Source organism: Eretmochelys imbricata, chromosome 3 (genome assembly GCF_965152235.1).
Source record: "Eretmochelys imbricata isolate rEreImb1 chromosome 3, rEreImb1.hap1, whole genome shotgun sequence".
Lineage (NCBI taxonomy): Eukaryota > Metazoa > Chordata > Testudines > Cheloniidae > Eretmochelys > Eretmochelys imbricata.
The window spans coordinates 204,880,942-205,014,977 of NC_135574.1; the positions used below are offsets into that span (position 1 = coordinate 204,880,942).

Consider the following 134,036-nt stretch of genomic DNA (forward strand, 5'->3'; position numbering starts at 1 on the left):
AGGACAGGTGTGATGTGCTCACTGTAGTCCGAGTTGCTGAGGAGACGCAATAGTATCTGTACAAGCTAGAGTTTCCTGGGTGCTGAAGGCTTCATTCCCATGTATACTGCATTGCTGTAATCCAGCGGAGAGGTGATGAGGGCGTGAATAAGTGAGCTCAGGTCTTCATCCACCAGCGTTAGATGGAGTCTCCTAGCCAAGCAGAGATGGTAGAAAGGGCAACATGTGGATGCTGCTATGTGAAAGCTCAGAACCCAAGAGGACTCCTAGATTACAGACTGAACTGACCAAATTGTGGGTGTGCATCTTCAGTCCAAGAAGACTGTACCACAGCTGCAAACTCTTCAAGGTGCTTTCTCCTGACCACCAGCATCCCCTCTATGTTGGTCAGGTTCAAGTACAAACAGCTGTTCTTCATCCATGGGCTAATCTCACCCCAGCACTGGGCCATCTTGGTGGTAGCGCTGTGGCGGTATGTGGTACCGGATAGCTAGAGCGGTGTACCATCTGCTTAAAAGAATATAAAGTGCCCTAAAAGACCATGGAAACTCATCGTTTTAGGGCACAAATGGACAGAGACACATTTCACAAGTACCATTCTCTCCTGTGGCAACACTCTGCTCCCCAGAGGCACAATGTTCCCCCAGACCACCACTGATGCTTTGTCTCCCGTCACGCTCCTTTACCAATAAGAATCGGCGCTGGTTTGTGGGAGCTTTTTGTGGAGAGGAGAGCGGAGATGGAAGAGAGGCCGAGAATAATTACACACACACACACACACACACACACATTTGTTCTGTGTGTGGTTCAGGACAGGAGGGGGCTGTGAATGAAGCTGGGGGAAAGGAGGAGCGAGGAGTGCCGATGACAACGGTGCTGGAGATATTGAGCATAGTCCAAGCTTTGGGGATACTTTACGTCGGATGAGAAAAAGAGCTTGTGATGTTAGGCGATACACAAAGAGGTGGGGAAGAGATACAGGACCACACACACAGATGCCCCAACCAATAGATGGATGCTGCCCTGCATCTAGATGCCTTCCCTTGCTGCACCAAGACCCAGATATTCAGCTGAATGAGGATCAGACCTTATATTAGCCAAGTTCCCCAGTGGGCTAAGGATAGGCCTTCTTGAGAAACAAGGTTATAGGAATAGGTCTTAAACAAGTAATCTAGGGGCCTGATCTAAAGCCCATTGAAGTAAATGGAAAGACTCCCGTTGACTTGAACGGGTTTGGGCTCAGGCCCTTTCATATTCACCTGTGTGCTTCCTAAATAGCTGGGAGCCCCTATAAACCAGGCTGAGTGCCTGCAATCATTACCATGCATGTAAACCATGCCAAAAAGACAAACCGGTCTCTGGAGTTTAATAGCTGCAAAGACTTATGGGCTGACGGTATCTGGTTCTATCTCTAGCATGGCCTTGTCTTTCTCTCCTGCTAATGACACAGGTGTCTCCAGTTACTGAAATCACAGCTGGCTTTCCTACAGAAGGTGAATTCCTCTAAATGTCACATTTGATTTCTCATGAGCTGCCCTTTTAAAGCCGGGCTTTTAATTGAATTACTCCAGAGCATATGAGTAATGCCTCATATGTTATTGCAGGGGGCCTACTGTGTCCTTATTTGGACAGAAGAAAATAGCTGAGCACATTTTTCCTTCTTTAAATCACAAAAGGAATACCAGATCACGTTCCTTATAGCCAGATTCCTTACCCCTTTGAAGACCAAAACATCCTTGTCATTTTCTCCTTTGGGCTTCTCAGATCGCTGCATGCTGTGTGGTTTCATTCATTGCTTTCTACACATTGGAATGGAGCGAACAGGTATTTGGTGCCCATGAAAGGCAAGGCGATAGGCTTCCCCCACCCCATCTTTCTCTGTTCATAGAATATCAGGGTTGGAAGGGACCTCAGGAGGTCATCTAGTCCAAACCCTGCTCAAAGCAGGACCAATCCCCAACTAAATCATCCCAGCCAGGCCTTTGTCAAGCCTGACCTTAAAAATATCTAAGGAAGGAGATTCCACCACCTCCCTAGGTAACCCATTTCAGTGTTTCACCACCCTCCTAGTGAAAAACTTTTTCCTAATATCCAACCTAAACCTCCCCCACTGCAACTTGAGACCATTACTCCTTGTTCTGTCATCAGCTACCACTGAGAACAGTCTAGATCCATCCTCTCTGGAAACCCCTTTCAAGTAGTTGAAAGCAGCTATCAAATCCCCCCCTCATTCTTCTCTTCCGCAGACTAAACAATCCCAGTTCCCTCAGCCTCTCCTCATAAGTCATGTGTTCCAGCCCCCTAATCATTTTCTTCATTTCAAGGCTATAGTAAGGCAGCTTCTGATTCCCTGCTCCTGCAGTGAACAGGCAGATAGCTCTGTGCCCCCACGCAGAGCCCTGGTTTTCCCTGAGCTCACTACAGGCTCAGGGCCTTAAACAGAAAATAAAAGGACTATGTAAGTTTGGCAGACCACTAAAATACCCAACGATTCCTCTGCAATTCACAGCTTTGTGAGAGAAGAGGGATGACTTCAGGTTTCCAGCTATTTACATACCACCCCAGTAAGGAGACAGGTTTCAGAGTAGCAGCCGTGTTAGTCTGTATTCGCAAAAAGAAAAGGAGGACTTGTGGCACCTTAGAGACTAACCAATTTATTTGGGCATAAGCTTTCGTGAGCTACAGCTCACTTCATTAGATGCAGTAAGGAGACAGGTGACTCAGATCCCCGCCAGAGCCTGTCTCTCTCCCTGTGGAATGGGTACTGCTGGGCAACACTTTTTTGGGGGAGGGGGTCCAAAAATGGCTTTTTATAAATGAAAAATTTTCACAGAAAAGTTGACTTTTGCTAGATCGACCTCTCTTTTCTTTCATCAAAAAGGTGTAGTGCAATGGTTTTTCTTTTACTAAAAAAAAAAAATTTCAGTCAAAGAACCATTTCAGTTAAGCTTGCGGGGAGGGGGGGAAAGGGATGACAAAAAATTGAAAAATGAGTGTTTCAAAGCCTGCCAAACTGAAACAACTTCATGTTTTAATTTTTTTGCTCATTTAAAAGTTAGGGCTGGTGGAAAATATTCCACCGAAAATTGAGGTTTCGACAAAATGGGAATTTTCACGGAAAGTATCTGCTTTCCATGGGAAAAAAACCCAATAGTTTCCCTCCCCCTCCGCACCATTTTTGTTAAAATTTTGCACAGGAAACAAGCTCCTTCAGGATCCTTTGGAATTCCCAGCCTCAGGGCTGCAATGTCCTTTAATGGATATTAAGGGTGAGTGCTGAGGGGAGTAGGCCTTTACATGAGAAACTTTCCTTGCACGTTAGCCAACCCCACTTGCCCACCGGGAGCTCACTTTCAGGCCTGCGGAGTGTGACCTAATGCTCAGATCCCAGCATTTCTTCAGCAACAACCACGAGCATGTCTAAGCATTCAGCATCTGCCTCACTGCTCTAGTGGAGATGAATATAACAAGCTAAGAGTGAAGCTAAGCTAAGAGTGAAGACAGAGACAGAAAACCTATGGGGCCAGATCCTCATCTGATCTAAATCGAATTTACCCAACCTGAGGGTCTGGCCCAGATTGAAGGTTTCCCCGAGGTGTGTTGGAAGTCAGATAAGCAAGGCACAAGGGAGAGAAGACAAATAGGTGAAGCAGTATTGTACTAGAAGGAAAAAGGAAGATCGGGCAGCCACCATAAAAGAAAGCACTAGGGAAGTAAATTTATATCAGCCTGCCATAAACAAAAACAGCGATGTATTCTGGTGGGTCAGACGTAGCCCCATGTGTTAGGTGAAATGTATTTCCTGACCCGACAGAACCCCAGCTTCCTGATGGTGGTGGTAGAAGCTCTGGGGGGAAGAGTTTGCCCTCAGATCTCACATCCAGCTTTGGGGTTCAGCGTTCCTCAGCAAAAGATGGAGAGAATGGCACTGGGATTTGAGCCCTTTCACCTCTAGGATTGCAGGATGAATCCAGCCTGGGTCACAGCAACTGAAAGCCATGCCTAGGACTCCTGAGAGCCCCAGGTGAGCTTCATAGATGGTCACAAGAAGCCATCCTCAAAGCTGGTACCAGGGCCGATTGGAGTCATGGAAAGACTCCCATTAACTTCAGTGGGCTTTGGACCAGGACCTAACTAAGCACTTTGGGGGAAGTCACAGCGAGTGAGGAACGCACATGGAGACTCAGCCACCTTTTAATATCCAGGCCGCCCATCTTCCTCAGAACCCAGCATAGGATAGAAAAGCTTCTGTTGAGGCCAAGCTTGGTCTGTGGGTAAATCAGGAACTTCATCTGAAGTCCTGCCAAACTGGCATATTCCACACGCTCTGGGTTCGTGACTATAAAGTGCCCTAAAGAAAGAACAACGCTGCTCCGTTGAAGTGAGACAGGTCACGATATTATTGTTAGTACCATTCAAAATAATACCCAGCTCTTATCTAGCACTTTTCATCAGGAGAGCTCAAATCACTTTACCAAGGAGCTCAGTAACATTATCCCCATTGTACAGATGGGGAAACTGAGGCACAGGAGGGGAAGTGACTTCTCCAAGGACACCCAGCAGGTCAGGGACACAACTGGGGCTCTCTGGAGTCCCAGTAGAGCATGCTTTCCACTAGGCTGTCACTGCAATGCAATGGAGCTTGCAAAAATTATCACACTTGTCACCCAGGTCAGTAATGGCTCAAGGTAGCTACAGCACCTGACAGCTATTTGGGGACCTAAGTGAAGGGGATTGTTAGTCTCATGTAGGTGATAGCAAACAAGAGTCCGCATTGCAATCACTTGGCAGCCCTAATATAGCAGCAGGGAAAACAAAAGGATATAACGAGTGACTTACATCTTTAGCACAAGAGTCATTGTCCCAGGAAAGAGAAAGAAAACTTGCACTGCTATTACCCCGACTGTACCGATTCTGGAGCAAGATAGTGGACTCACTTCCAGGATTGTCAATCCATCCTCTTTTCAACAGCAGGAAAGTCATTTCTAAAAGTGTGATGGATGTTTGCAGAAAAATTACCTGGCTGTGTTTCGTAAGGAACCTAGAATATATGATATGCACATCATACGTTTCAGAGGACAGAGAGACACTTATCAATAAAAGTAACAGCTGCCTTCAGACACGTCAAAGGATACTGTTGATTTATGTATTTTCTTCCTTTGTTCCTGGCATGCCTTCAGTAAGGACTTTCACTTTGAATAGATCAAACAAAGAGTTCCCTCCCAGCATGGTATGAGCATTACGTGGCTTAAACCAAGGACAAACGTCTCTTCGGTAACACAGATGGAAAGTGTAACAACATCAGATAGCGTCTCCTCTCCTTTGAGGTCACTTTGGCCAGCCTGAACTATGCTTGTGATTTGGGTTTCTTCTTCATCAGAAACCCTTGAGTGGAAGAGGCCTGTTATTACAGTTGGGAGCTGGCAGACCCTTTGGAAAAGCAGTATATTTAGAAAACTCTTCTCTGATTTCTGCCCTACAATCCACACTTGTGCCTGAAAAATCAGCTGGGCTTCCCTGAAGGGCCAGCTTAACTCTTCGACAGCAGCTTTCAGATGGCATCCAAGGGCCAAACTCTGTGAAAGTATTCCCAAAAAACACCAGTAAAATTCCAATAAAAACACTAGTGTGTAGCCTAGTAGTTAGAGCACCAGGCTTGACCTCAGGAGACCAGGGCTCTAGTCCTACCTCTGCTGGTGGCCTTGAGCAAGTCACTGCCCCACTCTGTGCCTCAGTTTCCCCATCTGTAAAAGGAGGATAATTATCCTGCCCTCCTTTGAAAAGGGCTTTGAGATGTACTGGTTCAGAGTGCTAAGTAACGGTAGTATTGTGCATCAGAGCGAAATATTGGTGGAATATGAACAGTAGTAGAATATTAGCCCTGACCTTTTCCGTATTCCTTCATTGTCTTGGAACCAAAACCTGAGCTGCTGTAAATGGAACTCTGCCGGTTGGCATGACAGGGAAGGGCAAAGACATGCCTCCATCTACTTCCCACCCCCTGCCTCCTCCCTTTGGGCAATACATTTAAAACCAACTTGCGGAAATTGGTTTTTTTAAAAACCCAATGCACGTGCAGGCTGTGGAACTCATTGACATGTATGCGCAGCCAATGTATGCACAGCCAATAAAAATTGCTCTCCTCATCTCCTGAGCACAGTGACTCCTGAGCATTTATTACGCCTTACACATGAAGCAGAGGATGTTTTTTATGTAGTGGGTGCTAACCAATATATAAGCATTGTGCTCTATAAATCATCATCAGAATGGTGTTAGGAAGATGCCCTCCTGCAGCGCAATCCACAAGGCAGAAATGCCACAGTTGTTCACTCGGCTATCCCTTCCTGCGGCCCCATGGAGGCCAGTAAAGAGATTTGGAAACCTTGTGTACCCAGCAGACGTGAGTGGGCAGCTTGGAAAATTAATTGCTGTGACATCTGTTACCTTCCCTGTGTGTAAATAACAGCCTGCCAATAGCGTAGGGAGGATACAAATATTTACAGACAAGGCGAGGACCAGCCGCACTGCCAACACTGTCAGTCACAAGAATTCCCGCTGGCTGCACAAACAAACCCGCCCGCGCTGCCCATTACTTTACTTTCACCCGGCTCCCAACTATTCCTGCAGTGAAAGGCAAAGCCAGGTCAGAACGGCATGGTCATAAAACAGCTGGAGTCTTTTCACCATCCCTTTACCAGCGCAGCAGACCCACCACCCCAGGAGGTCACTGGAGCACACCAGACCTGCGGTAACATACCAGCTGTGTCATGGACTCAGAGGGAAGCGTTGGGGGACACTTCAGCTGCTTGGCCATTTCAGCTGCAGCACCAGGTAGCTCCCTCCTAACACCCACCCACGCCCCTAAGGGACAGGATTATTCACCAGAGCTGCCTGCAAGGAAAGGGGGCAAGTGTAAGCCATTGGGGAGCGTAGGCTATGGGCTCCTCCCTAGGCCAGTCTTCAGGGCAGAAGAGGCTGTTACAGGCTCTAGCTCCTGTCCATAGCTCTGGTAGTCCTCAATTCAATACCGGCGGGTTGGCCAAGAGGGCAGCCATCACACAAATCCACCAGGTCCAATGGGTTGAATGGAGCAGCTCGTAATGTGGCCTGGAGGGGGCAGCCTAATAGAGATGCATTGATAGCCTCATGGCCAGTAACTCAGGTGCCCTTTCTAGTCCATCCTTTTCCTGGAGAGCAACTAAGCCTGTAGGTGCCACTGGCCAGGGTTGATTTCGGCCTCTGGTGGTCTTGGTGGGCCCCACATGCTGGCTTGCCACCCCACCGTAAGGATTGCCTCACATCCCGTCTCTGCAGGCCGCTCCCTGTGAGGGTGACATGCGACAAGCCCCACTAAAGTCCCCCTTTGCACATGCCGTACTCTTTTACCAGCACGGCGACCTCTCCCCTTTGGGCCTAAACACACAGTCCAATCATTGCACTGACCTGCCTCCTTGGGGTGCTTTGCAACTGAATCCTCAGTGTTACTAGATGCCCAAATAGCCGTGGTGGCAAAAACGCCCACTTCTGTCTGTGATTGGCTATAAGATTGTACCCCAGCCTCTCAGACACAGACCTGACCGGAGGGATCCTTGCACTTGTGACCTCCAGGCTTCATTATTGCTCCTCACAATCTCTAGGAATTAAACCACCCGCCCTGAAAATGCTCCAGCTGGTACCAAGTGTGATAGCCATCAGCTGAGCAATGCAGGCTACCCTGAACACATTGCTCTGGTCTCCCCATTGGCTCCCCAGCAATACAGAGTGCAGCTCATAGCGTCTGCCCAGATTTTCAAACCCTCTCCAGCTTTGGGCCCAGCCCTTTAGAGATAGTTTCTCTGCCTGTGACCACAACAGCCACGTTCCCCTGGAATAATCATAGTGTCGACCAACGGGGGATGGTCAGGGGGTCAGAAGGCAGAACCTTCCCAGAGGCTGGATCCAGACTATAGAACAGCTGTAAGAGACATGCATGACCACGGACCTCACCCTGTTCAGCGCTTTCAGACGGGGCCTGGAATGGGTTACCTGGAGAGGCTGTCGAATCCCCATGAACGGAGGGACAAACTCCTGTCAGGGATGGTCTTAGTACAGTTGGTCCTGCCTTAGTGCAGGGGGATGGAGTAGCTGATCTCTTGAAGTTCCTGCCAGGCCTGCATTTCTGTGATTCTACGATTTACCCTACCTGAGGAGCTGGGCCTAACTTTCAAACCCATCAGACCACTTGTAAATCTCAGATCAGACCCTCCTGGCCCCAGGCTGCTCCCCACTAGCAACCACCTCTCTGCAGCATGGTGCTTTACTTTTCTTTAGTCTCTACCTCCCCCTTCCTCAGGCTTTATCGTATGCATTATGTAGCTCTTGTATTCGAATTAGAATACTGTAGGATAGTAAATATAAAACAGCGATTCTTGTTCTTGGATCGCATGCTACTCCTCGAGAAGGAAATCTGTTTGGGCCAAGAAACTCTGGACCAGCTGGTGTAAGCCATCACGGCTGCATTGAAGGCAATGGACCTATGTCAATTTGCACTAAGTGGAGTCTAGCCCTTGGTTTCTGCTCGCAAGATTTCTTCTCATAACTGCCTCTTCTGAAAGAAGGTTTGTCCCTGTACCCTTTCTGTGGGGGTGTGGATCCATGTCCCAAAACCACTCGTCCCAAGAGCCATGGAGATACCTGAAACGCTTCTGCCTTGCTTTTCAGAAGTGGTGGACTCTCGCAGCTCCAGGTGAGTTCAGCGAATGGAAGATGCTGTCTAGAGATAATTTTTTAAATTATATTTATCCTTTTAATTTGGTAGAGATGGATGGACTTGGGCATGGGCGGTCCTCCCATCAAGGAGGACAGCAGAAGGAGTGCCGCACAGATTAAAGACCAAGGAGAACACTGCCTTCTTCCTCACACGGAGCAATTGTGGGTGCAGGGAGCAGTAAACGAGCAGGAAAGGAACAGCTACTGTCACAGATGTATGGTATCAATATATGCCTCTTGCTAATATACTAATGCCCATATGGAGTTCCCTGCTGCAGATAATACTAACACAGCCCTTGCAGTGAGTTCCAGCCAGCTGTTTGATTTCCCTTGTCCCCTGCTCTTCAACATGCAATAACGGAATTCAGAGACAGAGCAAATATGTGCAAAAGTGGCAGGGGAAAAAAAATTAGACTTTAGGAAAACATGCCAGGCAAACGCCTTTTGGTTGTGATTTACAGTAGGATAGTTTCCAGTGTTTTCCCCACAGTGTAGACGAAGGATTTCCTGTCCTCCATAGCAACAATCTTGCATTTACTGAATAACCGGCCTGTGCCAATAATCCTTGCAGCAGTGTGAAAAGTTTTAAAGTGGCACCGCATTGTAGCTCACACGCTTTAGTCGCTTCTAGCTCTTTTACCCCAAATGTCCTTCCAGCTTTTAATACACGCCCCTTAGCGTGTGAAGGAAAACGGTCTGAGGGCTGGGGAACCAAGATCATCACTCAGTGTCCCTGCGGCGTTTCGCTCCTTGGTAGCGAGTGTGTCAGATGTATAGCAGCGGAGGATCTGGCCCTTTAAAAGTAGCCTGTCAACAAGAGGAGAGGCCTCGGTGGCAGTAGCATTTTCTTTGCTCACCATATTTTATTTTCAGTGAAAGCAGAAGCAAGTTTGGCTTTGAGTTTATGCAGATTTGGACCTTGATTGTTTTCCAGCCGACACAGCAAGTCAAGCACTTTCTATATTATTAAAATACAGCTCCCGGGGGGTACATCAACATAGTTCCACTACCGTCCATAGGGCTCCACTCATTTACACCAGTGAAAATCAGGCCCTACCTTGGGAATACATAAGACTGCAAGTAAAACTCAGATCACACCCCTTGGCCACAGCTAAGCAACCACCTGGTGCTTTACACTTAAAGGGTCTGCCTGCAATGTGTTCTCAGAGGGAGGAATCAAGCGTGCCCAGCAGAAGCGAAAAGGGTAGAAGTAACCAGCTCACAGAACGAGCTCCTCCAATATCTCCCAGAATTCAAACATGCATGGCTTTCCCTGAGCCCAGAATCTGGGCCCTGATTCAGAAAGATACTGAGGTATGTGCTTCAGCTCTGGTAAAGGACTTTCCTGAGCGGGGATGGATTAAACCATGTACCCAAGTGCTTTCCACAACCAGAACTGGATGGGTAGCAGCTTAGGAGAATATCTTTCAGCAGCTCCCTGGCATAAACCATGAGCCCTGAGTGTATACACAGAGTTTCCAGATTTGGGGGGGGGGGGGGGGTGGAAGAGGAGGTGGGAGGGCAGATGCGGTGAGAGTCTTGAGCCTGCTTTAAAACAGACATTCACAAATTCAAAGGAAAGCGGAGTTGTGTTAACCCTATAGCAGCAGGATCCCTGCAATAGGACAAACAATTCAGACCTACATGGCAGGTTAATTTTAAATGTGTGTGAAATGCTTTTCTGCCACTCCTTTCACACACACTGACCCCCACTCACAAAAGCATTCACTCAACAGAACGGGCTGGGAAGGTTGGCAAACAGCAGCGAGACAGACTTTACAGACTGTCTGAGGAAACAAAACCCAATGCTGAGACTATGTGACTTAAAGAGCCAAGCAAGAGCCCAGCTTCTGTACTGTGAAGAGTTAGCTGTTCCCCAGAGGAAGGGGGGCAAGGCCTCCATTTCAGTGGCTGAGCCAAGAAGAGATGAGGAGGCTGGTTAAAGCACTGCACTGGGACATAGAAGATCTGGGTTCCATTCTCAGCTCCACCACAGATGCCCTGTGGGACCTTGGACAAGTCACTTAATCTCTCTGTGCCTCAGCTCCCCATCTGTAAAGCTGTCGTAGATGGGACTGTCACTTAGGCCCAGATCCTCAAAGGAAGTTACATGCCTAACTCCCATTGGCTTCACCTTAATACCTCTGAGGATCTGGGTCTTACTGTGTATGCCCTAAACCCAGCACAATGGGCCCTGGATCTCATTGCGGGGTGCTTGGTGCCAATTTAATACAAATGATAATAAATACCAGAAACAAGTAAACGTCTTCATGGGAAGTAGCTAATTCAGGATCTCACAATGTGAGAGGGGTGTAGCCTATAGGATGGTTTACACTCAAGTTAGGATTAGGGCCTAAATCAATTTGAGTGTAGAGGATTATGGGGAATTCAATTTCCTAGCATGAGAAAGTTAGAGATAAGTTGGAGATACAGTGTTATGGGCAAGTAAGAGGTAGCAAGAACATAAGCCAGGCTTGGGTGACCTTTATGATTTGCTAAGAACTGGTTTGAGCAAGGTTTTTAATGAGTGTTTTGGAGAACAGTGAATGTCTTATTAAAATGTTATCTATATTTATCAAATAGGAAGGACATTGGGGCAACTAAATTGGTTAGTCTCTAAGGTGCCACAAGTACTCCTTTTCTTTTTGCGAATACAGACTAACACGGCTGTTACTCTGAAACCTGTCATTAGGGCAACTGTTCATTGAAATAATGTGTATTTTAAGTAGGCAATAAGGAGGTGGTAGAAATATAATTGTGATAAGGGTTAGTTTAGTGTTACAATGGATTATAAAAGGAGTAGCCTTGCTAAACTGGGGGAGAGTTCCACTTGATATCTAAAAGGTTACTGTTAGCTTCCAGGATTATAAAGCTGTCCTCCATTCTGTCAGTGGGCTGGTCCCCCACTGATACACTCCAGGATAGAATGGTGTAAGTATAATTAATTGTAGTCTTGTGTAAGTGGCATTTGCATGCCTGTTTGCTTAGCTGATCATTTTCCTTTTTTTAAAAGTTTAGTTTTAGCATTAAAGTGTCCCCTAGTGGTCCTCTACTAAGCAAATTTTCTGTAACTGACCTAGAGGCTCGAACCTGAAACCTAAGTTGGATTTTATGGCCCCCTTGTCTTGAACTCAATATTAATTGGGAATATTTCAACATAAAGGTTACAGTGGAGGATAGGATCGGGATGCAAACTAGCTCCCCCTTCAGGAAAGGCAGTGAACTGCATGAGATCTAAAGCGCTACACAAGTGATTACCTTCGAGATCCTGGCTGCAGTGCGGTCAGCTCTATTTTCTACCAGTTTCTTGGGGTCTGGGATCAGCGCTCCTCAGCCATGGTCACGTCTCAACCATTTCTTCAGAGAAGCACAAATTGAAAAAGGATTTTCTTCAGTAGCTCTATCCCACATGGAGCAGCTAGCCCCTCCGCTACAGCTGGCTGTCATCACAGAACATTGGGTCACGCCCTGATCCCTCTGACCACAAACGGGGGCTCGGCAGCGTTAATTGCTCATGTGATGTCTGCAGAAGCTGTTCCTCTTTCTCTTGTTATGATCGATTTCGCTAAGATGACTGCACATGCCAGATCCTCTATTAAAGCCCACCAGAATGTTCTTGGCCTGCTCCTGGTTCTTTCTGGGAAATTCTAGTTTGCCGTTATTGGAAAATTTATATTACAGTAAGATTCCCTGACTGAGAGCAGTGCCCCATTGTTCCAGGGAGAGACTGTCCCAGCCCCAAAGTGTTTACAGTTGACAATTACATTTATGGGTGGGAGAAAAATATAGTTACCCACATTTTACAGATGGGGACCTCAGGCACAGAGAGACTAATGAAACCAATGGGAGTTAGGCATCTAAATACCTTGGAGGATCTGGGCCTAAGTGCAGGGGTGCTGAGACCCATTGAATCAAGCTGTAAACCCTGTACATGATGGAAACCACTTCAAACTAGGAAGTACGGCAGCACCCGTAGTTCCAGCACCTCTGCTGAACTGACCTTCTCAAGGCCACGCAGTCTGGGACAGAACCTGGACACACTGTTGCCTGGAGTCGAGCACCCACAGGCACAGCACCCAAAGAACCACCAAAGGTTGAACCTAGAGCTCTTCAAGTCCTAGCCCCGTGTCTAACCACAAGACTATCCTTCCTCCCACCAGTGGAGAGCGCACCCAACACTTCACTGAAGTTCTATAGTGGCTTTTCCCACTAACATCCCCAGCTTCTGTGAACCAGCCCCACCTGCCCTTTGTATTTCCTGTTCTCCTCGCCCCTGGGATTTGGGGAGGGAGAGAGAGAGAGGCACGCCCATGGTCTCCCCTCCCACCCCATGGCCGTACAGTGAATTACCAGCATTGACACACTGCAGGGCTCACACCCAGATGGAAGGTGAGAAACAATGTTTCTTAAAATTAAACTCAGGTCTTGTCTTCACTACAGAGCTTTGCCAGTAACACGTGCCTTGTGTCAGCACAGCTTCTCATGTGTCCATGCTCCACTTTGAGTCCCACTGACAAACTCCTATAATAGAGCTGCAACCCACCAGTCAGTAACCCCTCATCAGACTCAGAAGAGTTCATACAAGTTCATAAGCTGGCCATGGACTGTGTAGCCACAAAATACAAAGCAGCACACTCTAGGCACAGCATGCTTCAGGCCTCCTCCTGTATCTGCACAGCGCCCAGTGGGCTCTGGTAAATACTCTTGTGCCAGGCTGATTGCAAGCGCCGACAGAATGTCCACTTCCTCCCTCCACCGTGCTGGTTACATTTCCCCCTTGGCATCACAAATATTCTGTAAAACACAACATGTAGCAACGGCTGGCTCTCTCAGATCCAGCCTGGCCATAAGCCATCTCCATTGCCCCTTTAATCAGCCCAAGGCACGCTCCATGGTCAGCCAGCATCTGCTCAGCCAATAGCAAAACCTTCCCTTGCTGCTGTTGTCCATGTGCCCTGCGTTTGGCGTCTGGAGCCAGAGAACCAAAGGGCAGGCTGGGTCCCAGAGATTCACAATTGGTATTGCAACCTCTCTTGTGTGAACGTGGCAGCCCAGAAAAAATCTCCCTGCTGGCTGCTTTTGGAAGAGTCCAGTATTCCTAAAGAGGCAAGCACTATACACCCTCCCTGACCAGCCAACACTAAAAATCAGTGAAACACTCCAGGTGCTCCACCAGCACCTGTGTAACTATGGAGAAGTCCCCCATTTCTGTTTCTGTATTCAGAGGTAAGGCACAGGATGCGATGCTCCCATCCATCTATTATTTCCTGCATATTGCCCAGAGTCCCAGCCCTGCACAGCAGAACCCACTGAATGGCCCTGGAGCACAAGTCATCCCACCAGAGATTTCCCAGCTCCAAACTGGCTCTCTACGGCATGATGGCCACCCATTTCTTCACTGCCAAAGCAGCTCTCATTCTCTAGCATCTTTGGGCTGAGGAGCTGGGGCAAGCTCGACCCACAGATCCAGGAACGTGGCCTTACATATCAAAAAGTTGTACAGCTGATCCTTCCACAATCTGACCCCCCCCCTTCTCCCCCACACCCTGATGCTCATTTCACAGGCCCAAAACTGCCACGTTGGGGCATGCAGCTGATGAGTGAATGCCTACATTATCCCCTCCTTAGTGGGATCATTTTCACTGCTGCACACGCATCAGCCCTAGTGACAGGTGTAGTTCCCCAAACACAAAAGAACCATCCACCTCGTCTCAAAAACCAGACCAGAGAGCTCGGCTGATCTGGTCAGCGTCTCTGCCAGCAAGATAGTGGAGAGGTTGAAAGCCAGCGCGAGGAAGAGTGAGTTACAGGGCAGCACTGTTTGAATTTTTTAAAAGGATGCAAAAAAACAACAATTCTGGGCTGGAACAGAGGGAATTATGGGAACTTGACCCCCAAACTCCCACAATTTCCTGAGGAGCACTGGCTCCCGCCCCCCAGTGCACTGCAAAAACAATTCGCAGGAGGCAGCGCACTAGACAGTGTCATGGGAGAAACTGGGACATTTCCCCACAGTGCCAGACATCTTTTGCCAATTCAACCAGTCACTGAGGCTGTGCAGCACCGGCAAAGGCAGCCAAATACGGATGTGCTCTAGTGACACAGCAGGGTGAGCAGCTGTAGGCCAGCAGAAATTAAACCAGTGCAACTTCCTGGCATAGATGTGGCATTAGATTCTGCAGATAAGCCCCACTGAACAGCGTAGAACTGGATGAGTCAGGATAGCAAACACGCCCCTAAGTTAGTTTTCCTCCTCCAGGAGGACTGCCCATATTCCTACACCGAGCTCAAAAGGAGGAGAGAGAAGTGACTGGAGCTACAAGCCACGCACCGCAGCAAAAGTCTCTCTACTGCATGTGATCTCAGGCCCCGATCTGCTAACACCAATGCAAAGGCTCAGCTCTATGCACATGTGTAAAGGCAAGCTAGTGGATAAGCACAACCAGAACAGAAACTCCTGAGCAGGATCATACCTAAAAGCTGGTTCTGCTGTTGCTTCTCCGTCTGACCCCCATGAGTCATGGAGGTGCTTTTTAAAACCCTCTTTATTTTAACATACATCACCTCCTCCTGTCCTACCTTATCACCTCTATTTTGGTCCATTTGTTCTGCCAAAGGCTTAGGCAAGGTCCAGCTCCAAGGAAAATCAAATCAAAGCAAACATTAGCCAATTAGAAAACATTGCCTCACTGTCTTTTGTGTCATCTTATCATGACTGCTCACAAGATTTATGGATGGCTGGGTTGTGTGGGCAGCAGCTTGTTGTTTGGTGCCAACACATTTCTCTAACCTACTGCATGAATGCAGAAATGGCAGCCTAACAGATGTGCCATTTAAACAGCTGGATTGTACAGCAACTCAGTGATACCTATAGTCATGCTGTAAATCCATGCCACATATTGTTAGTTACCAGCTGTAGAAGGCTGTCCAAGCCTGCCACCCACAGGATTGAAAGGAGGCCGGAGGGGGAGAGAACTAGGATGACCAGATTGCAAATATAAAAACTGGGACAGGAGGTGGGGGCGGGGGGGCCTACAAAAGTAAAAGCCCCAAAATCAGGACTGTCCCTATAAAAGCAGGACATCTGGTCACCCTAGGGGGAACCCACAACCAGTTGTATTCCCACAGCCCATCAGGAAATCCATTATACCTAGGGCCCTTTCAGAGGTCAAGGCCTGATTGTGATCAAGTTAAAGCAGGACCACCTCCCCAGTGACATTGATGTGCGTTTTATACGGATGTAGCTATTACTGTGCAGGCAGGGGAGTAACTATACCAGCATAATGTACCTTTTATACGGCTAGAACCACACCCACCAGAGGGTTACCACCAGTATTATTTCCATTAAACACCCCCACCACACACACACCTAACTCTTTAACTGAAACAGCTACATCAGCACAATGTAAGTGCAGATCAGCCATTTAAATTACAGCATCGCAATGACTGATCAATGACGTTTTAAGTGGGAATCTGTCATTAAAGTCGCATGCGTAAGCTGGGTTTGAAGCATGTGTAACCTTTCCAATGCTAGCTTTAGAGAGAAAATTCAAACCCCAGGAAATGCAGAGTTATGGTCACATTTCTCACACAAGGCACTTACACGCTGTTAACTTTAACACTGCCCCAGTTTGGCACAATGCAGCATTCCCTGAAAAAAGATCAAGCAAATACACCAGAGAGGATGTCCCTCAGGGTGCTTCCAAAAGAAAACTCACAAAGTTGTGTTATGCTGTATTGCCAACCGCCAGCGTTCAAAAGTGACAAGACTGGCTTAAAACCTCCCCAAGAGATTTAAAAAAAAAAAAAAAGTGTATATTTTAGGTTTTGGTTTAATTCGCTTTCTGTATTTTTAGCCTTTTCAATGCACTTGGACAAAAGTTTGAACATGTGACCCAACCAGGAGAGAGCTAGAAACTTCCATTAAAAAAAAAAAATGGGGTGGGGGGGGAGAGGAAGAAGAGGGGAAGGATAAGATTTTTCTACCCCACTCACCTGGTTCCAGAAGCTGGGGCTTTACGAAACACCAAATATTATAAGAGACAACAACGCTGCTTAGGCACGGTGCTTTCCCAAAATGTTAAGACACTAGATCTCCGCTAGGGGAATCAATTGTATGTTGGAAAGTGACAAGGAAAAGAACAGAATTAAGGAACTGCATTCACCCACCATATATTTCAAGTGGCCCAGATAATAAAGCCTTAACGTGAATCACAGTAGTTGTCAGGGTGACAGTCTCCCAGGGTTACAGAACCAACCCACTAAAATTCATGGTAATATGATTATTTTAACTTTAGGAGTAGACAGAAGTCAGGTTTATAGTGCACACTCAGTTACAATCTTAACTATGGTGGAGCAGCTGCCCCTCCGTAGCGTCACTATGGCCATCAGGTCAGTAGCCACCAGGCTCAGCCAGGAGCATCCAATGGGTATTTGCTGGAGAACTAGTGTCCTTCACTGGCTTGAAAGCCGGTCAGCTCCCTCCCTATAGGTACATACAGTATATGGAGTGAGGTTTGGGAGCACAGAGCATCTGCGAGCTACCGCACACGCACCTCTCAAGATGCGGCTGCTCTCAGAAAAAAAAAAAAAAAGAAAAAAAATACAATAGCATCCTCTGCTGGCTGCTATTACTCTCTGCAGAGTCACTGAATATACTGTACTCACTTCTTCCAGCCAAACTGCTGGCCACCAGACCGCTGAAGGTGGACAGAGGCAGCTCAGGGTAGACCCACAGCCTGATCTGCAATGGACCACTTCCCTTGAGGACTATGGGGCAGTAGGCAAGTCATCTGGCAGCCCAGCACCCATTCAGACCAGGAAGGGCCCCACTCAAGTCCAGGAACTATTGCTTGCAGGTTTTGAGAAGGGAGGGATATTATTTCAGAAAATAAGGTGGTTACAGAAAGACAACATGGCCAGCCAATAGCTACTTTTCCTGCTAATTCTGTTTTTCCACTGGCCCCACAATTCAGCTGGTGACAGACGTGTTTCAAGGTACCTTTGTCAGGCTCGTATTTCACTGGCTCTAGGCTGTCAGCTGGTGGGACACATGGGTTTTCAAACAGATCACTGATCACCACGAGCACAAGGGAGAAAGCAGTACAGACTGCTACAAATTCTGCCACCCAAAGCCCCGTTGTCAGTTCTGACAGTCATGCCCCCCTGTTGCAAGAGGTGGCCCAGATGAACTACCTGTGGGCTGGGAGCTTGGAAAGCTGTTGCAAACCATATAAATCTTCAAAGCAAGGGGTCCCTGCTTTAGACGATGTGCGGCCAAGACAGGCCATGACCTTTAGGCTTTGTCTAAGGCCATGTGTACACTTACAAGCTGCATCACTGTAAGATTGCTCATATAGCTTCATTATGCTGACGGAAGAGCTCTCCCGGACAATAAAACCAGCTCAACGAACAGCAGTCATGTCAGTGGGAGTCTCTCCTGCCAACGTAGCACTGTGCACAGGAGCACTTATGCTGGCAAAATTTATTTTGCCCTGGGGGGGGGGTTCTTTCACACCCCTGAGCGACAAGAGTTTTGCCTACGTAAATGCTACTGTAGACATAGGCCTAAGTCACAATGGAGCATGAAATATACCCAAACTTGAGACAGGAAACCCCATCCCAAATCTAACTGATGGGAAAGAGCATTGGACAGCTGTAGCTTTTACCATAGGAAGAAGCTGAGGACAGAGACCCTATATGGTTTAGGCTGATCAGTGATCTGGGCAGAAGAAACAGACAGGATCCTGTAACCAAATTGTACTCACGCCAGAGCCTGAGAGAAATGCTCATCACCATGGTGATGAGCAATGCTACTGCAACGGTGTTTACTATTTTGACATGAACCAACTGGATAAAACCCACCAGATCTAGACAATTACTGACACCACTGATTCACTTAGACCTACAGTTTTAAGTATTAGTTCTTGCTAAAGATTATCCCACCTCTTTCCTGGGTAAGCAAAGAGGCCAGTGTAGTGTTTTCTTAAATCCACAGCAGGAACCCACGCAGGAGAGGACTGGAGAAAGGTTTAGACCAAACCACTACTGAAAAGCAGAGATACACTGGGGGTAGTGCTATTGGCCCTCTTCCCAGGAAACCTCTTGGACAAGGTCAGAAGCAAGCAACTTCAGCTCTTACCAGAGCCAGACACTAGCCAATTAAACAGGTGGCAAAACATCTGCAGCTAGATGAACTGTGGCTACAGGAGGTGTAGTGGATACGCCTTAGTGTTTTACTGATGACAGGTGTGTAATGAAACCCTGAGTTTATAAGAAGTGTAAAGCAGGCTTTGAGAGACTACTCAGCCTCTACATTCATAAGCCAGCACCAACCAGGCAAGTCTATTTTCCTTCTTTAAAAAGAAGGTGTACACAGATGTATACTTTGCCCATTTTAGGACTTGGCTTATCCTTTCCTATACCCCCCTCCCAGCAGTGCTACACCTACTTAACCCATCCTGTCAGGCTGCAAACTCTTCAGGGCAAAACCCTGTCTTAAGGCAGCACCTGGAACAAGGCCGCAGTCCTGCTATAGGACAAGCAACAGAGCAGATCCACTGGACTGCCTGTTGGGTTAGATTCCACCCATCTTGGAAAGGTGAAAGGACTAATGCTGGACGGAGGCAGGGACACAAGAACAGGATGTAGCAACTGAGCAGGGGGAGGAGGAGTGTGGCTAGTTATATGGTTACCAAACTGCTTTTTAGACAGGGCCACACTTTTACTGCCCAGCTAAAATGATCCTGCTTAGGTCATGTGGTGACTGATTAATTTAAAGCTACTGGATTGGAACTCTTGAGACCTGGGTTCCTCTTCCCATCTCTGCCACTTGCCTGTTGGAGGACAGTGGGCAAGGCGTATCATAGCTCCATGCCTTAGTTTCCCCATCTGTAAAATGGGGACAGTGATATTGCTCTTTTGTAAAGAGCACTTGGAGCACTCTGATGAAAAGCACTACACAAGCACAAAGAATACGGTGAAATAATGAAATTCAGCTGTTTACAGAAGGCTGTCCCATGAGAGATCAGTTTGCCTATGCTTGCATTAACAATACCCAGTCCACCTGCCATCCTGAGCATACCAAGATGTTAAGGAATACTTGTGGCACCTTAGAGGCTAACAAATTTGAGCATAAGCGTAGCTCACAAAAGCTTATGCTCAAATAAATTTGTTAGTCTCTACAGTGCCACAAGTACTCCTTTTCTTTTTGCGGATACAGACTAACATGGCTGCTACTCTGAAACCTACCAAGATGTTGTATTTCTTTATGACAGCCAACCTGAGCTCAGCTACCTGTTAGAGGAAAGGAAAGTGCCAGGATGCAAAGTACAGCAAGAAAGCAGATCTTCAAGGCAGGAGGTCAAGTCTACCAGCCATTTTAGTTCAAGAGTCTCAAAAAAACCCTTCAGGTTTCCTATTGGATTGCATTGTGCAACATTTTGTAAAAATCTTAGTTTGTAAAAAGGTAATCAGACCATAAGCAGCTGTACCAATTTCAGTCTTGTTGTTGCCTTCTAATTGCAACAATCTCAGGTTAGAATGATATTCAGTGTATAACAGCTTTTCATGATATGAAAACAATTTTCCCCTAAACTACTTGGGGGGTTTAAATCCCATATACAAATGGTCTATTATACAAGGCCATTTAGTTTATAGAAACACACTTCACAGTATTAGACATCTTTATTTTTGCTGAGTGTACAAATACTGAATGTAGTTATAGAAATCCAAAATACACTGTAGTAGAAATCTATGAAGTGGAATGTATTTTACCTTATAAAATTGCTTAAGAATGTACATAAGACCCTCCCAAATATGAACTTCTTTGACATGGTTTAGGCTAGAGACAGATTGCAATACCACCTTGATTTCATTCACGTGTCACTCTTGGAAAGAATTGCCCCTTTTTATCATTAGAAAACTGGTCAACATTCTGGAATCTAGTACTTGTACTTTTTTGCTTACCTTGAGATATTAACTCTCAACAAGAAATTAGCTACATCCAAGTAATTCATATGCAATTCAGATTTCATTTCTACCCTGGAAGCCAATACATTGGCATCAACATGATTAAGTATTAGTCAAACAAAATGTTTGAAACAGTGTATTTATATATTTTAACCTAATGAAGTCAAGCTAAATATAAATTTTCCCATGGTTGTTGAGTGCAACTGATGCTGTTTTCACATTAAGGCGCTTTAGTTGTTCTTGAACAAGTCAATGCAGCTTTGCAGGAGAGAGACACTGTTCTGGAAGGGAAGACAGTTAATTCTGAGTGAGAAGCATGGGATCAAAAACAGGCACCAAATCAATTCTCACTCCAGAAACAAGTGAACTTAGCAGTTTTGATGTTCTCAGAAATGGAAAAGCTGAATTTTCTGTACTTTGTCTGAAAGCTACATTTAGTATCATCACTACAAAGACCACTAGAAGGATGCTAAAGTTGCACAGACAAGCAATCAAGTTAGGAAGTACCAAAAGTAAGGTTGCTTGTGCAATGTTAATTCTGCCCCTTGAAGTGTGCATATATAGTCCTTAATTATGAGACCACATACTATCCTCCTCCACCCACAGGGCCCATCTCATTCAGTGCTCACTATAAAACAAGTATTTCCAAGATCTTCTGTGCAACTTGTGAGAGGAGGTACCATCCCCATTTTACAGCTGGGGAATGGAGGGGCAGGGAGATTCAAGGCCAGGATTTGCAAGTGTCCACTAACTGTGGGTGCCTGAATGATTAATGCCCTACATGAGATACCCGCAGTCTGATTATTCAGAGGTACTGAGCATTTGCAGCTCCCATGGACTATTTGGAGGTCTGAGTGCTGAGGTGTCTCAAGTTGGGCTCTCAGAAGACGAGGAACACAGTGGCCACCTCTGAATTTAAGTGATTGGGCAGCAGCACAGAGTCTGTGGAAGAGACCCAGGAGAACTGGGTCCTATCTTCTTCCTGTAGCATTCTCTACACCTTTCAATTACTCCAGCAAATGAGGCAGGGGTCCTTCAAGCAGCCTCATTATCCGCACTGGGTATTCAATACCTGAGCATCCTCCATCCTGCACACAGAATAAGGCAGAGGCCTGTTGCATACTAACTTTTTCAATCATGTAATTAAAGACTATCATACACACAGGGGCCAAACCAATCTGGCTTTTCCTAGTTTTAGGACTTGACTCAAACTGAATTTTTCAAAAGGTTTAAAAATGTAATTTCTTAGCTTTTCAAAGGAAAGAACAATCCTCTAATGTGCAACCAGAGTAAAAAGAAATTTCATCAGGGAAAAGGTTTGTCAGTTTACGTGGTCCCAGACGTGGCATTGCAGCCATGCACTTTCTACATTAGGGAAAGAGCGCGCTTACCTTTGCATGCTTGATTTCCAGCTCAGCCATTTCAATTAGATTTTTACGAAAGGCTGCTATTCTCTTCCGCTTGAAGCTGATCAGTTCTACAAACACAGGAGGGTGGGAATATATGAACATTAAATTCTGGAGAAGCAGGGAACATAAGGACCTGCCCTGTACTCCCCACCCTCACTGCACACGGTATCAGTCTGCCAAACTCAGGGTTTTTATTGGCCAAGTTTACTTTCTTATGGTTGCAAGTCAAGCCATCCTAGTGTGATTCAGACTACAAGCAGCATTCAGCACTCAGAACAAGTTTGATACCCCTGCCTAGCTCCTCCTCTGAAGGATAGTGTGCCCAGGGAATTGAAGTTCTGGAGAGTAGACCCAAGGAATAGCCCTACAGCCTCGTTTCCTCCTAGAAGGAGAGTATAAAAGCAATAGAGTGGCACCTGTACAACAGCCCAAGGAGACTGACTCTAGGATTGTACCACAGGAAAAAGGGAACTGCCCCCATTTAAACCCTGCTTAACGTGGGGCTGACTCCACATGTAAGGAATCAGCAGAGGGAAAGTGTCGCTTACCTGATCTAGGAAGGTACTTGGAATGGCTGGCAGACAATGGGTCACACCTCTCTGCATGGAGGTAGGTCAGGCAAGAGGGACTACCCATTGCTGGACTGCCAGACATTCTAAAAGCACAAGAGAACCCACCACGAAGCATGGAGCCCCCCCCAAACACAGCACCCACTAGACAGCGCTTCGTTCACCTCATCTGCTTACGTATTTGCATCCCTTCCCTCATCCCTTGCGTGCTTAGCCCTAGATTAAGCTGTCTGGAGTAGGAACCTAACATCTTTGCAGAATCCCTAGCATACACAAAAGATTGGGGAAATAAATGAAAGGATTAAGTTAGAGAGACATTGACTAGATACTCTAGATAGTCCAGCAGAAAGGGGAGTCAACTGGTTTCTGCTTTAAGAAAAGCACACTACTCTAGACTTATGTACATACTCCTAAATAGCAGTGGTTGAATGCAATGTGCAGTAGGTTATTAGAGTAGCCAGAGTTTTAGTCATTCATGCTGCAGTACTACAGGAACTTTTATGCAAAGTTAGTACTTTGCAACGTGCTTAGAGATCCTTAACTGATTTTTATGAAAGTCAAGGCTTTTTTCTGTCAGACTCTTCAGAAGAGTTACTCCAGATGTGACATTTCAGTCCTGTACTCCTGACGTGGCATGTGCAGTTCTCTGACTGTATTATTTGGCCACAAGAGAAGCTGCAGTCATGTACATTTACATTCTGGCCAACAGCATGTGCGTTCCCAGATCACTCCTGCCCTTGTGCAAAAGGTATACAGATGGTCCCGTGAGGGGATAGCTGACCTGTAAGCTCTGCCCTAGAATGCCCCTCCTAGCCAGAAGAACAGCCTTGGGAGCAGGGATTGTTGGGACCAAGACCACTTTCCTCTTGCATGTTTTACTAGCGTGCTTGGACTCTGATCAGAAAAGTTTCACCTTGTTTTCCATTAGATACCTCTCACACCAGACGGCTATGACTCAAATAATGCTCTAAATGGACCACTGATCTACACCCATTCGGGCATCTTGACTTCGCATAGCTGAAGGGATTTAGTTCCAAAGTTACCCTTGGGGGAGGGAGATAGCAAGAACAAAAAGCTTCAACCCAAAAGAAAAACAGGACCATAAAAGCAGCATAAGAACAGGCCCGTTCCTTCTTCAGTATTACAATGATCTGCTGAGTTTGAAGAACACCAGATGACTGAACATTTAATTGAGGTCACCAATTATTAAAAAGGAATATTTTGGGATGCTGAGACTTGTCCATGTGATGTAAAACTAGTTCACTTCACTATCTTACTCAGAAAGCCTGCTAGTCTAGAGAGAAGAGTTAGGAGAAATGGGACTTCTGAGTGAGCTGTGGACCACAGTGCTCTGTGGAGTTACTATGGAGAAATTCCCTCTAAGAGGCCTTGGAAGGATGCAGAGGATCAATGGAATTTAGTGCGTGGTAATGATGTTTGCACCTTCCTTTGCAGACTCTGAAAGCTTCTCAAACTTCTGACAGCAGTCTTGCTGATGTGCTTCTGCCAGTCTGACATCTTTACTTTTCAATCTAGCTTTGTCCAGGGCTTTGTTTGAATTTTCATAGTCTGCAAGACTCCGGGTACGTCTGTATAGGAGATCCTTTAAAAAAATAAATAAAAAAAGAGTAGTCAGATGTTACTCTTATTTATATCAACAGCATCTAGAGAAATTGGTTCTGGATTCTGTGCTTTGGTTACAGAGCAAGGCAAGCAATAAGCCTCACACAAACTGTACTTATAAGCCAGCAGAGCACTTATCCTACCTCTTTTTCTTCAAAGCACATAAAAGACTGAAAGTAGCTTTGCAGTTCAAGAGCAGATATTTATGGACGCCTACAGTAGATGCTCCAGGAGAGTCACTTTACACTTATTTTAAAATGTTAAGCTACTGTCCCTCTCTCCTTCATCCTAACCAATTTTATCCACATCTTAAGAACCTTGGGGTTGCCTTTCCTTCCTTACAAGCATCCATATCTTGGATAGAATTCTGCTCAAGGAGGATTAGGCAGGACTTTCTGAAGCCATTAATGTCACTCCTTAAGCACCTAGAGATACACTAGCACTGTATTTAAACTAATCTAGAAATACTTTACAGAACACTATTTTGTACAACAGAATTGTTATAAGGCAACAACAATGCCCTGTAAAACTACAAAGGATACTGAGGCCAGAGTGGCTAGAGTGTTTGAATTGCACTTCTCTGAATGAGCCAATGGAGTAACATTCATTATACTCCACACACACCATGGTACAAGCCTGACGCAAACCACCAGCTATACTAGGGTTTCTATCTTCTCCAGCCCAGTGTGGCACCCTCTTTCATAAAATCACCTGTATGATCAGAATGGAACACTGACCAGCAATAAAGTTTGCTCTCAAAGGTACATGGAAGGTCCCACCATAAACCTGATCTAATGGAATCTGAACTCTACACCAAATCCATGACAAAGCAATGAGAAGTGGTAGGAGGCAGGTGCCATTTTTAATCTTAAACATGAAGGGTGTGGTTTTTGAAAGAACTCAGTGCTGAGTTAGTCTCTCCCGAGGGCAGATTGGAAGAGGCCCTGGAGGTTTTTCGCCTTCCTCTGTAGCATGGGACACGGGTCACTTGCTGGAGGATTCTCTACTCCTTGAAGTCTTTAAACCACGATTTGAGGACTTCAGTAGCACAGACATAGGTGAGAGGTTTATTGCAGTAGTGGGTGGGTGAAATTCTGTGGCCTGCGTTGTGCAGGAGGTCAGACTAGATGATCATAATGGTCCCTTCTGACCTAAATATCTATGAATCTATGAACTCTGTGGGTTTACCATTACTTGAATGGGAGCAGGATTAGGACTACACTTAAGCACTTCTGAAAGTCCCACCCTAGAGCTTTATGGAAGTGGTGACAGCTCATGGTAGGTCTACACAGCAAAGAAACCCATGGCTGGCACAGGCCAGCCAATTCAGGCTCACAGGGCTCTTCTATTGCTGTGTAGGTTTCCAGCCCAAGTCTAGAAGTCAAGTTCTAGGACCCTCCCATCACAAAGGGTCCTAAAGCTTGGGCTCCAGCCCAAGCCTGGAAATCTACACAGCAATGAAAGAGCCCTGCAGCTTGAGCCCTGCATGCCTGAGTCAGCTAGCACAGGCCAGACAGAGGTTTTTTTTCTTTGCTGTGTAGACATACCCTCAGGGGACTTAGAGCATAAAAACAGTCATGCTGAGTCAGACTAATGATCCGTCGAGCCCAGTATCCTGTCTTCTGACAGTGGCCAATGCCAAATGCTTCCAAGGGAATGGATGGCAATCGAATGATCCATCCTGTCATCCAGTCCCACCATGTGTCAGTCAAAAGCTTAGGGGAAGATTGTAACAGCCTTTTGTCATGAAAGCACACTGAATATCCAACCTGAGATTGTTGCAATTAAAGGCAAAAAACAAGACTCAAGTTGGTACAGCTGCTTATGGTCTGATCATCTTACAAACTAAGATTTAAAAAAAAATGTTGCAAAACACAATCCAAAAGGAAACCTGAAGGATTTTTTTTTTTGGAGACAAACTAAAATGGCTGGTAGACTTGACCTCCTACCTTGAAGATCTGTTCTCTTACATTAAGTGGTTAAAAAAAAAGGGAGAGAGTTTTGACTTCTTGAGAGTCTCCCCATCTGACTGCAATTGCTAAACTATGTAAGCTGTCAGCTAGCAGCCCCTTGGTTTTGGAGGGAGGAGTGGCAGCTTGTCAAGGGTCCCCTCACTTTGCTCTGAACTTCCCTACTCGATTCCTCTGGATTAAAGCCCAGAAAACATGCACAGCATGTCTATTTTTCCAGGCACAAGGGTGGGGACATGGAGAGACACTCAGGCTGTATTCCTTGTTGTGGGGTTTTTTTGGAAAAATGTATGCACAAGCTCATGTCCTAAATAGCAAGTTAATAATTAAGTTACTAAGCTCAGTGAATAATACAGGACGAGCTTTAGTAGAAGTGGCTCACCTTTGCTGCTTCTATGTTGAGCATGTAGTATCTTAACAGTTCAGACAGCTTTAAGTCTTCGTCTGACGACACACGACTCTCTACCTTCTACAGAAGAAAGGAGTAGATAGGAATGATGTAACAAGAGACAACAAAACCTAGATTTACAGCTCTTCAAAGAAGCTCTTACCCTCAGTTTTTCAAAGAGCTCAGCAACTTTCAACAAGTACCTAAACAGAAAAGAAAAAAGCACAAAGGACAAAATCATTTTATTTATACTTCATGGAAATCTGTAATGTAGCACTTAACACCAGATTAGTTACCATTAGAGCAGAAACCTACACAAGTTTGTATACTGGTATGGTGCAGGTTTAGACAAGTCCTTATTTGAATGAGGAAATTCAAGTACAGGTAAGAAAATGCATCAGGACTGAAAATGAAGACATTGTGATAATATGGCAAGGAGCTTTTAGCTTTAACCTACTTATGAGAATCTACCCAACTTGTAAGCTTTGTTCCAATGGGCTTGTCTTTATGCTCTAGAGCCACAAAGAAGAGTTTAACAATGCTTACAGGACACCACTTTGACGTGGATATTTTGCATTGCGCCACACTTACTTATGCAAGTCCTTCAGGCCTCGTAAACATAACTAACTGTTCTCTCCCAGAGAAAGCTGGCCTGATAAATTAACAAATCGCTGACTTGCATTGAGAAAAGAGCCTCGGTATAGACATAATTATAAGTCAGTCAGTGTTTGTCCAAACCCACAAACGCCCAATGAATGGTATCGGTGTATTCTGGGAAGATACCGATAGCTATCCCAGGCACCTTAACAGCATATAGGAAGTCTCACATTGTGGCTGCTCCTCTAGATGTCTTAAGGGCCATGTACTCTAGTGCGATGTACTCAGGAGCTAGGAAGAAGGAAGACTGGCCAACCTGTTTACATGTAGTCAGGGTCCCTTCTACACTAAAAATTCTGACATCACCAGAAGACAGTCATGTGTCAGACTACAGGCTCCAGGCAAAGGACATACATAGTGAGTTGCCACCATGAGTATTGGCCATGTGTGGACACATGCCACATTTACAGGCAAGCTTGTCATGCACAGGGTACAAACTTAGTTATGTTAGACAGGGCTTCTATAACATTTTGTATAATGCATACAAAAGGGGAAATGACTGCGTAGGAAGGAGTACTGCAGAAAGGGATCTGGGGGTCATAGTGGATCACAAGGTATGAGTCAACACTGTTGAAAAGAAAAAACCCACCACACACAAACATCATTCTGGCATGTATTAGCAGGAGTACTGTAAGCAAGACACAAGTAATTCTTCCGCTCTACTCTGCTGATTAGGCTGCAACTGGAGTATTGTGTCCAGTTCTGGGCACTGCATTTCAGGAAAGATGTAGACAAATTGGAGAAAGTCCAGGAAAGAGCAACAAAAACGATTAAAGGTCTAGAAAACATGACCGATGAGGGAAGACTGAAAAAACTGGATTTGTTTAATCTGGAGAAGAGAAGACAGGGGACAGTTTTCGAGTACATAAAAAGTTGTTACAAGGAGGAGGGAGAAAAATTGTTCTTAACATCCAAGGATAGGACAAGAAGCAATGGGCTTAAATTGCAGCAAGGGTGGTGTAGGTTGGACATTAGGAAAAAAAAACCTTCTTGTCAGAGTAGTTAAGCACTGGAATAGATTGCCTAGGGAGGTGGTAGAATCGCCATCATTGGGGATTTTTAAGAGCAGGTTGGACAAACACCTATCGGGGATGGTCTAGATAATACTTAGTCCTGCCTTGAGTGCAGGGGACTGGCCTAGATGACCTCTCGAAGTCCCTTCCAGTTCTATGATTCTAGAAGACTAAAACTTGGTAAGACATCCTATGCACCAAGAGTCCAAATCTGCTGGATTCAACTAGGATTCTATTTAAAAACATTAAGTGGAACTGGATATGCAGCTAAAAAAAAAGTTAAGTGTGCCATATTGATAGCACCATTAAAAAAACAGAAATAAAAACACTAGAGATATTAATTACCAAGGAGGGGACCTCAGACAAAGCCAGGGTTCAGTTTATTGTGTAACAATTACAATTAGAGTGCTGCACACAGAAGTCCAAGATCAGGTATTCACGGAATTAGCGGGTTTGCTTACTTTTTAGTGACTGTGGGCTCTTCTAAAGCCAGGCTGTTCAAGCAAGCTGAAGTGTGGATATAGTCATCTGCAACATCTGCAGGAACAAGGACAAGGCTTTCAGTTTTGTCTCTAGTGACATACACGGAGATTACCTAGAAAAGGTTTGTATAAATAAAGTTCACTTTTATGGGATCTTGTCATCTTATCTGCTTTTGTGCATGCATCCTTGATTCTGTTGTAGTAGTTTACAAGAAAAATCTTCTCTTGCTCAAAGAAGTCATCCACCTCCTGAAAAGAGAATATGATCTGTTAGACCAATGGCACGGCTAGAGCAGGAGCATCTCCTTCATTTACCAATGAGTTCGGTAAGAGACTTTAAACCTTAGCCCCTATGTAGTGAATCTTGTCATTAAGTGTGGCTACACATTTCTAGCCTCCCCTTCATAGTATACACAATGAAACAGCCAAAGCTGCTTAAAAAAGAAGTTTCCTTTTTATGCAGAAGTGATGAGGGACCCCCCTCTCCATTGTTTGCTCTCCCCCACCCTCACTCACTGGGCTGGGGTTCATGAGGGGGTGCAGGCTCTGGGCTGGGGGGTTTGCAGTGTGGGAGGGGGCTCTGGGCTGAGCGTGTTGGTGCAGGAGGGGGTGCAGGCTCTGGGAGGGGGCACAGGGCTGGGGTGCTACTCCCCCTGGGTGGCACTTTGGGTCGCTCCCTGCCTACCCCACGCTGCTCCTGGAAGGGGCTAAAGGGCCCCTGGCCCTGCCACTTTCTGCAGACACCTCTCCCAGAGCTCCCATTGGCTGGGAATGGGAAACTGTAGCCAATGGGAGCTGCAGGAGCGGCACTTGCAGGCAGGAGCAGCATGTGGAGACCCCTGCTTCCCTACCTCACCCACCAGGGCCTGTGCTGGCTGCTTCCAGGAGAAGCATGGGGCCACGGCAGGCAGGGAGTCTGCCTTAGCAGCAGCCCCACTGCACTGCCATGGCCAGAGCTCATGATCAACTGGGAGAGTCCCCAGGATTGACCAGTTGATTGCAATCAATGGATTGGTGACCACTGTTCTAATGGAATGCAGCTATCATGAGAGGTTGTGTTGTGGCTTGGCAGGGCAAGGCTGTCCTTCAGGTACCAGCCATCATCCCCATGTAGAGTTTTGCAAACGAAGATTGGAAACTAATTTACCCATGGAAGACCAGGTCAACTTTGTTTAGTCAGAAGCAGTGAGTCCAGGAGAACAGATTTCAGACCATCTTAATCAGAAAGAGCAGAGCAGATCCCTTCAGTGGAGCTTATTACAGTGAGCAAGAAGGGAGCACTTCCAAAGAACTTGCTAAACAGCACCACGGTGTCCTTCCCAGGACACATCTTCAGCTGGCAGTTCTTTATGCTGGTTCAAATCTCAGCCAAATCCCTGGATAGCTGGGAGGTGCTACGTGCTTGTGATATAAAGAGGATCCAACTGGTGCCCTCCATCTTGCTGCCATTGTAGGCCACTATTTAGTGTGTGTGTGTGTGTGTGTGTGTGTGTGTGTGTGTGTGTGTGTGATGCAACTGCTCAGAGTCAGCACTTGGAGAGGAGCAGGTGACCACCACAAGTCTGGCTGTACACACAGGAGAATCAGTGAAGCTATCCCAATCATCCCACTAACCCTTGCTGTGTTTGAGGTGGGACATTACGATTCCATGGCAGTCTATATTTAATGTTGTGGAGAAGTCCAGCAATTTGAGTGCTGCTGAATGGCCTTTGGACAAGGCCAAAAGGAGGAGGAAAATCAGTGCCACCAACATCATTTGTTCCTGGTCTGAGACCAGACTGGTGATGAGATTATCTGGCATACTGGTAGTAGTTATGGCAAATTGAAGGCAGCCCTTGGAAATTCTTTACTAGCTTTCTCTGGAGTTTAGATACTGGGCTGTAACTAGAGATTGAGTTGAGTTACAGTGTAATACTTGCTGGTGTTCCTAAATCTGGGGAAAGAGGAGATTACCCTTCTCAAAGTACTAGCACTTCCTACAGCATGAATGGGTTGAATCAGAGAGGAAAGGAGTTCATACCAGTGCACAGTCCCTGGTACCACAACAGGCTGTCTTGTATGTTTTGCTGAAACGATTCCCAACAGCCCTTCAGTGGGGTGTACTGGTTTCTGGAGCTGATTGGAGGTATTCCAGTACTATTAGATATGCAGAAGTTTCAGCAGACCACCACCACATTTCTGCCCAAGAGTTAACTACTCAGAGCAGTTTCTTTAGCAGGGTATTACTAGGTGACTCTTCACTGTGTACTGAAACTTTAGATATTTTGAGGGGGAAAAAAACAAAAACAAAAACCCTGACTCCTTAGATGCCCAGTTGCAGTATTTATATCCTTGGAGCCCAGGGATTTGTTGCTTTCATCCCCACCTTGCCAGTCACGTACTTCCTCTATGCAGGCAGGTTTTACCTATTCAGACACAATCAAGGGCTCTCAACTCTGCAATGGATTGGCTTAACTGATCCTTCAGACTGGATAGCAAATACGAGGTAGGTAAGTTATTGAGTATACTCTTGACAAAGTAGGTTTCTCCTAGCACCAGGAATAAAGCAATCCTACATAGTAGAAAGCAAGAGTGAAAAGGTATCAGATGGTTGTTGGAAGGGGAGCAAATCTTACCTTCACACCAGAGAAGAGGACTTCATCAGCACTCTTCACCATACTTTTTAAAAAGCCACCAAACATTTCTTTTGTATTTTTTCTCCGAACGCTTAGCTAAAACACAACACGATAAGAGATTGTTTTAGGGGAGTAATAAGTAGTTCATTGACAAGCTTCAAGTTCAATATTGTATTGCTGTGGTCACTGCACCATACAAAGTGATGTTTGTACTGCACTAAGTTCTAAGTATATTTTAAAGTGATTGAATTTCAAGTTTCTTCTAGAATTTCTGTTTTCAAGTTGTAGCACCAGAGAGGTCTTCTTGTAATGGAGACTATTGCTGGAAACATGGGAGTTAAATTGGTCTTTGTGCTGAATTTGTTTATGAACAAGGTATTATAAACAGTCTTTTCCATAGCTGCAGGTACATTCAAAATGCACCTTACTTCAATAGCTTGTATTTATATCCCTCCAAATAAAGAGGGAATATACAAAGCAGAGATGCTGTGTAATGGGCATGTTACACAGGAGCCCCTACAGCTGGAGAAAGACATACGGTTTGAGGTGCACAGGCTTTTCTGAAGCTGAATTTTATCAGGGTAGATAAAAATATTTTTTTAAATTTAAAGTACATTTTTCTTTAAAAATAATCCTATTTAAAATTAGTTCTGAATTATGATAACCTATGTTAAGACCTGTAATTACTGTAATGCTTAAAACCAAGAATATTTGAGAAGTATGTTTGCTGCTGAAGTCTCAAAGGAAGTCACTGGCTAAGCACCTGGAATCAAAGTTTGTTAAAGGGCTAAACCAGCTTAACAGTAGCTTCTCCTACAGGTGCAAGAGATTATTTTCTTCATTTTTGTGTATTCAACCAGTTTGATTCAATTACTAGTTTATTCAAAGTGTAGAATACAAGTGGGGGTTGAAAGCTTGTTCCCCCACCTCCCAGTCTATTAAAAAACCACACTTGAGCATGGGAACAAGATCTACAAGTTCTAAAATCTTTAAGGACATGACAACCAGAAAGTCAAGTCAATTCCCTAACTACAGGGAATGCTTGCTTGAATAAGTTTATCAAAATGTTCTTAAATTTAAGACTTGCTTACTTCTTACATATTCAGAACATTTAAGGCTTTTATTTAAAGCTTTTTTAAATGCTGTTTATGCATTTTAAATCAAATTCCAAATTTCCATCTAAATGTAGTTTGACACAAATCATGATCTAGTGCATCCTCCCAGCTAGCAAAAAGTAGTACCAAATTATACCACCCATAAGAATCAGCCTCTTTTGGAAGATAACTGAAAGATACACATGCAAAACAAGATTTAAATCAATGTTTCCCATTTGCTGATTTCAGGCCTGATTTAAAGTCAGTGTTTAAGTCAATCAAGCCTGGTTTGTATGTCACAGCTTATATTTTGAGGCAATGAGATTTCTGTAACGAATACTGACAAAAAAAGCTTTGAGTGAAATGGATTTTGGCCCTATGCTATTCTTGAGAAGTTGGTTGAGCAATCCTACATGGATAACAGTATAAACACTATGTAGGATTGTGTGTTTAAATGATCACTTGTGTTACAACTACAGCAAATTCTAAATGAGTTCATAGGAACTGACTGCATTCTTAACATCCTGTCCCAGAAGTGCAGAGGAAATGGAGGAAGATTCCTTACATCCTGGTCATACTCTAGGAAAACTTGGAAGTTGCGATCTTTGTTGAGCACAGGATGAGAAGAAAGTCGCTGAAGGAAAACTTCATGTGATGACACGGTCTTCTTAAAGACAGCAAGGTATTCACTGGAAGACCAAGGAGGGGAATCAAATCTCAAAGTTAAGCACCGAAGACAACATGTAGTCTTTACTGTCTACTTCACTGCATAAAGTGTTGCTCTGACAAAAATAATTTTATTTAATGCTTCATGTTTTGGCCTAGTGCTTCTGAACAAGCATTCCTATCTCCACCTGGCCGTTTCCAGTATATTTTAGAGTTCACACAGTGATGGCCAAAAGATGTTTTATGAAGGTTAGACACACAAGCTGGGTGGTATAATCTTTTTATTGGACCATTTTCTGTTGGTGAGAGACAAGCTTTCGAGCTACACAGAGCTCTTCTTCAGGGCTGGGAAAGGTACTAAGGTTGTTATGCATTTATATGGTTTATCTAACCAAGTCCAAGACTTTCTAGAAACACAGAGACATGGATTAAAGGCGTTACGGTGAAATTGCACCAACCCTGTTTAAAATAAGGTTCTGGCTTGAGGTGTTACTATGAAAGTAGATCCTCCATCAAGATGCAGAACTGACTTTGGTTTATATACACAACTACACATACTTACGCTTCTAGTTCTTGCTTCATTTTTGCAAATTCCTCTTTTGTCATAGAGACTTCTCCTTCCCCAAGTTTCTGCATCTTCTCTCTGGGACCATCAAAGTCAGGCTTGGAAGGTGCTGGAGGTATCTAGTCAATATAAAATAGACTGTATTAGTTGCAAGTGCCTATCACTCTTGAGTGAAAGTTCCTGGAGTTTCCATAGCTACCTTGTAAACTAATGTACTGCTGCTCTTTTTACCCAGGTTGTGTGTAGTGCAGTTTGTGGATGCAATGGGGCTCATCCAGAGTGCTCACAAATCCTGTGTCACAGGATGGGGAGACATGGGCCTGTATTTCTGTATTGCCTCTTGGCCCGTTTACCCCATCATCTGCAGGACTCCTGGAGAAGCTGTACTAATGGAGGTTCTCCACCAGCTGCTACCCTCGGACTCTACACTGCGGTGTCATGTTCTCAAAAGTCCTTGAAGCAGGGCAACCAATGGCTCTCTAGAAGGGTTTCTACAGGGTAAGGAATGATACCAACATGGGACAAATACATTCTGCAGTACCTGCAGGATTCCCATACTGTGAGCTTACAAGAGTGGAGGGCAGGGTATGGCTCAGACAGTTCAGGGAAGATAAAAGCAAAGCTATGTTACAACCACATTGAATCTGCATAGTTAAGATCCAAGACAGAAAATGCTAGCGGTATTTACTTTAGCAGGGTTAGCAGCCTTACTAATTTCCTTTTAGGTGCACCACATTAGGATTTTCCCATTATAAAATTCAATCCTAAACAAAAACCACTTACAATAAATCCTGCATACTCTTCAGTTTCAGCAAGTGTATCATGTAGCCACACAAAGTCTTCATGCTGCCTCGTAACTGAAAACTCTGGGCTTTGAAAAGTTGGCAGTGTAGTCTGGAAGACAAGAGATTCAGAAGTCCTACTGTTTCAAAAGCTAGTGCTTTTAGAAGCAGTTTTGTTCATTAGTTTCCATAGCAAGCCCTTTTGACTAGTAAATGCCACACCTAATTGCCTTTTCTAGTGTTGGCTAGTGCTCAGTTAAGGTGAGCCTTCTTTGTATCTCCCCCTTAGCAGTGACAGGAACATTGTAGGAACAGGATATTCGAGCGTCCCATACCACTTTAGAGGACCAGAATTAATGATACCTAGTTCTTACATAGTACTTTCAGCAGAGATTGAAAACTTTACAAAAATGAGGCAGCTATTATCTCCATTTTACAGATAAAAAACAGAGGCATGGGGAGGTTAATTTCCATCCACTACTGCTTAGCAAAGCTAAGAGTGGCAGTATTGATCTGTCTGAAGACACAAGACCACAACAACCACCACCCTGCATCAGTTACTTCGTTTCCATTTCGACAGTTCTCTTCCCCTTCCTAAAGTATAAATAGGCAGGACAAAAGAATTTGAAGAGCAATTAGCAAAAGAGGCACATTAAAAAAACCCAGCAAAAAAATTTAAGTACATCAGAAGCAGGAAGCCTGCCAAACAATCAGTGGGCCCACTGGACAATCGAGGTGCTAAAGGAAAGTAAGGCCATTGTAGAGAAGTTAAGTGAATTTTGACTCACTTGTCTCTGCAGAGGATGTGAGGGAGATTCCCACACCTGAGCCATTCTTTTTACATGACAAATGTGAGGAACCATCTAAGATTGAGGTGTCACTAGAGATGGTTTTGGATAAATTAAACAGTAATAAGTCACCAGGACCAGATGGGATTCACCCAAAAGTTCTGAAGAAACTCAAATATGAAATTATAGAACTAACAACTGTGGTATATAACCTATTGATTAAATAAGCTTCTGTAACAGATGACTGGAGGATAGTCACACTTTTTTTTTTTTTAAATATAAAGGCTCCAGAGGCGATCCTGGCAGTTACAGCCAGTAAGCATAAATTTCAGTACCAGGCAAACTGGTTGAATAGTAAAGAAGAATCAGACACACATGAACACAACTTGAGAGAGTCAACATGGCTTTTGTAAAGGGAAATGCCCCACCAATCTACTAGAATTCCGGGGGGGGGGAGAAGAAGAGGAGAGGAAGGAGGGAGAGAGTAACCAAACATGTGGACAAGGGGGATCCAGTAGATGCAATGTACTTGGACTTTCAGAAAGCCTTTGACAAGGTTCCAAACCAAAGACTCTTAAGCAAAGTAAGCAGTTATGGAATAAGAGGGGAAGGTCTTCTCATGGATCAGTAACAGGCTGAAAGATAGGAAACAATGGGTAGGAATAAATGGTCGGATTTCAGTACAGAGACGGGTAAATAGCTGGATCCCCATGGATCTGTACTGGGACCAATGTTATTTACAGTATTCATAAATGATCTGAAAACAGTAGGAAACAATGCGATGGCAAAAATTTACAGATGACAACTACTCAAGATAGTTAAGTCCACAGCAGACTGCAAAGAGTTAAAGGAATCTCAAACCTGTAACTAGGCAACAAAATTGAAGAAATTCAATGTTAATAAATGCAAAGTAATGCACATTGGAGAACATAATCCCAACTATACATACACAATGATGGGGTCTAAATTATCTGTTTCCACTCAGAAAAGGACCTTGGAGTCATTGTAGATAGTTCTCTACAAACATCTGCTCAGCGTGCGGCAGCAGTCAAAAGAACTAACAGAATGATAGGAACCATAAGGAAAGGGACAGATAATGATCAGAAAAATTATAATGCCACTGTATAAACCCATGGCATGCCCAAATACTGCATGCAGTTCTGGTTGCACGATTTCCAAAGAGATGTATTAGAATTGGAAGAGGTACAGAGAAGGGCAACAAAAATGATTAAGGATATAGAAAAGCCTCCATACAAGGAAAGAGTAATAAAACTGGGACTTTTCAGTTCGGAAAAGAGAAGACTAAGGGGAGACAGGATAGAGGTCTACAAAATCATGACTGGTGTGGAGAAAGTGTTATTTACCCCTTCACGTAAGAGGTCACCTAATGAAATTAATAGGCAGCACATTTAAAAAAACAAACAAAAGGAAGTGCTCCTTCACATAATGCACAGTCAACCTGGAGAACGAGTTTCCAGGGGATGTTGTGAAGGCCAAAAGTATAACCAGGTCCAAAAAAGACTTAGATAAGTTCATAGAGGATAGGTCCATCAATGGCTATTCACCAAGATGGTCAGGGATCCAGCCCCATGCTCTGACTGCCCCTAAGTCTCTGACTGCCAGAAGCTGGGAGTGGACAACAGGGCATGGATCACGCAATTGCCTTGTTCTGTTTGTTCACTCTGAAGCACCTGGCACTGGCCACCACTGAAAGATAGTCCATCCAGCACAGTATCCTATTTGGTCTGATCCAGTATGGCTGTTATGTTTAAGCCCTGCAGTTTTGTTTTGTTTTGTTTTTTTTTTACAATGAAAGCCTAAGATCTAGGAGTTAATGGTGTAGACCCATTTGACAACAGTATAAGGGTCCTACTTGCCTCATTCAAGTGGATTTTAAGACTGCATGTGTGTACATTAACCACTTTCCCCTTTCACCATGAACTTACCTTAGTATGTACAGTGAACTTTACTTTGTCTTTTTCACTCAGGGCATCTGGGATGTCAATTTGGAGGGAAGGATCAATATTTAGATCCACAGACACAGCCCTCACCTGAAACACAAGTTAAAGTCAGAAGTCAAGATTAATCTTGTCTTGCCAGTAATCTAAAATTGATAAAGACAGTGCACAACCAGAAATTCTTAATACCTTGAAAGTGTCTCAAGATTTGAATCTGATGTGTCATGGTCATATTTAACTGTATGCTTTAGCTGAAGGGATGCAAAAGAACCACAAGTCTTCCCCCACTCTAAACAAATAGGAAGAAGCTTTTGAACTTGGAGTTAAGTTTAAACAGACATAATCAGTAGCCTTTTGAAGAGTCCTTTAAGGTACCTGTAAAGGGTTTTCAGAAGCCTGGTTTCTGCCTTGTATCTATAAAATAAAAAGCTGTTTTCAAGTTTTCCCGGCTTGTTTATCAGGAACAAAGTCTGTTCTTCCTAGATTTTGTTGGGAGTCTTGGGGCAGGGACAGAGGCACACACCAGCACCACAGATGTTTGTTAAGGTCTTGCACTTTTAAAGTCAGGGGAGTTGAAGCTTAGAGACATTGTTTCTTTCAATATTCAACCACCAGTAAGTTTTTGTAACTACATCTTTAAAAGATCAAGTAATTAGAAGCACCTTCCACCATTGCTCGGTTTCTAGTCTTAGGATGTCAATTTACTAGTTTTCTGGTCACTGTAGAGTCTGCAAACACAGCCAAGACTTTAAATCAAAAACAAGCTGAAAAAACTGAACATCAAGGGTCTTTGCAAGTTATCAGCATGTAAATTAAGGCACAACCCCAGTTGTACTTTTAGAGCTCACTTTTTAAAAAAATGGGGTAGTTTAATTATTAAATTGGACTTTGGAAGACTGGGAGATCCAAAGTTAAGGTTCTATTTAAAATGCAGATGTTTGGGGGTATAGAAGTCAGATAACTAACTCTGCCCCATACTAGGACACTTCCCCATCTTTCCAACCTGCAGTCCTTTTGGTCACGACTTTTCCTTGAAATTTCAGTTTAGAGTCTTCAGCTCATTTGTGAGCATCCTTCATTTGGATAACACACACTACTTGTACCATTTACCATAAGGTACAATAAGTATAGAGTACAGAAGTCAGTTTCTTCTTCCTGCCATCCTTCTCATACCACAAAAGCACCCCCTTCAGCTGCTCAGCCTCACACTTCCCATCCATTGAGCCATTTCCCCCACTGCTTACTCAAACAAGTCCTTCTCCAACCCCAGCTCCAAATAAATTTTTTTTTAAGAGATTTAAGTCTGGTAACTAACCCGATATGTGCTTCCCACCATTCTGCTTGTATCTTTTCGCCTGCCCTTTTCAGAGGTTTTTTTTGCCTTTCTGAGGCTATGTCTACACTGGCAATTGAACGACAAGCTTGTCTCTCAGATGTACCCCCCCGGGAAAAACAAAAGTTTTGCCACAACAAGCACCAGTGTGAACAGTGTGTTGTCAGCAGGAGCACTCTCCTGCCAACAACGCAAATGCCGCTCGCTGTGGGGCAGTGGAAGTTTGTCAGCACAAGAGTCAAACAAACAGCCGCTATGCAGCATGACTTCATGGCACAGCTGTAGCAACACAGCCATCTTACTAAAAGGCTATGTCTACACGACACAGCTAAATTGTAAAGCAGGGAATACACCTGCAGTGTGGTCACAGCATTGAGCACACTGCCCATCCCACCATTCAAATCCTAATTAGCACTTAACTGCACCACTGCAAAATATGGTTCCAATCTCTACATGAAAAGTAGAGTTCATATGTAATTCTACAGCCATCACCTTTCAAGTCAGAGGCAGTGGGCTCTGCTCTAGGATGAGACTGAAGTTTATAGGCCAAGCTGTATGGAAATATGGAGAGCCAATTATACAAGTCTTTCCAAAAAAAGACTTTGACCCCCCACTTCCATAAATATTGTACATGAGGACTGGGATGCAACTGATTTCAGGTAGTTTTGTTTTGGCAACAACTTCCCTTAGTTCTGCAGAGATTAGTGTCTCCATGAAGATGAGAGTTTGAAGTCTTATAACAAGATTCATACACAAATTTAAAGGTGCATCAATTTGATCATTAGAGCCAGGAACAGGTGGCCAGCCAAGAGATGCAGGAAGTATTATAGCACCTCAATTTAAGCTTGCTTTCAGAACACCCTGCACAGAGCTCCCAGATTCGGCTAGTTCCATCATGTTTTAGATAGCAGGCTGATGAAATGTGCTTTGGGTGCTAAAGGTAACAGAGAGGAACGGGCTGTTTGGGCCCCTCTGCTTCTTCACAACTTAAGAAAACCTTCATATTATTTGAATTGCCCTCCCCCTCACTGTTACAAATTCAGACCTTGCTGTCTACCCTGGAAGACAATTGCTAACTGGAAGTCTGGCAGGTTTCTATCACTGCAAGTACCATTGGAGTGGAAGCAAGGGGTGAGGATGTGATTTTATAGTCCTAGAACTGGTTACATCTATTTAACTGACCATTTGGAGGAATGATCTATTAGATTCAACCACCCCCAAATCCTTTAATTAAGGGCTAAGAGTGCTCCAAGAATATTTTGAGTCAGAGCATCAACAGAACAGGAGAGGACAAACTTCACCCTCCAGATGTTTTACAATTTGTGGCTTTTTTGTAGTTAAGTCAAGACTCAGGCCTGTACCATACACCCTGCAGCAGCAAAGGAAGAAGTAAAGCTAGTTTTTCCTCCTCCTTTCCAGGACACTTTCCCATTTCCACGTAACGTTTCAGCACCAAGCACCATTTTAATTGTAGCATGTGCCAATTTGCTAAGCTGCTGAATCGCCAACTCAGCTGGTAAAGCAGTGGGCTGTACATGCTGGATTCCTATGGTCCTAATCTCAGACATTCTTTGAAAGGACAAAGCCCAAGCTTTCCCACTCAAAAAACAGATTAATCTTCAGAACTTCTCCCCACACTGCACACCAAGAAGCAACAGAAAGAGGCCAGATTAGTTTGCAGAGACTGGAACAATTCAGTATTCTTCCCTCCCTGTCCAGAGAGCTCCCCCTCCCCCACACACACTTTAAGGCTTCCTCAGGCGTGAGGTTCTGTGTTTCTATTTTTTTAAAGAGACGCATACAAAAGCAAGTTTCCTTCTGCTTAGCCTAGGTTGTTGGTTTTTTTTTTTTGGTCAACTTAGGCTCAGCAAGCAGATCATGGAAATACTCTATGCCAGGACAAACAGGAATAGCACATTCCTGCAGTAGCTTTTTGCTGGGATCAGAGGTTACAGATGCCTATACATTGAGGCAAAAGTTCCTGCAGGCAAGTCAGACAAATGTTATTAGCCAGCTATAGTAATCATTTGTAGTTCACTAACATCTCAGGGCCTCAGCCTAACCAAGTTTGGGCCCCTGCTGTGGTACAGACTATCACCGAGAGTCCCTGGCCTCAGAGTTTACAATCTAATTAGATATAACAGAAGTATTCCCACTTGTAGACCTTGGAAAACTGTGCCAGAGAGGTTAAGTGACTTACCCAAGGTCACACCACAGGAAGTTTGTGGCAGAGCTGGAACTTTAACCCAGCTACTTAGCCACAAGATTATCCTTTAAAAAGTAGGATTCTGAATAGATCATCCCCAGGAAAGAACGCAACACTCAAACACTGTAGCAGTTTTGTAGCAGATGCTCTTCCAGATGTTCTTGACTTTTACCCACAATGCACTAGAGTTGAAGAGGGGACTTGACAGTGTCCTGTCAGATCTACTGACCGAACACCCAAAATCCAGATGCTGTGAGCAGGGGAGATCACAGGTCATCACTTACTCCAGCCCCTACTCAGCCAGAGTCTCCTCCTACCTTCATTGGGCAGCTCCAGCTCCCAGCCCCATCTCTGTAGGGAAGTCCCTCCTGACCTGTGTGAGGAGGAGGGGAGAGAAAGCAGCAAACCACAGTGGGGAGGGGTGTAAGAGGAGTGGATGGGGGTGGGGCCTCAGGGAGAGAAGCAGGGCAGGGCAGGTTCCAGCACTCCTGCTGGAACATCTGGGTTTTTAAATATTACCAAATTGGTAAACCCTAGCACTTTCCCTGCCTCTCATTTTGTAGAATAGCAAGGAAGGAGTATTAGTCACCTTGCCTTACCATGTCCTTTTAGAAATGGAAGGATAAAAAGGTTATCAGCCATTATGCAGCAAAACACCCAAGGGCTCAGTGCCCCATAAAGCCAACCCATATGGAAGTCGGACCATTTCACTTCTGCAATAGGTCAGAAGACAGTTTATTTTAAAGCCAGACAAATAAATTTGTTTTTCCCTGAACGCATTTGCTGCCTGCAGGACACGAATGAGTTGTAGGAGATATGTTTTAAGGTCCCCATTCTTATTTTTTCAGGCTAATCTGTTGAGTGCCTGGCTCCAAGCCATTTATAGGTACAGTCTACATAAGATGTAGTACTCTAAGAATGGTTTGGTTCCCCCTAGTAGCACCCTGCTACTGTCAAGTGCTCCAACACATGATCTATATCAGTGGTTCTCAAACTTTTGTACTGGTGACCCTTTTCACATAGCACGCCTCCGGATGCAACCCCCCACCCTTATAAATTAAAAACACTTTATATATTTAACACCACTATAAATGCTGGAGGCAAAGTGGAGTTTGGGGTGGAGGCTGACAGCTTGTGGCCCCCCCATGTAATAACCTCGTGACCCCCTGAGGGGTCCCGACCCCCAGTTTGAGAACCCCAGTCTAGATACTGTTTGGCTTAAATTTGCCTTCGCCAACTGAGTACCAGGAGTCTGAACTGTTGTATTGTCAACATAGGATGACTACTTGCCCTAATGTCCCAGAGTGCACTAGTGGTCTTTTCAAATCTTCCAAAATTGACAGTTTCTAAGAGCTGCTTTGAACCAGAGGAAACTGCAACTGAAATAGTTTGAGAGCACCACTGTTGACATAGGGGTAAGTCGATGGTTCAGAACACAAATCTGCATAGCAAGTGTGGACACAAAAAACTGTTCTGGTTCAAACTGGAGCAGCTGAAGCCTCTAACAATGAGAGGTTTTGACAAAGATCTGCTTAAGTAGTTCCTGTCAGGCATGGTCAGTTTAACTAAGTCAGACCACAGCACAGCTGTCAATCTTGTTAACTGAACCAGGGCTCAGTGCAGTTCTTCTGCATACGGAGAGAAGGACAAGCTGTTCCACATTAGCTAAACAATGGGAGTTAAACAGGATTAACAGTTTCATTTCAGGTTTCAGAGTAACAGCTGTGTTAGTCTGTATTCACAAAAAGAAAAGGAGTACTTGTGCACCTTAAATGCTTAAACCAGAACATTAAATGCTCAAATAAATTGGTTAGTCTCTAAGGTGCCACAAGTACTCCTTTTCTAGTTTCATTTCAGTTACTAGCAAGGTATTTTAGGAGCGGATTTCATGGTGCATACTGCGATTTTTAAGAGCTTACTCTTTTTGACATTCCTTATCTCCGCTGTCCAAACAGGATTGCCAGGCAAAACAATACAAACTGCTGAGTCTGTGAAGAGTGCGATAAGCCAAAGGAAGCAACTTCCTTTCAGCTAGTTTTCAAGGAAAGTGTTGCACAACCTAGCCAGTCCTACAGTTGTGAGCTGTCATTTTAGATTTTGTAGGGAAAAAAGTTGCAGTGCCAAGAGGAGGTCACAAATAGCCTTTGCATTAGTTGGTGACTAGAGAACATTTGCAACATATGACTCACTGTTGCACTTCTCTTCTTGGTTGCTGTAGTGCAGGGGTCCAAAAGAGGCTGTGGAAAAAGGGTAATGAATCCAAGTGATCGGTCACTTTAGCATCTTGACTAAAGCCTATGTTTCAAACTTTTGCTGATGGTTCATTCCAAATAAAAAGCTAGTTTAGTGTCACTAGGATAAGTGATTTTAACTTAACAAGTTTCTCTATAGTATAGAGACTGAAGTAAGCTTTACAGAAAGAAAAGTTTAGCAGATGTTATCTACAGCTGGCTCATTCCACGGGGCAGGGACACATTCCAGGTGCATGCAATCCTGTGCTAATGAGCCACATGCAGTGATGAGCTGCCAAAATCTTAACCAGTTCCCTCCTCACCCCACAAGGGAGTCATTGCCCACCCCGGGCCCCTGGGACTCCTGCCCCATCCAACCCCCCCGTGTTTCTTGACACACACCCCCAGGACCCCTGCCCCATTCCCCCACCTCCCCTCTCCCCAGAACCGGGCAGGAGGGTCTCATGGGCCACTGTAGTGGATACCCACCCACCCCTAAGAGCCAGAGGGACCTGCCGGGGGGGTGAGGTGGGGAGTCCTGGCAGTGCTTACCTGGGGCAGCTCCCAAGAAGCACCCATCAGGTCCCTCTGGCTCCTAGGGGCGGGGGAAGCATAGCTGCAGTGGGGGGAGCGGCCGCTCCCCCCACTGATCACATCAAAAGTGGCGCCTTAGGCGCAGACTCTGTGGGTGCTCAGGGGCTGGTGCACCCATGGGGAAAATTTGGTGGGTGCACAGCACCCACAGGCAGCTCCCCGCCCGGCCCCAGCTCACCTCCACTCCAGCCTCCGCCCCTGAATGCGCTGCCCTGCTCTGCTTCTCCACACCCCCACCCTGGCTTCCCGCGATTCAGCCGTTTGGTGAGAAGCCTGGGAGGGCTAAGAAGCAGGCAGCGGCTTCCACCCTTGGCCTGAGCTGGTGGAGGTGAGCTGGGGTGGGGAGTGGTTCCCCTGTGTGCCCCCCATCCCGAGTTACCTGCTGCAGCATGGGCAGCCCTCCTTCCCCCGGCCCCCCAAGCTCACCTCCACGTGCCTGAGTTTGAAGCCACTGCCTGCTTCTCAGCCCACCCCGGCTTCCCATGCAAACAGCTGATTTGCGGGGGGGGGGGGGGGGCGCGCAGAGAAGCAGAGCGGGGCAGTGCGTTTGGGGAGGGGCTGGAGGCAGAGCAGAAGTGAGCTGGGGCCAGGCATGGGGCGGGGAGCTGCCAATGGGTGCTCTGCACCCACCAGATTTTCCCCTTGGATGCTCCAGGGCCAGAGCACCCACGGAGTCGGCGCCTAAGGCACCACTTTTGGCCGGTTAAATTTAGAAGCCTTTTAGAACCAGTTGTCCCTTGTGGAACAACCGGTTCTAAAAGGGCTTCTAAATTTAACAACTGGTTCTAGCGAACCGGTGTGAACCAGCTCTGGCTCACCACTGGCCACATGCCTTGATCTCTGAACCAGATATGCTCACAGTGCTACTGGCAACTTAAAAAGAGTCTGCACTAGACTTTTGTAGGTTCCCCTCCCACCCCTGCGTTGGTGCAGTTAGTTGCAGCAGCACTAATGCAGACTGGAGCTTACTAGGATGTCTGAAATACAGTTGCTACTGCTGGTCACACCCTTGTAGAGCCTGGGCACAGAAAGGCTTACATGCATTTTCCTAGCATAGACAGGGCTATGGAGGGGAGGTGACTGGACAAGGATCTGCATGTGAAAATACAGGCAGACCTACATTTTTCAGTACTCCACTTTATTTCAGCGAGCAACAGGAGGCTGAGATTCAGCCTGGGGGCAGGGAATAGTATGAAGGTTGTTTTACTCTGGGGTTCTAGAGACAGCTTGTTATTTTCTCCTTCAAAAAAAAGGGATGTGAAGACACCCATGCACGTTTTGAAGTCAGCCTGGGGTTGCACGCTCGACCTCTGTACCGTAATCAAATCCCACGGCGTTCCTTCCTGTAGTTCTGCAACTGGCTGCTCCTAGCCTGTCATAGCCCTTTACGTAGCTTATGTCTGAAGAAAAGCTACCACCCCACCCAGGTTGGTGGAACAGATTTTTCCTTCCGAAGTAAAAAGAATTCAAATACATGTGATTTGAGCTGGAGTCTAATTAAGCTGGCCCTCTTTGCCCTTAAAGCCCCAGCTAACAATGCAGAATGGGGAGACTTTAACTTTATTAGTCTTAACGGAGGAGGAAGTTGCTATTCAATTGCTGAGACCAAGTCTGAACTTCCATTCAAAGCCTTCTTCTCTTCCTTCCTGCCCCAACTTGTGACTGGAGTAATCAATGCATTTGTAAAAATGGGTATTGTGATCCCCCCATAAATCTGATCAAACTTTTGGGTTTGTTTGGGTTTTTTTTTGGTTAAAAAGCAACTAGTATCTTCCCCACCGCCACAAAAGCGGACCTCTCAAGCAGCCAAGGCCCACATGTGGATCATGATGTGTGAAACACTCATAATAGGGACAAAAATAAATACAGCAAATTTTAAATCTTGTGTTTGTTCAGGCCTAGTACAGCTGGGCCTTGGTCTATCACTGGGTGCTCTTCCTGGCCTCTACTGCAATACTAATAAAATGCTGTGGGATTCCTTCCTTTAGTACAATGGCTCTTAGAAATAACCTCAATTCCATAATTCTATGGAAGTCAGCTTAAGAGTAGGAGATAGCACATGTATGTAGGTAACTTTGGAACTAAACTGAGGGACACTCATCTTGGACATCCCACTGTCTTTCAGCCCACAACCTCCCAGCTGTGGGAGGCTTTGTGGACACTCAATGTCGGTCAGCACAGCCAACTTCCTAGAAACCAGAAACTTCATCCTTATGGACTGGAGCACAGAGAAGAGGAAGGGATCACACTAGATCAGTGGCTCTCAACCTTTCCAAACTACTGTACCCCTTTCAGGAGTCTCATTTGTCTTGTTTACCCCCAAATTTCACCTCACTTAACTACTTGTTTACAAAATCAGACATAAAAATACAAGTGTCAGCCACTATTACTGAAATATTGCTTTCTCTCATTTATACCATATTATAAAATAAATCAACTGGGATACAAATATTGTACTTACATTTCAGGATTTAGTACACAGAGCAGTATAAACAAGTCAGTGTGTGAAATTTTAGTTTGTACGGACTTTGCCAGTGCTGTTTCTATAGCCTCTTGTAAAACTGGGCAAATATCTAGAGAAGTTGATGTACCCCCTCAAAAAACCCTGCATATCCTCAGGGGTACGGTGGAGAACCACTGGATAAACCAGTTTCATTATCCTGGGAAGGGTCCACTGGAAATCAGAGAAGGGGGGAGCAAGGGTTGAGACTATGCAGTCTGTTTTATATGCCTCCCCCCCATTACTACAGTATCTGAGCACATCACAATCTTTAAAGCATTGCTCCTCACAACACCGCTGAGTTAAGAAGCGCTATTATCCCCATTTCACATGCGAGGAACTGAGGCACAGGCACATGAAGGGCTAGATTGACAAAGAAATGGAGGCTTGGTGATGCTCAGCATCACCACACTTCACTTTTAGATGCTTAGAAAAATCATTGAGACTCACAAAGCCTGAGTTTGGCACCTAGGATCCCTTCACAAGGGATGGGGAGAGACAGGCACTTCAGAATGGGGTTCACAAAAGCCAGCATGCTAGGTGACTTGCTGCCTAAACTAGCCAATAGGACTCACCCCTTTCCCTGGGATATCCAAAGCCCCCCAGCCATCCTCCCCCTCACAGCGTTCAGCACCTAAATCCAGGCTGCAGAGAGAGACACCTCCCACTGCTTGGACTTCTCAGCTGCCAATCCTCTCCTTGTGTTAAATAGCTATACCATTTTTGCGAGAAGTTTTCTTTTTGTTTGGGGGGGTGGAGGGAGAAGGAAGAGCAAGGAAGACCTCCCTCATCAACTTCTAGCCCAGTGATTGGGGTACTCAGCTGGAGCAGAGACACCACCAGTTCTGGTCTCCCCCTCTTGTGGGGGGAGACAGGATTTTAAAAAGGACTTTGCCACCTCTCAGGTGAGTGCTCTAAGCAGTAGGCTAGGAGATATTCTGATGTGGGGATCCCTCAGTCTCTCCTGTTGAAGCTATTCTTGTGGATAAATAATGAATCATTGGGCCAGAGAGAAAGAGACACCCAAGCAGGAGAATAACTCTGTACCTAGTGGTTAGAGCCCATTCCTGAAAGGTGGGAGCCCTAGGATCCAGTCCCTCTGCTCCATTGGCTACTTTTAATCACTTTCTCCGCTTGAAGCTGTTCTACTGAAGAGCTTCCCGAGTCACCCACAGCCAAACATCCCAAACCAAGTGACTCAGGCACTCATCTGAGTAGTGGCAGACCCCTGTTCAAATTTCTTCTTGCCCTCAGGTGGGTGACTTGAATCAGTGGTCTCCACATACCAGGTAAAGACCCTGACCACTGGGCTAAAAGTTATCAGGCCCTAATCCTCCTCCTGCACCTGCTTTGTGTAAGCTCACCTATAGTGGCCCAATTCAGTAAGCCACCTCTAAGCCAATGGCCCAGATCAGGCCCTGCAGGCAAGTTAAGTGGAGAACACCTAGGTTTCCCCAGTTTGTGCATTACGGTGGGGCGTAGGCATCAGCGTGCACCCAGAGACAGAAACAGGCAGACTGGGAACCTTTATGCAAAAATTTAAGCACAGAAGGAGTTCAGGCACCTACATGGCTCAGCGACAGCTCAGTGCGAGTTTTGTGAATCCCAGTGGGGCTGGATTCTAGGATTTAGATGCCTGAAGTGGCAGCTTGGTGCTTAAGTCCTTTTGTGAATCTAGCCCTAAGTGAGTTGCTAACAGTCAAAAAAGTCTGTGGCAAAGCAAGGAAATGAACCCAGGCCTCCTGTGGCCCAGACTAGCACCCTAACCACTGGGCCATGCTCTTAGATGAGAGGCATTCAAGGGGAACAGTCTCTCTTGCCTTCCTAAAGCATCTAGACCCACATGATTAGAGAATCTGTTGTGTTTGGGACTGTTCCATGTGTGAGGCCTCTCACAGGTGGAACCTCATCATTTCTGCCCTCCAGCAATGAACCATGGGAGCAGGGGTGGAGAAGAGAAAGGAACCTCTTCTGTACCCACTACCCAGAAACAGATGGTGGGAGGGCCTCCTCCACCCAGTGACCCCCTCTCTAGGGAGGGTGGTCGAGAGAGCTGGGAGATATTACTTCTTCACCCATGCAGTGGCACTTTAGGCAGCTGAGTGCGTGGTGGAAGGTGCTGGGGACAGCTCAGCAGGAAAAGTTGCCCAAGGTAGCTGACTAGTTGCAGGGGAAGCATCTTTGCGTGGCCCTGCGTGGGAAATGCCAAAGGCAACAGGCTGGGAGGATGGAAGGGATTAGTGCTAGTGGGGGCCCATGCTCACCTCCCCTTGCTACTGGTGCTCTTGTTTCCTCCTCATCTTCAGCATGCTGCAATCTAGTAGAGGGAACGGCAGGTGGGGAGGCAGACGCCACCTGTCACCCTGCAGAGTGCCCTCTAGCAAGAGGGGCAGAGTTAAGGTTGCTTAGATGCCTTGATTATGAATTTCTACGCTTTCAAATGTTTGGATATTTTGAACAACTGAATTTCTTTGATTTAATTATTGTTTTGATACAGAGTGTTCGTAAATTTACCTAGAAGTAGTGATATGTTCCCTCAGCTCTGACTCCAGCTTATGCTCATTTGTCTGGAAATGAAGTTAAAAAAAAAAAAAGACAACTGGTACCATCTAGAGCAAGTGAGACTCCCAAAGTCAAATGCATTTGCCTACCATAGCTGCAAATTCAGTCTTTAAGCACCACATGACAAAGTCAAGTGCTTTCAGCAATCCACGTCTTATAGCTATTGTGCAAGTCCCTGAATTATGTTACTGATTTTATATAGTACTACTTATTTGTAACATTTTCCTAATATTAAGGATGCCAAACAATTAGATGTTATCATTTAAGTTACTGCAACAGATGATCCCATTGTTTAAATAATGGCTTGATAAGCCAAAGTTTCAAATAACCACATCAATAAACTTGCTTTGCAGAGCTTAGATACAGCATGTGGACACTAGCAGTAAGAATATACTGCAAATACTTGTCTCATCAATTTTAAGCATGTGCAAGAGCTCCTGATTAGGAAATTTAGTTATTAGCTAGGACACTGGAACAAGAGGCAATCACTACTAAAAGTGTAAACAAGGGGTGTCATTTTATGAAGTGACTTTGCTTTTAACCAGTTATCTTTAAAGCCACCCTTCTTTTCACGCAAAGCAAAATCACCTAATTTCAACAAAATATATGTTAGCAGCTAGATTTTAGAGATTGTAGCCAAGAAACAAATATGGAAGTGTTATGAGCAACCTTCCACAGCTGTATTTCTATTGGACACACTACAGCGCTATGTTCTAGAGTTCTTAAAATATCGAGAAAAAATCTCAGTTCCATTTAATGTCTTTAGATGGAGGTTTTCCTGAATCTAGTCAGGAAAACTTACTTTGAAATATTCTAGAAGGACATCACTAGCAGTAATCTTAAACATTAAGTGACCTGCAGATACTATTATAAATAATTAAAAAGCAGGGCAATGCTGCATGCTTCAAACATCATGCACCTAGTTTGATTTCCTTTTTGTTTCAGTAAAACATGTACTCAAGCCTTCATTTACTAGAATATATACAGTACAAAGAAATAGGTTATGCAATATTGTAAATAGTTGTGCAACCGGAATAAAATCAAGACACGCAAAAGTTAGTTCCAAAAGCAGCAGTTGCTTAGCCACATCAGTCCTGAAATTTTAATATGTTTTATAAGCAGTCTATTAAGCGAGGCATTTAACCAGAAAAACAGGACCATGCACCCCACATGTGCAATGCATATTAGTGCAGATATTAAGGTATTAATAGCAACATTTCCCCCATCATGGATTTTAGCTGGGGAAGCTTAGAGTTGAAATTACATTAAATTTGTACTTTAAGCAAAGAAACTGAGGGCATGGCTACACAGGGATAAAAGACCCACAGCACAGCCATGGCTGGCCCACATCAACTGACTCTGGGTCGTGGGGCCAAAAATTGCTGTGTAGACAGTCGGGCTTGGTCTGGGAACCCAAAGCTCTGGGATCTTCCATCCTCACAGGGTCCCAAAGCTTAGGCTCCAGCCTGAGCCCAATGTCCACACAGCAATTTTTCAGCCCTGGAGCTGGAGCCCTGTGAGCCTGAGTCAGCTGACCTGGGCCAGCCATGGGTTTTTTATCCCTGTGCAGACATACCCAGAGAGCAAGATGACATTGCCCCCTGTTTAGTGTTACTATTTTAGCCTTATTTGTTAAGCACCTGAGTGAGGTGGCTGGACTGAAGGGCAAACTACTGATCCAGATTGTTCTCCAAGAGAAGTCAGGAGGGCTGTGCCCACATAGTTCTGAAGATATCCCACAATTGTAATTCCACTGATGCTGGCACTAGTGGAAGTAGCGTTACTGATGGGCTTCCAGTGTTTCAGGTTGAACATGACGACAGAACATGATGGCAGCATGCTGGCAGCCAATCTATACTAGTGCTCCCAGCCAGTGAGATTAAGCTGGGTGGATAAAAAGCAATTTTTAAAAAAAAGGGGGTGGGGGGCCTATTTAAATTGGGTTTTTTGATAACATGCTTTGAGGGAAAAACTTATCTAAAGATAGTTTTAATTAAGATACATTATAGCTCAAAGTTATCCCATCATGGAATAGGGATTATAAATTCTATAGTATGAAAATATATTAGTGTAATTTTTAAGAAAAGTTTTGTAAATGAGTTCCAATAGTTCATGGATTAGGGACCCAATTTTATGGGGTTCCACAGGCTTCTGTATAGATTTAGGTTAATCTTTCTATCTACCTAGTGCTCAGTCTAAAAGAAGCCACCAGAGATGCACCAGTTTTGCAGTTCTCAAACTGTGGATGTGTGTCTCCAGAGGTAACATGCTTGTTAACAGCAAAAATGTTTTAAAATAAATATGTAAAGGTGAGAAACAGACCTCAAATCTATTGTTCCTCTGCAAATTTGTGTACACAGTCAATCCCTTACCTCTCTCTAAAAGTGCAGAGTTTCAAAAAGTCCAATGAATAGAAGATTGTTGGGGGCAGAATAGTTCTGGACAAGGAGAAGGAGTCTGGAGATAAATATGAAGCGAGGGACATATGCCTGTTTTCTTACAATGTTTGCTATTGAAGAAAAAAATCCAGAATACTTGATGTTGTTTTAGTTAAATAAAATAATTTAAATGTCTCATGATGTTCTCCTAATACAGCATGGCAAGAAAATCCTCCAAATATTAATGATTAACCTATCAAATTGGAGATAGTTCACCTTCCCAATGACTTCATAAATATCTGCTTCAATTACCTTGGTAAATGAAATAACTAAACAATCATTCATTTTCTGATATAGCGGTAAAACTAATCTGAAAAGTTCTCAAAATAAATCATTGTTTAAAAATGTATAGTGTGCACCTTCTAAAAATGAAACCTACATCTGAGTTGTGAAGAATATGTATTAAGGTTATAACAACAAGAATGCACTTTTCTATAGAAAACCCATGATTAAACTGAGTCTTCCTGACTAGTTATTTAAATCAAACCCACCCCGAGATGAAGTAAAACTCACAGCCCTTCCATGTACAGAACTGATTTAACAGCAACAGAACAGGACCCAGTCTCATTTCACAGCAGCTCAGGAGGAGGTTTGAGACTCTCCATCCTGTCGTCAGCACCGAGATTTGAGGGTATAGCAGCACTGAATCCCTGGCTTACAGCACATGGGCAGATCTGCATGCAGGACAGAACCATTAAGCAGTAAGGGTATTCACTACAGTAAATGTCCAACCAGACATGCCATAGAGGTTATGGATCTGCTCCAGCTATGCTAGGAGTTGTGCAATAGATGCAACAATCCCTAAACCCTGCTGATGTTTGCGGAGATGCTGTGTGGATGGTGCACCGTCATCATTTGGACCCATTTGTGTTTCAGTGGTGCAGTTCTCCAACTCAGAGAATGGGTCGGAAACTGCCCCCAATCCGCGATGACAGCCAGCCTCTGACTGTAGTAGTGCTTGAATTGATTCTGTCTAAACTCAGGTCCTAGGGTTTGGGCCTTATAACAACTGTTCCATACAATGAAGCTCCCTTCCACTGCACATGAAAATGTGATGCAGCTAGCATCAAGCAGAGAGAAAGCTGCGAGTATGGCTTACCTGTCCTCCCCTTCCTCTCAGCAACATAGGTCCCAGTAGCCTCATCTACCAGCAGTGCTCTCTACAGGTGGAGCAGAATTTAAGAAAACTCATTTCCCCCAGAAGAGTCCTAGCAGCAGCAACCAGGAGAAGGAAGCAACTCTTTAGTCTCCAGGAGCAGCACTGTTAGTACGATGATGGCTCCTGCTAGGAGAACTATCTGAGCACCAAGTCACTTTCCCTCTGACACTTGCCACTCACATCCTCCACCAGTATCAACCCAGGGCATCAGGGGACTGGAATCAATCCACTTGTCCTAGAAAGATTAACTTCTTCACCTACGGGCACCTAGGGCATTAAAGTGAACCCAAAAGGACAAAGCCTGCTAATACCTTTGATCATCACACTTACACCACCACACTACTGTTCAAGTACTATCCCCATAATTTAAGCCAGCAGTTGTCAACCAGAGGTCTGGGACTCCCTGCGGGGCTGCAAGCAGGTTTCAGGGGGTTTGCCAAGCAGGGCTGACAGACTCACTAAGGCCCAGAGCAGAAAGCTGAAGCCCCAGGCCCTGAGCCCCATCAGATGTGATGGAAGCTAAAGCCTGAGCAGCTTAGCTTTGCTAAGCCACCTGTGGCATGGGGCCCCAGGCAATTGCTACCTTCCAACACCAGCCCTGGCTTTTATATGCAGAAAAACAGGTGTGTCACAGGTGGTGCATGGAGTTTTTATAGCATGTTGGGGGGAACCTCAAAAAAATGGTTGAGAACCCCTTATCTAAACAATACAGTAACTGGTTGGGTAGCATGCTTTGCCTTCTGTTTAGGGCTTATTTTGAAGTGCAATGTACTAGTAGGACTGATTGAACACCAGAATATAGTCAGTTTCACTGGCACTTGCTAAATATATTCATGTTCCAATATTTGACCAGCTATAGAGCTGTTTGAGTTCTGTAGGACAGTATTTATCTGTAAGTACTGGTGAAGTTTGTCAAGTAAGTGACTTGACTGAATAGTTACTTTTAAAGTATTGTATCCATTCCTTTCCTGGCTTCACACTACTTTTCCTTCCTCTAACAGATCATGCTGTTCTTTGCATTCCATTTCCTGTTCTCTTGATTCTACTCCTCCCCACCCCACACATAGCCCTCCTCCTTTCCGTGTGTTCCGTTTTCTACTTTTGCTGCTCCTTTCCTCTGCTTTGAAAAGTGTGCTGTGAGAGTGGGCAAATGTATGCCTATCCCACACAGACCCATCCTCACATGGGTCTTGGAAATTGTTAGCCACTTGATACTGCAGGGACTAGCCACTGGACCAATGCAAAGTTGGGCAGAAGCAGGCACTGTCTGGAAAAAGCCAGCTTTCTCTCAGCTACTGAAAAAAGTAGATAGTTAGAATTCCTACCAGTGTGTTGCACCTGGACCCTGCCTAGGGACTGGTATATCAGCCTCTTGCCACTAGGTGTGGCATGTTTGAAGCCAACCCAACTCCTGGGGAAAGGAACGCACTTTTCTCCCATTCCCCAATCACCAACCCCTTCCAGATCTTCCTGACTGCTATGAAGGTTGGTAGTGCTGTCCACTACTCTACCACTCCCTCAGCTTTCTAGCTTTTGCAGGGGGAGTATCTCCAGTACCTTATCCCTCACCCACATCTGTTTTGGGATCTTCTTCCCCAGTAAATAATTCCACTACCTGCCGAGACTGTTTAGGTTAGCTTAACTATGTCACCCAGGGGTGTGGATTTTTCACACCCGTTAGCAACTTAACTGAGTCAACTTAAATTTTAGTTTAGGCCTGGCCTTAAGTCACTCTGGGGAAATTACTCCATCCTCAGCCTCCTTGAAACCAGAAGTCTAAAGAAAGAGGCAGGTTTGATTTCCCTGCTGGATGACAGACTTGTAAGTTGCCAGGGAGGGCACCTGCTCCAACTCTGTACCATTTTGCTATCTCTAGACACCTTCTAGATTTTTAATAACTTTAAGCAGCTTGCCACTTAAGTTTGTTTTAAATCAGTTAAGTAAACTCCTAATGGTCATCTCTACCCTTTCCCTTTACTTTCCCCAAGCTAGACCAGCACACCACTCCTCCCAGTCCTTTCCCACCTCCAACCTATCCTACTCACACCCTGACCACCTTCCATCACAGTGTAAAAGCACATGGTCTCAGCTCCCGACAAGAAGCTTAGCTTATGAAGCAGAGGTCAGACACCCATCCTGCTTGATAGTTAGGGCCCAAAGACATTAAACAAAAGCTTAGATTCTTCTGCTTGTTCTTGAAAGTACTTACCTAATCCTTGAGCCACAATTGGAAGGTTACAAAAGCATAATCAGCACAGTTGCCTCCCTGACCCTGTAAACAGCTTGAAACAGTGATTGAAATGCTGCTTCCCACTAAGTGCACTGGGATGTTAATGCCACTTTAATGTCAGCATAACCATTCAATTACAGGTTTCAACAGAGTTGGGGAAGAGACCAGAAGTGAAATCCACAAAGAAAGAAACAGAGGGAAGACAGAGGGAGTAGGAACATCTGTGGTCCTAAAAGGGAGCCAATTTTCTGACTACATGATGCTACTTCTAGATGAAATATTGATATAATAAGCAGTGAAAAGTTTAGTTACTACACTGAGACCATGCTCTGTCTAACCTTGATGTTCATGCAAGTCTCTCAAAGACCCCAGGGGAAACTTCATCACAGATTGAAGGCTGGGCAGTATTGTAATTTTAAGTTTATTCCTGGCCCAGAGCCCATAAGAACTCTGTCCTCCCCACAACCCAGTTGAAAGGGGCTTTGTCTACACTGATTCAGAGAAGGCCTTCTGGTCATTACGACAATTCCATTGAGCTAATAGCTGAAGAAAACACGGTTTTTGTCCATGCCAATAATCTCAGTGTACTGCAAGAGAGCTTCTGAGAAGTTAAATAACTTCTGCTTTCCTCCACATGTTCTAAACAGAAGGTGTCATTTTAGAACAGAAGTACACAAGGGAAGCCAAGTGAGACTTCATGGTTGCTGTGACGTGTATTACAAAAATACGTGCAGGTTCTAGTTTTCCTCATTTTTACTGGAGAATTTAAATTTAAGGTGCCCCTTAAAAGCCACTCTCTTCTAGAGGAAAGTTTCCAAGACTCCAACAGGAGAGACTGCCTCAGACATTTATAACTCTCCCCCCTCATCTTTCCCCTGCCAAACTAGTGATGGTGGTCTGATCTAAGGGCAAGACCACTACAGTGTGCAGGAGAAGTATAGCAAGCATGGCAATTTTAAAAGGCAATGCTCCTATTAAAAGCCATCACAGACACAAAAGTTTACGTTTTGTAACGCCAGCCAAGGGGCTTAATCAATGCTAGGGCCGTTTACTGCTATAAATGGATATTCACACAGCTTGGCTAATATCTTGGAAAAATGGCTAACACTAACTAGTGCTAGCTAAAGAAAGTGTAAAGTGGGCTCTGAGTCATGGTGGGGTGTGCCAGATGAGTATAACTCAATAGGTTTCTGTTTTAAATTAATTTGAATTGGCACAACACTGTTAGAAGTCTGCATGTCGCAGCAGATACCACACTAAGCTAGTGTCAGTCATTTCTATGATGATGGTGAGCATTCTGTTCTCCCACAAGAGCGCTAACATGCCAAGTCCCTTAGGGCTCACTGCTCCAAGATGCAAGGTACAACCATTAAAAGAAAACTATCAACATGGACTGTGATTAAGGACATGCAGCCTGTGTTTCATCTAGAAATCATGGCTGTCTAACAGGTAATAGCATGACTCTGGGAGACTGGATCATGAAAGATCAGCTGTCTGAAACTGACTCCAGAAAAGACTGAAGCAATGCTAACTGGAAGAGGTAATCTTGTTTGAGCACCAGCAGTTGATATGCATTACCTGAACTTTCATTTGTTCAGTACTTCCATGAAATATTCAATATAGTTTATTTTGACATTTTGTTCCATTTTAAGGCTACTGCTATTTCTACCTTTTGTTTCTCTTCCTTCCCCATCCTCCTTTTTGTTTCACCACCCTTTTTCCTAAGTTTGTGCATCACCTCCTTCCTCCCCTCTATTTTATTCCCTGCAACTCACATTTTCCCCAACCCTCTTGCAAGCTTCACTAAGACTCCATCCCTCAATCAGTCTGTTAAAATGATCAGCAGTTAAGCAGTGCTGATATAAGCTTTAGAGTTCAAATTCAAAGAGTTTACCCCCCTCCATCATTACTTTAGCTGCCTGCAGACTCAGGAAGACAACAGCACATCATGACAGGTTTCAGAGTAGCAACTGTGTCAGTCTGTATTCGCAAAAAGAAAAGGAGTACTTGTGGCACCTTAGAGACTAACCAATTTATTTGAGCATAAGCTTTTGTGAGCTACAGCTCACTTCATTGGATGCATTCAGTGGAAAATACAGTGGGGAGATTTATATACATAGAACATGAAACAATGGGTGTTACCATACACACTGTAAAGAGAAAAAAGAAAAGGAGTACTTGTGGCACCCTAGAGACCAACAAATCCACTCGAGCATAAGCTTTCGTGAGCTACAGCTGCATCCGATGAAGTGAGCTGTAGCTCACGAAAGCCCACACTCAAACAAACTTGCTACTCTCTCAGGTGCCACAAGTACTCCTTTTCTCTTTGCGAATACAGACCAACACGGCTGCTACTCTGAAAACTGTAAAGACAGTGATCACTGAAGGTGAGCTATTACCAGCAGGAGAGTGGGGGGGGGGGGAGCTTTTTATAGTGATAATCAAGGTGGGCCATTTCCAGCAGTTGACAATAACGTCTGAGGAACGGGGGGGGGTGTCACATCTGGAAAGTTCTCTTTGCAACCATGGAGGCTAGACAGACCAAGTCAGCCATATAAGTAGACAGAGACCAGATCCTGCCCACAGGTCAGGTATTTGGCTTAAGGCATACTGTTTTCGTGCCCTTACACACTCCCTTAGTACTTCACTGGAGCTGTGGGTATTAAGCTGATGTTGCCTTTTCCTCCCTACTGTATCAACACACAATCCTAGAGTACAGGGAGCATTTTGTTTTAGGCATTTGGGGTGTCAGCTTTCAAAGACACTGAAGTCACTCAGGAGGAGAGCTATTTTGCGTTGCCTCCACAGGTCTCACGTGGCTAGGGTCAGTAGTCACGGTGCCCTGGGGAGGGGCCACGGTGTGTTAGTTACAGCACCAGCCCTGCCCCCGTGGTACGGGCACAGTCAAGACACACACACACACAGGGGAATTTAAAGCAGGGGGCAGGCAGCAGAGCAGGGAGCGAAGACGGGGACAGGGCAAAGAGCGCAGCACAAGGGGGAGGCAAGTTACAGACCTACCCCCGGGCAGAGCCCAGCCAGGGGCTCCAGGAGGGGCAGCCAGCCCCACCGGTGGGGGGGGGGTCATCCGCCCCCCAGCAGGGGTGGCTCAGCCAGCAGCCCCTTGGCAAGGAATAGGGATGTTGGGGGTCACAGCCCCACTGGGAGGAGGATCCAGCCCGGGGAAGGGGCGAAGCGGCCCCAAGGGAGAGGGAGCCGGGGGGGGTCTCAGTCCCCGGTAGGGAAGCAGCCCCCAGAGGGGGGGGGCCTGAGCCACCAGGGCGCCCCATAGCGAGCCGAGCCGAGCCGAGCCCCGCCCCATACCTTCCTCTTCTCCTCCACCTCCTCAGGCAGCGCAGCCATAACGCCCGCCGCTGCTCACCCACAGCCGCCCCCTTCCCTCAGGGCCCGCGGCGGCTCATATAGGCTCAGGCCACCTGACCCACGCGAGCGGGGCCGGGCGCCGCCTCCACAGCACCTCCCCCACCTTCCCAGCAGCACGCGCGCGGCCCACCATAGAGACCTAAACGTGTTTCCCAGAAGGGGGAGCACGCGCCCGGCTTGGGGAGGCCATTTTGGCTCCGGGCGGGAAAGCCCAGCTAGGCATGTACGCTCGGCGACCCTGCCCTTAGTTGGGAAGTGAGCGTCACCCGTCTCCGTCACGTGTTCACACCCCCCTTTCCTATCACAACTGTAATCTTCCGCTGACGTTAATCTCAACCGCCGAGCTCCGCGCCGAGGAGGGAGGCGAAATGCATTGTGGGTGTTGTAGTTCTTCGAATCAAAGCTCTGTACAGCCGATAGCCTGAGGGAAGGAGGGAGAGAACAACAAATCCCGAGAGGCGGCGCACTGTTCTGGCGGGAAGGTAGCGGCAGGCCGGGCGCTGAGTGAGCGGAGGTAATGGTGTTAACGGTTGGAGGGAGAGCGTTCGGCTGGGGAGCGGGGCAAGGGCCTCGAGTCCGGCGAGAGAGAGGGGTTCGGCTGGGCTGAGCCGTGTCCCCCTCTGGCCGGGCCCCCGGTGGGGCAACAGCCTCCCGCTGCCGCCGGCTGGGGGAGCTGCCCCGAGCCGCGTGGAGACAGAGTTCTCCTCAGGGAAGGAGGCACTGTACTAACAGCATCCAGCCCTCTTCACCCCGGACCTCCCAGCGCTTGGCAAAGGAGGACAGCGCCGTCATCCCACGCTTTATAGATGGGGAAACTGAGGCACGGAGCCAGGAAAGTGACTTGGCCATGGCCACCCCGCAGCCCAGTGACTGGGCTGGGAACAGAACCGAGATCTCCCGCCTCCCAGTTTGCCGTTGTAGTCACCAGGCTAGGCTGCCTCACTGCAACACACACCCCCAGAGAGACCTTTTAACTTTCTCTGTTAAAGTCAACATCCAGGAAAGGGGGACTCTCACCTCAATGCAGTGAAAACTGGCAACACGTGTTGCCTAGTGGTTAGAGCACTCGACTGCTCAGGGATCTTGGGCAAATAATTTTGCCTTTTGTGCCTCAGTTTCCCCATTTGTGAAACGGGGGTAATGTTACTGACATTCTTTATAAAGGGCTTTGAGCGCTATGGATGAAAAGTACAATATCAGAACTAGATACTATTGTTATAAATAAGTTAAGTAATGCTCATTGCAGTTACCACTGAGGTGGCATTAGTGGCTTGTATTTGCCACCCAGTAGGCAGCAGTCTTCTTGGCATACGTGCAACTCTAAGGCACGTGACCAGGATTTATCACTGAATTTGAAGGAGTAGGACTAGATTTTTTTTTTTTTAATTGTCTCTCTGTACAGCGAGTGTAGGCAGAGTTTAATTTTCCTTTGTAAGTGATCATGGGTTCTTTACATACAAACATCATGTGATTCAGGGCATAGAGCTTAGTATTCTCCTTCATAAAAACTCAAAAATGTCCTTTAGTTTGTATTCGTCATAAGACTTTCTTCTGTATGTCGGCATGAGAGGTCAATGGGCACGTGCATGCTAGCAGGTAGGTTATAAATTTCCCCCAATCCCTAAAATTGGTAGTGTGAGCAAAGGAGAATGGATTATCACCCTACCCAGATTTTTGTAATGAAACAATGCTTCCCTGAAATAACTTGCTTCTGGTAACAACGGCTGACCTTTAGATATCAATTTGCTATGCTCACCACTTCACATCATTTCATACACAAGATAGTATATTTTGACAGTCTTTAGAATTTATATCTCTTTCATAATTTACAAACATCACTCCTTATTCTTTGTCTAGCAAGTAGCAAATTATGACCGGTAACTGACCTAAATCAGAGACTGGAAATAATTCTATTAAAAATGAAGAGTGGTCACAGGATTAAAGAATAGTACCTACTGGCAAGAACAGATTGTTTTAATTAATTCTCTATTCAGTTAAGCTTCTGTTCAGTGATAGCAAACATGAAATATAAGGCTCACAAGAAGCCCAAGGTGGACTGATTTTATAATTGTGACTGAGAAGAACTGAAACAGATGTGTATTTAATGCAAACTACAGTACTTCTTTACACTACCAGAAAGAATAAATGTATTACTAAAAAGAAGGGATCCAGCCCCTACTGTAGGAAGAGCAAAACTGGAGAAAAACATCCTGCCACCAAATAAAAATAAGAAGTAATACAAAAATTGATATTGTTCAGGTTTTACTCAAAGCTTGTGCAATTAATTTCAATGAGATTGAACTGGGCAGAATTTAGCCCATTACATAAAATCAATCTACATGGTTACTACTCATGATCTAATTTTGGCAATAGTTGCACACCTTGTCTTAGTAAGAAAATGATTGGAATGGATTGGATTGCCCTTCCCTACTACACCTGACTGCTCTATTCTTGTGTGCAGGCAGGAAACTAAACTTGACAAGAGTCTGAATGTCAGGATGCTCAGAGCAAGATTCATGTCAATTTCCCATTGTTGCACACTGGAAAAGAGCTAACAGATATAAGAGGACATGGCAAACATAACAGGACACAACACAATCCTAATTTTTTTTTTAAGTAGATCAAGATTTTGACTTATCCCTTTAAGCTTGGATACTGTCATCTCTGCTATACAAATGTAATAAATCGGGAAATTGTATACTTTGGTATTCAAAATGTCTTAGTAGGAAAGGTTTCCTTTTTAAAAGTACTTTGTTTTTATTCTAAACCAGAAAAAATGATAATAGCTATATTGACCAGGAAGTTATAGTTTATTTTTCATTTCCACTACATTCCTTATGGTTAACTTATATTATACAAACCAGTCCAAACAATTCTGGGATGGAACAGCTTGTATTGTGATTTTTTTTGTTTTTTTTTTTTTTTCCTCTCTTTCTCTTTTATAGTCCACGACATAATCCTAAAATTACTAGCAATTCCCTTGATGAATTGCTAGTAAGGGAAGCACCTTAACTGGGACTGCATAAAGTCCTTTGTCACTAGGATTGCTCCATCTACTAAGCTGTAAGCGCTTTTGGGCACAGATCTTGCAAGTTGTTCTGTGAGCCCCATTGACTTCATCGGGACTCCGTATGAGCACAGGGATGTCCCTGTCTAGAATAATTTATAAGATCAAGACCTTTGTATTTTTTTTCCTAGTACTCCTACTGTTTGAACAGCATGTGGAGTGTTTGCGAAATACAGTGAATGAAATGAAAAATACTGAAGTGTTTCAAGAACAAAGCAGTCGTGTTAGCTTGTAATACATATTGCCTGCATGTTTTATTTGCAAAACATGGAATGAAGTAACTTTGATTGCTAAGTGGATAGCTCTCAGTAGAGGAAACTTAAGCCCTAATAGTGCAAAGACTTGTGCCTATGTTTAATTTTAAGCATACTAGGAAACAGTTATTTCAGTGCAACTACTCAGGGTCAGAACCAAAAATTGCAACTACAACATACTTTTCAGAGCCAGGCTATAAACTAGACTATCTTGGTCTGCAGCTTCTATTAAAGAAATATCCTAAAATGTCTTAGCTTAAAAATAGGACTTGTTTTATTCTCAGTTAGAAAAAAGATCTAAATTTTTAATTTAAAATATATATTTTCCAAAACAGCTTAAACTGGTATTTGAAGATTGCGATTATTTTTTATTTCCCTTCTCTCAGGCTTCTCCAAGTCTCAGCTCTCCAGATTCTAGGCTGTACATAAAACTGCTGGCTGCTTTCTCACACGTACCGAGAACAAACAGATCCCCACCATTCCCAAAGAGCTCATCTTCCCTCTCTAGTCAGTTAATTCTGCTCCAGGACTTGCTTCTGTCTAGCCCATGTAGCTTGTCTCTTTCTCCCTGCATGTAGTACCATCTTCTCTGTACCCTCCTACAGTTTTGCTACTGTAAGAGGCAGAGCCTTCTGCACTGCAGCTTCTCCCACTTGCAACAGCCTTCTCTCCACCTCATTTCAAATCAGAAAATAATTTTTCCTCTTGTCTATACCTCTTATTTTATCTTTCCATTTGCTATTATTTCTCACTATTACTGTATTGTTTAACTCAAAGTGGTTGAAGTTCAGTTGATATGAAAAGCACTAATGAATACTGTGCAGCTTTAATTTGTAAAGGGAGATGATAGCTTGATGATACTAAAGAGTTGCAGTAACTCTTCAAATCATGGAAATTCTTTTTCTACAGTGGGAAATTATGGAAGGTTATGAATACTCCTAACGGAAGAAAGAAAACTCTGTTTAACCATCTATAAATGCTGCTTCAGGGAATGAAATCCCTCAAGCTATTAACCAGAAAATCTGGGAGACTAAAAATGCTGTTCACAGAACATTTTTGCAAAAATCAAGTCCCATGTGTGTGCCTGTGTATCTCCTCCTACCTTTGTAGCAAGAAGAAAAAAGAGAATGGTTATGAACAAGTTGACCAAGAAAGATACATGAACTTGGTCCGTTCTGTCACATCTTCCAAAGCCAGCCCTCAGACACCGGAAACATTGTTTGAAGAAGATAATCTGATATATGGACCAGTGAGTAAATTTAAGCCTCCAGTTAAGGATGTTGAAGCAAAAATTCCAAAAAACTGGGTCCCTCTGATAAACTCCAATAAGAGAGCTTTGCCTTCAAACAGTGACGGAAAGCACCTGCTGAAAATCAGTTTACAAAGGCACAAGGTGCCCAGTGTGACGAGTGTTCTTCAGCAAACCATGCCTTTGGACCAGGCATTCTACCTGAAGAGGTGGAAGCAGCGGATGATTCTGGAACTTGGAAAAGATGGTTTTGCAGAATATACTAAAAGTAAGTCTAACCAAAGTGCTTCTGAAAATAATGGGCCGTGCTCAATAACATAGCTGCCGGATCTGGCCCTAGAAGACACACACTTTGCATATCCATATAGCAGCGTCCATTTCAGAATCCCAAAGCACTTCACAAGAATGCCTGGTATTAATGGACCACGTTTTGAGGCCTTCCCTGATTGCTTATTCAGGGACACTCCCATTGACTACAAGAACCACAGGGGTTGGACCAATAACCTAATAGTACTTAGTGGTAAAATGGGATTCGAATTTAGGAGTTCCTTGCTCCAACCCCCATTATTTTGGTAGTACTTGCTAGAATCTGCAGCAGGTTGATACTTCCCACCTGATTTATGGAGTTTGACTAGCACTTCTACAGATAGAATGATATTTTTTTTTTTTTATGTTTGGGAATAAAGTGGCTCACTGCACTATATAACTGATTGTCTGAGGATCATGGGACACCCAGAATTTTTGAATAACTGGACATGACAGTTCTGGAGACTTTGATATTTGCATTCAGGGACCCAGACATGAAGTGCAAACTTCAAAGCCTGCTGGCCAGTTATCTGATTTTAGACCACTGTCTGTCTCAACAGGTCTGAGGCTCTAAGAGTCTTTGGTCCTGCTGTGTGCTCCAAACCAACCAGCATTTGGGCAGCCACACGGCTTGCTTGATATACTGAAGGTCCTTAACTTTATATGTGAATTCCAAGTTTTTCTGTGAAGTCCTAGTGCATATCAGGTCTTTTATTCATAAAGACTGTTAACTGACTTTCCCCATGGTCAGTGGGGCTAAGGCACCCTAGTCCTGCTGAAATGCCCAATCTTGGGGGTGCTGGCTAGCTCTTGTTATACCTAGAGCTTGGTTAATACTTTGAAACGTCTTACATAAATTTTTGCTCAACTGAAAAGCTGAATTTGCTGTATTCACACTGCGTCTGTGTTCTTGAATATTTTCATGAACAAACATATTAGCAAGAATGTTCTACAGAAACAGCACATTTTAAGCAGCTATCATTCCTAACTCAAACCTTATCCTAAGAGTTATGTTCCGTCAGGTAGCAGATGCATCCAGTTACAACTAACCATCACAGCTTTGATATCAAATATGATGAACTGCTCAAAAGCATTCTACAGGCCAACACTGATTCATAGAAATTGTATGGCAAATATGTTTGACTAAAGAATAAATCTGACTACATCGTCAATTGCTCCAGGACAATTCATGAATACAGGCTAATTTAGATTAATACCTTAAATAATTCCATTATTTGTTCCCTTCCTATACCCTTGAAGCTGTTTCAGCACCAAAATGGGGCTGATTTTAGAGTCTCAACTATATAGTAGTTTTAAAAATACATATTTATCCCATATATGAGCATTGCTTATTAAGAAAGGAGTTTTAAAGGTCTTTTTTCTGTCATCTTTCATAGACATCTTCTTTCAAGGAAAACTATTCCATGCAGCTTTGGAATCTGTCTTTTTATCTGAAGAGGTCCCGTTGAAGGAGCAGGAAAAAGATACCATGGTCTCTGGCTACTTAGCCAGTGTGCAGCATGTCCTGAGAGACATCAGTGGAGTAAAAGCTCTTGAAAGTGCAGTTCATCATGAGACTCTTCACTATTCAGGGCTTGTAGATTGTGTGGCTGAGTATCGGTGAGATGCTGGTTCTCCTGTTATATCGCACTGTGTTTTATATGACTTTGGTGACCAAACAGCTGGCTTGTGGGCCAGATCTGACCTATTTGATGTTATGTGGCTAAGATGGTAGGACACGTCGCATAGCAGCTGGGAGGTTGAGTGGTCTGGGGGAGGAAGCCAGAGAGACTGCAAAGCTGAAGAAGCATCAAAGCAGCAGCACCAGGGATGGAACAAGGGAGGTCAGGCAGGTTCAGGATGAGAAATAGGGATTGGAGGAGAGGAACAGGGGAGATCACACAGATTGCCCTGCTAACAGCAGTGCTGCTATTCTTTTAGCAAGCCATCTCTGCACAGCAATGGAGTGGCACGTTAGCACGAAAGGGCTAAGTGAACCAAAGTGGTGTCATTTAGAACTGCCATTGGTATTTGTACTTATTAGTCCCTGGATCTAATCCAGCCTGTGCAGAAGGAGTTCATAACTCAGGCTGGCACCAGCAACATGATAATAACAAATGACACCTCATCAGCAGGAAACAGGAGAAATAGAGTAAAGTGTTTGACTTACGAGTCTGACATCACGTTTTTTTCATTAGCACGTAGTTTAACTAAAATACTCCTCTTTTGCTTGGTTTTACAGAGGCCAGTTATGTGTGATTGACTGGAAGACTTCAGAGAAATCAAAGCCGTATCTCCGGAACACATTTGACAACCCACTACAGGTTGCAGCATATACCGGAGCCATAAACCATGATGCTAATTATGACTTCCAGGTCAGTAGGCCTACTACCTGCTGAGACAAGCAGCAGCGCTCACATCAACTTCATTTTCCCCACTCACGTCCTCTAGTCACCCCCATCCAATATAGAACTGCAGCTAGCATTTACACACTTGCACCTGTCCCAGCCTAAGTTAATTCCATCATCATTGCTGCTCCTGCTGCCTCCCTTGGTCAGCAGTATGTTGTCAGTGTACTCAAAGAACTTTCCACTCATCAGGCCCTTAGCAAATGGCACAACTATTGAGAAGTGCTGAGCTCCCAAATCTCCAACTGAACTCAGTGGGAACTACAGGTGCACAGCCCTACGGAAAGTCAAACCCTAATGCAGCAAGCCAGTTTACAGTGAGAACATAGCACGTGGCAACACACAGTGGGGGAGAAGAACCATCCAGCTCCATGCTGCTTTGCGTGAGCATGGCACGTGAAAGGGGAGGAGAGGAATCAAACTTGAGAGCAGGCAGACAAGGAAATGAGCTAGCAACAAGCACCCGTCATTGCCTCCTAGAAGAGTGCCTTACTCCACTGGCAATTGAATGGATGTGGTTAAATGCCCTCCTTAAACCATCTGGGAACATTACTCCATTCCTTGGCGGTGAAGGGAAGTGGTGCCCATTACTCAACAGCTGAGGAAGGGACGTGTGTTTATAGACTCCAAAGAGGGTCAGCTTGGCCTGAAGGATGGCAGTTCCTGATTTGGAGAGGGAAGATTAAAGCAGGAGAAAATGACAGGATACCCAAGGCCCTGTCAAGGACTTTTTAGGAAAGGAAAGAAACAGATCAGTTAAGCTGAGGACTTGTATAATGCTATGGCAGGATCATTTCTCTGAGAAATATAGGAAGTAGCTACATGGTTCTGTTCCCTCTTTTTTTTTTTTTTTTTTTTTTAATGGCTCTGTTAGGCCAATTATATCACTTTATTCTTCACTGTTAACTTTTTATGTTGTTTTATTTGACAAATCTGATAGTTAGTGGAACATGCAGAAGGAACCATTTCCTTACAGCCTGATTTGCTGAATGGCATGGGCCTGAATCTGTACTGGCACAAGCAAAAATCTACTCAAAGTCCATGGGAATTTTGTCAGTGTCCAGAACACAGGATTAGACCCTGAAAGCCTGATATGTAGGATTGCTGAGCACATACAACTCCAAGTCATTGGGCACTTCCATACCTTGGAAAACTGGGCTCCTAGTGCTTTATTGTGAATAACATTGCTTATTAAAGTTAGTGGTTTTTATTTTAGCTTTACATTGATCTACGTGGTGAAAATGCAGTTTAATCTTGGGAATAGTCTACTGAACCTGCCTGTTGATATTGAACAACTGATGTTATGCTTTTCATTGCAGGTTAATTGTGGACTTATTGTGGTCTCTTATAAAGATGGTTCCCCTGCACATCCACATTTCATGGACTCAGATCTGTGCTCTCAGTATTGGAACAAATGGCTCCTGCGCCTTGAAGAATACACAGAGAAGGAAAAAAAACAATAATTCAATTGGGACAAGTTAGAGGGGTATGATCTGAGCACAGAAGTGAAGCAGGAAGTCCTGAGTTTTAATATAGTCTCCAATACTGACCCTCTTTGACCTTGGGCAAATCACTTAATATCTCTGCCTCAGTGTCCATTTGAAAATTGGGTCTAATACTTGCCTACTTCACAGGGGTACAAAGAGGATTTAATGGGACAACTTAAATTGGGCTGATATTTACATTTTGCAGCAAGCTTTTATAAAACCTGAAATCAATAGAAATGTTCTGACAATTAAAGAAAAAAATCCAGTTAAAAGTTTATGTAAGCAAACTATCACACTCTTGCAGTGTTTGAAACCTAACCCTTGCTGAACTGAGAACATGAAAGTGAAATTGACTCTGAACCAAAGCAAAACTTGCATTGTCAGAGCTGAGTAAAATGCAAACAATAAAAGCATAGGTAGTGACAAGTAGACTTAATTTTAAACATTTCAGCTCTTGTTAATCTCTCATCTGTTTACAACGTATGATTTTTATGTTGACAGTGTCCCTTTGAAGGCAGAAAAACTACAAGTGCTAAGAATTCTAATTAAACCTTCATTAAGCAATCACTCAGGATGTTAAGACAAGTTGGTTGCTTTAGCAGACATGCTCCACAAAAGAGGAGCAGAAATATAATTTGCATAGCTGAAGACTAGCCCTAAGAACCATATAAAACAAGAGGTTGCTCTAACAAGAGGGAGCTCTCCTACAGACTTCTCTGCCTTCGTACAAAGCTGCGTCTCTCACATAGAGCAAAGTGAGAATGAAACTGAGGCTTTGTATCTTAGCCCCCAATTGAGCAATGAGTCCCAAGCAAAAACTCTTGTGCCAACACTGCCCCACTGATTTCACTGGGGTGTTGCATAGACGAAGGGGGCTCACCCATGCAGAGCTAATTGCAGGATCAGAACCTGGGGCGGGGGGGAGAGATGTATAGTGATGCCTGAATATTTTTCAGAAACCTTAGTCTGTGGTTTTGAAATTTAAGAACTGACGATTTAAGAACTGAAAGCTGATGCTAGTTCTAAAATAAATAAGTAAAAACGGCAACCATATCCCTCACAGACTAGAAAGGTATCTTGCTTTCTGTTAATACGTTAAGTCGACTAAATAAGTTTATTGATTAATAATTAGTCCTAAAATACAGGAGTCACTTTTGAGACTCATTTCGTAAAAACGAGTTTGTAAGAAGGGAGAGTAACAAGATAGTGTTGTAAATGTTGAATAAATACTATGGGGTAGTTCTTAGATGGTGTTGCTTTGTGTATGTGTCAACTTTTCTCATTTGTTTCATTCCTTTGAATCATACACTTGAGCTTTTCTTGTCATCACTCAGAATTACGTATTTAAGTACAGCTAATCCATAATTTTAAAGACTACCAACTGGACAGTACCCAAAAAGGACTGAACAGGTTTGCTTTTGAACAGAAAAAGGGCTATGCTGGGTCAGACTCATAGTCCATGTAGCCCAACAGTTCTCAAACAGTGGGTTGGGACCCCAAAATGGGTCACGACCCTTTTTTAATGGGGTTGCCAGGGCTGGCATTCGCCTTGCTGGGGCTTGGCGCTGAAGCTGAAACCCGGCACCCAGGGCCAAAGCCCAAGGTCTTCAGGTTATAGGCTCCCTGCCTGAGACTGAAGCCCTTGGGATCTGGATTTGGCCCCCCCACCCAGGGTGGTGGGGCTTGGGTGAGCCTAGGCTTCTGTCTCCCCTCTGGGGTTGTGTAGTAAATTTTGTTGTCAGAAGGGGGTCACGGTACAATGAAGTTTGAGAACCCCTGAGGTAGTCCAATATCCTGTCTTCCAGCACTGACCAATGCCAGACACTTCAGAGCAAATTAACAGGACAATTATCAAGTGATCCATCCCCTTATTTTATAACGCGTTACTGATCCATGAGAGGACCTTCCTTCTTATCCTATGACTGCTTACTTTGCTTAAGAGATTTTGGTGTGGGATCTTGTCAAAGGTGTTCTGAAAGTCCTAGTACCCAATGTCAACCAGATCACTCTTGTTGACACCCTTAAAGAATTCTAATAGATTGGTGAGGCATGATTTCCCTTACAAAAGCCATGTTCATCTAGCTGTCTGATAATTCTGTTCTTCACTATAGCTTCAACCACTGTGCCTAATACAGGCTGTTAAGACTAACTTCAGTAAGTGCCAAGATCACATCCAGAGCCTTTTTTTAAAATCAGTGTTACATTACCTGTCCTCCAGGCATCTGGTATAGAGACTGATTTAAACAAGAGGTTTCATACCATAGCTGGTTGTTTTTCAGTTTCATATTTGAGTTCCTTCAGAACTTTTGGGTGAATCCCATCTGGTCCTGGTGACTTACTACTGCTTAATTTATCCATTTGTTCCAAAACCACCTTTAATGATACCTCAATCTGGGACAGTTGATAGGAGCTGGAATTACGGGTGCTACCGCACCCCCTCACTTGAAGTGGTTTCCATCATATACAGGGTTTACAGTTTGATTCAACAGCTCTCGGCACCCCCACTATGAAAACTGTTCCAGCACCCCTGGGATCCTTCCTCAGATTTGTCACCTAAAAAGAATGGCTCAAGTGTGGGAATCTCCCTCGCACCCTCTGCGGTGAAGACCGATCCAAAGAATTCATTTAGTTGGTGTTCAACAGCATTGTCTCCTTTGAGTGCTCCTTTAGCACTTTGATTGTCCAGTAGCTCCCCTGACTGTTTGGCAGTCTTCCTGCTTCTGATGTACTTTCATAAATGTTTTGCTGTTTTTAGGTCTTGCTCGTTGCTCTTCAAATTCTTTTTTGTCCTGACTTTTATACTTGACTTGCCAGAGTTTGTTTCTTTCTAGTTTCCTCAATAGGACTTCACTTCCAGTTTGTAAAGGATGCCTTTTTGCCTCTAACCACCTCTTTTACTCTGCTGTATAGCCATTCTGGCATATTTTTGGACCTCTTACTGTTCGTTTTTTTTAGGGGGGGGAGGGAGGATATATTTAATTTGGGCCTCTATTATGGTGTGTCCATGCAGGCGTTTCACACTTGGCACTGTTCCTTTTAATTTATGCTTAATTAGCTTCCTCGTTTTTGTGTAATTCTCCTTTTTAAAGTTAAATGCTACTGTGGTTGGTTTCTTTGGTATTCCCTCCCCCCCTTACAAGGATGTTAAATTGAATTGCATTATGGGCACGATCAGCAAGTGGTTCAGCTATATTCACATCTTGGCCCAAATCCTTAGAGCCCTGTGCGGATACAAAATTTCTGTCTACATGTGATCCGTAAACATGGTCCATGGGTATAAATCAGATAGCTGCAGATTTGCAGGGCTCTAATCTAAAATTTGGATCCGCATCCATCCGCAATCTGCCAACATGGTCTACAGCTATCCGCATCCACAGCTATAAAGCAGATATCTACATATTTGCGGGGCGCTACAGATCCTGTGCTCCACAAAATCAGGAATTGCCTCTCCCCTAGTGGGTTCCATAACTAGCTGCTCCAAGAAGCAGTCATTTAAATGCTGCACAGAAATTTTCTCTCTGCTTCCTCTCCTGCGGTGACATGTAACAGTCAATAAGGGGATAGTTGAAATCCCTCTTTATCACTGGGTTTTCTGTTTGTGTAGCTTCTCTAATCGCCTTGAGCATTTAACTGTCACCATCCTGCTGAAATGGGTCAGTAGTATATTCATAGTGCTGTATTCTATTATTGAAGCGTGGACTTTCTATCCACAGAGATTGTTTATTCAAGCAAGTTGGATAAGCTTCTAGCTGTAAATAGAAAGCTAGACTTGAATTTGCAGCTCGTGCAGAGCACACAGCAGTGTGGAAAACAATACAGTGAAACTCCATATCCGTTATTATGGCACTTCCTTGTTCACATCTTGCCTGTGAATTGTTTGTTTACATAAGAGCTAATTAGATTCATAACTAAAAGGACGACTGTGACACAGATGCGCATTTGTGGTTCACTACTTTGTGTCAGCAGCTCTTCTCAGGCCTGACATACTCACTGCACCTAACACTTGTCATGAGCTATATCTAAATGAAAAAAGAAAAGGAGTACTTTTGTCACCTTAGTCTCTAAGGTGCCACAAGTATTTCTTTTCCTTTTGTGGATACAGACTAACATGGCTGCTACTCTGAAATATATTTAAATGGTATCTCATAAGATATTAGTAAACTAATAACTCACTGATAGTTAACGTTCTTGCATGATACGTGTACGGGGTGTGTACAAAGAATTATGAATATGTGCTAGAATTATTTCTTAAAATGTGTTTGGCAAACAGTACATAAACCCAATCTGTCCTAGACAAAGGAATGTGTATTTGCTTGTCAGGCAGAGACAACAAAGATCTAATTACATAAAAGGTAACAAAGCTGTCAAGCAGGGGCAAAGATAGCTTGACATCTGCATCCCAGCAAGAAAGAGAAACCTTATCTGGACTATAAAGACAGGGGATCTAAACCTCAAATGAGAAGTAATTCAAACAACTGATTGTATACATTACTGTATTATAAAAGTGTATCCACTCAGCACGATGTGACCACAAACAATAGAGGCCCTTTTTACATACAGATCAGCAGGGGGACGGGAAGTCCACAGAAAGGGAAGAACTCCATGAGGTCAGCCTGAGACGGGGGACAAAACAATAAGTTTGGGAAGATGTATGGAGAAGCCATCTTGGCACCTATCACTGGACAGACACAAGGGAACAGAGCTCTGGCAAGTGAAGAAAGGAGTTCCTTCGACCAAGGGGCTCAAAGTCTCTGGGACTGGAAGATGGGGAAGAACCTTGAACAAAAACTGTAGCTTGTTAAGTTAGGTCTTAGCCATTAGAATGTGTATTTTTACATTTGTTTGCAACCCTTTCTAACTTTCTTGCTTCTACTTGGTGTCACAACCTATGTCGTGTTATTTTGTTTTATTTTCACAACACACCAACTCTGAGCTGTGCTTGAAGGGAAGGGAGCATTTGCCCCAGCCCCAATAAGCTGTAATGTGCTTTTGTCTCTTTAAAAGAGACAACAAATGTTATTGGCACTCTGCATGTTCTACGGAAGGGCTGCGACTCTTCAGGGCTGACAACACGGGAAATTCAGGACTGGCAGCGTGTTGGGATCATCTTGCCAGGCGTAACCAGAGTGGGGCCAGGGGTAACAAGCAGGCTGCTGGAATCAGAAATGCTGAATTAGAGCTAACCCACAGACACTCAGACCAGGCTTGTATGCTGCCTGGGAGCATCTAGACAAGAGCAGAGCCTTTTGAGGGTTACAGGACAGGCAATGATACGACCCCTCTGGACTGCACTCAGAATGTGACCTTAACATTCCGGCCAGGCCTAAAAGCTATATTTAGATAGCTGAGCCGATGACTAGTCAGGGCTGCCACAGTTATGCTACCTGTTATGCAGGGATGTCCCACAAGTCAGAATTGCAGTGTTTAGGTGGGTGGTTTCAAGTGCATTACTTGATGGGCAATATTTTGTGGAAGGGTGAACCTGTATATAGCAAAGGGATGGCAACAACCGAAGAACATCTAAACTACGAAATGAGAGGAAAGCCCCAGGCGTAAAGCTGCAGTCAGGTTGGATCATCTATGTTGCAGATGCCTCAAAAGTCAGGAGAATGGCTACTAGGAAAGAGAGTGCCGAGCGTTCTAACGACAGCTGCACAAGGTTAGAATGCTGAAATTGTTTAATATAGGATATGACACAGCCGCTAGATGTCTGCGTGCAGTATGGAGTTCCACTCTGGAGGTGGCCCAGAGGACACAAAGCTGGAACAAGGGCTGTGGGAACCCTGTTTGCATCTGGCTACAGTTGATTTCTTTTATTTACTAAAACACCTTCTGTTTAAAGAGGAGAGGCGGAATCACCTCTCAACTGATAAACTAAACCGTAATAAGTCAACAGGACTGGATGGTATTCACCCAAGAGTTCTGAAGGAACTCAAATATGAAATTGCAGGACTACTAACTGTAGTCTGTAACCTATCATTTAAATGAGCTTCTGTACCAAATGACTGGAGGATTTTTGTGGGGCCAATTTTTAAAAAGGGCTCCAGAGATTGATTCTGGCAATTACAGGCTGGTAAACCTGACTTCCGTACCGGGCAAATTGGATGAACAGGAACTGTTTGCCAGAAGCTGGGAATGGGCGACGGGATGGATCACTTGATGATTACCTGTTCTGTTCATTCCCTCTGGGACCCCTGGCATTGGCCACTGCTGGAAAACAGGATACTGGGATAGCTGAACCTTTTGTCTGACCCAGTATGGCCGTTCTTAAGACAGTTTCTAACGCCATATTTAGCGTCTGATGCTGCACCACTGAAGTCAAAAGACGCATGAAGAGCACTACACCACAGTGGTCAGTAGGGTGGCAGGAAAGGTTATTCAGGACTTTTCCAGGTCTAGTCACTTAGGCCTGGTCTACTCAGGCTTTTTTTATTTTATTCTGTAAACACCACAACTATACTAGTCACTTTTTTTCATTAGTAAAATGCTTATACCAAAACAACCCTAGCATGGATGTGGTTATACTAGTTGTGACAAAGTTCCTGTTCTACCTTGGTGGGTCTTGCACTTATTGGCGGATTTGCTCACCTTGGAGCTTCATGGCAGCCCTCAGCTTGGCCGTTTTTCTGAACCTACAGTCCAGGTCGACTCCTCCTGTGTCTGACCAGGAGTTGGGAGGATTTGGGGGGAACCTGGGCCCGCCCTCTACTCCAGGTTCCAGCCCAGGGCCCTGTGGAATGCAGCTGTCTAGAGTGCCTCCTGGAACAGCTGTGCAATAGCTACAACTCCCTGGGCTACTTCCCCATGGCCTCCTCTCAACACCTTCTTTATCCTCACCGCAGGACCTTCCTCCTAGTGTCTGATAATGCTTGTACACCTCAGTCCTCCAACAGTCCACGTTCTCGCTCCTCACACGCACACCACAAACTGAAGTGAGCTCCTTTTTAAAACCCAGGTGCCCTGATTAGCCGGCCTTAATTGATTCTAGCAGCTTCTTGATTGGCTGCAGGTGTTCTAATCAGCCTGTCTTAATTGTCTCCAGAAGGTTCCTGATTGTTCTGGAACATTCCCTGTTACCTTACCCAGGGAAAAGGGACCTACTTAGCCTGCTCTTCTGCTGCTGTCCTCTGGCCTGGGCTTTCCTTGCTTTTTGCCCCTGCTTTCGGCTTCCCCCCAGACCGGGCCAGATGCTTTCCCCCTTTCTTTTCTTGTTGTTGTTTTTTTTTTTCTTTCTCTGCTGTTGCTAGAGTACTGGCCGGCTGCCGTCCGGCTGTTAGCACCCCACCTGCCCGCCCTCGGACGCTGCTGCCGCTCCAGCTGAAACTCCCCACCCCGACCGAGAGAGGGGGGGCCTGCAGGCCCGCTTCCCCAGAGAGGGGGAGTGGAAGGACCCAGCCCCCGGACCCAGCCCCCGGACCCAGCCGCTTGCTGTTTGTCTGCGGACCCAGCCCCCAGACCCAGCCCCTTGCTGTTTGTCTGCGGACCCAGCCCCCAGACCCAGCCCCTTGCTGTTTGTCTGCGGACCCATCTCCGGTCAAGAGGACTCTTATCACTTGCTCTGGCATTTCTGAAATGCAAAAAAGAAAGCCCGAAACAGACAGAAAAACAGCCGTCCACCGGAGGAACACCGCCCGGGGAATCTACAAATCGCCGTGGAGGGGGCCTAAGACTGAGTAACTTTCGAACTGTGTTCTCGTGTGAGGGGAGGCCTTGACTGTGTCTTAACTCTATTTGTAGGGACACGGGGTGTAGCACGGAGCTGCCCCCCGATCCATCTGTGTGCTCCCAACCCCCACACTATGATCTTTACCCCCCCACTCCACCATCTTTGCTGGCTGTCCAACATCTGCCTCTGGACCCAGCTGCTCGCCCTGACTCCACCGCATGGGCCAGAAGCACCAGCCAACCAAACAGGACTCTCTGGACAAGCGTATGGTGGTTAATGTGCCCCCACCCCGAATTGTCCACCCCACAGCTTGTCCCTTTCTACCTGACCCAACTTCTGTTAATCACCTGCCACCGCCCCCGCTGGGGCATCGGCAATGGAGGGCACTGAGGTGACCTCCGCTGCTGCCATGCCCATTGCCTCCCCAGACTCTAGGGAAGTCCCCCCAGCCGGCGGGAAAGGCCAGGGCAAGAAGAAGGGGATGGGCCCCGCTAAAACCACCGGGCCCTCCATGGCAGGGGCCACCCCCACTGCTGCGGCCCCACCACCGACCACGGCGTCCTCCCCCGCTGCCCCCTCACCAGCTCTGCGGATGTCCCTCCCTCAGACCCCAGGATGTATGCCCGGGAGGCAGCAGCCCCCCGCCTGCCGCCTCGTCATCTCTCCTGCCCACCACCTCCGCCATCATCAATAGCAGCCAGAGCCCCTTTCCCACCATGACAAAGAAGCACGGTGTCTGATGCCTCCTGGTGCCCGCCTTGCCCACGTGGAGACCTACGTGCGGGCGTTGGCGAGGGTGTGGGGCCCTCGGCCATTGTGGCGGCCTCCAAAATGTACGGGAAGGTCGTTTTCTTCTTAGCATCGGAGGCTGCCGCCCAGGAAGCGGTGGAGAGGGGCCTGGCAGTGCGGGGGGGATGTTTGTCCCCCTAGAGCCGCTGGAGAACCTGGGCGTCCGCCTGGTCCTGACCTCTGTCCCTCCTTTTCTCCCCAATGCTGCCCTGCTACCCGCCCTTTCCACCCTGGGGAAACCTGTTTCTGTTATCAGCCCTCTCCCATGGGGCTGCAAGGACCCCACCCTCCGTCACATTTTTTCCTTCCGCCGCCAAGTGCAACTTTTACTGCTGTCAGCGGCGCGTGACGGAGTGGCACTCGAAGGATCCTTCCTAGTCCCCCACCAGGGGGCCTGTTACCGGGTGTACTTTTCCACGGGGGAGGCCCGGTGCTACCTCTGCTGGGCGTCGGGGCATGTCCGGAGGGACCGCCCCTTAGCCCGGCAAAGAGGGGCACCTGGGATCCCCGAGACCCGGCAGGACATCGGCCCCGTCATTGCCGACACCCCTGGCCACCCGGTACCCGAACCTGCCCCCTCTCCTCTTCGGACCACCGCTATTCCCGCTCAGGCCCAAGGGGCACCTCCCCTACAATGCCCAGACAAGCGAGAGAGCCCCGCCCTCGCTGCTGACAATCTAGCGGAGCCTATGGAGGAGGGTGTGGCAGAGATACCAGCAGGCATGGGAGAGAGCCTGCCCCAGGGAGAATCCTCCCTCCCTATGCTGCCCCACTGTTCCCCCCTCAAGTCCCTGAGCCATCGCCTTTACCCCCTGACACGACCCCTGCTACCCAGCCCCCAGATGATGCCATGGACGGCTGGGCCCTAGTCCAGGGGAAGCGAGGCAAGCGGAAGGCTCGAGCTCCGCCTCATCCACCCGAGGCGGAGGTCCCCCAGAAGACCAGGAAGGGGGGCACCAATGCCGAACCTTCCGTTTTGCCCACGAGTGCGTCCCATCCACCTGTGTCAGCCGGGAAAGACGTGGCAGCACCGGAGGGTAGTGTCTCCCCTCCACGGGAGACCCTCCGCTCCGAGACCCTTGAGGAAGCCCCTTCTGTCCTGATGCTACCCGAAGCCCCCGTGAACCCCGAGGCAACCGTCGTGGTGGGTGCCAGCGGGGAGAACCCTGGAGCGGTGGAAAGTGTCCTCTCCTCCATGTTCGAGGAGATCAAGGCTTTAGATCTGACCCCGGTCGCCCAGGAGGAGGATGACCTTTTGCCAGCAAATCTCGATCTCCACCCCTCTTTTCCCCATGCTCCCTCCCCCAACTGCTGTTTCTGCTCCCACCTCCGAGGAGCCCCTGGACTTCTCCATCGACCCGGCCACTGATGGCACCCTGCTGACGACCACCGAGCCTGCTCAGGTGACAGCCAGCGCCATGCGGCCAGGGCATGAGTCGCCAGGGGCACCCCCTATTGGTGCAGAGCAATCGACTTCCTTCCCGGGCAGGGGCCCTACAGAAGATAATCCACCTCCTGATCCTGTGGCCGCTAAATCCACCACAGAGCGCGCGCCCAGTGTCACTGAGACCTCTCTCCCCACCCCCTTAACCCTTGAGACTGATTGGGAGGCGCCACCATCCAGCTGCTTGCCTCCCAAAACCCAGAACCTCGCCTCTGCCCCTGCCCCTATCCCTATCCAATTTACCTCCTGCAATATCATTGCTGACCCCGGGGCTGTCTCCTTCCCTTTCCCAACTGATGACCCCCAGGGAGCGGCCTTTATGTTTTCCTGCCCCGACCCATTAGGAGCTGCTATTTTCCCTCCACTGCCCCCTATCGCCCCAGAGCTTGAGGCGGGCCTAGAAGCTCCAGCCCATCAGGCATCCCGTCTGGGGTCTGCACCCTGCTTATCCGTTTTAGTGGACCACAGGGCTGCACCAAGGGCTCCGCCGGGGAACAACGGGAAACCGTAACCCCACCCCCCCATGAGCTGCAAGGAGAGCTGCGGAAGTTTTTAGAGGATGTCCGTGGCTCCCGCAACAAGGTACAACTTGCTCTCCAGCAATGGGGGGACTTTTCTCAAATCTTCCGGGCCACAAGGGCACTCATGGGGGAAGGTAAAAGGACGGGGAAGCAGGATGCCGCAGCCTACTGGCGGGTCTGCGTCCTCCGTGAACAATTACTCACCTACGGGATGGGTCACGGACTGCTGCGTGGCCCGCTGGGAGATGCGAGCATCCCTGCCAGTGAGGACCCCCCCGACCCTCCCCATGACACCTCTCACCATCACAACGTTGAACACCCAGGGTTGTAGGTTCGCTCTCCTCAGGTCCCAGGTGCTCCCCTTCCTTCAGGAGGGAGGGTACTCTGTGGTTTTCCTGCAGGAGACCCATACGGACCCGACTGCCGAAGACAGTTGACGGCTGGAGTGGGGGGACAGGGTCTACTTTAGCCATGCCATGGTTTGACAGGCTGGAGTGGCGACCCTGTTCTCCCCTGACCTATGGCCTGAGGTGCTAGGGTCGCTGAGGCCGGGCCGGGTCGCCTGCCGCCTCTCCAGGCCTGTATGGAGGGGCTCGTGGTTAACCTCATTAACGTCTATGCCCCGACATCGGGCCCGGAGCGGCTGCAATTCTACCAGCAGGCGTCCGCCTTCCTCGGCATCTTAGATTCTCACGAGTGCCTGGTCCTGGGAGGGGACTTTAATACCACCCTCGAGGAACAGGACCGCTCGGGGACCGAGCAGAGCCCGGCCACCATGGACACCCTCCAGGAGATAGTCGAACATCACTCCCTAGTGGACATCTGGCGCGACCACCACCCGGATGACACTTCCACGTTCACCTTTGTCCAGTGGAAGCCCATCGGTCGAGCCACTCCTGGTTGGACCGCATTTATTTATCACGCTTCCATCTCTCACGAGCCCACTCCTCCAGCATTCGGCTAGCCCCATTTTCTGACTATCATCTAGCCACCGTGACAGCCTCCCTCTGTGCGGAGAGGCCAGGGCCGGCCTACTGGCATTTTAACAACAGCCTGTTGGAGGATGATGCTTCATGACATCCTTCCGGGAATTCTGGCTGGCCTGGCGAGGGCAGCGGCGTGCCTTTCCCTTGGCGCCACAATGGTGAGACCTGGGGAAGGTGCGCGCCAGGCTTTTCTGCTGCGACTACACCCGGGGCACCAGCCGATGGAGAAATGCGGCGATAGAGCAGTTGGAACGGGAGGTCTTAGAGCTGGAGAGGCGTCTGGCCGCCAGCCCCAAGGACCCGCTCCTCTGTGGAGCGTGCTGGGAGAAGCGGGAGAAGCTCCGGGCCCTCGAGGACCATTGGGCCTGGGGAGCCTTTGTTCGATCCCGCATCCGCCTCCTTTGGGAGATGGATCGCGGCTCCCGCTTCTTCTATGCCCTGGAGAAAACGAGGGGGGCCAAGAAACACGTCACCTGCCTCCTGGCAGAAGATGGCACCCCCCTCACGGAACCGGTGGAGATGTGCAGGAGGGCCCGAGCCTTCTACGCAAGTCTTTTCTCCCCGGATCCGACCGACCCTGGTGCTCGCAGAGTGCTCTGGGAGGAGCTCCCTACAGTCAGCGCGAGCGACCAAGACTGGCTAGAGTTGCCTCTCACTCTGGCCGAGTTCTCGGAAGCCCTCCATCGTATGCCCACTAATAAGTCTCCAGGCATGGACGGGCTGACCGTGGAGTTCTACCGCGTGTTTTGGGACGTCCTTGGCCCAGACCTAGTCACCGTCTGGGCCCAGTCTTTGCAGAGCGGGGTCCTCTCTCTTTCGTGCAGGCGAGCTGTGCTCGCCTTACTGCCAAAGAAGGAGGACCTCTGCAATTTACGAAATTGGCGTCCCGTCTCGCTCCTCAGCACGGACTACAAAATCGTAGCAAAAGCAATCTCGCTGCAGCTAGGGTCTGTGCTGGCAGACGTGATCCACCGAGACCAGACCTACACCATCCCGGACCGCAGTATCTTTGATAACCTATTTCTAGTTCTGTTTCCTAGTTCGGGACCTTTTGGAACTCAGGCTAAAAGACGGTCTGTTGTTCGCTCTCCTGTACCTAGATCAGGAGAAGGCGTTCGATAGTACCTCCTGAACACTCTGCGAGCATTTGGCTTTGGACCCCAGTTTGTGGGTTTTCTCCGGGTGCTGTATGCCTCTGCAGAGTGTCTGGTTAAGCTCAACTGGACCCTGACCGAACCGGTCAGCTTCAGGCGAGGAGTACAGCAGGGGTGCCCCCTCTCGGGCCAGCTGTACGCTCTGGCGATCGAGCCCTTCCTCTGCTTCCTCCGCAGGAGGTTGACAGGGTTGGTGCTGCGGGAGCCGGAGCTGCGGCTGGTCCTGTCGGCGTATGCTGATGACGTGCTCCTCATGGTCCAAGACTCAGGCGACTTGGCGCGGGTGGAGGCTTGCCAGGCCATCTATTCGGCAGCCTCCTCTGCCAGGGTCAACTGGGTCAAGAGCTCTGGCTTGGCGGTAGGAGACTGGCGGCAGGCGAGCTCCCTCCCACCCGCGCTTCAGACCATCCAGTGGAGCACGGGTCTGCTGGTCTACCTCGGTGTTTACCTTTCTGCCACACATCCCTCTCCGCCGGAGAACTGGGAAAATTTAGAGGGCGGGGTGATAGAGCAGCTCCGGAAATGGACAGGACTACTCCAATGTCTCTCCCTTCGTGGGAGAGCGCTGGTGCCTAATCAACTAGTCCTGTCCAAGCTCTGGTACCAGCTCAACACCCTGGTCCCAGCCCCTGGTTTCCTGACCAACCTGCGGACATCGATTCTGGAGTTCTTTTGGTCAGGAATGCACTGTGCCCCTCTAGGGATTCTTCATCTACCCCTGAAGGAAGGAGGACAGGGCCGGAAGTGTCTGCACACTCAGGTCTGCGTCTTCCGCCTCCAGGCCCTACAGAGGCTCCTTTATAGTGCAGGCAGTTCGGCGTGGAGCATACTGGCGCATGCCATCCTGCGCCGCATCCGAGGGCTCCGATACGACTGGCAGCTCTTTTATCTCTGTCCGGGAGGTCTTCCGGGAGACCTCTCCAGGCTGCCGGTCTTCTACCAGGACCTCCTCCGGACTTGGAAACGGTTTTTAACAACCAGATCCATGGCAGCCACCGAGGGGGCAGATCTCCTCGCGGAGCCCCTGCTACACAACCCCCAGCTCCGTATGCAGGTGGCAGAGTCCTGCTCAGTGTGCCAGAGCTTAATCCTGGCAGAAGTCACGAGAGTCGGAGACCTCCTGGACTACGACCGGGGAGACTGGCTGGATCCCCTGACGCTCGCTCGGCGCACGGGGCTCTCCAGACCTCGTACCCCCCCGGCGCATACTTCAGGAGGTGAAGGCCGCTTTGCCACCTGCTGCTAGAGTTTACCTCGATCGGGTCCTGCTCAAGGGCACGCCCCGCCCACCCTCTACCCCAGGCCCACCGGACCTTTTAATTGGACCCCTGCCCCGTAGACCCAATCGACCCCCTTACCCCTTTACGGCGAGCCGGCTGCATGAATTGCAGCCGGTACGCTTCCAAACCACGCCAAGGAAACATCTATACACGTTTGTGCTCCACACCCTTCACGCCCTCACCCTAGTGTCCCGCCCCGACACAAAGTGGCGAGACCTTCTGCCACCTTTGGAGGGTGAGCAGCCCCGGTGGGCCAGCCTGTATTCCACCTTGGTTCCGAGGCCCGTCGGGGACATCAGTTGGCAGCTCCTTCACGGAGCTGTGAGCAGGGGCACGTACTTGGCGCGGTTCAACCCCATCCCAGATACTTGTCCCTTTTGCGGTGTGTGGGAAACCCTGGCGCACGTATATTTGGAGTGCGCCAGGCTACAGCCCCTGTTCCGGCTCCTCTCAAATCTTTTATTACGTTTTTGGTTGCATTTTTCCCCTCACCTTTTTATTTATGCACTCCCCGTCCGTGGCCTCACAAAGTCGCGGGATCTCCTAGTTAACCTCCTCCTGGCCCTGGCTAAAACAGCCATTTATAAAACCAGAGAGAGGAGGTTGGCCGATGGAGTTTCCTGTGACTGTGGGGCCGTTTTCCGATCCTCGGTCCATTCACGTATCCGGGCAGAGTTCCTCTGGGCGGCGTCCACCGACTCCCTTAATGCTTTTGAGGAGTGGTGGGCGCTGTCCGAGGTTCTCTGCTTGGTGTCCCCGTCCGGCTCCCTTTATTTTGATCCTTTGATTGGGGGAGAGAGTAAGGGACCCCAGCCCCAGCCATTGCTGCTGTGGGCACCACTACCTTAGAGGGGTCCTTTCACACGTGGGTGCACGTGCCCCCCCCGGGTTGTCCACCCCACAGCCTGCCCCTTTTGTTGGGTGCTTTCAGAGGAGGGAATTGTTGGTGACACTCGGGCGTGGCGCTAGGTAACTCGAGGGGGTGGCAGACCTTGAGAGTCAATGAAGCCCCCTCGCTCTGGACCACCAGGTAACTCGGAAGGGTGGAAGACCCCAAGAGTCGAGGAAGCCCCCCATTCTGGGCCCAGGTAAGCTTGAACACTTCCCTCCCCTGAAGCTAATGAGAAAACAATTGTGATTGGTTGCTGTGTTACACATTGCATATGCTTTTGTTTTGTTTTGTTTTGTAAGTGTGTTATGCAAATAAAAAAATACCTTTTTTGCTTCAAAAAAAAAAAAATTACTCTCCTATAGCCATCTGGCCTGACCCTGTCACATAATATAAAGATGCCATCTACTGATAAAGCTTATTCCTCTTCCCATGCAAGAAAAGGTATAGCAAAGCTTTATACCAATAACAACATCAACCCAGAGGGCTGTACTGCCTTAGCTATACCAGAATAGTTTAAGGACTTGCATTTTCAAAGGAGTCTAGCAAGACAGTGAGGTTAAAGTGCAAATTTAAGCAATTACTCTAAGCCTAGAGAAAGTTACCTTAGAATTGACCTGTGACATGCACTAATGTAGTCACTCATCTCCATCCATTTTGAAGAGCGATATTCTCACCTTGAGGGGTTTTTTGCTTTGTTTTTTAAGTTATATTATAACTTTCTGATGTGCTTTCTATTTCCAGAGGAAATACAATAAGCTCACTGCCAGGCACATACAAACCTGTAAAAAAACACCCCTAGAACAGGAGCAGCTGCAAAGGAGGGGGCGCAATATATTGTAATTAATTTCCTAAGATGGGAGGAGACCGCACAAAGTAGCTCTGCTGCATGGTAAATAGATCCCCATTCTGCCAGTTGAATTGATTCTAGAGACTGTCTGCCTGGACCTTAAGCCTTTCAAGAGAAAAGGTGAGACTTGATGGCACCTTCTCAAAGGAAGCTTCACAGGGTTCTTGCTAAGAGATGAATACATCACATGGCATAGACAGTCCCCAAGCCTGAGTGGAGGGGGAATACAGCACTCCCTGCTGCAGACTGAGAGGGAAACACTCCCTGAATGGGGAGGATGAAGTCTGACACTCACCGCTACTGAAGGCTTCCTCCTCCCATTGTAAAGTGCGGTGAGGAGGGATCACCCCCCTGTTGCAAAAAGCAGGGAGAGACTAAAACAAGACAGCCAAGGGCTCCCAGGAATCCCTTCTCCACAGTGGCATGTACCTAGATTGTCAGCTCTTTGTGTCCAGCACAGTGGGGTTCTGGTCCATGACAAGGGCTCCTAGGCGATGCTGCAGTACACCTAAGTGTTCCTTTGCCCCTCCAAAGGACTCTGAACACAGCTAGGACATGGCAGCATTCTGATTTCAACCCGCGTCATGGGGTCCTACTCACTGCTAGGGCACCTCCTCCTGGTTGCTCTGGGGATCAGCTTTTTGCAGGTTTGATTCCCCCTTCTACCACTTGTTGCGTGCCTCTCTCCCAGAGACTCCAGGTGCTCTCCCTTCCTGGCTTGGCCCTCCTGCCATGTCACTATGGTTTCCCCCTTCTGGGGTATCAAAGTCTTTCCTCAGAAACTGTCTCCAGCCATCTTCTCATTCAATGCCCAGTTGGTAGCACTGCCTCAGTGGCTGGTTGGGGAACCTAGGCCCACCCTCTAGTCCTGGTTCCAGACCAGGGACCATCTAATAAGCAGCCAAGGCCTGCACTATCTTAACCCTTGCCACTGTTTCCCTGGGCCTTTTTCTACATCCTTTCCCTAGGTTTCTCACCTTAACAGCCAGAGGGTGACTGCAGGTCCCCTCACTCCAGCCCCTTTCCAGGTCTAGCTTCCTGGCTTTATCCTAGCCCTGCCTGTTCCTTCGCAGCTGGGCTCGGTCATCTTTCAGGGGATTACTTGGGCCACCTAATTCCCCTCAGCTGTGGCCTAGGTGGTTGATCTGCCCCTTCTAGGCTAGTGTGAGATGAATACCCCATCACACCCTGCCAGTACCATTGCCTCCTCCTGAGCCTCAGGTAAAACAAGCTCAAACATTTCAAAACGTGTCTCAAACACTACCCAGTCCTCTGGGTCCCCTGCAGTACAGCCGATGCCTTAGCCCCAGTTCACACTTTCTGGGCTACCCATGTTGTAAAGCTACTGCACTCTGGCTCTGAACTGTAGCTGTTGGGGGGGATTGACTGCAGTGTGGTGAGAGGAAACCATGCACTGGAAGGACTTTTACAGGTAACACCACTTTAGCATTCCCTGGCTTTCTAAAGTTTGTCATTTCAAGCAACACTATTCTCTTTGGGCCTTTTTTCTTTTACATTCCTGCTACTTAGGACAGAGTTAAGGTTGAAGAAGTAAGTTTGTCAGGAAATGTCCTTAGTTGTTTTGTTTTTTTGGTTTAATAAAGTTGTCAGGGAAGAATGGTGCTAGCCCTTGCCATAGAGAACTGTTTATTTGCCACCAAATAAATTACATTATTTCCTGGACTACAGGTATGTCAAGTATATTTTGACCTAAAATTTCTACAATTAAAAAAAAACAATTAAATACAATTATCCGCCTTTATTTTGCTAACCCACCTGATCATACCTAAACTTTACAATCTTACGCTATCCGATCTCGCCTATCAGTGTGCTTGCAGAGAGGCTAATCTTATTCAAAAATAATAGTCTTTATTTTGGATGCTGTTTCGTGCAGGTCCTAGCCCTAACGATGAAGTGAGCTGTAGCTCACGAAAGCTCATGCTCAAATAAATTGGTTAGTCTCTAAGGTGCCACAAGTACTCCTTTTCTTTTTGCGAATACAGACTAACACGGCTGTTACTCTGAAACCTAAGAATTCAAGCCGGCTTTCATCTCTGAAGCATAAAACAGTCATGACCAGGAAACAACTAAGAGTCAAAATATAACCTGTAGCCAAAATGTCACTAAGTGAATATTCTGTCATTCATCTCGACACTTTATACATGGAATTCTGTTTATGAAAATATCCCTCGCAAGCTTTCCTGTTACATAGGACAGTAAGTTTCTTATTCTTTATATCAAAGCTTCACTTTATTAAGATGCTTTCCAGGCCCCAAGCACCCCCGGTCATGTTGCATAAAATAGTTGCTTCATTAAGAAATGCTTAAGAACACCCAAAAGCTTTTTTCCCCCCCTCCAAAGCCCGTGCAGATGTCTGTACAAGGACTGAAGCAATCAAAGAAAATTTAATTTTTACAGACACAACCAGAATCTGACATCGTCATATATTAACCATGGAGGTGCTGATGCGTTCAGTTCCGTAGTTCAGACGGAGTTCCATTTTGCATAACAGCAGGGATGCAACCTCTGTTCTGTATACAAAACAAGTGTGTCCTCTCCCCAAACGTCCAGCACTCACTCTTCGAGTACAGAATGAGTTTTCGGCTAATTTACAAGTAAATTCATTCATTGGTTTATATACTCAAACTGGGTCCTTTAAGAAATTAGTGTTGGCATGAGTCTTTTCTCTGTCCTGAGTGATGTTAGCAGAGTACAGCACCAAGCGCCACCCTTCCTGGCCAGCTAATTTGCAAGCCGTGGTCCTATTGGCTGTACCCAGTGATACCAAGGCAGACTGGACACGTGCCAGGAGTTCTCACTGATGGATAGCTTGGCCCAGCTGGCACTGCTCTTCAAAGGTTCCGTTTGGCGGCTGCACTCTCGTTTGGGCATCAGTGTTTGTAAGGCTCCCCAATGGCACCGCTGCTTGGCTTCATTGAGCACTGAGCCAGCACCGCCAAAAGGAACCAGAGGGGGAGCGAAGGGGAAGCAGAGACATTGGGACTCCGGGCCTGGGGGTTTTTCTCTCCCTGCTCCCGCCACACAGCAAAGTGCTGGTCTCACTAACACAACTTTCTAAACCAATAAGTCAATGGCAAACCAAGGGCCAGATTCACCAGTAAGCTTTGGTTGATTTGTGCTACTCTGGTGAAATGGCTAATGTCTTCTGGCTGCTTTGCATTCCTTTGGTATCCCAGCGAATCCACCCTTGGAAGTTTAATTTTTTTAAAATAATTGAAGGTTGGTGCCGTGTATGTTCAAATCCTTAGAAATATCTGGTAGCATTCTCTTTGGGTTTCTTATTTAGTGTTTGTCTATGAAAATTGTTTAGAACTAGGGAAATTCCCAGACAAAAAATATATATTAAGATGGAGTTAAGGTTGAAAAGATGTCTCAGTAATTAAAGGATTAAACAACTGCTACAGGGATGTGATAGTGATCTCAAAACAAAGCATTACAAAATCAGGCAATTCAGAGTTAAGGTTACACTCAAAAGAAATCCAAACATGTTAGGGTAAGAAATGCACAGTCAAGGCACCCAAAAAGTTGGGGGGTGAGCGGGGGGCGGGGGGGGGGAAGGGAAGGGAATGATATGAAAGAAAATCTAATGTGTTTAAAATTCATTTTTTTCTAACCTGGGATTACAAATCCTACAGGGCAGAGTTAAGGTTGTTTGGGTGTATTGGCTGTGCATTTCTTACCTTATGATACATACTCTCATCCTTAACTTCATTTTACTGTAGATTCTCTGGGAATAATATTAATGATACCTAGCTCTTATTTAGCACTTTTTACTCACAGATCTCAAAGCACCTTACAAAGCTGATCAGGGTCATTATCCCCATTATACAGTTGGGAAAACTGAGTCACGGAAAGGTTAAGTGACTTGCCCAAGGTTACAAAGCAGGCGAGTGGCAGAGCTGGGAACTGATGTGGAGTCTCCCGAGTACCAGTGCAGGGCTCTATCCACAGACAATGCTGGCTCCAAAATTTTCCCTTTTATTCTCATGTTTAAAAAGCCTTGTATTTGCATTAAGCTGAGAACATTTATTTCACGTCGAGGCTGTATCATCCACAGCCTGTCATCACCAAAAGGACAAGACGCCTGCTATTACACAGATCCCTTTCAAAGCGGTTTGAAAAAATACCCGACATGTAAACTTCATTGCATGTGACCACTGTAATCCACTGTGTTACTCATCTTCCTCATCATCTTCAGGGTTCCTCTGCAGGACAGAGGTCAGTTTATTCTGTAAGACTGCTGCCAGCTTTTTAGAAGTTTTCTTGAGGAAAGCACTCCCGGGGTGAGCGTTAGTGACATGCAGATACAAGTCCTCTTGCGTTGGGCCCGTGTAGCCGCAATCTTCGCAGACGTAAAGTTTATCGCGCCGCTGTTTGTACGCATATTGCTGATGCACCCCGTGGATCTTTTTAAGGTGGGATTCCAGAGAACATCGCTGGGTAAATGCCTTGTTGCAGATCTCACATTTGTAAGGACGAATTCCTACAAGGCCAGACGACGTTGTTTATTATTAATTATTATGAATCACATTTATTGCAGTAACACTTTGGGACAAACCAAGAAAAAACACCCTATTGCGCTAGGCTGCAAACACTGATTAGTAGATAGTCCCTGCCCCATACCATTTACATTCTAAATAAATATTTACACTTTCTTAGGCAAAGATTTTCTGAAGTGGGTGCCTCAGGCGAGGCGCCTTAAATTCATATTAGGCACCTAACACCCTGTTTCAGGAAAGCACAAAAGCGTTTCAGTGAGATTTAGGCACATGTTTAAGCTGAACAGGGAAGCTTTCTTGAATCATTGTCTTAAATTAGACAGTGTTCCCAACTCTCATGATATTGATTTTGATGGGGCCAGGGTTTCACCCTATGTTTCCAGGTTTTGTGGATGCTGAGAAAAAGCTGTAAAAGGTTTCCCCTAAAGACTCAAAACCCAGAGGGCAACTAAAAAACACTAACTTAAAAAAAACAAAAAAAATCTTGATTTTTAAGACAATCTCATGTTTTTCGGGACCCTGGCTCACAAGTTTTGAGATATTTTGCTCAATTTCCAACCTTAGATAAACTGGTTCAATTTTGTGTTTAGACATTGCGATCCTTCTACTATTTATATTACGGCTGTCAATTAATTGCAGTTAACTCACGTGATTAACTCAAAAAAATTAATGGGAACTAAAAAAATTAATTGCGATGAATTACAGTTTTAATTGCACTGTTAAATAATAGAATACCAGTTGAAATTTATTAAATATTTTGGATGTTTTTCTGCATTTTCATATATATTGTATTCTATGTTGTAATCAAAGTGTATATTATTTTTGCTTACAAATATTTGCACTGTAAAAATGATAAACAAAAGAAATAGTATTTTTCAATTCACCTCATACAAGCACTGCAGTGCAATCTCTTTATCATGAAAGTGCAATTTGCAAATGTAGATTTTTTTTTTTGCTACATGACTTCACTCAAAAACAGAACAATGTAAAACTTTAGAGCCAACAAGTCCACTCAGTCCTACTTCTTGGTCAGCCAATCGCTAAGACACACAAGTTTGTTTACATTTACAGGAGATAATGCTGCCCGCTTCTTATTTACAATGTCACCAGCAAGTGAGAACAGGTGTTTGCATGGCACTTTTGTAGTCAGCATTGCAAGGTATTTACGTGCCAGATATGCTAAACATTCATATGCCCCTTCATGCTTTGGCCACCATTCCAGAGGACATGCTTCCATGATGATGACGACACTCATTAAAAAAATAAGTGTTAATTAAATTTGTGACTGAACTCCTTGGGGGAGAATTGTATGTCCCCTGCTCTGTTTTACCCGCATTCTGCCATATATTTCATGTTATAGCAGTCTTGGATGATGACTGAGCATATGTTGTTCATTTTAAGAACACTTTCACTGCAGATTTGACAAAATGCAAAGAAGGTACCAATGTGAGATTTCTAAAAATAGCAACAGCAAGGGACCCAAGATTTAAGAATCTGAAGTGCCTTCCAAAATCTGAGAGGGACGAGGTGTGGAGCTTGCTTTCAGAAGTCTTAAAAGAGCAACACTCAGAAGCAGAAACTACAGAACCTGAACCACCAAAAAGAAAATCAACCTTCTGCTGGTGGCATCTAACTCAGACAATGAAAATGAACATGCGTCGGTCCGCACTGCTTTGGACTGTTATCGAGCAGAACCCGTCACCAGCATGGACACATATCCTCTGGAATGGTGGTTGAAGCATGAAGGGACATGTGAATCTTTAGCGCATCTGGCACGTAAATATCTTGTGATGCCAGCTACAACAATGCCATGAGAACACCTGTTATCAGTTTCAGGAGACATTGTAAACAAGAAGTGGGCAACATTATCTCCTGCAAATGTAAACAAACTTGTTTGTCTGAGCAATTGGCTGAACAAGAAGTAGGACTGAGTGGACTTGCAGGCTCTAAAATTTTACCTTATTTTATTTTTGAATGCAAGTTTTTTTGTACATAATTCTACATTTGTAAGTTAAACTTTCATGATAAAGAAACTGCACTATAGTACTCGTATTAGGTGAATTGAAAAATACTATTTATTTTGTTTTTTTACAGTGCAGATACTTGTAATCAAAAATAAATATTAAGTGAGCACTGTACACTTTGTATTCTGTGTTGTAACTGAAATCAGTATATTTGAAAATGTAGAAAACATCCAACAATATTTAAATAAATGGTATTCTATTATTGTTTAACAGTGCAATTAATCGCAGTTAATTTTTTTAATCACTTGACAACCCTAATTTATACACATGTGCAAAACAGTTTGTAAGCTCAGGGCGTTACTGCTGCAGGCAGACAGAAACAAAAGAAAAAGAGGAGTAAAATTCCCCCATTCATATAAATGGATGGTAACTAATGGACACCCCCCTTGTTGACGACTCAACTACTGGATCATTTTAGCAGAAACATCCAGCTAATCTGAGGCTGGAGGAGGGAGATTCTCAATCACATATTTTCCTAATAGTGTTGAAATGTTTGCACCAATCACACTAGTAGTCAGGTCACGTCTACACTACAGGTGCTCCACCAGTACAGCTATGGTGCCAAAGCTATGCCACTGTAGCGTCATAGTGTAGATTCTTCCTACAGTGACACAAGGGTTTTTCCCACTGCAGTAGATAATCCATCTCCCCAAGCGACGGTAGCTAGGTCAACAGATTCTTTTGTCAACCTAGCTGCCTTTACACTGGAGGCCAGACCAGCATAGCTACAGCGCTCCAGGGTGGGAATTCTTCACAATTCCCATCAAATCTAGTTGGAATTCAGGGAAAACAGTCAAGTTTCAAATTGTACCTAGAACAAACAAAATTTACCTCTGATTAAACTGAAAGAATTTATGCTGGTTACTTTTTACATTGAATTCATCTCAGGCAATGGAAAGTGATGTATCAGTTTCACTTTCATATTCTCATGCACTATCAGAGAGCTGCAAAGTTTTGGATGCAAACACTGCAGGGAATGGAAAAGTCACACTATACTACATATGGAAATGTGTCTGCTGGTCTTAGCTTTTTTTTTGTCCTTAATAAAATCTTTACAAAATCTAAACTCTGGGCCAAATTGAACCCAACGGTGTGTCTCAAAATGTTGTTCCCTGCTGTTTGTCTCCGACAGGTTTCCATGCACAAACTGAAGATCCCACAATGCTTTTCAAATACAAAGACACGTATCTTGGCCAACGTTTTCTCAGTAAATTAGATGTCAGTGGCTGTGTGGGAGCGACTGCTAAGCCATAAATGCTGTGTTTGCCTATACAGTTATTGCACCTGGATGTGCAGTGAGGTACCTGGCTAATGACTCTGTGCTTGGGGATACCATAAACAAAAAGGATAATCAAGGTTGCACCGTAGCATCCCTAAGGTCCTGGTTAGTATTGAAACTGAGAGAAATCAGAGAGCTTGCCCAGTAGTCACTGGATGTCCAAATCCTGCAGCACAAGCTAAACACCTGCTGGTTTAGAGACCCTTATTTTATAGGATAGCCAGCTTGCCCAAGAATGTCTGCAGTGGTGAGGTTGGAGTCTAGGAGTCCCTCAGAAATTGCACTGGTGTAACTAGATTGATATAGTTAAACCAGGGCAACCTTCTAGTGGACACTATTAAAAATCAATCAATCCATACTTATTTGGCTTAATTCAGTTATCTGCCACTCTTACAAGAGTGTCCACATAAGGGATTATACCAATTTAGGCTCCCTCTGCGTACACACTTGCACAGGTTTACTTAAATTGATGCAAACCCTTGTGTGAACACTCTTATTCCAGTTTGAAAGCGGCTTATTTTGGTTTAGCTTAATCCTGCTCCTAATTGAGTGAAGCTAAACTGGAACAACAACATCCACACAGCCTTTTGTACTTTAAATGTCTCCACACAGAGCAGCACAAGCCCTTCCTTTAATGGGTGCAATTTCTGTGAAGCCCAAAGCAGCGTGATTCTGCCACAGCTGGCTCTGTGGGGCACCTGTGCTCAGGGCTAGGAGAAGTCAGATTTGCTGTCTGGCTTCCCTCAAACCAGCCAGTCTGGAGGGGAGGCAGAGTAGGATGTAACCAAACCAAACCGTAGTTATCTGAGATTGTACTGAACATAAAATCCTATTCTATGGAATTGCACCCTTTGACTATTCACCAAACCACTGCTTTCTGTTGCCTGTAGGGGGCAGAGCACTTTAGTTTTAGAAAAAGAACACCGCGCAGACGGGCTGCAGAGCCTTCTCCCAGCTGCTCTCACCTGTATGGGTCCTCACGTGTCTCTTCAGATCAAAGGTGTCATTGAACCCTTTGCCACAGAAGGTGCACAGATGTCTCTTTACTTGGCTGTGACACTTCACGTGCCGGTTGAGCATCCTCTGCAAGCGAAAGCCTTTGCCACACAGCTCACAATTGTGCAGCGCCGCATCGTCGCAGGTGCCCGTCGTGAACTAACGGATGGAAATAAAACATGGTTCGATCCGATTCTGGGTCAACAGGCAAGAGCAAAGAACAGGGGGATTCTCCCCCTGCACAGTGAAAAAAACCTAACGGTAACAACACAGGAGAAACTGAATAGTATCGCAAACGGGAAATCGGCTTTTATTGTCTGAGGCCTTAGCTTCCCGCTTGCAGTGAGCTGTGTGAGGCTGATCCCTTGCACCCTCATTCCTCACACTGACCTCCCTGCATTACCAGGGCTTTCGTCTCCAAAACCATTAGGGCCAGAGGTCCATCGCATCCGATAGAAACACGACGTAATGTCCCTGCGCTACATGTCCCCTCCCTGTGCCCCCATAATCAGTGAAACAACCGGGGTCTGAAAACAGAGTGCCATTTCACAATACACTGAATTATCTGCCCAGCTGTATCCAGGGCCTGATTCTCAAAGGCACAAAGGACGGCCAGGTGTGTCCAGCTTCCATTGATGGGTGCACCTAATTCTGCCCTTTAGACCACACTTACTAACATATATTGTGCCCGAGGGTTTGTTTTGAAAGCATCATTTTTAAAAAGAACGCTAAAAATATTACAGACCCACTAAAGGAGTTGTAGTGATTTGAGTCTGTGGATTATTACAGTTAGTGGAATTGCATTTTAATGACATAGATTTGGGTGCAGATTATTCCATTTGGACTTGGGCAAGATCTTCAGCTAGTGTCAATTGGCTTCTCTCCATTTAAATCAGTGGAGCAACATCAATTTACACCAGCTCAGAATTTGACATATATAAGGATTTAACTGATTGGAGTGGAGAGTTCTGCAGAAAAGGCCTCAAACATTTTGTGAGTCTCTGGATATATTTAATAAAAGGAGCTGAAAAGGTAAGCTCATGTGTGTGGGGGTCAGAGTTAAGGGCGCTACGTGAATTTCACACTCTTGTTCAAACTTATATGAGAGAGGACTGACTGAATGATAGTGTATGGAAGAGAACGGGATTTCTAAAGCATGTGAAACAACCTTATTTGGGATTTCTTGAATTTGTAGTATGTCAGTTAATGAGGCATGGGTACCAGGTTCCTTATTGCCATGTTAATGTGGGTTTGTGTTGGAAGAGATACAGCTAGCACGATATTGGGTTGGACATTGAGAAATGAGGAAGACTCCCTCCACCGTCACAAGGAATTGTCCAGGCGTTATACAACCGGAGGCACAGACCACAGACTTCAGCGGTTCTCCCAAGGTCCACACAGATCTCAGGAGTTCCGCAGCTTACGGGGCAAAGTCTGTAGCCCAATTCAACAGACAAGGAGCAATTTCAGAGTCCCTGCGGGTTTTTCCATGGGACAAAAGGGAACCTGTTCCATGAGTCATAAACCGGGACAATAGAAACATGCAGTGATGAGAAAAAATGAAAACATTCCAAAGATTTATGCCCTAATCCAGCCAAGCACTTCAGCACATGCTTTACTGTAAGCCTATGAGTAACCCACTGGCTTCAAGAGGACTCCTCATACTTAGGTATTTTGCTGGATCAGGACCTTGGTCCTTGTCTCCAGGATAGAGTTATGCCATTTAACTAAGGCCTCGTCATCACAGGAAAGTGTTAACAGTTAGAGAGGTAGAACCCCCTCGATCAGTGGTTCTCAACCAGGAGTACACCTACCCTCGGGGTACACAGAGGCCTTCCAGGGGGGTACACCAACTCATCAAGATATTTGCCTAGTTTTACAACAGGCTGCGTAAAAAGCACTAGCAAAGTCAGTACAAACTAAACTTTCACACAATGACTTGTTTATACTGCTCTATATACTATACACTGAAATGTAAGTACAATATTTGTATTCCAATTGATTTATTTTACAGTTATATGGTAAAAATGAGAAAGGAAGCCATTTTGCAGTAATAGTGTGCTGGGACACTTTTGAATTTTTATGTCTGATTTTTGTAAGCAAGTGAAGTGAAACCTGGAAGTACGCAAGACAAATCAGATTGCTGAAAGAGGTACAGCAGTCTGGAAAGGTTGAGAGCCACTGCCCTAGATAGACACACGTAGCCGCTCTGCTACGGGTTATTTTCAGTTTAGCTTAAATCCCTTCCAAGCAACATACTAAAACAAACAAACAAACAAGCCACCCATATACCGGAATAAGAGCATCTACACAGAGGATTATGAGGGTATAATAAAATCTATTTGAATTAACACCTTAATTTACACCGAAAAAACTTCCCCATATAGACAAGGCTTAAATCGGTTTAGAATCACACCTTTAGTGAAATCAATGCAGCTTTCTCGTGTAAACAAGATTTCAGTGTATCTCTAAGGACTTCCTTTTGCAGTGTTTGATGGAACAGAAGATTTGTTTACCAAAAAAGTTTCTAGAGGTTTTGCTTGTGAAGATAATCCTTACAAAGTAAACCAGCATGCCATTGTGTTGACTCTACAGAGACTGAAACAATAGTCTTCCCCAGTTTATCTCACTGACTTGTTAATTAACTTGAAAGTGTTATTATGAGTTAATTTTTTCATTCTTGATTCCAACACAAGAAAGGTCGAGCTAATGTGATTATCTGAAGTGGCTGGACCCGATGCTGGTGATTCAGCTATTTGGAAGAACATCCTTTATGGGGGAGGCTCAATGTTTTGATTATGCTAATAGTTGAACATTAATTTGATAGCCACAGTGCTTGCTTCTGGCCATTAAGGATATATCTACATTGCAATAAAAGATCAGTAGCTGGCCTGGGTCAGCTGACTCAGGCTCATGGGTCTTGGGAGGCAGGGTTATAAAACTGCAGTGGAGACATTCAGGATGGGGCTGGAACCTAAGACCCCATGTGGGAGGAGTATCCCAGAGCCAGGCTCCAGCCCAAGCTGGAATGTCTATACTGGAATTGTCAAGCCCCATAAGCCCAAGTCAGCTGATCCATACCAGCCACTCTGTGCCCTGGGTCTCTTATCCTAAACATACCCTAAAACACAGGGTGAAAGATGAGTTTAGCAGTCAGAGCAGAAAGGGAGTTTAGCAGACTCCTGAGAATCTGCAGTGCATTTAGTGGTGTTTCTAGAAAGCTTGGGAGTGTTCTGCAGAAAGGTTAATAAGAGGATACATATTTCTCCGTGATGTTCTCTGTGGCTTTAACAATATTGGGGATTAAAACGTAAGGGTCATCAGTAAACTAGTGAGCAAAATAAATCCTCGTAGAAATTCTAGTTTGAGCAAAAAATAACCCCAAATTCCCTGCGGATTCTATTCTTCCTGGTCATATGTGGCCTAGATCCTGCAATCAGCTCTGTACAAACACAAGGCTTTACCTACACAGAGATCATGGCACAATCAGGGCCTAAGGCAACGCAAAGCTATTTTGTATTTAACCATAATACAAATAATATATAATAATGAAGAGGCAGAGAATTAGGTTTTCCTGAAGCCCTGGCTATTTTGCCTGATCCTTATCATCATCAATAGCAAAGCAATGCTAGCAGAAACTGGCTCATGGAAAAGATAATAAGCCAGTTGCAAAATTTTGAAGGAAGGCTCCGTAGTGAGGCTGAACTCATTCGCTCTGATCGGGCGACTTTTTCTTTTACACCGGGGAAGAACACTCGGTCAACTGCCCTTTTTCTGTCTTGCCATTTCTGCTGAAATCTCCATTACAATCAGCCTCAGTCAGGCTCCAGATATGTCCGTGGTTACACGCAAGAAACACACACGGAGAGTGAATTTTTCCAAGTAGTTAGTTAATAGACAATTCATGAATTTCAACACACGATGAGTGTCTAAATCCCTTAGTCTGCCTTGCGAATCTCATCCATGGTTTTTGAGGGTGGGTATTTCCATAGCTTTGTATTTATTTAACTGAAAGGACATTTTTACAGTAGGCCCTTGGGCATAGTTTTGGGAGGGGGCAGAGGGGCTTTGTCCCCCGCCAAACTGCATTGCTCCCCCACACACAGCCCCATTGGCCTGACTGGAGTTACCCCCCCACAAATACAGAAGTCAAACTATGCCGACGAGTAGGCCCCAGTGTGGCAACTGATCACTGTGGCAGGTGGTGTGGCCCAGATCCTCCAAGGTATTTAGGTGCCTAACTCCAGTGGGAGTCAGGTGCCTAAATACCTTGGGGGATCTGGGCCTGTGTTCCCCAGTTGAGAGGGGTCTTTCACCAGGCTGGTTGTGCCCCCGAGGGGCATATTATGGGAGGCTAGGGCTGTACCTTGATTTTCGATCTGACCACTGGGCGCTTCATGGCCAAGTCCAGCAGGGTCCCCCCCGCGTTCCCGGTCTCGGCTGCCGGCTGAGGAGTCGGGGGATCACTCCGCTCAGCCTCCCTCGTGCTGGTGGCACTGCTGCCATTGCTCTCCAGGCTGCAGCTGTCTCCGAGGCGGTAGTTCAGCAGCACGCAGCTTATCCCCCCTGGACGAGGCAGAGAGGGGGGTTACTGGGACAGGGAGGGACGCTGGCGGCAGGGAAAAGGGGGGCCCAGGTTCAGAGCTCCTGCAAGAGGAGTAGCAGCAGCCAGGGGAGGGGCAGCAGCAGCAGATGGCAGGCTGGGCTCTGGCCCATCCCAGAAGAGGGTCGGGGGAGCAGAGTGGGAGGGCGCCGCCCAGGGACAGACTGGACGGGAGCAGGCAGGCAGGGCGCTGCCAGAGGGCGCAGGCTGGCAGGGAGCAGGCATGCAGAGAGCAGACAGGCAGGGGGCAGGCGGGCAGGGCGCTGTTGGAGGGCGCAGGTGGTGGTGGGGTGCCAGGCTGGCAAGGGGCAGGAAGGCACTGTGCTGTCCAGGCGCAGGCAGGGGGCAGGGCGCTGTTGGAGGGCGCAGGTGGTGGTGGGGTGCCAGGCTGGCAAGGGGCAGGAAGGCACTGTGCTGTCCAGGGCAGGCAGGGGGCAGGCAGGCAGGGCGCTGTTGGAGGGCGCAGATGGTGGTGGGGTGCCAGGCTGGCAAGGGGCAGGAAGGCACTGTGCTGTCCAGGCGCAGACAGGGGGCAGACGGGCAGGGCGCTGTTGGAGGGCGCAGGTGGTGGTGGGGTGCCAGGCTGGCAAGGGGCAGGAAGGCACTGTGCTGTCCAGGTGCAGGCAGGGGGCAGGGCGCTGTTGGAGGGCGCAGGTGGTGGTGGGGTGCCAGGCTGGCAAGGGGCAGGAAGGCACTGTGCTGTCCAGGCGCAGGCAGGGGGCAGACGGGCAGGGCGCTGTTGGAGGGCGCAGGTGGTGGTGGGGTGCCAGGCTGGCAAGGGGCAGGAAGGCACTGTGCTGTCCAGGCGCAGGCAGGGGGCAGGCGGGCAGGGCGCTGTTGGAGGGCGCAGGTGGTGGTGGGGTGCCAGGCTGGCAAGGGGCAGGAAGGCACTGTGATGTCCAGGCGCAGGCAGGGGGCAGGGCGCTGTTGGAGGGCGCAGGTGGGGGTGGGGTGCCAGGCTGGCAAGGGGCAGGAAGGCACTGTGCTGTCCAGGCGCAGGCAGGGGGCAGACGGGCAGGGCGCTGTTGGAGGGCGCAGGTGGTGGTGGGGTGCCAGGCTGGCAAGGGGCAGGAAGGCACTGTGCTGTCCAGGCGCAGGCAGGGGGCAGGCGGGCAGGGCGCTGTTGGAGGGCGCAGGTGATGGTGGGGTGCCAGGCTGGCAAGGCGCAGGAAGGCACTGTGCTGTCCAGGGCAGGCAGGGGGCAGGCGGGCAGGGCGCTGCCAGAGGGCGCAGGTGGTGGTGGGGTGCCAGGCTGGCAAGGGGCAGGAAGGCACTGTGCTGTCCAGGGCAGGCAGGGGGCAGGCGGGCAGGGCGCTGTTGGAGGGCGCAGGTGATGGTGGGGTGCCAGGCTGGCAAGGGGCAGGAAGGCACTGTGCTGTCCAGGCGCAGGCAGGGGGCAGGGCGCTGTTGGAGGGCGCAGGTGGTGGTGGGATGCCAGGCTGGCAAGGGGCAGGAAGGCACTGTGCTGTCCAGGCGCAGGCAGGGGGCAGACGGGCAGGGCGCTGTTGGAGGGCGCAGGTGATGGTGGGGTGCCAGGCTGGCAAGGCGCAGGAAGGCACTGTGCTGTCCAGGGCAGGCAGGGGGCAGGCGGGCAGGGCGCTGCCAGAGGGCGCAGGTGGTGGTGGGGTGCCAGGCTGGCAAGGGGCAGGAAGGCACTGTGCTGTCCAGGGCAGGCAGGGGGCAGGCGGGCAGGGCGCTGTTGGAGGGCGCAGGTGATGGTGGGGTGCCAGGCTGGCAAGGGGCAGGAAGGCACTGTGCTGTCCAGGCGCAGGCAGGGGGCAGGGCGCTGTTGGAGGGCGCAGGTGATGGTGGGGTGCCAGGCTGGCAAGGGGCAGGAAGGCACTGTGCTGTCCAGGCGCAGGCAGGGGGCAGGGCGCTGTTGGAGGGCGCAGGTGATGGTGGGGTGCCAGGCTGGCAAGGGGCAGGAAGGCACTGTGCTGTCCAGGGCAGGCAGGGGGCAGGCGGGCAGGGCGCTGCCAGAGGGCGCAGGTGGTGGTGGGGTGCCAGGCTGGCAAGGGGCAGGAAGGCACTGTGCTGTCCAGGCACAGGCAGGGGGCAGGCGGGCAGGGCGCTCCCAGAGGGCGCAGGTGGTGTACCATCCAGGGACAAGCTGGCAGGGCACAGGTGGTGGGGGAAGAGGTGCCAGGCTGGCAGGCAGAGCACTGTCCAGGGACGGGCAGGCAGAGCACTGTCCAGGGACGGGCAGGCAGAGCACTGTCCAGGGACGGGCAGGCAGAGCACTGTCCAGGGACGGGCGGGCAGGCAGGGTGCAAGTAGGGCTCGGTCCAGGAGGAGGCAGGTAAGGTACAGGTGGTGTGTGCCATGCCAGTGGGCAGGCAGGGCAGAGGTGGTGGTGGGGTGCCAGGCAGGCAGGGGGCAGAGAGGGCACAAGTGGAGGGCGGATGCCGGGCTGGAGAGCAAGCAGGGTGCTGTCCAGGGGTGGGCAGGCAGGGCACAGGTGGCAAGGGGTGCCAGGCTAGCAGGGCACAGGTGGTGGGGGTGATGCCAGGTAGGCAGGTGCTATGCAGGGGAAGGCAGGCAGGGCAAGGGTGGTGGGGTGCTAGGTAGGCAGGGTGCTATTCAGGGGCGGGTGGGGGCAGGTGGTGGGGGTGGTGCCAGGCAGGCAGGGGGCAGGTGATGGGGGCAGGTGATGGGCGGTGCCAGGTGATGGGGGGCGCCAGGCAGGCAGGGGGGGTGCCAGGCAGGCAGGGATAGGTGATGGGGGCGCCAGGCAGGCAGGGGGCAGGTGGGGGCAGGTGATGGGGGGCGCCAGGCAGGCAGGGGGCAGGTGATGGGGGGTGCCAGGCAGGCAGGGGCAGGTGATGGGGGGTGCCAGGCAGGCAGGAGGCAGGTGGGGGCAGGTGATGGGCGGTGCCAGGCAGGCAGGGGCAGGTGGGGGCAGGTGATGGGGGGCGCCAGGCAGGCAGGGGGCAGGTGGGGGCAGGTGATGGGGGGCGCCAGGCAGGCAGGGGGCAGGTGATGGGGGGCGCCAGGCAGGCAGGGGGGGCGCCAGGCAGGCAGGGGCAGGTGATGGGGGCGCCAGGCAGGCAGGGGGCAGGTGGGGGCAGGTGATGGGGGGCACCAGGCAGGCGGGGGGCAGGCAGGGGCAGGTGATGGGGGGCGCCAGGCAGGCAGGGGGCAGGTGATGGGGGGCGCCAGGCAGGCAGGGGGGGCGCCAGGCAGGCAGGGGCAGGTGATGGGGGCGCCAGGCAGGCAGGGGGCAGGTGGGGGCAGGTGATGGGGGGCACCAGGCAGGCGGGGGGCAGGCAGGGGCAGGTGATGGGGGGCGCCAGGCAGGCAGGGGGCAGGTGATGGGGGGTGCCAGGCAGGCAGGGGCAGGTGATGGGGGCGCCAGGCAGGCAGGAGGCAGTGGGGGCAGGTGATGGGGGGCGCCAGGCAGGCAGGGGGCAGGTGGGGGCAGGTGATGGGGGGCGCCAGGCAGGCAGGGGGCAGGTGATGGGGGGCGCCAGGCAGGCAGGGGGCAGGTGATGGGGGGTGCCAGGCAGGCAGGAGGCAGGTGATGGGGGGCGCCAGGCAGGCAGGAGGCAGGTGATGGGGGGCGCCAGGCAGGCAGGGGGCAGGTGGGGGCAGGTGATGGGGGGCGCCAGGCAGGCAGGGGGCAGGTGATGGGGGGCGCCAGGCAGGCAGGGGGGGCGCCAGGCAGGCAGGGGCAGGTGATGGGGGCGCCAGGCAGGCAGGGGGCAGGTGGGGGCAGGTGATGGGGGGCACCAGGCAGGCGGGGGGCAGGCAGGGGCAGGTGATGGGGGGCACCAGGCAGGCGGGGGGCAGGTGATGGGGGCGCCAGGCAGGCAGGGGGCAGGTGATGGGGGCAGGTGATGGGCGGTGCCAGGCAGGCAGGGGCAGGTGGGGGCAGGTGATGGGGGGCGCCAGGCAGGCAGGGGGCAGGTGGCGGCAGGTGATGGGGGCGCCAGGCAGGCGGGGGGCAGGCAGGGGCAGGTGATGGGGGGCGCCAGGCAGGCGGGGGGCAGGTGATGGGGGGCGCCAGGCAGGCAGGGGGCAGGTGATGGGCGGTGCCGGGCAGGCAGGGGCAGGTGATGGGGGGCGCCAGGCAGGCGGGGGGCAGGTGATGGGGGGCGCCAGGCAGGCAGGGGGCAGGTGATGGGCGGTGCCGGGCAGGCAGGGGCAGGTGATGGGGGGCACCAGGCAGGCGGGGGGCAGGTGATGGGGGGCGCCAGGCAGGCAGGGGGCAGGTGATGGGCGGTGCCGGGCAGGCAGGGGCAGGTGATGGGGGGCACCAGGCAGGCGGGGGGCAGGTGATGGGGGGCACCAGGCAGGCGGGGGGCAGGCAGGGGCAGGTGATGGGGGGCGCCAGGCAGGCAGGGGGCAGGTGATGGGCGGTGCCGGGCAGGCAGGGGCAGGTGGCGGGAGGCCGGCGGGCCGAGCTGTTTGAGCAGCGGGCGGGCGGGGCGGCGAACAGGGCAATCGGAAACTCAAACACTTAATGGTCCCAAAGTTCAAACAGCGCAGCCGAGACCGGCCGGGGCTTCCTCCTTCCCGTTATACCCGCGCAGGGCGAGGCGGCAGGAGCCCGGACCCCCCCGTGCGCTCAGCAGCCGGCTCCGCTGGGCAGCAGCCTGGGGCTGTTCGCGGGGCGCTGCCCCGGGCACTAGGGCCCGATCCCAGGGAGGTCAATGGAAAGCCCCCCCCCCCCCCCCCGGCTTCGCGGGGCTTTTGGATCGGGCCCAGAGGCCAGCGGGACTGGGAGTCACTCCGGGGGAGCTCTGGATCAAGCACGGTTGGGGGAACGTCCCCGGGGCATCATATAGGATCAAGGGGGTACACACCCCCACAGCCCTCCCCAATACACCCAGCCCCCTTACCCCCACCCCATCCTCCCCCCACACCCAGCCCCACAGCCCCCCCACACTCCCATACACCCAGCTTCACATCCCCCCACTCCCACAGCCCCCCCACACCCCACATACGCCTAGCCTTACAGCCCCCTTACCCCCACACACACCCAGCCCCACACCCCCCCACACACTCCCATATACCCAGCTTCACGGCCCCCCCCACACCCAGCCTCACAACCCCCTTACCCCACCCCATCCTCCCCCACACGGCCAGCCCCACAGCCCCCCCACACTCCCATACACCCAGCTTCACAGCCCCCCACTCACATACACCCACCCAACCCCCCCACACCCACACCCATCCCCCCACACCCAGGTGTTCATTTCTGGGTCCCAGCTGCGACGACGACCCACCCCCACCCCCACCGACCCTCTTCACCCGTCCTTCTCAAACTCTCGCAAAAACTTCGGGGTCCCCCACCCCGTCCCCGGGGAGCTCCGCCTCGAGCTAGTTCGGGGACGGGGGGGTGTCAGTCTGTCTCCCCTCCCCCTGCTGGGCAGCGAGCGGGTCCGTAGCAGGCAGGTAACCTCCCTCCCTAGCCCGCTGGCGCCGCTGCCCCATATCCCTCCCCCCCCGGGGGCCAGCCGCCCCCCAACGCGCCCCGCCCGGTGAGCCGCGCTTGGCTGGCCCCAGGGGAGCGCAGGGCCAGGCTGGCGGGGGGCCCCCGCGGCTCAGCTGCCCCGTACCTGGGATGTAGGTGTCGGCTCGCTCCTCGTCCGGCAGCTCATCCCAGCTGCGGCTGGCCGGCTGCGGGCTTCGCCTCTTCACCAGGAAGGCTCTGGGCATGGTGCGGGCGGGCGCCGGGCTCCCCGATGGCGGGTCCTCCTGCTGCCCCGCGCCCCTGGGAGCGCCGAGCCGGGGCGCCGCAGCTCCAGGGTGGGGCCCCCCCCGGCGCCGGCAGGGGGTCCCGGAGCGGGGAGCGGGGCCCGCACGCACCCACAAGAAGGGGGGGGAAAAGTTTCCTAAGGTGGAATAGAAAATGCACCAGGAAACTCGGCGGGGAGCATGCGTGCTGCAAACATAACGGTGTCAACAAGCCTCCTTACCTGTCCGACCGGTTGGAGCGGCTCCGCTTTGTTCCAGCCCTTCCTCCTTAGGCATGAATGTTTGCAAAAGAATTTAACGTCTGGGGAGGGGGGGAATCCACCATGTTCTCCTTGCCCCCCCCAACTCCCTCCATCCCCCACAGCCAGGTAGAAGCCGCCCCCCCCCCCAGCAGGCCACCCTGGCTTTCCCGGGGGCTTTGCTTGTTTGCTCAGTTTATCAATCCCCAGCACAATGGGCTTTGCTTTACTGGGCGCTGCGCTTGTGGGCTCCCGCCCAGCCGCTGCCTTTGCAGCAGCAACCCCCATGGCGAGCGTGCGGGGCGCGCGGCTGAGTCCCGGGAGCCTGGTGCGCAGCCCCTCGTCTCCTCACACGCACGCACGTGTCTCTCTTTGCACACACACGCGCTCGTGCGGGAACCACGCACCGGCCCTTCCCGACATGTGCGCGCAGCCGAGCCGCTCGGGGCATGTTGCGGGGGGGGGGGGGGTGTCTGTCTGTCTGTCTGCGTGTCTGTCTGCTTTGCAGGCGTGCACCGATCTTCAGCCGCCTGGCTCCCCGAGCGCGCTGAGGGAGCTGCCCTCCAGCAAGGGAGAGGGGTGGGCCCGGGCTCGCAGAGCCCACACCGCCTCCTTTCACCTGGTGGAAACCTGAGCGCCTGGCAGCGCCCCGGCCGCCTGAAGAGGCGGGGGAAATGCAACGGTTCTCCAAACCGGTGGGGGAAGCCTCTTAACGGACTTAGGGGAAAGTTCTCCCAACTTCGCTTCCCTGGCCAGGCCTTTGGGGGCGGTGCCGTGGCTGGGGCTGAAACCAAAGGCGGGGTACGGTCTTGTGGGTAGGATGCAGCGAAGACTCAAACCACACCCTGGCGAGTTAAAACAGCAGCGAGCTTGGGGGGGGGGGGGGCAAGCGTTCCCCGGGAGCATGAGCGCAGCCCCCCCCCCCCCCCAGCAGTGGTTTCCCCGCTGTAGGGCGGGGTGAGTCTTACACGTTGCGGGGCTCCCTTAAAGCAAAGCCATTCCCTGAAGGCCTGCTCCAAAATGGGGGCCTTCCTCTTGGCTTCGGGGGGACCACGAATTCAAACAGGGAAGCCCTGGGGACTCCCAGGCACCCGCTCCGCGGGCCTGCTTCTCCGCAGTGCACGGGCTTGCCTGGAGCTCCCGCTGATGAGCCCTGGAGGAGGGGAGGTTGCAGGCGATAATCAAGCCCAGGGAATGATTAACAATTCTGCCTCCGCTCGGGTTTCCCATCAGCCGGGTGCACAGCCCTAGGCCACGTGCGCGGCAGCCGCGCTGGGCTGGTCCCAGTCCCATGGAGTCGGGCGGGACCTCAGCCCGAAGCGGCTCATCTGCAGGCTCAGGGGAGACCGTTTTCTTTTTTGTTACACGCTGGGAACCGCAGTCCTCTTAGGGTCTAATCCTGCCCCGCTGAGGTGCGCGGGAGCTGTTCCATTGAGATCCGTGGGCCCAGGTTCAAACCTCCAAGCGAGCAACGCAAAACCAGGCAAGCGGCGCCCCCCCTTTGCCCTCCCGAGCAGGGGAAGAACCGAGCTATTCGCACCAGGGCTCAACTGTGAAGGGATCTTATTGTTAAAGGCTTTTAAACCCCCACTTGGCAGCTCCCCGTGTCCCGCTGTGCTGCGGGAGAGTCACCAGCGTGAGGCCTGCCTGGAAGCCTGGCCCCCAAGGGGAGTTTTGTAATGGACTCCAATGGGGCCAGAGTCTCACCTTGTAGTGTCTAACCTGGTGTGTCAACAGGCTTTTCTTTGACACCTTCAGCCTTTGTTTGATGATTGGGAGTCGTTAATCGCTGACAGTCTGCTGGGGACAGGACACAAGTAATGCCCCCAAGAGCTTTCCTGCGAAAACCTAGAGTCCTCAGAACTTTTTTCAAGGAACAATGAAAAAAGGAATCAAAACTGGCCTTTTTACCCAAATCGGAAGTGTTCAGGATTTTCTTCAAACGTTCCCGTTTTATTTACACCATTGGAAAACGAAAAATGCAGTTGTTTTGGGAGTTATTTGGTTTTAGTTTGCTGGGTTTTTTTCATTTTTTCACCTCTTTTCTCCTCTTTTTTTCCCCTTCTTCCATCCTCCCTTTTTCAGTGGCAAAATGGAAAGAGAAATAAGAGGGGAGGGAGAAATTAAAACAAGAATTAAACGTCAAGATTTCAATACAAATGTTCACAAAACCAAAATAAATAAAAACAATTCCTTTTCAAAACCCACAAAAGGAATTGACTTTGATTTTTTTTTAATTTGCAATTCTCCCCTCCTTTGGCATTTTTCAACCAACTTGACTAAAAACTATTTTGTTAAACCCTTATTAAACAACACACACTGGAAATCTATCCCCATCCTTCCTCACTAAACTCCTACAAATAGTATTACAAATTATACCTTCTTTGCTCAGGGTGAAATGCTGGCCTTACTGAAGCAAATGGGATTTTTGTCATTAATTTCATTGGGGTCAGAATTTCACCGCAAGGGCCAGATCAAAGCCCAGAGGTAACTAGACAACTTGCACCAATGTAACTAAATAGATTTATTTTGTTTATTGCAAATCCCTGCTATGGTCTGTAAACTTTTTGAGGCAGGGGTTGTCATTAACCTGTTAGCACAGTGCCTAACACAGTGGGTCTGGAGCCTCTAGATGCTACTACCATCAAAATGATAAATAATACAGACATGCACCAGTGTAACTAGATTGATTTTAAATTGATTTTGTTACACTGGGGCAAGTTTTCTAATATAGACCAAGCCAAAGTCAATGGAAAGACTGCTACCAACGCCAGTGGGCTACGAATCAAGTTCTAAGATCTGGTCCATGCACAGTGTTTAACTATTTCAGTTAGAAGTGTGATTTCTTGCCAAAATCTTTATATCAGTACACCCACAAGTGTGGACAACGTTACACTGGTATAAAGGAACATTATACTTTCCTCTTCCATTACAGGAATATTTATACAAGTAAAAATCACCTTATACTGGTATAAAGTATAATGGTGCTTTATACTGACATAAGTGTGTCCACACCAGGGATGTTGTATTGCATTAATTAAACAGGGATAGTTAAAATAGTACAACTTCTGTCTGTGGACAAGTCCTTAGAAAGGCTAATTGTAATTAAAAGCTTAAAAACTCCATTTCACCTTTTATCAGCAGTGATTAATACGTGTTACTCTGTTTATAATTCTGGGTAGAATATGAGTGCTGTATTTCTTTGACTATTTAAAAAAAGAAAAGCCCAACACATTTCCACAACGATGATTTAGCTCAGTGGCTCTGATCCTTTCCAGGCTACTGTACCCTTTTCAAGAGTCTGATTTGTCTTGCGTACCCGCAAGTTTAACCTCACTTAAAAGCTACTTGCTTACAAAATCAAACATAAAAATACAAAAGTGACACTATTACTGAAAAATGGCTTCCTTTCTCATTTTTATAATATAATTATAAAATAAATCAATTGGAATATAAAATACTGTACTTACATTTCAGTGTATCGTATATAGAGCAGTATAAACAAATCATGGTCTGTATGAAATTTTAATTTGTACTGACTTCACTACAGCTACTGTAAAACTAGGCAAATATCTAGATGAGTTGACTTACTCCCTTGGAAGACCTCTGCGTACCCCCCAGAGATGCGCATACCCCTGGTTGAGAAACACTGCATGACTGATACCAAGCTAGTTGCTGAATGAAATCCCACATGACATGAGGTCAGTAGCGTACTCATTTATAGTGTAATCATGCCTGGGATGAATCTGGCCCCATTGTGTCCATTTATGGAAGACTGGCATATATTTATTAAATCATTTAGCTTTAGTTTAAAATAAACCCCACACCCAAAGGACACTTCTACCCAATCTCTGGGGCCCCTTGCCATTACATTCAAAAAAATCTCAGCTAGAACTGTTTGGACATTTTTAGCAATAAGGCTGGTTTTTACAAAATTGAGATGTTTAGGAAAAACTGTATTGGGGGGAAAAAGTCCTGTTTCGACATTTTCAGAGCAGAACAGCTCAATTTTTCATTTTGAAACAACTTTCTGAAAGGGAATTCATATTTTTAATCTACTTTTTGAACAGTATTTAAAAGTCAAAAATCAGAATAAAATGATCAAACTAAAAATAAATGTGATCAACAAAAATAAATGTGATCAATGCAAAACAATTCTTTTTTGAAATTTCAGCATTTTTTGTTCAGTTTCAGAATGCAGAATATTTTGAAATCACAGACTGTCCCATGAAACAGACAACCCAGTTCCCACTCAGCTCTAATCCCAAGAACCTAGGCGATGTAGAGTGAAAACCAAGCAAAGCACTTCTTCTTCCCACCCTACCATTCAAAGTATCTCCGCTGTAACGCTACAATGTAGACGCTAAAGGGCATGTCTACGCTTAAAATGCTCCAGCAGCATCAGCGTCGGTAATCCACCCCCGAGAAGCAGTAGAATTCTTCAGTCAACCTAGCTCTGTCTACACCAGAGGTTAGGTCAATATAACTATATCTCTCAGGGATGTGGATTTTTCACACACCCGCCCACCTCCACCTTCGAGAGACGTAGCTATACCAATGTAAGTTTCTAGTGTAGACCAGGCCTTACTACACCAACGGGAAGGCTTCTCCCATTGATGAAGTTAATCCATCTGCCCAAAAGGCGGTAGCTGGCTCGACGGAAGAATTCCTCTGTTGACCTAGCGCTGTCTATGCCAGAGGTTAGGTTGGCATAGCTACATCTCTAAGGGGTGTGGATTTTTCACCCCCCCGCCCAAGAGACCGATGTGCTGATGTAAATTTTCAGTATGGACCAACCCTCAGTCACCAGCCATGCAACCAATCCACTTTAAACCCCGCCATCTTTTCCCACCAAATAGAAATCCCACCCTCAGCCCATCCCCTTTGCCAATGCCCTCTCAGACAGATGGGCCTGGAACAAAATCTGGCTATTTGGGTATTTGTTTCGGGGTAGGGTGAGACTCTCTCCTCTAGCATCCCTTCTCCCTTTTACACCAAGGAGGAATCAAACACAGGGGCCTCTGTTGATTGCAGCAGCAGGGATGTGAGAATTCAGATACAGGTAATTAGACATGATTGTTGTGATACAAGAAAACATTCAGCCAGATACTTGTTAAAACACATTTGCTCTCAGAAGCCTCAAGCCCTACAAATCTATGATTCTATGTGCATATTGTTACTTGTATGAGTAATCCTAGAGATTCCTCCAATGAGTAAAATTACACACAACTGTTCTTCATGACTGGGGCCTTTGGAGACAGATTGTAACGCCCTTTCGTTGGTGAACTATGAAGCCTGGTCTACACGTAAATATTAGATTGACCTGGCTATGTCGCTCAGGGTCTGAAAAATTTTGTGCCCTGTGTGACGTAGTTAGGGTCAACCTAACCTCCTGTGTGGACCAATCTAGGTCAACAGAAGACTTCTTCCATTGAACTAGCTAATACTTCTTGGAAAAGTGAATGAATAACAGCGACGGGAAACTCCCTTCCAGGTACGCAGAAAGCATCTACGCTACAGCACTACTGAGCCATAGCTGTGTCTTTGCCATAACCTGACTCCCACAAGCAATCCCATCACGGGGAGTAACTTGCTCACCAGGGTGAATAAGGATCTCACAGTCTGGCCCTTAACAAACTGAAATACAAACGACAGGATACAAGAACCGCTTTGTCCACCTGGAGATGCAGCCTTCTCTGAGGTGAACCACATCAGCTGTTTATCAGCACACAACACATGACCCAGCAATAGTCACTGAAGATATTTAACTTGCAATGATTCCAGAATCCAAAGGCTGGGCTTTCCAGCATGGGCCCAACTCCGCTGCCATTGACATCGAGGGTAAATTGACTTCAGTGGCAATAGAATTAAGCTGATGCTGAGCTCTTTTGAAAATCCCACCCAAATAGAATCAAAACATAAAAGGCTCTTTCTTGTATTGTACAAGCTTCTTGTGAGTGACGGTGAATCATATAGAAGTCCATTTTACCCTTAGCGCTTAGCTCCCACTAACAGCGCTGGGGATTATGGTATGTGCCTGCACTGGGGAGAGGAGACCACAGATTGCCTTCAGGGATTCTTAACAATAATAAACTCATAACTTTAAAAAAATGAGCTGTAATTTCTCTGTTATGGCTGAGATTTCGCTTCAGGTCGAGAGGCATTTAACTGATTTTTGCAATGCTTTCAAGTCGAGGTTTCTTTTCTTTTAACCACTCCTTGTCGTTTAAGCCCAAAGGGTTAGCAAATTACGTTAATCATAAGCCTCACGAACCAATAACGTACTACTGATTATCACACATGGGTCTTTTAGATGTTCTTGTTTTTTTAAAATGTCTGATTGGAGGCTCCCATTTAGCAGCGTACTTAAGCCCTTTAAAGCTTAACTTTAAAAATTAGACGTGCTTAAATACTTACCTAAATCAGGGACTATATGATCTAAAACCTTCTCTTCTTCTATGTGTTTGTACATTCTGCAAAAGGTGTTTGGTAATGTCACTTCCTCATACTGTAAGGCAGGGGTGGGCAATAATTTTCGCGGGGGGCCCCTCCACGAATGTTGGTAAGTCGTCACGGGTCGCACATCTCTACTATATTAATGGAAGGGGTGTGGGTTCTGGGAGGGACTTTGGTGCAGGAGGGGGCTCGAGACTGGTGCAAGGGGTTGGAGTGCAGGAGGGGCAGGGTCTGTGAGGGAGTTTGGGTGCAGGAGGGGGTTCTGACCTGGCGCAGGGGTTCGGCTGCAGGACAGGATGCAAGGTGCAGGCTCTGGCCAGGAGGCGCTTACCACGGGCCGCTCCCGGCTGGCAGTGCAGCAGGGCTCAAGCAGGCTGCCTACATGCTGTGGCCCCACACCGCTCCTGGAAGTGGCTGCAGCTGGCTGCTGCTGGCATGTCTCTGTACGCTCCTTGTGGCGAGGGGGGCAGCGGGTCTTCGTGCTCTGCCCACGCCTGCAAGCACCACCCCTGCAGCTCCCATTGGCCATTTTTTGGCCAATGGGAGCTGTGAGGACAGTGCTGAGGGCATGGGCAGCACGCGGAGCCTCCTCCCCTCTCCCCCCACCAGGGGCACACAGAGACGTGCCAGCAGCAGCTGGCCGCTTCCAGGAGCAGCATGGGTCCACGGCAGGCAGGCAGCCTGCCTGAGAGCCCTGCTGCGCCGCGGGACTTTTAGTGGCCCGGACTCGGAGATCACGAGGGGGCAGAGGAGGCTGGACAGAAATGGTAGTCATGGCAGGACAGAGAGAAACGTTCGGCCCACAGGCTGGATCTGGCCTTATTTTGCCCACCCCTGCTGTAAGGCATTGATCCTGCAAACACTATCTTATCTTCACTAAGAAAAACATGTTCTTAACATGAGCTAGCTGACATGGGGTACAATCCTAGTGAAGACAAGGCAGTTTTATTGTTTTCACACAAGTTAGCTGGTTGAATGAAAGACTATGCAGGGAGTAGGGAGTATTGTCTGCCCTAGGATTTTACCTTGAGTAAAGATCACATCTTTTTTCATAGGGTATGTCTACACAACAGTGAAGAGGCACAAAGGCAGCATGCGTAGTGTAGACATACCTGAACGAGCTGTGATCCAGCTAGCTCACTAAAAATAGCAGCGTAGCCATGGCAGCACAGACAGAGGCATGGGCTAGTGCAGGGGTGGGTAAACTACTGCCCGGGGGCCGCATCCGGTCCTCCAGACACTTTAATATGGCCCTTGAGCTACCAGTGGGGAGCAGGGTCCAGGGCTTGCCCCAGTGTGGTGCTCCAGCTGGGAAGTGGGGTCAGGGGCTTGGCCTACTCTGCACGGCTCCTGGAAGCAGTGACATGTCCCCCCTCTGGCTCCTATGCATAGGTGCAGCCAGGGGGTTCTGCACACTGCCCCAAGCGCTGCCCCCATAGCTCCCATTGGCCAAGAACTGTGGCCAATGGGAGCTGCGGGGCAGCACCTGTGGACAGGGGAGCGCGCAGAGCTGCCTGGCCATACCTCCGCATAGGTGCTAGAGGAGGGACATGCCGCTGCTTCTGGGAGCTGCTTGAGGTAAGTGCTGCCCGGAGCCTGCATCCCTGACCCCCTGCCCCAGCTCTGATCCCTCTCCCGCCCTCCAAACCCCTCAGTCCCAGCCTAGAGCACCCTCCTGCACTCCCAACTCCTCCTCCCCAGCCCCACCAGAGCCAGCACCCCCAGCCGGAGCCTTCATCCCCTTCCGCACCTCAACCCCGAATTTTGTGGGCATTCATGGCCCGCCATACAATTTCCATACCCAGATTTGGCCCTTGGGCCAAAAAGTTTGCCCACTCCTGGACTAGTGCCAAAGTACAATTCTGCCTTGGACGCTAGGTCAGGTATGCCTCCATGTGCTGTCCCAATTGCAATGTAGATACACCCAGAGTGAAGACCCAGCCCGTGGGCCCGTGCTTAACGTGATGCAAGAGTAATCCCAGTAAAGTCAAGTGCATGGGTGTAAATGCACAGATATGATTACACTGGGAGAAAACCCTAATGTAGATCAATGAGAAGCACAGTTGGGAACGTAACTGAAATACTTCCCTGATGGATTGTATTGAACGGACAACCTACCTAAAATTCTCAATGACTGAGGGACAATCTGCACTCATTGATATATGAGCTTTCCACAACCAACTTTCTGTATAACCTTTCATGAGTGATGTAGCCAAATATTTGGATGCTAATATCTAAACTCTATTGTTAAATGCATTCACCTATATTCGGGTTATTAATAATGATAATGATGATAATGTACTATATGTATCTTATGATTTTTAAAACAAACTTTGTGTTTGTGGATAATTATGCACGATGCTCAGAAGTACAGACACCCTTTTCTTAACCTGTGTACTATATATATTTTTTAACAGTAGCTTTAATAAAAATTTTAAACATGCTATGCTGTTGCAAAGTGGAGCTGATGACAATGCAACTTGATTTGGTAGTCATCACCTCTGCAAATTTTCTGAAGGCAGACCAGTCGTTACCTGGGTTCTCCCTTGCTGAAAGCACCCTAATGAATGTCACCAGGTAAGGAGAAAAAAATGTACTCCTTACCACACACACAAAAAGTCTTTTGAGGCCTCTGGCAAAGTGGATTATTTCAAAAGAGTCAATTTTTTTAAAAAAAGCAAGTTGACAGTATCTTTTTCGACCCATCTGTTGAATGTAAGTGGTTCATGGGGTATATACACTGTTAGACCCGTAAAGACTTAATAATTAACAATGCTATTGGGATAATAGCATGCAAAGCTTTTTATAGGATCTATTTTGAATTTCAGCCTTAGCTGGGTGGGGTAAAGTATCCACTGTGTTAAAGTAATGTTCTGGGTGTAACAAGTCAAATAAATGTACCATATGCCCTCCAGTATCTGAGCACAATGGGACACACCCATAAGTACTTTACTACTATAATGTATTTCATTATGTTCAGGCAGTGTAGGAGACAAAGAGAGAGAGAGAGAGAGACTGGATCTAGTGCTGAGGGGAGAAAGACACATCACACTACAACTTGCTGACATTGCTTTGCAATGATATGACAATCCACAGGAATATGAGTAACCATGCAATACCAGGGATGGATTCTCTGCAGCAAAATGTCAGCATGCCCCCAGCAATTATTTTGTGGCTTTTGCAAATTCCATTCAATCAGTCCTTGATTCTCCAGCTCTTATAGTCAGGTTGAGTTTAGACAAACTGAAACAGACAATAGGCAGGGACTGGATGGTGCAGGGAACTGAGTAACAGTTGAGCATACCTTACATTGCCAGCTGTATTTGAATTGGGAGGAGTTGTGCAAATTAGGGCATGCACCCACCTGTGGTGCAGAATCTAAGATTTCATTTTTAAAAATGCACATCTTCTGGTTGTGAAGAAAACCTTCAGAATGCAAACCAAGAGTAATAGAGGTGTCTGCCTGAGTCTGCAAAGAGCCTGAAACCACAAGTCTGAGGGGTTTGAGCTACCCCATATCATCTAAGTGAAGAGTTGACTCCAATACCAGCATCTTGTTATGGACTGGGATGTGGGTGGCCTGGCCTAGTAGTCAGAGCAGGTGTCATGTCTAGTGGGCAGAGCAGGCACCCAGCTGGGAAATGAAGCCAAGGGTCAGCACCAGAGTCAACTGCCAGTTACCAAAGCCAGGGGTCAAGCCAGAGTCAGAACCAGGAATTGAGGCTGAGGGTCAGAGCCGAGGTCAGATACCAAATGCCAGAGCCATGGGTCAAGTCAGGGTCAGAAGTTGGAGGCCAGGGTCAGAGCCAGGACTGGTAACTGCTGATTGGAGGTGAGGTGTAAGGGCAGGAACTGGCAGGGAGGCAAAGATCAAGCTTCAAGCCTGGAGAAGGAGCATGGTGGAAACAGTAGCGAAGGGAGGGGTGAGGCAGGAGCCAGGGCACAGCAGGAAACAGGAACAGGCAGGCAAACAGGAAAGCACCTTGTTGCTCTGACAAACTTCCAGTGCCTCCTTTTGGCTTAAATAGAGTGGTTGGACCAGTGGGTGGAGCCAGGCAATCCTCCAATCAGGGCTCCTGTGGGTGGTGCTTTGGCTGAGGCTGTAGTCCTACTGGCTCCTGGACCATCACTTCAGCCTACCAGCCTTCAGCAGACAATGGGTGGAGGCCAGGATGCAGCAGCTGTCTGGCAAAGCCCAGGCCTGCGTTCAAGACCAAGGACATCACGCACCTGAGCTAACCCCTTGTTGAAATGTCAACCACAGCCCTTCGGAAGGGAGAGGAGTGATTGTGTTATGCACCATCTGCCATGAGTGATGTCTCACTTTGGCACCACAAGTGGGTGGCGCTTGGGGGAAGCCCAGCAGGGGGCACGTCTGAGAACACCAACGAGTAGCCAAACCGGAGCAACCCAGCTCTGAACCTGTGGGTGCATCTGAAACACACCATGCACATTCTTCTACACCATCCCCAGCTGGCTGCTGAAGCCTGGTTTGCCAGAGCAGTGCAAAGCAGCGAGAAGTGAGGGCAGGACCTGGCCCAGTCCCTTAACGCTGGTGAAGGAAAAGTGGAAAAACAGACCTGGGTGACTGAGGCTTCAGGAAATACTGTTCTATGCAGGGTGCTGTGTGTGGAAGGTAGCTCATCTGTACCTACCCACGCTGCCCAAACCAACATGCCACCTACCGTGCATTCCTGGGAGCAGTCTTATTTGATCCATGCCCCAAGCTTTGTATCCACATCATTTGCCCACTGGAATGCAATATGCATTTGGAGTGGTTCTTTCCCTTTGCACCCTTACTGTTTAGATTTTAACTCCCCCTCACCCTCCATCACGTACCTGCAAAGTTAGAGGATTCCCAGCAGTGTCTATATTTGGTGTATGCCCAATGGACACAGCTATATTGCAGCCTTCTTTAGGGAGAGCTATAATGCAATTCTGAACCTAGCCTGAATTTGTGCCATATGCCCAGCCACCTAGCTCCAGGGATACTCTTTTACTGGGCAAGTTGTTTGAAAGAACGTTCCATGATTATCACATTTAGCTCTCTGTTTGGCTGTCTCTCTTTCCTGGGATGAGATTCGAAGTAGAGGAAAGGGGAAAGCTGATATTCTCCAGTATAATGATACTTTAAAGACCTGACAATGTTCGTACGAGCCTGAAATGCATTGAGGGTCTGATCCAAAACCCACTAAAGTCCGTGGGTGTCTTTCCACTGACATTAATGGGCTTTGGATCAGACTCATAACACATGAGAGTATAACGTGCATGAGCCCCGTGCAATGGAAAATACAGACCTTAGGCCAGATTCTGATCTCACTCGCCTGGGAGAAATCTGAAGTAACCTCAGGGAAGCCAATGGAGTGACTCTCGATTTTTACCACTGTAACTGAGATCAGAATCTCGGATCCACAGGACCCAGTGATCTGCTTTCTTTGTATGTGGAACAAGATGGGAACACAGGTGCTGGAACTAGGGATGCTGGGGGAGCTGTCTCATCCCTTGGCTTGAAGTTGTAATAACAACCCAAATACATGGTATCCGCCTTTAGCACCCGCACTATGAAAATTGTTCCAGCACCATTGGATGGGAGATAAAAACAGCTCCATATACCGGGAAATGGCTCCCGTGATTATGGTAGAAACACTAAACTAAGCATGTCTCCTTTTTCACTTCCAAGGCACCCCAGAACCCTGAAGTACAGTATTTCTGCTTGCATTGCCTCCTCCATCACCCTGCATTCCATCCAAGCCTCTAACGTCACCGTTCCCTTTGTCTCCTACACCTGGCTGCTCCAGACTTTGTGCCTTGTTTCTCAACCCTTCCCCGCACCCCATTACACATAGAACAGCCTCCTGATCAATGCACCTTCCCATTCTCCTCCTTCAATTTCTGCCAAACCACCCACCCGCTTTCACCAAAACCCCTGGGTTTCTAATGGACAGTCTGGTTGTGTCCCACCATGGCCTTCTTGTGGCCCCACATCCCAAACTCCCTGGTTTTCAGACCCCTCCCCCAAATTACCAGCCCCTGCACTCCACTGATAGCAAAGTCCTCCCATGCACCCTCGGAGACAGACAGAAAATACGCAGCGTACGAACCTTGCGCAGACGATCAAGTCAAGAAAAGGGGCAGACAAGTTGTCAGTGAACACGAATGATGTTGCTAGCTTGTGGCCCCTGCAGTTTCGTATGGGCGGTGCTTCTGAAGAACCTGGAAGGCTAAAAGGACTGAGAAACATCCCAAAGTTTCCCGACTCCTCACTCGGACACTGTACAGTCAGTAGCAGATTGTCTGTACAAAGTACTGGCTGCTTCATAGACTTTGTTAGGGGACCTAGATTGCTCAAGGGGGTAGATCTGTTCCAAGCCACCGGTTCAAATCTGTCTGTGGCTGAAGTTAGTATAAAAATGACGTTGGGGTGGTCTGTATGAGGGGAGTTGCTTGTTGGCGTTATATAAACGCCTATGTCCTGCTCTGAGCGTGGGGGACTGGACTAGACAACCTCTCAAGGTCCCTTTAAAAGGCAGCAGGTTTAAAACAAACAAAAGGAAGTATTTCTTCACACAACACCCAGTCAACCTATGGAACTCCTTGCCGGAGGATGTTGTGAAGGCCAAGACCATAACAGGGTTCAAAGAAGAACTAGATAAATTCATGGAAGATCGGTCCATCAATGGCTATTAGCCAGGATGGGCAGGAATGGTGTCCCTAGCTTCTGTTTGTCAGAAGCTGGGAATGGGCGACAGGGGATGGATCACTTGATGGTTACCTGTTCTGCTCATTCCCTCTGGGGCACCTGGCATTGGCCACTGTCGGAAGACAGGATACTGGGCTGGATGGACCTTTGGTCTGACCCAGTAGGGCCATTCTAATGTTCTTATGTTCTTCCAGTCCTATGATTCCATGTTGCAACTGACATCTTCCTTGGTTGGCTCAGAAGAAAGGGCAGGCACAGAATCAGCAAGGAAAGTGACTGATCCCCTTACGCCAGGTTTGAAAAATGTTGGCAGGGAGGGTTCTGCTATTGCTGTGCTTCTTCTGTGGCGAAATAAAAACATCTGTCTCCAGTCGGGACACCTTCTATTCTAGTTTGTTCTACATAGGTTTTTAAACCACACGCATCACCATAGTATCTGTGCGCCTTCCAGTAGTGCATTAAGCCACATGACTACACATCTGTCATGTGTTGTTTGTTCTCTCATCCTCTTCCCTGAGGGGGAAGCCTGTGCAGCAGAATGTCTTGTTTTGGTAGTGTGTGTCTCTCTTTTTAATATTCCCGTTGCTCAGTGTTTGTGTTAGAGAAGGTCTGATCAAAGAAATGCACCTTGTGCTTGAAGCAGAAGGTGGTGAAGTTTGTGATAGTCCTTAAGTTCCTGGGAGAGTTCTTCCCCAGTGTCAGACCCCCGTCCCCAGAAAAAGTTCTGTCTCCCATAAAGACGAGTGCCACTCTTCTTGTTGGGAATTCCATGGTCCCAGAAGAACAGAATTGTTGATCAAGGTCTTCATCCCGGAAGTTTAGACAATCTTTTACTGGCCCTGTGCTCAGGTTGTGCAGCCCTTTGAAGATAAGTACTGAGGCCTTGACCGTGATTCGATAGTCTGTGGGAAGCCAGTGTGCAGAGTGGAAGGCAAGTCTGATATATTCCTGGTAGCCTGTGTTGGTGAGGAGATGCACTGCAGAGTTCTGTACGAGCTGGAATTTAAGCACACTGAAGGCTTCAAGCCCAGATATACTACATTGCTGTAGTCTAGCCAAGAGGTGACGGAGCCATGAATAATAGAGGACTGGTCTTTGTCCACGAGGATGGGATGGAGTCTCCTAGCCAAGCAGAGATGGCAGAAAGCGCTACTCACAGATGCTGCTATGTATTATCTCAACATCAGTGAGGAACCCAAGAGTACTCATAGACTATAGACTGAATTGACCAGTTGTGGGTGTGCGTCTTCAACCAACGGAGACCTCTCCTTGGTTTAACCTCTTCAAAATCCTTCCCTTTGTCCACCAGCATCACCTCTGTCTTCATTGGGTTCATCCATGAGCTGATCTCATGTCAGCGCTGGGCCATCCTGGGTAAAACTGTGTATTTTCTGCACATTGCTGGCCCTTGAATCCATGGCGTCTGACCAGCTCACCTCATGGGTGCAAGTAGATGCTGAGAAGGACCAGAGAATTGAACATTGTGGAATTCCACAAGTGGGGGCTCTAGTGGTAGAGGTGCTATTTCCCATCACTACTTGTTGAGCGTGTCCTTCCAGGAAGGACTCAAACCGTTTTAGCGCATTACCCTTGACCCCTGCCACCTCTCTCAGGTGAGACAGAAGAATCTCATAGTCAACAGTGTCAAATGCTGCAGAGAGGTCCAGCAGAATGAGAATGATGTTTATCTTTAATCATTGACAGGAAGATATCGTCCATCAGTCCCCCAAAGTGGTTTCTATTCTGCGTCCTGGGCCTGGCCTGAATCCAGACTGTGCTGGGCCTAGCATGTTGGCTTCAGTTAGCTGAGCTTCTGGTTGGCCTCTGGCTAGCTTCTCTATGACCTTGCTCAGGAATGGGAGGTTTGACACTGGGCAGTAGTTGGCTAGGACTGAAGTGTCCAGGGTGGGTTTCTTTGAGTTGGTCGCACTGTTGCGTGTTTGAAGGATGAAGGGAAGATTTGCTCTCTGAATGAGGTGTTGGCTAAGTTGGCATGGGTTGTTCATGGCTCTCTTTCACAAGCCAGGAAGGGCATGAGATGGATTCACAAGTCTTGGGTCAAGACTCCTTTAGGGTGTCCAGAACTTCTTGAGGAGTGGATGTACTGAACTCTGGGAATGCAGGTGGGGTATTGAGGGTTGGGTGCAGGTGAAGCAGATCCAGGCTCTTTGAGAAGGCTTCCCAAATCCATGTGATCTTTTCAGCAAAGTAGAGTGATAGTTCTTCGCAGCACTTCGTGCTTGGCTTTGATGCAGGTTCTAGGCATTCGGGATTGAAGAAGCAGTTTACCACCGTGTATCGCAACTTGTGGTGGGATGTAGCAGTCTCAAAGCAAGCTGATAGGAAGGTTCTCTTGTCCTGTAATACAGCCTCAGCATAAGCATTGAGGCATTAATTAAATTTCATCCTGTCTGAATCAGCCTTTGTTTTTCATCATCGAAAAGTTTCTGCCCCTCTCTTGTCATTTAGCACAGGATGGCAGAAAACTAAGAAGACCTCCGTGGGAGATGGGGAGGACGGAGCTGTTTGGGAGCAAGCGTATCAAGGGTTGAGGCCAGTGTAAATAGTAATGATTCACCAGGTCCTCAACTCCTTGTCCTAAGGGTGGGATACTGCTGTGATTTAGCAGGCTATGGAATTGGTTGGAGTCCATGAATCTTCATGGCTGAAGAAGGATCATTGGTCTTTCTTGGTGCCTGGATAACAGAAGGTCTCTGACCACTGCTCTAAGGATGTGATGGCCTGTCCAAGAAAGTGGCTGGGTTGCGATGTCCTCTATTTTAATGTCTAGGCCAAAGATCAGGTCCAGGGAGTGAACGGCTATGTTGGTTAGACCTTGCATAAACGACAAGGCCGGAGCCCATGGGAGTTGGGCACCTAAAAATAAAATGACAACAGGGCATAAAAACTGGCCTGTTCTGGTTAATTCATCAGCAAAGAGTAGAAAGATGATCATTGGAAACCTTCAGGCTGCAAAGACCCACCTGCTGTTGAAGACCCTGTTGTGTGTTGTATTCTGTCTCTTAGGCCGCTTTGAAAATCCAGGTTCTATTCACTCTATTTTTAAAAGGAGCCTAACTTTGCCTTTTTATCACTGTAGTTTAAGTTACATTTTCACATGAGCCATCCAGTATTAACCGAACAAACCAGCCAAGTGAAAAGAAAAGAAATCATGCTGCACCTGTTCTTTTTGTGTCTGTTTCATTTTAAATGCGGCATCAAAGCTCTCAATTGCAGTTTAGCTTGTCAAACAGTGTGAAATTGCTCCCGTTGAGTGGGTGTGAAGCAAGTTTGCCTTGCTGTATATTATCACATTTGGATAGCTTTCTCCGCCTGATGAATTATTGTGTATTCCAGCAGAGATTACAATTGCACATTGTTCTACCACAATTCAGCTCCCCAGGCTATTGGAATACATTACTGGATCCTTTCTCTTTTTATTTAGCAGCAGGGAAAGAGGGGGGACGGGGGAGGGGGAAGGTTGTCTGCACCAACCAATGAAAAGTTTGGCCTTTTCTGTATTTGAGATTAGCTGCGATTTAGCCATCAGTGGCCAGTAACCAGTGTAGCTGCACCAGGGCAAATGCCAAATGTAGACAAGGAGAGCCATGATTTGTATTGGCTAAGTTTACTCCAATATTAGGAGGGGATAGATTCTCTCTCTCTCTAGGGTGACCATATTTCCCAAAGGGAAAATGGGACACTACGTAGGGCTAGCCTGAGCGCCTCCCCACCCCTGTGTGGGGCTGGCCCGAGCCGCTCGCCTAAGCCCCCCTGCCTGCACGGGGTCACCCGAGCCCTGCCCGTCCCCCCTTCCCCCGTGAGAGGCTGGGGCTGGCACCGCTGCTCGCCGGAGCCCTGCCACCCCCCCCTGCGCAGGGCTGGCATTGCCGCTTGCCCCCCTGCACATTCCCTGCACCCCACGTTTTCAACGAAGGTGGGCATTTGTCTCGTTTGCTCTGGCCAACCGATCAAGTTGGCCAGAGCAAATGGGACAAATACCCACTTTTGCCAAAAAAGTTGGGCCAGGACAGGGCTTAAAAAGGGGGTGTATGGTCACCTTCTCTCTCTCTCTCTTGGGGTGCCTTAATCCCCCTCCCCCGCAACCCCCAAAATGTAGGGATTGCATGAATAAATACAGGAAATTCTGAGCTTGGAACTCACCCCCAGACTCACCCATACATGTGTGTTCACACTCACTCACGCCCAGACTGTCTCATACACGTGTTCACACTCATTCATGCCCACTCTCTCACACACATCTCTGCTCACTCTCACCCACCCCCAGACTCACTCACACCCACGTGCTCACAGTCATGCACGCAGACTCACATAATCAAGTGCTCTCACACACACACCACTGCCCCGTTCTGAAGTTCTGGCTCCAACCCTGGGAGATGGTGGCTAGGGCTCCATCCGGTCCAGAGTGGTGGGTGCTGGGGCCCTCATGGCACCAGGGTCCCTCCCTGCTGAGAGCTGGGGTGTGGGTTGGGGAGGGGTCCCTGCTTGCTGTGCTCCCTCCCACTGCTCCCAGCACTGCACAGGGAAGACTTGCTGCCTCCTGGGGGTTTTGGTTGCTCCTCAAGGAGGCCGTTGATGGAATCCTTCCTTCCATGTTTCGTGGAGCCACAGGGGCTGCTGGAGGGAGGCCAAGTGCCCAGACCGACCCCTTTGATGAGCCCAAGGGGGCGGGACCTGCCAGTCCACCCATTATCAATATGGCTGCTCCTGGCCATAACCGCATTGGACAAATTGCTCACAAAAGGCAGCGTATCAACAGAGATACCGGACACTCTTTGAAGGGATGAGTATGCAACACACTTGTCTGCATCATAGCAACATAAACCCAGTGCTCTGGCTGACTTTACTCTGCACGGACATGTCTTCCTTAAAGCGGATTATAACCCTTTACTTTTAACCCCACACACCAAGTATTTCTGTACTGTTTGCATTTTGGTCTCCTAGCGATGCCTGTTACCGTGGGACATTCGATGCAATTTAAAGGCCATCAGTTTACAATGGACAAAAGAAAAGGCATTTTCACAAGGCACACAGCCTGTGGAACCCACGGCCGCAATAGATGATTGAAACCAATAACTTAGCGGGATTCAGAATGAGAGCAGATGTTTATATGGACAATGAGAACATCCAGCGTTATAACAGGAAGCATTTTAAAAAACACAACAAGAACATGGCGGGGATATAAATACACATGCTTCAAGGCATAATTCAGCCTTTAACTAATAAGGGTCAGGAGGAAATTTTCCTTAGTGGCAGATTACTCCATAACTGCCTTTTACATCCCTTTCTGCAGATCTGATCCAGTGTAGCCGTTCCTAAAAATAATTAAAACACTTTCTACAGTTCAAACATCTCTATTAAGCTGTACAAAGGGGAGGGAGGGCTGTATTTTAGGATAGCTGCATTTTCAGCTCCCCTGCGAACAATATACCTGTGTTAGCAATCCCCTTTAAGCATAAACCTTGCGTTATAGAAACTTCCTGTACTAGGAGTACAAATGGCAACTATTACACTCAGCTGGGACTTCCTCATACATGTCATACAATCAGTTGTAATAAAATCAGTTGTATGCAAACACGAACATTGAATCTCCTTGTAGTTTAAAATGAACATTGTTCTCTTTACATCAGACTGTCTGCCAGGTTGTGCTTGGTGTATAGTCCCCACCCAGGACCTGCTGGTCATTTTCTCCAGTAGCATTCGTATTGAGAGGCTCATGGACATGGTCTACACTGGACTTTGTGTCCTGAAGTTTCCCGTCATTGCTGTCACTGGCCCGTTTCCCCAGGCGGTACCAGTGGTAGGGTGCTAGTGTAGACAGGACCGTGCTGGCAGCTTCTGGTGTTTTAAGCCCCCTGTCTCCCAGATCTGCCCTGAGCATTAGATGACAAAGTGGCTACAACCCTGGCACCTGGTTTACGCCAGCACTCCCATTGGTGGACCTGCACTGGTGGTGGTAGCAGCAAGGGGAAACATTAGGGGGGAAAGCTAAGGTGGATGCCCCAGGCTGCTTGGAAATGGCTCTGACTGATGATTCACCCACCCTCCCTGTGACAGATCGTGATCCCTGGTTTGCTCACTATTTGGAAAAGACCTGGGTATAGGTCTGCTATGCAAATGCCTAAAGCAATGCAAGTGTCAAGTGCTGTACTTGGGACCTCTATTTGAAGCTCTTTGGCAGAAGCATCTGTGAAGCATAAGGCTTTTATTTGCTAATTGCCCATTCCTTCCAGTGGGCCTGATTCTTTTCTGTCTTGCTCCTTGCCTGTCATTTACTCCCATGTAAAGTGAGTGCCTTGTAAAATGCTGCTAAATCAGAATGAGAGCATTTTACGCTTTGCATTCAGTCTGCACAGGGATAAACAGCTATGCAAGGGGCAAGTGTATAGGGCCAGATCCACAGGTGATGTGAATTGACATCACTCCCTTAAAGTCAATGGATGGAGCAATGCTGGCATAGACAAGCGGAGGATCTGGCCCCAGACAAGCGGAGGATCTGGCCCTATGGGTTTGTACCACTGTGCCTAGTACAATGCCTCCATGCCCAACCAGTCCTGTGGTCTTTGAGCCCTGGCACAACATAATACATCAGGAATTCCCAGAGAGGGTAAAGCGTATTAAGTGTTTTAACTGCTTCTGTTAGCAGGGAGGCGAGTATTTGGGCATTAATTCGCCATAGCTATTAATTGATATTAGAGCAGAGCATAATTGGAACAGGGCTATAAACTTTTAAACTTTGTAATGTTGTGAACAGTCCAGAGTAAAGGCATCAGACTTGATCCAGCAGCAGAACAGAACTGAACAACCACGGATCTTTCGCAGGCCATGGCTTTAGACTAGGATTTTATCGTGGGCTAGATTATGCATGTTGGTAAGCCCCATGCTCTATTGATTTTAATGAGACTACTTGCCAAGTAAGGTACTACTGGACATGAGTAAAGCTATCAGATTTCAGCCTAATCTAGGTCCTTATACCACAACGGTCTATCATCACCTGTATCTGGTATGTGCAGCCCTGCCCCAAGGGGAATATAACAGGAAAATAGGAGAAATGAAACAGAAATGGAACCTGGATTTTGTTTGCATTGATTGGACAAATTTATTTTACCACAAAAACAGGTGGAACAAGAAAGCACATAGTTTGTATTAGAGAAAGCATGCTTGTCATCTAACATCCTACCGCCCTTGCATTCAGTAATTCTGGGAAAGTCTCTCTCAGCCTGGGGGTGATATGCTGAGTGCCACTTGTACACTGATACTATTAAATCGTTTCAATAGTGATTGGAGGCCTGAACTGAGATCTGGATTTTGTGGCACTAGGAGTTGTACTCCCACATGAGACATGCCCTGCACCCAACAGCTTACAAGGGAGGAGAGGGGAAATAATCACACAGCTGCTCAGGGGCAGACCCAGTAATTGAACTCAGATCTCTTAGCACAGCATTGGTTTTGCCCGCTGGACCATTGGTGCTGGTCATTAGACATGCCCTATTCTAGCTAACATACAGCTAGTCTGTATCCACAAAAACAACGAGAAGTCCGGTGGCACCAACAGATTTATTTGGGCATAAGCTTTCGTGGGTAAAAAACCCACTTCTTCAGATGCAGTCCATGAGTTTTTTACCCACGAAAGCTTATGCCCAAATAAATCTGTTAGTCTTTAAGGTGCCACCGGTCTCCTCATTGTTCTTATTGGCTTCTTTGTGCTGGCCCAGCTCCTGTTTTCAGCCAGGTGAATACTCTCCCCTGATATGATCGGTTTCCCTTCTGTGCCCATATTGCTTAGTGCAGATGGTGTTGGGGAGAAACGTCCCCTGTATATTAAGGGTCATATATGCACCAACGTCCCCTATATATTAAGGATTGTATTAAGGCTCCAAGATGTGGAACTGAGTCGGGTGGGGCAGCAGTGCCCTGCAAGAGCAAGTGGTACCTAGGGGTACACAGCTTGCATAACAGAGAGCCAAGCATAACAGCCCAGACCCTCCAAGGTAGTTAGGTGCCTAAGTCCCAAAGAAATCACTAGGAGTTTGGTGCCTAAATGCTTCTGAGGATCTGCCCTGAGGGGAGTGCATTCACCAGCAGCCCCTCACCTTTACTGCTTCCCGCAGAGCCCTTCTGCTACTGCCCAGAAGAGTGAGGCCATGGCTCTAATCATCCCCCCTGATATGTTCCCTCTGCTGCCAGCAGCACTAGTATCCCTCCGTCCTTGCCTGGCATTTTGTGGGAGGGGATTTCACTGCTCTCCCCCCTGCCCTCCCAGTGCACCTACACTGGGGGGCCGTAAGTTGGTGCCCAGAATTCCATCCTGGGGAACTCTCAGCTCAGCATGCAAATCACACAGAGAATTCCCTTTGTCATGCAAGCTGCTGCCTAGTTCTTTCTGGATTACTTCACTACCATTTTGGCACAGGGGCCTTTATCACCGTTGTGTTTTACAATGTTTGCAGATACAACACGCCTCTAAATGTATTGCCCAGACTAAATTCCCAGCATTACAGCTGCTGTATTTGCCTCTCTCTTTCTACCTATGGAAAAGGTTGTGGGAAATAAAACGTCTATGTACAGTAATTATAAAGCTCTCTGTCTGTATACCCAGCTCCTGCTATTGGACTACGAGACTTTGGCCCCTAACTGAGTTATAACCTCCTAGAATTCATTATAGCCGCAGAGGCTTTGGAAATGTGTTGGGTGATCCTCACAGGGGTCAGAGGTTTGGTTCAAGTCAGCAAACTGCCCCAAAATGTAGATTTCTGTCCATCATGTATATGAACCCCTTGTCTCTACAAAACGGGGTTGGGAAACTTTACAAGAACAGAGTTCCTTGCTGGCTTTCTAGTGTTTCCTGCTTCTGGCCTGAACCAGGAAGGGCAAAGGCAAATTAAAAGTAACTTTTTTACAAGGTGAATAAAATAGAAAATAAAAGCGTGGCATTGTGCTCTCAACCGAAAAACCTGGGTTCTGTTCTCAGCCCCGCTACCGGCCTGCTGGATGACCTTGGGTGAGTCATTTTGCCTGTGTAGGCCTCAGTTTCCCCATGTGTAAAATGGGAATAATGATACTGACCGCCTTTGCAAAATGTCTTGTGATCTACTGATGAAAAGTGCTGTATAACAGCCAGGTACTATGATTATTAGCTTCTGTCAGAAAAGTGTATTTCTCTGCTTTGTTTTAGCCTTAGAAATATCAGAAATGTCAAGTTTGCTTTTCCCTAGCTTTGCTGGAGAACTCATTGGGAGGCACAGGGATAGCAGAGTGCAGCCTGCAGCTCTTAAGTGAAAGAGTGAGTAATGAATCAGTAGTAAAGAATCTTCTCTTAAAGTGTTTCTTTGGTTAACAAGGTGCTAACAAAAATAACCCAAAACAAACACAAACAATTAAAGTCTGAATAAACCTGCCCCTGCTCCAGTTAATCATGTTTTACTTGTATGATGTCTCTGCTGTCATAATCTGTTCTCCAGGTGTGCACAGTGTCTTCCAGGAAAAAGAAAAAAGATAAGACCTCAGTTTTTAAGATTCATAAAAGACATCTGGGGGAGAAAATGCAAGTTTAAGAATCAGTTACTCTGTCTGTAATTATAAAAATAAAGAATAATAAACCTTTATGTACGGCATTGCATTCCAAAGCACCTCACAGATTGTACACAGTGCACCCCTGGAACATGGCCGGGTGGAATGAAGAGTGGCAGACGCCAGCCCATAGCGTACAGCACAAGAGTTTGGGGAGGGAAAATGTTGGCTAAGGACTCCAGGGCAAATTCCCACTTCTAGAAGAAGTGCCCTCATTGGCTCTGTAGCCACACATTGCAGACAGACCTTTGGTTTTGAAGGCCTCTTCTAGTAGACCCACCTTCGGTGAATTGCACAATACTTAATATATGTATATATGCACCTCCAAACAAGCAAATAGAGTTAGCAATTCATTATCAGCCTGCACATGGCACAAACATCAGGTAAGATCAAGGGCTCATGTTGTTCTGGGGCTCTCTGACCTCAGCAAGAACCTTTGAAAATCCCGTAAGAAGTGCTTGACTAAGCATCCTAATGATTTTTTTTTTTTTCATTTGGCCAAAGACCCTTTTCTCTGAAGACCTGGTTAAAAAAAAGCTGTCCATTCAGCATCTGACCTCAGACATGCTACAGAGGGCAACTGTACATGGGTCAGGCCTGTCTGCACTGGGGGAAAAGGGTCTACTATCCTATCCCATGTCAATAAGCACCTCCCAACACCTCTGTGAGGTAGGGCAGTGCTATTATCCCTTTTGTACACAGGGGGAATTGAGGCACATAAACACTAAGTGACATGGCAAAGGTCACAGGGGGATTCTGTAGCAGAGGAGAGAATTAAACCCATTTCTCCTTAATCACTCACAATCCACTGCCTTAACAACGCCGTCCTTTCTCCCGTACCCCACTCTGTTATATGAGAGACCTGGGCTGTCTACACTACAGCCACTGCAGCTGTGAGGCTGTAGGGCCATAGTGTAGCTGCTTCCTACATCAACAGAAGGGGGGTTTCCATCAGAGTAGTTAATTCACTTCTCCGAGAGGTGGTAGCTAGGACCTAGCTCTGTCTACATTGGGGGTGAGGTCAATCTAACTACATTTTAAACAATGTGAAATTTTTGACAGCCCTGAGCAATATAGCTAGGTCAATCTAATTTTCAATGTAGACTGGGCCCCACTAATGTACTGTGATCTCCTGAAGTAGACAGCCTTCATCCTACCACTTGGATGTCTGATTTTCTTCACTGCAGAACTTAGATCCCGTGCAACACCTTTGAGGCAGTCCTGGACCAATAAGATCCATGTTGGCTGTGCAATACCCTGCAAGACCTATTTGCTCATATGTTTCTGCATTCTCACTAAACCATCCTGATTTGGATTTTAGCCCCTGCACTGCTAATATTAGAGCCTCCGCTGGTGTAAACCAATGGAGTTCCCCAGATGTCAATGGAGCAATGCTGATTGACACCAGCTGAGGATCTGGCCTGGCTCCCTCCCATGTAATATCATTTCCTGCTACCAGACAGATGATTATTCATACTTCTATAAATTAGTAAACATACCAAAGTGGACAAAACAGTTATGCCAAATTCAGATGTTATCGGCCAAGCCAATTTTGCACTCTGGTTTAATCATGTTTGCTCAATATACAGATATGAGAAGATTATAACTGAGAACAATGATTGGCTTTATACATTTCATGATGTTTGGTTTCCCATTCAGATCATGGCTGGGTTTCAGACACACTGCAGCATTCAATTGGTGGCAAAACAGTACAGCTGAAACTGCAAAACTGTTTGCAGTATAACCCTCCTCTTTCACAGGCTCACAACTTCCAAAACATAATCTTTTTAAAAAAATCTCCTTTTGAACTGATAGTTTCCTAGCTTGTGTTTGGGATCAACTACACCATTCAATCCAAAGAGATGTAAATAAAATCATACAGTATTTTGTTTATGCCAACACCACTTTGTTTTACAGGAAAGAAAGAGACAGAAAGCAACAAAGATACATTAAAAAGTAAGATGCCCATTCCTCCTTCAGAATATTGGTACAAAATTGATTATATTATAGGCAGGGCCAGTAGTGCCACCAATTAAGGTTGCCTAACCCTTCCCACTGTAAGACCCTGTTTTCTGTTGCTTATAACTTTCCCAAACTTTAATAATTTGGGCTGATTTTTTCTGTGTTAGGTGTCTGCTTCAGGCTGATTGTTTTTGGAAAATTTCAGCCAAAATGGTTCAGTTGTTTCCAAAAACAAGGCCCAGGGGAAAAAAGTTTTTTTGCCCATGTTAAATGCCGGTGATCTTTTCTTTGAGAATCCACAGCACCTCAGTGTTTTCTTTGGAGCAGGGACTGGAAATTTGGCGGAAGAGTGACCTTTGTGTCAGTTTCAAAGGGTGACTGGCCCTTTTAAGGGGAGATGAGCTCACTCACACTTGTGCCATAATTAATTAGCTGCTTCGCAGCCAGAGGAGGTGGAGCTAAGGGAGTCAGGTGATAGCTTAAGGGATGCCTGGGCATTACAAAAAGGGCTTGTGAGGGCAAGAAAGAGATCAGTCTGTGAGGTGTGAAGCTATGGGGAGTGGGTATGCTGTTGTGGATAACTCTGGGCTAGGATAGGCAGAGTGCTGTGTACTTCAGGGCAAACAGTCTAGGAGCCCAGTGCTCTGTACTGGGGCAGGGGAGGATGTAAGGGACAGAGTCCAGGAAGGGCTGAGAATGGTGCTCCAGATGAACCAGCCTGGGGTCTGAGTGCTGAACTCCAGAGTCAGAGGGACTCTCAAAGATAGCCTAGAAAGGAGTTGTGAAGGGAGTGGGGGCTAAAAGGAAGCCCTTGACATCCAGAAGAGCTCTTTTTTCCACTGGAATTTCTTAGCTGGACTTTTGGTAGCCTGGATGGGATTACATTTGTTTACTGGGCTGGCCATGGCTCTAGTAGAGACTGGTGGGTGGAAAGCTGAGACCTATCCTGGGGGTGGGGGGAAATGAAACTGAGACAGAGTGCCACAATTGGCCAGCAGGAGGTGCTATTGGGCAGTCATGATCCCATGATAGTCAGGTATGCACCTTTTGCTGTCCCTGTGAAACTCTGGCTGAATCATAAGCTCTTGAAAAACTGCAGTCCACACATGCTCAGTCTGGATAGAGTTTTGCAGCTATGTCCCCTATAACTCCATCCAGGAGCAGGATGTTCCCTGCAATTGCCACTCTGGGTTGGTGCGGGCCAGGAGCTGGTATGGAGAACAGGAAGTCTCTTTTCTTAGCACTCAGTGCCTCCCCTGCTGATGCCCAGGCAGTGAGGAGGAAGCTGACTGACCTGAATGCAGAGGAGAGAAGAGATGGACTGGGTAGGTACAGAAGGACTGGGAGGGCTTGTAGGTACTCCACCTCCCCAAGAGGAGGTAGCTACTTCAACAGGAGAATTGTCCCTAGCATGGTTTTCACTCGGGGTTAGGTCAGTTTAACTGCACCACAGGGATGTGGACTTTGGTATAACTATGTTGCTTAGTGGTGTGCAATCTGATTTCCCAGTGTGGAGCAGCCCTGAGCCCAGGAGCTAGGGGGTACTGTGGATGCTAAGGGCTGGTCTACACCAAAAAGCGATATCGGCATAGCTACCTCTTTCAGGGGGGTGAAAAATTCATGCTCTGAGATGTGTAGTTAAGCTGACCTAACCTTCAGTACAGATGCTGTTAGGTCCATGGAAGAATTTGTCTGTTGATCTAGCTACCGCCTTCCAGGGAGGTGGATTGCCTACAGCAACAGGAGAACCCTTCCTGTCACTGTAGTGAGTATCAATGCTTGAGCTGTGCTGCTGTAGTGTTTTAGGTGTACACCTATCCTAAGATTGGACAAGGACCCTGGGAGCCAGTAAGGATGGAGAACTTTGGTGGAAGGTAGACTGGATGCTGGGGGGCAGACAGACAGGTTGAACAAGAAGCTGGGAAGTGGGGGAACTAGGAGTGGCTGGGCAAGTGGACTGGGAAATTGGACAGGGGGAAACCAGGACAGGCTGGGGTTGGGACAGAAGGGGTCAGGCTTTTAGGAAATGGGCAGAAGAGTCTGCCCACGAGGCAACACTCGTCTCTAGAGCCTAGAATGGAACCCAAGGTTCCTGTGGCTGAAGATTTCTCTGCTGTCAGCAAATATCTATGAAAGTGTCTTCCCCCTGCAGCACTGGTCCACACAGAGGATGACAACCTACTACTGTTATCGGTTACTCCATTAGTCCAAGAGGCAGAGATCTGTGCGGTGGATCTCAAGGTTTCAAACCTGCTGCTGACTCTTGTTGGCGTCTATGTATTGCCGCATGATGGAATGTCTGATTTTTCAGTTTGCTTTAAAAAAACCCCCAAAATCCTAGGAAATTGCATGCCCATACACAAAAATGCATTAAAAGAACAGGAAGCTTGCCAAGCCCAGCACTCAAAAGTCAGGACACCCCAGAGATAAAGATGTCAGTGAGTTTCCGATATTTTTTTAAATGCCAGACTTCTCAACCCGAACAATGCAGCTGTGTGTGTAATGTATTATTTGTAGTGCAGTAGCACCTGGAGACCCCCATGGAGATCAGAACTCCCTTAGTCGTGGTGCTGTGACAGTCTCTGCTTTCAAGAGCTAATGGACAAGGCAGATGGGGAAGTGACTTGCCCAAGGTCACATCACACCACAGGCAGAGTGCAGGTCTCCTGTCTACTAACTAGCCCGTGTGGCCTTGCCTCCCCGATCTATCATTTTACACCAGAGTCTTGTGTCCCACCTAAAACACGAGCTAGAGTGAACAGGAAGAAATCAGAGGGAAATACAACTTCATAACCTTCCATGGGAATGGCTCATAGGTTTTTTTTTTTCCCCTTTTCCATTTTTTTCTGTTTTTCTCTTCCCCTCCTCCACCTCTCCCACTTTCTTTTCTTCTCTCCCTTCCATTCTTTCTCTCCAGCAATTGTTTTCTTCACTGTATTTTATTGCTAAGGAGCAGCAGAAAGGTTGGAGTAAAGGGAGAGACTAAAATGTACTCTTTTGCCCTACTAGGGTGTGGTTATCTTTTGAGAGCTGCATTTAATGCTCTCTGTGCAAAAGTTATTTCCTCTACAGCCTGATTAGTGCTTTTCATTATGAAGGATCCCAAAGCACTTTATGATGTAAAGTCCATCAATGGCTATTAGCCAGGATGGACAGGGATGGAGTCCCTAGCCTGTTTGCCAGAAGCTGGGAATAGGTGACAGGGGATGATTACCTGTTCTGTTCATTCCCTCTGGGGCACCTGGTATTGGCCACAGTCAGAAGAGAGGTTTCAGAGTAACAGCCGTGTTAGTCTGTCTTCGCAAAAAGAAAAGGAGTACTTGTGGCACCTTAGAGACTAACCAATTTATTTGAGCATGAGCTTTCGTGAGCTACAGCTAACTTCATCGGAGCTGTAGCTCATGAAAGCTCATGCTCAAATAAATTGGTTAGTCTCTAAGGTGCCACAAGTACTCCTTTGCTTTTTGGTCAGAAGACAGGACACTGGATTAGATAGACCTTTGGTCTGACCCAGTATGGCCGTTCTTATGTACTCAGTGGGGCAGGCCCTCAGCTGTGGCAAAGGGCATAGCACTATGGAAGTGAAAGGGTCTATATAACTGACTACAGCTGAGGATCTGCCCCTGCTTGTATATGCAATAGTGGGTGTGAGGAGGAGCTGTTCTGATTTATGGCTTGATCTACCACAGTAAGTGCTGCATGCAGAAGTAGGTTTCACAAGATTGAACCATTAATGGTTACCACCTGATGTGCTGCCACATAGGAGGATGCCACATTGCTATTGGAGTACAAAATAACACCCCCAAAACTGGCAAGGACTTGGCAGCTTAGCCAATCTAGCTCCCCTGCATTCTTCAGCAGTTTGCACGGTGTGGACTCTGGTTGTTCTAGGCAAGAATACAAATACAGACCTGGGAGTTTTCCCATAATGAAGCAGTCTGCCTTGAATTCAGGAAGGTCTTTTTTGTTTGTTTTGACAAGGTGGGTGAGGTAATATCTTTTATTGGACCAACTTTGTCACAACTAAATACCAGGTATAACAGATTATTTAGCATAAGTAGTTATCACATTTCAAGGGACCATTCAAAGTGAAGTGGACTGTTAACACCCCTCCAATCACAGGGGAAGAAGGGAAGTGTGTGTGGGAGGGTTGTTAGTGGGTTACAGATTGCTGTAATACAGCGGCTCCAACCTTTCCAGACTCCTGTTCCCCTTTCAGGAGTCTGATTTCTCTTGCATACCCCCATGTTTCACCTCACTTAAAAACTCCTTGCTTACAAAATCAGAAATAAAAATACAAAGGTGTCACACCTACTATTACTGAAAAATTGCTGACTTTCTCATTTTTACCATATAATTATAAAATAGATCAACTGGAATATTTAATATTGTACTTACATTTCAGTGTATAGTATACAGAGTAATATAAACAAGTCATTGTATGAAATTTTAGTTTGTACTGACTTCACTAGCATTTTTTATGTAGCCTGTTGTAAAACTAGGCAAATATCTAGATGATGTATCCCCTGGAAGACCTTTGAGTATCCCCAGGGATGCGTGTACTCCTGGTTGAGAACCACTAGTATAATAAGCCATAAATCCAGTGTCTCTATTCAGTCCATGATTCTTAGTATCTAGTAAAGTTATGAATTTTAGCACCCAGGCTTGTCTTTTGAATGTGTTGTGCAGGGTTCCTTTCAGGATGAGGACTGAGAGATCAGCCTTGGAGTGATCGCTTTGTAAAAAGTGCTTGCTCACAAATGATATGGTGTTTTATCTTTTATAATTTCTCTGTGTGAGTTCATTTGAGAGTGATTGTCTGGATTTCTTCCATATAGTTGTTGGGGCATTTAGTGCACTGGATGAGGTACACCACATGTTGTGATAGGCATGTGCAAGACCCATAGATCCTGAAAAGTGTCCTAACCACACAGCACTGGAGTTGTTGGCCAGCTTCTACTGACCTTCCTTCCTTGAACTACGGGCAACAAGTAAATCAAACTTCTTTTGTTGGTGATTTTAACAGTGGCAAATGGAGCTTTACTCAACAAATTGTGTCTGAGTTTCTGCTCTGATACAATCTGCAGAACACCAGAGGGAAACAGTTCGGCCATTAATATGATTTTTTGGGGGGGAAATTATCCACTTAAAATACCCAACTTGAGGTATTTCTTAGCATTTTTAAAGGGATGCCCTCTGGCAATCTAGTCAGTTTCAAAGGGATCTACAGTAGTCTTGTGGCTTCCCCATCCTGAGGGCTTATCTACACTTGAAACGCTACAGTTGCATCACTGTAGTGCAGGGGTCGGCAACCTTTCAGAAGTGGTGTGCCGAGTCTTCATTTATTCACTCTAACTTAAGGTGTCGTGGGCCAGTAATAAATTTTAACTTTTTTAGAAAGTCTCTTTCTATAAGTCTAAAATATATAACTAAACTATTATTGTATATAAAGTAAATACAGTTTTTAAAATGTTGAAGAAGCTTCATTTAAAATTAAATTAAAACGCAGAGCCCCCCGGACCGGTGGCCAGGACCCGGGCAGTGTGAGTGCCACTGAAAATCAGCTCGCCTGCCGCCTTTGGCACATATGCCACAGGTTGCCTACCCCTGCTGTAGTGCTTCAGTGAAGACTCTACCTTTGTTGACGAGAGGGGTTCTCCAATCAGTGTAGTTCACCCACGTCTCTGAAAGGCAGTAGAATTCTTCCATCAACTTAAGACTGTCTACAGCAGGGGGAGAGAGATGGTTAAGTAAGCTTAACTACATCATTCAAGGCTGTGGATTTTTTCAGGTCCCTCAGCCTCATAGCTTAACTTCTTAGGCTATGTCAACACTACAGACCTTACAGCAGCACAGCTGTACCACTATAAGGTCTCCCGTGTAGCTGTTCTATGCTGACAGGAGAGAGCTCTCAGCTGGCATAATTAAACCACCCCCAACGACTGGTGGTAGCTGAGTCGGCTGACATAGCGCTGTCCACACCAGCTCCTTAGCAAGTCTCCCCTGCCGCATGCCCAGGCCCATCTGTTTGGCCCCACTGCGGCCATGATGACACCAGTCCCACCTGGCAAGGACCTGCACTGCCCCCAGAGACCACCACCGCCACCCTGGAGCCTGGCTCCCTCCCAATTTAACATCAACGGCAGGCTGCTCCATCGCCCTGCGGGGAGGAATTTGCTGCTGTTCCTATGTGCCTTGCATGGAGAGATGCTTTGCTGGGGTTGTTGGTGCTGCTGGAAAAACCCCGATCCTTGCACCTCCTTTACTTCTCACCTTGCACTGCACACCTGCCCAGAGAGGGATGCTTGGTCTCTGGGGAAACCTGAGACTCCATACCAAGGATTGCAGTTATTGCCCTGCTGCAAGGGAGCCCTTCAGGGAGGGGGGGCCACAGGGATTGGTTCTCCCCCACCACTAATACTGCTGCATCTTGATCGGGTGTTACCTGCCTGTTTAACTACCGGCATGCAGGCAGGTGTACCCCTTAGTGATGCCAGCTTGTGGCAAGCTCAGGCACCTGGAGTCACCTGCCCATTACAGCAGCCACGACCCAGGCTTCCATGTAGTCTCATGCTGAGGGAGCAACTGAAGCAGTGCAACCTCCTCACGAAGATGCAAATGGGGATCATGCAGGGCTAAGTTATACCCGTGCAAGCCCTGTTTTGAACCAGTGCCGCACATCTTTGTGCTAGGTTTAGAATGTTGTAGCTCCGGCCGTGCAAATGTCTCCAGTGCAGACAGGGCTTAAAAGAACAGACTCCAAAAGGAAGGATTGGAAGGAGCAGAGTGAAGTTATGCAACTCACGGGATCAGGGAGGAGATTCCAGTCGGGGGCAATATGAGAAAAGGCCCAATCACTTATGAAGGGAGCAGAGGAGGGGTGTAACAAGGGGGGCTTAGGGAAATTAAAACAAGGAGTAGCAGAGTTGACTCTTCATATGTGGTTTGTGTGTTTTGCATGAATATCAGCACAAATAACAAACTGCACTTATCTGGTACTGTTCCTCCTTTGTAAGTGAAGCTACTACAGGGGTAGGTGGCCAAGCATGGTACCCCCTTGAGACAATGCACAGCGGAGCACAGGAAGGTGTTGATGAGCTGCACTTGGCTTTGAGGTGATGTTGGTGGCAGCCTGAGGACTTAAGAACCCTCCCCCACAAGTCCCCTTCCTACAGATAGATGCAGCACTCCCTGAAGAGGCCCATGGTGGTCCAAGCACTGAGCTCCCACAAGCTAGGGAGCTGGTGTGGGAGCAGGAGAAGAGGTGGCCAGTGCCACGTGTAGACAGGCAGCCGGGGGAGACGGGAGATGACAGGAAGGCCTAAGGTGGGGAGAAGGTAGCAGCAGGCCCTCTGCCCAAGGCAAAGGAGCTGGAGCGTGCTGTGGGGTGTCTCTGCACCACAGCAGGCCCATTCCATATCACGGGGCTGTAACATCACTGACGGAAGGTGGGGATCACTCTCCCCTCATCCCCGGGTTCGGGGGGGCTGAGGCCCACAGAGGGGAAGAGGCCAACAGCAGAGCTGAGGAGTGCTGGGGAGGACAGCTATGGGGTGGGGGTGAGGGCTGACAGCTCTTCTGAATGTACCAGTGCAATGGCCTAGCACCCGCCCTGCAGCCCCCTCCCCCTCCATGCATAGGGGCAACGGCCCAGCATCCCCAGCACAGCGACAGCCCCCTCC

At 47.4% G+C, this 134,036-nt stretch overlaps 3 protein-coding genes across 3 annotated transcripts; 1 reads left to right on the forward strand and 2 right to left on the reverse strand.

Annotated features, from left to right (window-relative positions):
- Positions 1-20,414: 20,414 nt before the first annotated feature.
- On the reverse strand, positions 20,415-58,010 carry SNX5 (sorting nexin 5). Its single transcript, XM_077814131.1, has 13 exons — positions 57,875-58,010; positions 37,286-37,390; positions 34,553-34,663; positions 33,767-33,888; positions 33,104-33,227; positions 31,445-31,540; positions 28,973-29,078; positions 28,809-28,884; positions 26,841-26,880; positions 26,672-26,758; positions 24,140-24,299; positions 22,110-22,195; positions 20,415-20,999 (listed from the first exon to the last, which is right to left on the reverse strand). Exons 1-13 carry the CDS (start codon positions 57,911-57,913, stop codon positions 20,949-20,951), a joined length of 1,203 nt encoding a protein of 400 aa, XP_077670257.1. The 5' UTR covers positions 57,914-58,010; the 3' UTR covers positions 20,415-20,948.
- Positions 58,011-58,360: 350 nt separating this feature from the next.
- Positions 58,361-67,951, forward strand: MGME1 (mitochondrial genome maintenance exonuclease 1). The gene is made up of 5 exons (XM_077814132.1): positions 58,361-58,448; positions 62,165-62,772; positions 64,208-64,430; positions 65,053-65,185; positions 66,538-67,951. The coding sequence occupies exons 2-5, from the start codon at positions 62,232-62,234 to the stop codon at positions 66,679-66,681; spliced, it is 1,041 nt and encodes a 346-aa protein (XP_077670258.1). The 5' UTR covers positions 58,361-58,448; positions 62,165-62,231; the 3' UTR covers positions 66,682-67,951.
- An 18,526-nt stretch (positions 67,952-86,477) lies between these two features.
- On the reverse strand, positions 86,478-101,367 carry OVOL2 (ovo like zinc finger 2). The gene is made up of 4 exons (XM_077812066.1): positions 101,268-101,367; positions 95,470-95,669; positions 91,073-91,262; positions 86,478-86,788 (listed from the first exon to the last, which is right to left on the reverse strand). Exons 1-4 carry the CDS (start codon positions 101,365-101,367, stop codon positions 86,478-86,480), a joined length of 801 nt encoding a protein of 266 aa, XP_077668192.1.
- Between the last annotated feature and the right edge of the window lie 32,669 nt (positions 101,368-134,036).

Bases quoted from the DNA above. Each gene is read 5' to 3' on its own strand.
- SNX5 (XM_077814131.1), bottom strand. From the start codon at position 57,913: ATGGCTGCGCTGCCTGAGGAGGTGGAGGAGAAGAGGAAG. The intron at 34,664-37,285 runs GTAAGTTCATGG...CTTGTCTTCCAG, and splicing joins AGTTCACTGTACATACTAAG to ACTACACTGCCAACTTTTCA. The intron at 29,079-31,444 runs GTAAGATTTGCT...TTCTCTTTTCAG, and splicing joins TCCTCTTCTCTGGTGTGAAG to GAGGTGGATGACTTCTTTGA.
- MGME1 (XM_077814132.1), top strand. From the start codon at position 62,232: ATGCTGCTTCAGGGAATGAAATCCCTCAAGCTATTAACCAGAAAATCT. The intron at 62,773-64,207 runs GTAAGTCTAACC...CATCTTTCATAG, and splicing joins TTTTGCAGAATATACTAAAA to ACATCTTCTTTCAAGGAAAA. The intron at 64,431-65,052 runs GTGAGATGCTGG...TTGGTTTTACAG, and splicing joins GATTGTGTGGCTGAGTATCG to AGGCCAGTTATGTGTGATTG.
- OVOL2 (XM_077812066.1), bottom strand. From the start codon at position 101,367: ATGCCCAGAGCCTTCCTGGTGAAGAGGCGAAGCCCGCAGCCGGCCAGC. The intron at 95,670-101,267 runs GTACGGGGCAGC...TGCCTCGTCCAG, and splicing joins AGCCGACACCTACATCCCAG to GGGGGATAAGCTGCGTGCTG. The intron at 86,789-91,072 runs GTGAGAGCAGCT...CTGGCCTTGTAG, and splicing joins ACACGTGAGGACCCATACAG to GAATTCGTCCTTACAAATGT.